This window comes from Eublepharis macularius, chromosome 1, assembly GCF_028583425.1.
Source record: "Eublepharis macularius isolate TG4126 chromosome 1, MPM_Emac_v1.0, whole genome shotgun sequence".
NCBI classification, from domain to species: domain Eukaryota; kingdom Metazoa; phylum Chordata; class Lepidosauria; order Squamata; family Eublepharidae; genus Eublepharis; species Eublepharis macularius.
This window is the reverse complement of record NC_072790.1, coordinates 145064033-145200264: the sequence shown is the minus strand read 5'-3', so window position 1 is coordinate 145200264 and position 136232 is coordinate 145064033. Positions and strand designations below refer to the sequence as shown.

General features: G+C 44.1%; 2 protein-coding genes across 2 annotated transcripts in view; one reads left to right on the top strand and one right to left on the bottom strand.

The window, feature by feature from the left end:
* Positions 1-15774: 15774 nt before the first annotated feature.
* Positions 15775-107777, bottom strand: FAM120B (family with sequence similarity 120B). Its single transcript, XM_054987765.1, has 11 exons — positions 107726-107777; positions 102232-103287; positions 100374-100554; positions 80412-80507; positions 72045-72217; positions 63004-63096; positions 35692-35898; positions 33592-33704; positions 31310-31467; positions 20788-20848; positions 15775-19625 (listed from the first exon to the last, which is right to left on the bottom strand). The coding sequence occupies exons 2-11, from the start codon at positions 103249-103251 to the stop codon at positions 19613-19615; spliced, it is 2115 nt and encodes a 704-aa protein (XP_054843740.1). The 5' UTR covers positions 103252-103287; positions 107726-107777; the 3' UTR covers positions 15775-19612.
* An 18127-nt stretch (positions 107778-125904) lies between these two features.
* The window catches only part of DLL1 (delta like canonical Notch ligand 1), a 12744-nt gene continuing 2416 nt past the window's right edge, over positions 125905-136232 (top strand). The window contains exons 1-9 of the mRNA XM_055001768.1: positions 125905-126757; positions 127213-127548; positions 128964-129024; positions 129250-129507; positions 132552-132612; positions 133328-133458; positions 133587-133756; positions 133849-134065; positions 135780-136232. The exon at positions 135780-136232 is cut by the window's right edge and continues 340 nt beyond it. Of these exons, the coding sequence (XP_054857743.1) occupies positions 126701-126757; positions 127213-127548; positions 128964-129024; positions 129250-129507; positions 132552-132612; positions 133328-133458; positions 133587-133756; positions 133849-134065; positions 135780-136232 (1744 nt within the window). The 5' untranslated portion in view covers positions 125905-126700. The remainder of the gene's footprint in view (positions 126758-127212; positions 127549-128963; positions 129025-129249; positions 129508-132551; positions 132613-133327; positions 133459-133586; positions 133757-133848; positions 134066-135779) is intronic.

Below are 136232 nucleotides of genomic sequence, written 5' to 3'. Positions count from 1 at the left end.
GGGAGGCTCCAGTTAATGTAGGGCAGAAATTCTGGGAACACAGATAACCTCATTTTTAAAATTTATTTATTTTATTTATAGCTCACCTTTCTCACTGAGATGCATTGTGTCTGACTGTGCAATCCTAAGCAGAGTTACTCCAGTCTAAACCCATTGATTTCAGTGGGTTTAGACTAGTGTAACACTGCTTAGAATTGCATTGTGAATGTTCTAATTCCAAAACAACACTGAATGAGAGAGGATACTGCCAACCAGAGGCATGTTTTCCCTCTCTACACAGCTGTGGTGGCAGGGCAAAATTTGTTAAAAGAATAACTAAAATATTCACACATAGCAGCTCTTTGATGTGCTCTAATAGGTATGGTGTCTTTCTCTCAAAGATGTGTGGGAGATTTTCAGAGGCACTTCTCTCTAATGCTAATGAGACTGGTACCTCCATCCATCTTCTGTATGTCAGGAGGAGAACAGGCCAAAGGCACTTTCACACTGCCTAGTAGTGGGCCAATGTGGGGCCACCTTGGGAGAAATTCATTATTCCCATGACTAACAGAGTAAGATAGACATGGGTGAGCATCCTGCGAAAAGCAGGAATGACTGGCTTATACCTGTTGACCACACAATTCCTATCTTTCTCTGCAGATGATCAAATAGACACTTAAAGGAACTGATACTGTTTGGCTGATGCTGACAAACTGAAAGGAGTTTGCTAAGCAGTAGGTTTTATAATATGAGGTGCAAATATCATGTGGTAAAGGTGATTCTCAAAGAAACTGGTAAAGTGCTTCACTCTGAAACCAGAAATTCCTTTTTTATTTACAAAACCAGTAAATCCAAAGCAGGATACTATTAGAGGGAATGGAATTGGAAAAAAGGGGCACAACTGGGCACAGAAACCTTACGATCCCTTTCTCCTTACAATATTAGGCATTTGAATGGTTGGTTTTCCTTTTTGCTACTAAAGCATACAGCCCACAGCTCATCACCCACATTTGCAAAAGACACTGATCTATACAGAAAGAAAAGCATTGCTAAACTGTAACAGATTTCTATAGGGCTACCAATTAGCCAATGCAATTAATCAATTAAATATGCTCTATGGGTCCAATTTAGTGTTGAAGTCTGGAGATCCCCTGAAATTACATGACCCACAGATCACAGGGATCAATTCCCTTGGAGAAAATGGCTGCTTTGGAGGGTGGACACTATGCCATTATACCTCGCTGAGGTCCCTGCCTGCCTGCCCTCCCTAGGCTCTACCTCAAATCTCCAGGAATTTCCCAACCTGGAGTTGGCAACCTGAAGTCCAAGTGCTGTGCAGATGACAGATTTATCAGCTTGACCTACTCCTTCCAGTTTAACTGGAAACAAGCAAGAATTGGAGTTTCCTTCCAGTTATATCCAAAGCTAGTGGTCAGGCTGCATCCCCAACAAATCATTATTTCTACCAATAAGATTTCAAACAATTCTCAGTGCACACGAAGGTCAAAGTGCCCTTTAAACCTGGATCTTGCAGAACTCTCATAGGACTTAAAGTCATTTCAGTGCTCTTTTTTATTGCCATAACACAGAATGATATTCTGAAAGGCAACAATAAAAAAATGTTCCCGTGAGAGAGATGTTTTGTTTACCAAACTGTAAGTTATATGGCACTTTTCTCAAACAGGCACCTTCATGAAGGTTTTGCAACACATATAACAGCAGCAGTACTTATATACTGCTCTTCTGGACAGATTAGTGCCTCACTCATGGCAGTGAACAAGGTCAGTGTTATTATTATCCCCATAATACAGCTAGGGAGCTGGGTGAGAGGAATGGCTTGCTCAAGGCCACCTGCCGAGCTCATGGTAATAGTGGGATTTGAACCAGCAGAGTGCTGATTCACAGCCCAACCACTTAACCACTATGTTACAGCAGCATGCACGTACGCATGCACGCATGCTCTCTCTCTATCTCTCTCTCTCTGCTTATATGCTTATTTACCATTCAAAAACTCAATGGTTCAGTGAAAACTGACACTATTCACTGAGGGCCAAGCTACACATGACGAATGACACTTGAACGGCAAGTGTATTTCTCCCTGTTCACTTGCCCTCCACTCAATCCACTTGCCGTTCAAGTGTCATTCGTCATGTGTAGCTTGGCCCTCAGTGAAAAGCATCAGTTGACTGATGGAATTCTTTTTAAAGCATCGTTCTCATCAATCTTATTCACAATAAGCATTTACAGTTGAACCCATCATATGGTCATTTTAACCATTTGCTTGTGATTCAAAATGAGTAATTTTGTGGTTGTGCAGTGATAGCATTCAGCTGGCCAAGTAGTACTTCATAATGCTGCTAAGTAACCATGGCCAGATTATTGAAAATCATCTACAGTAGAGTGGATGTGCTGCTTTGGGGCCTGCCCGGTCTGTGGCATTCATATATTGGTACATATTCAGAATTTACAGGACTAGTCTTCAGATCTCAAGTGACAGTGCAGGAATATATTAGATATTTTGCAGCTGAACACACTCGCCATTGTCATGAGTAGAGATGGGCATGAACTGCATTATGAACTTCAAAAACCCACGAAATTGGCGATCACGATCTGGCAGTTCCTGATTGTCCACAGCCAACGAACCAGTGTTCAGGAGAAGCCTGGTTTGGTGCGTTCAGCCATGGTTCGGGAAGCCAGACGCTCAGGCGCCAGCAATCAATTCCCCTGGAAACGGAGCCGGGAGAATGCCTGAACTCTGTCTGCGCTCCTTCTGTCGCCCTGGAAACCCGAATGGAAGCCCAGCTTACCTTGACCGGCAGGGCTTCCTTCCAACCACGGAGCTGCAAAGCAGTTACAAGTTTGGAGAAGAAACCCAGGGGAGGGAGGGGGAAGGGGGTGTTCTGTAGCTATGGGCACTCCAATCTCATCCCTGCAAACCCTGATAGGCAGCTCTGACGGCCAAACACAGACCTCCTGCGTTGCTCAATGGGACCTGTGCTTATAAATAGCCGTGGGCTCCCAGGCTGGGTTTCACTTTCAGTGAGCAGTGGAGTGGGACAGAGCTCTTGCTTGCCACTTGCTAGCCTTTGGGGAGAGAGACTGAGAGTATAATTCATCTTGGATTTTTGTGGGAGTTTCCTGGGGGCCTTGGATTGGAGAGGGTATAACTCCAAGATCCCTTTTGCAATCTTGTCCAAACTTGGGTGATGGCTATAGGAGAGCTTGCAAAACACTCCCCGGGAATATGGGCTCTCTAAGTGCCACAGGGGCCGTTCCACGCCCCACGAACCGCGAACCGCAAACCGGTTTGGCAACAGAAAATGTTCATTGCGGTTCGCAATCTCGGGATCATCATCGGCACCAAACCGCGAACTGCTGGTTCATTAAATTGTGTTGGTTCGTGCCCATGTCTAGTCATGAGGCAGACAAAACAAACAAGACTGGAACATTAAGGAGGCCAGCATGCAACTTCTCCAAGAAAGAAAGGGAACATCCATAGCAAAGCAGTGCAAGGATATGTATCTGAACAATTGTACAAATAAACTTAAGGGGGCATGTCTAGAACTGAGAGATAAGCCACAAAGCTTCTTCCAACCCAATTAGGAACAAACCAGTTATTAGTCTTTTCTAACATGTAACAAAGATGACTGTAGACACGTGCGGAAACAGGGAAATCACCATTAGACCATGCATGCTCAAAGCATTCACACCCCATTTTTATGTTTTATGTTTGAGGGTATGACCGGAAAGATAATCAACCCCTCCCTCCATGTTCAAAAATCATGTATGATCAAGGAGATCAATCAATGGTTGTAAGGAATAGAACCATTCAAGTGGACTTTCAATTGTACAGAAACTTTCTAAAGACACAACGCATGGGATGGATGGATGCCATCTGAACATTATAGAAGAAGGATAGAAATAAAATACGTATGTTAATATATTCAGCTGCTCAAGAGTAGCAGAAGGTGAAGGAAGGACAAAGAAATGGATGCTCTAAAGAAGCATGGACAGTGGCCTAGAAAGAACAAGCTAAGGCTTAAGTGGACTGTGTGCTGTGAGATCGACAGCAATATTGATGAGTGGGATGAACTGGGAATCTCACCAGGTGAAAAGCAGCCAACTGAAGAAAAAAAAAGAGCTGAGCTCACTTGGTAGCCACACCAGATTAGTAAGGGCAGCTAAAAGACTTAGGCCTAACTTAATGACATAAAATTTCACAATTGTCTTTGCTTTGTATTGGTCTGCTTTTGCTCTAAACAACCTAGGTTAAGGTTCTGCATAGGCTTGCCAGCTCCAAGTTGGGAAATTCCTGGAGATCTGAGGAGTGAAACCCGGAGAAACCTGGAGAAAGTGGGGTTTGGGGAGGGAAAGGACCTTGGCATGGCATAATTCCATAGAGTCTACCCCTCAAAGTAGCTATTTTTTCCAGGTGAACTGATCTCTGTGGCCTGGAGTCTAATTGTAATTCCAGGAGATCTCCAGCCACTACCTGGAGGCTGGCACCCCTAGTTCTGCAAGCACAGAAGATAGAAATCCCAAGATCTATTTGCGATCTCTAAGAAATTAAAATAGTGGTTAATAAGGATCTGAAATTGTGAGATGCCTGAAATAGTTTCCCGATCTTGAATAAACAATTGATTGAATTAATCTTGTTTTACTTTCGAATTGCTCAAAGTTATTGCTTCTCACTTATTCAGCTCCTGATATGTACAACATACTCAAGCAGCTAGTTTCTTGCCTTGAACAACTGTAGAAAACAAATTATCTAAGGGCTTCTAGTGCACTTTACATTACCAAAGTTCTAAGGGTTGTAAGGAAAGATTCTGAGATTTTGCAAATATAAGCAGCAGGTTAAAAAGCCACCTCAATGTGTGTGTGTGTGGGATAGTGTTTATATGATAAATAACTCCAGACTGCATGTGAATACTCAGGAAAGTAGTGTTGCAAATGAGTGTCAGTCTTGGAACAGTGAGATTTGGTTCACATCTCTGCTTGTCCCTGAAGCTCATTGGATGAGTCTGTGCCAGCCACTAGTTCTCATCCTAAATTACCTCCCAAAAGAATTGCCAGGTCCCCTTTACCTCACTGTGTGTGTGGGGGGAACCTGGCACTTACCTGAGCAACCTTCTTCTACATGTGCATGCTTCCAGCAGGCACAATGACATCACCCAAAGTGACGTTATTGTGCCCAGCAGTGGGCATGCTTCTGCCTTTCACAGGGGCCAATTTGTGCCAATTTTGCCCATTGTGAAGGGTGAGAGCAAGCCTACCTGTAGGTGTGATGACATTACTTCCAGAAGTGACATCATCATGCCCAGTAGGAGAGCACCCACTGCACACTGGCCTGGGAGGCTTCTTGCCTCCTAGGCCCATTCCCTGGGGTCTTTCCCCTCCCCCCCACTGACCACGTGAGTGGAGGGGAGCAGAGGCTGGGAGCTGGGGATCCCCCACCCCCACTGAGGGACTGGAAGCCTAACCTCCCAATGTTGTGAGGTTAAAATGGGACAATTCTATGTATACAGGCGTGAACTTTTTTGTTACAGATCTTGTCTTGCAAATACCTACAACAGAACAAATGGAATACTCTAGCAAATTGTAGGTGGGTAGCCTACAATGCTGGTCTACAGTAGAACAGTAGGATTTTCATCTCATGGCACCTTAGAGACCAACAAGATTTTCAGAGTGTTAGCTTTTGAGTGTCAGAGCTTCTTTCTTCAGACATGTTTGCAAATTGCATTACTGCCTTTCTCAGGAGTAGTCTGTCCACAGGTAACCCTGAGAGATTTCTATGTAGCTAGATCATTCATCAGCTGGATCTGAATCTCCCCCAACTCTGACTAATTCCAAGAGATGGGAAATCAAAAACCTTCACAATTGACCCCCCAAAGCACTTCAGAACCTTCTAAGCAATGGTGTAGTGGCAGCAAAGAGTCTTGTACTCCTCCTCTCTTCATGGGAAATTACCAAATAGTTTGCAAGGGAATGAAGCAACTCCAGCTTGTAGGAAAGCAAAAGGGAAAAGGGGGTTATACAGGAAAACATCAATTAAAGCAGGGAAATATTGGCAAGGCAAAAGAGATAGCCTTGGCATGATCAATTGAGGGAACTGCCTCCTCACCAGTATTAGCCTTGCAGCTCCAAAGCAGCTGTATACATTGGTTGTTGTGGGTTTTCTGGGCTGTATTGCCATGGTCTTGGCATTGTAGTTCCTGACGTTTCGTCAGCAGCTGTGGCTGGCATCTTCAGAGTTGTAGCACCAAAAGACAGAGATCTCTCAGTGTCACAGTGTCACAGCTGTATACAATGGCTAAAATCTTGTTACACAAAATACAGCTGTGTAAAGAAGACTTGTGGGTGCCTGTTATGTAAAATTTAGGCCTCACCAACCTCAGCTGTTTTTGAGAGTGTCAACAAGCATGTAGACAGGGGAGAAGGAGTGGAGAATTGTATATTTGGACTTCCAAAAATCATTTGAGAAGGTATCTCATCAAAATCTTCGGAGTAAATTTAACATTCATGAGATAAGAGGCCATGTCCAAATTGGAGCAGAGGATGGAAACAAATGGACAGTGGAGGAGAGTGATGAGCGGTAGACATGGGCACAAACAGAAAAAAACACGAACATGGTGTTCATTGTTTGTTGTCATCCACGAACAACGAACACTGACGAACATGATCCTGTCACGGACATGTTTGTTGTTTGTGGGGGCCAGCAGGCTCTCCTCCAGCCATCGAGATCCCTACTGCACCACTCCCAGAAACTCTACCTGAGCAGGCAGCAGGAAAGGTACCAATAATAAATAATAGCTTGGCCCCAGAGCCTGGCAGCAGCCCTGGAACCTGAAGGGGTAGATCCCTATCCCACCACACACAAAGAAAATTCAAGCTCTAATGCACTCACTCTGTCTCTCTAACAGCAGCTGTCTCTCCCTGAAAGCCAGAGCTGGGAGCCCCACTCCCCCCTGGTCTTTTCCTCTTGTAACAAATTTGGAGCAGATTGGGCTGTTCATGGGTTTTTTGAGTTTGTATTGCTGTTTGTGCCCATCTCTAATGAGCAGTGGAGTCCACCAGGGTTCTCTGTAGGGACTGGTGCTATTTAAGTTATTGATAAATGACCTGGAAATGGGTGTGAACAATGAGGTGAACTCTGTGGATGACACCAAAATGGCAAAGAAACTGGATGATTTCTTTAATCTAATTTCACTGTAGAAAATGAGAGGCAGATACCCATGACAAACCTGCTGTTGGGGGGAAGATGTCTGAAGAACTGAGTCAAATAGAGGGGAAGTAAGATGAAGCTCTACGGTCAAGTTGAAACTAATAAGGCTCTAGAGCCAGATGGCATACACTCAAGTGTTATTATAGAACTCAAATATGAAATTGTTGATCTTCTAACCAGTATATGTAACTTATTGCTAAAACTATCTTTCTTACTAGGGCACCAGAATGAAGCAAATGTAATGTTATTTTGTAAAAAGCAGTCCAGAGAGTAATGGGGAAATTATAGGCCAATCAGTCTAATGTTTGTTCCAGGTAAATTAGTAGTTTAGTGTAGTTGTTGAGAGCAGTGGGACTCTAATCTAGAGAGCCAGGTTTGATTCCCCACTCCTCCACTTGAAGCCAACTGGGTAACCTTGGTTCAGTCACAGGTCTCTCAGAGCTCTCTCAGCCCCACCCACCTTAAAGGGTGATTGTTGTGAGGATAATAATAACATACTTTGTAAACTGCTCTGAGTGGGTATTAAGTTGTCCTGAAGGGCAGTGTATACATTGAATGTTGTTATTATTATATTATTATAACTGTTATTAAAGACAGAATTATTAAGCACATACAAATTAGGGCTTGCTGAGGTCTGTGTGGCTTCTGCAAACGGAAGTCTTGCCTCACCAACATTTTGGAGTTGATGATAATCTGTTGTAGAAGTTTAATGATGATAATCTGGTAGACGCAGGCAGAATAGTGGCCAGGTTTACAATTAATACCATGTGCACATGATGCCATATTGTTCAGGATGGTGAAAGTTAAAGCAGATTCTGAAAAATCCCAACAAGATCTCTCCAGATTGGGTGACTGAGCAACAATATGGCAAATGAAGGTAAATGTCAGTAAAAGCAAGGAAATACAAATTGGAGCAAAAGCCCTAATTTTAAAGATATGTTGATGGGACTTGAACTGAGGGTGACTTAGAAGAAAAGAAGCTTTGGAGTTGTAATGGATAGTTCAAGGAAAATGTAAGAACGTAGGTGAAAAGGGCAAGCTTCATTCTATAGACTGAGAATAAAGCCTCCCGGATAGTCAATGGTGTAGCCTTATTTGGAATACTGTGTGCAGTTTTGGTTACCATAGCCCAAAAAAGGATATTGGAGAGTTACAGAACTGGGCAATCAAAGTGATCATGAGGTTGGAGTGCCTGCCCTACGAGGCAAAATCAAAGCATCTGGGGGAACCCTAATAAGTTAAACTAATGGGTAGTTGACCAAAGACAGGCAAAAAGTACAACTTCACACAAAGAGTAATTTGTGCCACCAGATGTAGTGCTGGCCAATTACTTAGATGGATTTAAAAAAGGATTGGGCAGGTTTATGGAGGATAGACCTATGGTTGGTTATTAGCCGTGATAGCCAGTTGAGGACTTCAGGTTCAGAGTTGAGGACTTCAGGTTCAGAGGCAGCTGGCAAGGGATGCTGTCTACACTGGCCCTATTTACGGGCTTCCTTGTGGCATCCGTCTGGGAACCATTGGAAATAGGATGCTGGATTTATCGGCTTGACCCAGGATGACTATGCTTTTGTTCCAGGAAACACAATGGCAAACGTGATACTGAATATTATGGACCAACTCCCTCCCCCAGTTTTCTGCTAGTCCAACTAATTTACGGTCTCATTGTTTTTCCTGACATATAATGATGTGGTTTCCAATATTGTTTTCCTAACTTTGGTAAATAAACTTCAGTATACATCTATTGTCGGAATAGTTCTGATCAGTATTTTTTTCTCAGTGTACATTTTTGATGGGAGAAGAGCTTTAAAGAGCTACATTTTGTTTCTTTTCATTTGTTATATTTACTGTTTGTGAATTGTTACATCCACATGGGGGCACAAAAACGCACCTCTGCCATGGCAGTAGCAAGTAGGGAAGCCAGTTGCCAATTGCTTATATTGGGGAAACTCTTGGCCATGCTCCCTGACCACCCCCCTCTATGTTCAGTGGAGCAGCAGAGGGGAAATGCAAGATGGGGGAGAGACATCGCTCAGTGATACTCACCATAGAGACTGGAAAAAAATCTTAAATCACTGCTTGACATAGTGGCATCTTTTTCCCCATACCCCATTCACAAAAATTTCCCCGGAGTTCCAGGCACGTGTTTGACAACGCAACCAACAAGTGGTGTGTGAATGATCAGGAATGGCATCTTCTCACACTCATTCCCTTATCACTCACTACTGCCACTGCTCCTACCTACTCTTTCCCTTCCCCCCATCAAAAAAGGCACAACAGTGATCATGCTGGCACTTTTCCCCTAGTGTCACTGAAACCTCACTTTCCTTTTTTCATACTATGCAGGTATGTAGTTAGGGTTGCCAACTTCCAAGCGGGGTCTGGAGATCTCCTGGAATTACAACTATTGTCCAGACTATAGAGATCAGTTTTCCTGGAGAAAATGGCTGCTTTGGAGGGTGGATTCTATGGCACTATACTCAGCTGAGGTTCCTTCTTTTCCCAATCCTGCTCTCCTCTCCTTAACCCACCCCAGACTCCACCTTAGGGCTGCCCCTAAGGCTCCACCTTAGGGACCCCCCACTTTCAACCCCCCCACACCATTCACCTGGCCAGTGGGGGGAAATGTTGGGGGAACATGCCTCCTGGATGCACTCACCGGGCAGTACAACAATATTTGGGGCCCAAATTGGCCCGCTGCAAAGCATAGGAGCGCTCCTGGATCCTGTGTGATGACATCACTTCCTGGAAGAAAGAGGAAGTGATTGCTGGGTTCCCCACACCCCTGCTGGGAGGGTAAGGGCAACCCTACTCCGCCTCCAAATCTCTAGGAATTTCCTATCCTAGAGCTGGCAACTGTGGCTGTAAGGGTATAGCGTAGCTTGGCATGGAAAGTGGGGGGAAAGCCTTTAAAGAGCTTTAAAAGCTGGGAATGGTGGTAGATGGCAATGAGTGGCCCTAGAGAGCATTGAAAGCAGAGCTTAGCTCTGCTCCCCCTCCCTGTAGAGATGACAGGAATAGTATCCAAACATACACTCACTCTCAGCCACTCTGAAAATCCCACTTTAATCTGGAGAAAAACTAGTTTGTGTTTCTCTTGATTCAAAGGGGGGGGGGGAGTCAGGAATGCCATGAATCATGCTCAGAATAAGCATGGTGTTATGTGGATGTTCCCTTTAAACACAGAGGCTTCCTGCTTTCCATGGGGGAGAGGGAATCCTGTGTAGATGCAGCTTGTTTTCTTTTTTTAAATTTGCCAATTATACGGTCTGACATGTTTGTAAACTCTTTTACTGTCAGTTTATTCCTATTCTTATATCCTAAAAAAATAGGTTTTTTTAAAAAAAAACAGAGGACCAGACCGAACATTGCAAAGTGGCAAAAATTTGCATCAAGAAACTTTTATCGCTGGAAAACACTGAGTATAAAACACGCTACTGCAGTACTGGGCACTGTAAACTGATCTTAGATACTGGGAAGACAACAAGAGCTAACTCAGCCCATGCACGGCAAAGAACACATTTTGCTTTGCCTTGAAGCTATTTACCAGCATTGCAGGTGCCCGAAAACAGCAGGGGCAACACCCCCCTTCCTTTACTGTAGTTGTAAGGCCAAAAGACTGAATGCTTTGTAATGAAGGTATATTGTAACATTTCTCACCAGGTGGCACTTTGTTAGCAACAATTAGATCCTGATTGATCTTTGAAGGGCTAATTCTTACCCGGTTTGCAAGGGTCCTAGAAGGAGCAAGTGTTGAGTGGGAGCACTTTAAGAGTATTAGTGGGAGAGAGAAAAAAGAATAGAGCCTCAAGACATTTGCAATACAATGACCGTGTCTCCTTTGCACCCCCTTAGCAAGCATTAGTTAGCACAGTAATTTGCTCTTACTCCTGTTATTATCCCCTCGGGCACTAATGGTCACTTTATTAATTAGTTGAAAATTGTATTCTAGGTCAAATGGCAGCTTTGTTCACCCATTGTTGCAAATTGCTACTGGTAGGCCCCAATAAGAGGGAGCGTTGCCACAAAACGGGAATGATCCTTTGCTTTTTTAAGATAAAGGCTGTGGGCCAGCTGCACTTTCCAGGACCACAGAAAGGATTTCAGAATTTCTAAGCACAGCCTTTCCCAAGACTGGTTTTTAAGCAGTCACCATCACTTTGTTGTTAAGATCTCTAATCACAGTGTGATCATGTTATTGTATGTGCTGATTTTTCACAAAGCAAGATTTTCCATAAGCATTGCTTCTCTCAGCTCTTTGGTATCTGGAGTGAGGTTTGAAAAATTACACAAAATTACATGCCTTTTCAAAGCACTGACACATAAGTTCATGATTTGAGACTGGCATTTGCGCAGTAAGTGTTCTTTTAGTCAGCTGTCACATGCAGTCATAAACTGCTGTAGCACACCTTGACACCTGAGTTTGTAACAAAGTGACTGCTGCATATTAACGTGTCTCTCTGGCTTTGTTTTAAAGTGTCCACACAATTTCACAGATGTTCTCATTCTGACTTGCAAATAGAGGTGCAATAACACCAGCTCAGGCATTCAGGTCCATGCTAACATTCTTTGTATTGCCAATATTGAGGCTAGGCCTTAGAAGTGTCTCTGCCTAGATTGGGCTGTCAATCTCCAGGTGGGGCCTAGAGTTCTCCTGGAATTAAAGAGAACAGAGATCAGTTCTTCTGTAGAAAAATGCAGCCTAGGGTTGCCAGGACCCTTTATTCTCCTGGCAGGAGGGGTGGGGGGGGGAGACCCATCACTCACCTTTTCGTTGCTCAGGGTCTGTGTGATGACTTCACTTCCAGGAAGTGATGTCATCATGCAGGCCTAGGAACACGTGTGCACTTCGCAATGGGTCAATTTGGGCCCCAAATGGGCCCGATTTGGCCTGTCTGGGGCCTAAATTGGCCCACTGCAAAGCACAGGAGTGCTCTTGGGGCAACATTACTCCCAGGAGTGACATCATTGTGCTGCCCTAGGAGCGCACCTGGGACGCGTGCTTTCCTGACTTCCCCCCTTGCTGGCCAGGTGAGTGGTGGAGGGAGAGGGGAGAATCCCCCACCAAGGGTTGCCAGGTCCCTCTCACCTCCCGCCAGGAAATAGGGAGAGCTGGCACTTACCTCGTGCTGCTCACAGGGATCCTCTTTGTGCACACATGCACCCTGGGGCTGACATGATGACATCACTTCTCATAGTGACACCATTGCGCCAGCCACACAAGTGCTCCCAAGCTCCACTTGGGGCCGATTCGGCCCATTTGGGGGTCAATCACCCCTAAATGAATTGTGGAAATGCTCCACAGCGGGCATGACATCACTCCCAGATGTGATGTTGCTGCGCCAGTTGGGAGCGCACACAAGCACAGCATGTGTACTTGAGGTGCCTGCCAGGAGCTTGCTCCCTCCCACCAATCACTGGGCGATTGGCAGATGAGATCCCCCAAGCCAGAGTTATCAACCCTAGCTCAGGCATGCTGGATCACATTAATGTTGCCAACTCTGGTTTGGCACATTTCTGGAGGGCAGTTTGGTGAGGGGAAAAAGCTCAGCGGGGATGTATTGTCAGTTCACAGTACACTTTCCAAAACGGCCATTTCTTCCAGGGGAACTGATCTCTGTAGATCAGTTCTAATTTTAGAACTTTAGGCTGTACTTAAGAGGTTGGCAGTCCTAGACCAGATGAATCATGAGTCTGCATCAGTGGTGCTCTTGTGGTATTCTAATCTTTATATTGGTTTATTTTTTTAAAAATCATTACCAATATACTTTGTCTTAAGAAATATTTGTCAGAAGTGATAAAAATTGAAATATTTTGTAGATTACAATGATTATTTTAAAAACTCAAGATGCTTATGAGTAATAAAATGTCACTGATGTTAACATTAAACAATTTTTCTAGAACCATACACCATGGGGAGACAGTCTCAATAGTGGAATAATTCAAATATTTATTAAACCATAGGTAAGATAAGACAGACCAGTAATCCCACAACATATGATGGAATATCAAAATAGATAAATCTGCACTTTAATCCACCCCAAATGAGAAAAATCTTAAATACAAATGAACCTATAACCCGCTGGAACTTTGGCCATGAAAAACTTGAGCAAAAGGAATTTTGATTGGATAAACTTAAGAATTCCCATATGATAGGAACATGGAATGTCAAAAGTATGAAGCCAGGTAAGCTTGAGATCAGAACATGAGAAATGGAGAAATGGAACATTTAAACTTTACTGTCATCAATGTGACTGAACTAAAGTGGACTGGATTAGGACATTTTCAGTCAGAGAATTACAAAGTGTTTTACTGTGGAAATGATAAACCAGGGAGAAATGGTGTTGCCTGCTGCATCAGTGCTAATGGGCGTCGTTCTGCCCCAGCTGCTGGTCATGAACTCTGATCAGAGGCAGCTCCTATTCTTCTGAGTCTTCTTGGCTGGCTACACAGGACTCCCAAGGAGTCCTCGCTATCAATGAGCCCAGGCTGGCCCATGACACCCTTAGCTGATAGGGTAACTAGATACAATCCACTGAGGGCAGAGAAATCTACATGAAAAACCATGCAGAAAAGCCATTCCTTCTACAAATCCCTGTTGGAATAAACTGAAAGTTCCAGTTTGTTACTGGTAGGTGCTCCTGTTATTTAGCAGCTTGTGTCTGTCATTGCTCATGTAAATGCTATGGATCAAACTTTCCATCCTTTTCCTGGAGATAATCTAGTCCACTCTGGCTCATTCTCTGGCAGTCCAAAGCTATACCACTTATGCTAAGCACTTCCAGTAGCCCCTACCTTTGCAGATGGGTTCTAAGGCTGCACATATATGCCCATTTGAACCTGGTGGGACCTACTCCTGAGCAAAGATGTGTAGGCTCAGGTGGTGGCTGTTGCCACAGACCAGAGTTTATTAGGAAAAAGTTATCTGCTTAATTCCTTTCTACCTCCAGCTGAATGACTGCCATCTCATTCCTGAACTCCTGACCCACATTGGCACTGAGCATCCAGGAAGTCCCTTCATCACAGAGAACATTCTGGATTGTCCTAAGGGACAAAGCTGGTGTCTAGCCTTAGCAACACTATCTATCTCATGAGGCAAAATATGCATCTGTTTCACAGAGGTGATAACGTCAGTGGTGGTCTGTCTGTTAAACATCTATATGGGTTTTCAAAACTTCTGGTGTTTCAAGTGGCTATCATAAAAGAAAAAAGTAAAATAACACAGATAAAATGTTTCTTTTTCATTTTTCTCTGTGGAATACCCACCAAATCTGCAAAGCCACCAGGTGACTGATACTTTATTCTAGGTTCAAGGTAAGAGCTCTCATTCCCTGGAGGAAACGAAGGGGACTGTGTAAGGGGAATTCGTGTTTGTTCCTTAAAGATGGACATTTACAGAGCACATTCATCTATATATGTTCAGAGGTTTTGTTGTGTGTGCTTTCCCCCCTTGCAAAATGCTTTCTTTTCAAACCTATATATAAATACAATACCATGATGCTGCAGGGTCTAGCTGATGTTTAGGATATTTACATTATTTACTCATTCCTTCTTTCTCTGTCAGCAGTACACTTACAAAAATATAGAAAATCTGTAATGCTTATGTATTCGATTTGGCTAAAAACTCTTCTTAATGCTTTTAAGGTCCCTGGTATTGTCTGCAAATATGGAAACCATTTTGAGTTTATGACAGAAATTGAGTATATAAGTATTTAATCTAATCTGCGCTTTCTGAGCAAAGTGATTGAGAGAGCAGTAGCTGACCAACTCCAGACTTTCTGGGATAACTCTAATACTCTGGACCCTTTCCAGTCATGTTTCAGACCAGGGCATGGGACAGAAATGGCACTAGTAGTGTTAGAAAATGATCTCCATCTGAACATAGGCAAAGGCCATGCCTCCTTGTTGCTCCTCCTGGACTTATCTGCAGCCTTTGACACAGTAGACCATGCTATCCTGTTGAGGCATTTAGAGACAGAAGTGAGTATCAAAGGATGTGCCTTGGACTGGTTTAAATTGTTTCTCATGGAACAAAGGGTTGCTGTCAGAGATCAGCTATCTCCAGAATGGGAGCTACCTTGCAGGGGTCTACAGGGCACAATCCTATCTCCCATGTTATTCATCCTTTATTTAGAACTCATTCGCAGCTATGTCATCAATATGCAGATGACATCCAACTCTTTATCTCGCTATCCAGATCTCCACAAGATGCAGTAGAAATGTTGGATCACTGCCTGACAGTTGTGGAGAAATGGCTGAAAATGAACAAATTGAAATAGAACCCAAACAAGATGGAAGTGATGCTTATTGGGAAGGCAGAGGTCCTGAAGGACATTGTACTCCCCACTTTCAATGGAGTTTGTCTGACCCTTGCAGACTTGGTTAAAAGCCATGGGGTTATACTGGATCCAGTGCTCTTATTAGAAAAACAAGTTAAAGCAGCCACAAAAAATGCTTTCTCCGACCTCTCCCTATTCTGGAAAATGGCTTCTTACCTTGATATGACTGACTTAGCCGCCTGGATCCATGCTATGGTAACATCAAGACGACAGCAGCAGCGGCGGCAGCAGCAACCTTTATTGGCATTACATCCATATTAATGACAAAAACACTCCATGCAGTTATATCTCAGTTTACAAATACATAACTCAACTCATAGACGCAAGACACAAACACTGAGCAACAGTTTTGATCAACTTTTGGTTCCGAATAGCCAGTAGGAAAATAATTTTACATTTATCAGATTTCCCTATTTGCTCTCTCAGCAACGGATCAGTAAGTGTGGGATGGATATCACAACAGTAAGTACAATACAGGAAAACATGCTCTAGAGTTTCTATGTCTCGCTGAGCACAAGTGCATAACCTGTTAGCATACGGCATTTTATGAAATCTCCTATAAAGTATTGCAGAAGGTAACACATTAAACTGAGCTAATGAATAAGCTGTACGATAATGTGGGGCCATTAAATAGGTAAGATATTCTGCCCTATACCCATGGGGTAAAAACCCCAAACCCAGGGGTGAGTATCTGCCTTTTGCAAGACTCTTAAGATTCTGAATCTCAATGTCAAGGAGTCTTTGTCTGATCAGTGCAAAAAAAAAAAGGAGCCAGATCATTTATAAAGAGATTGAACAATAGTGGGGCTAAAATACATCCTTGTTTCACCCCAATATTTATTGGAATTTTGGGGGTTAGATCTTCACAAGAGCATCTAACCCAACAAGTAGGCAACATCAATACTTGATTATTGTAATGCACTATATATAGGTCTGCCATCTAAATTAACTAGGAGACTCCAATTGGTGCAAAATACTGCGGCTCGACTGTTATCAGGAGCGAGGAGGAGCATGAACACCACTCCCATCCTGCAGTCACTCCATTGGTTACCTATTAGTTACTGTGCTCAGTTCAAGGTATTGGTTATCATTTACAAAGCTCTTCAAGGCCTTGGTCCGTCATACCTAGGAAACCACCTCCCTCCCTATGATCCTCCATGGAAACTTCACTCATCTGAACAGGGTCTCCTGCAGGTGCCAGGCTGCTCATGGGTGAAATCAACAGTTGCCTGTACATGGGCTTTCTCTGTGATGGCCCCTACTCTGTGGAACAGCCTGCTTGAGGAGGTCAGGAGAGCCCCCACTCTCCTGGCTTTCCACAAACAATGCAAAACCAAATTATTAAAAAAGGCTTTTTACTCAGATAGGAGGGCTGTACTGTAGGGAGGGGATCTCGGATGCTCCGCTAATGAGTTAGGAACCACAGACTTCACCACTATGTTGTATTGGATTCCTGCTAATGCTACGTCTTTGTGAACTTGTATCTTTTTATCCTATGGCATTGTTTATGGATATGTTCTTGATATTGACTGTACTCATCTCATACTGTGTAATCCACCTTGAGTCTCAGTGAGAAAGGCAGATTATAAATGACATAAATAAATTTTAAATAAATATAATTCTTGCACAGCATTTTTTCCAGAATGACATTTCATGTTCACTTATGCACTTCTATAAACCCTTGATAATTTATTTATTTAATTACATTTGTATTCCGCTCTCAGGCAGCATAGCAATTAAAACACTTCAGTACAAACATCACAGCATTCTTATTGCACAGTCCATCTATGTACAAAACCCCATGCTTGATGTTTAGCAGACTAGAGGGGATCATACCCCCCCCCCTTAGCAGGAAGCTGACTGGGGAAGGGGAACACTCACTTCAACCACCGTATGCCTGGCGGAACATCTCCATCTTACAGGCCTGGTGGAAAGATGGTAAATCCTGCTGGGTCCAAGTCTCTATAAGAGAGTTCCATCAGGTCAGTGCCAGGACAGAAAAGACCCTGGCCCTGACTAAGGCAAGATGGACCTCCCTGGAGCCAAGGACCACCAGCAGATGCTGATCTGCTGAGTGAAGGGCTCTCCGGGGGAACATATGGCGAGAGACGGTACCGTAGGTATGCTGATCTGATCAGCATACCTCTGATCAGACAGGCCCATGAGGAGTCACAGGGAAGGGCAAATCCTTAGACACATAAGCCAAAATGACCCCCCCCCTCCATCCCACCATCACTGCTTCTAGAGTCAGGATGGCAGGGTCTCTAGGGCAAAAGCTGATGGCACCGTTTGTCAAAGGAAGGAGAAATGTAAGGGGCAGAATGGGTTCTCAGGGGCAAAAATATCTCTTGGAGTGATTTTTAGAACTGCAGCACTGATTTTGGAGTAGTGAAAACTCCCCCCCCCCCCAAATCAGGTCAGCCAGGACTGTCACCATGGTTGAGCTGATTGTTATAGGACACAATGAGAATGTAAGTTCTTCATCCTGCCTGCTCCCACTACTTTCTTGGTCTGTGCCCACCCTGTTCAGTTTTGCAGTTGCCTCCTACTGAGAGAGAGAGAGAGAGAGAGAGAGAGGGAGGGAGGGAGGGAGGGAGGGAGGAGATGTCTTTTTCCTCCCACATTGGAGCCAGAAGAGTCAGCCAGCTTCGAGGAGGTGAATGAGGTGGAGCAGGCAGAGCAGTTCCTCAAGTGAGAAAGGGGAAAGGGAAAAAAACAGCAACCCAGGAATGAACACCTTGAATCACAGGAAAGAGCCGTAAGCCTTGCAGCACATGGGAGACCCTCAACACATGGACAATATAACTTATGGACCCTTTTCAGGGAGTAAGAGAAACCACTCTGTTGCACAAGGAGGGGGAGCTTCATTTCCTCCTCCTCCCAGGTGGGGAACTGTGGAAATACTAGCACCAACTACAGGTTGCCTTCTACCAGCCCTCCCTCCACAGCCAAACCCTAGGGTTTGAGTTCTTGTTTTGCTCCTTTATTCTCTCACTTCCTTTGTTTTACCTCTTGAGCTTCTCCCAGCCCCATCCCTTTGGAACTACCCACTTCCAGGAACTCTTAATTAGCAAATATTGGACACTTGTATGTCTAGTCTTTTCTTAATTTATTTCCAAGATAGCCAGCACAAGTACTGGACTGTCCAGGTCCAAACCAGACATTTGGCAACCCATCATCTCTCCTTGGCTCTGTCTTGCATCATCCAACCCCATTCTCCTGGTGATGTCTGCCATTAAGACTTTTGCACACTGCTTTAGGGTGCTATGGCAACCAAAATGCCACCTGAAATCTGTGTGTATGTGTGAGACAGACATGCATATAGATATTGCTTAGCTGTTAACTTTCCTGGGTCCTTAAATCCCCATTTTTTTAAAGTTTTCATAGCTGTGACTGATTATGTTTTGTGGGTTTGCCTGTCTGCATGGGCTGTAGCCCTTTGCTATTATAGGTACACATTGTAGTTGTCCCATTAACACTTTACTTGATTTATTAACCTAATTATGATTTCTTAAAAAGCACCAAAATAGAGAAATAATGAAGATAGTTTTCTCCTGATTTCTGTCTGAAGATTTTACCTTTTCAATATCATAAGGTGAAATCTGACTTGAATTTCATTGTTTTCAGAACAAAGTCATTTTGAAAGTGAAAGATATGCTCTACGGTTTTTACAATTTAAACCTCTTTTGGGCCATCTGGAAATTTGCTAAGGATACCCTTCACTGCTTCATTAGTGAAAATACTGAATGGTGATAGACACAGAATTGATCCCGTACAGCATCACTTGTTGCCTCTTCCCATTTTGACTAATTATTAAAAATAAGTTGCTATTGTCCAATCAAAATTGTACTTTTCTTAAGGGAGCCCCTTCTAATCCACAGTTCTGCCATCATTTACGAGGATATGTGCAACTCGTAAGGTCAGAACAAGATATATATTACACCTTTAATTTTAGAACAGTTTACTGTGCCTGCTTTTACTGCCGTAGTCAATTAATTTTGATGATTTATTTTCATACATTATCAAAACATATTGTCATCTTCTTTCTGTTTAGTTCCATTCAGGTAGAAAGTCATCTAGGCCATCTGAAAACACAAACAAATTGCAGTGAGTCTAAATATAAACCCATGAATGAACACACATGGGTGGGTGGGGAGGCCTTTAGGAATGTTTGCCTTTTATTTATTGTGTGATTATTTCAAACCCATTTTCCCTTCCCGTCTTCATTTACCAACACATGCAAGCAAATGTCAGTTTCCAACAGAAGCCAAACCATTATTGATAATTTTTTAACCTACAGGTGTCTTCTACATCTTAGACAAGGATCTTAACCCATGCACTGCTAGAAAAAGGCTTCTAAAAACTAATTTGGATAATCTGAATGCTCTTAGTTCTTAAAAAAGAACCTACACTTTGTCAGGAGAAAAGACTTGAGGAACATATATACTTCACTTGTTCTTTTTCTCCTCCCTGCCCATTCCGGTTGTAGAGGAAAGTTTTAAGTTGTCATGTTGGGTAGCGTAGTTTGTAGATTACTGAGAATGAAATTTCATTGCCTTAAATCTGCAAATCTAAAGCATGCTACTAAAGACTTGGGAGAATGTTCAGTTTCTATATATTATGAAGAAAACTATTCACTAGCTTGCTTTTATCAACAGATATTTTTCATTGAACATAAAGGGGAAAATATTCATATGGAATGTGGTAATGAAAAGCACAGCAATAGTATCAATGGGTTCTCATTAAATTTAGTTCAAGTTCTTTTATCTGGCTCTTGCCCACTGGCCCTAAAGCCAAAAACTATACTAAAGGATTTGGTCTCTAAATCTGCAGTTTGACCACAAATTAGTGAGTGCTCAAGGAAGGCTAACATTAAGGTCAGTGTGGTTCTATAGTTTGTATTTTTATGAAGTTTATAATTACTTTCTAATGTATATCTCACAGACTACAGGAGCCACTAAAGGCTCTCCCTCTCAGCAAATTTCCTATTGGCATGACTGGCTGTTTCAGAGCTACATGGTCCAGAATCTCTGTCAAGGTGATACAGCTCACAGAGTCTACATTGCACGATCTTGTCTGATAAGTAAAACACTAATTTAGATAGAAATAATTTTTTAAAAAGAAAAGGGGGAAGAAGTTCCTTCTATAAAGACAGACACTCAAACGCTCTCATTCTTTTCATTTTTTTATTTAAATAATGTACTCAGTTTATATTTCTTCCCACTAATCTCTGCAGTAGATATTTACCGAGAAGCAAACTGGAATCTTTGCCCCCTTAGAGGTCGACGGCTTGACCTGTATCCAGGACCTGGGGAAAATATTGGGTTTTTAGTGTTCAGAGAACAGGAAAAAATAAAACCACTTTTATATAGTATTTCAGAAATTATCCATGTATTTTGAAAGCACGGTCTGTCTCTTTCAGCCACTGCTACAATTTCTTTACTATTTTTGTTTCACATGTATCCTACAAGGTTTACCAAAAGTCACAACACATCCCAGGGATATGATGAAAAGGGTAGGATGGGAAACTGGAAGTATGGGCACGGATTTTGCATTAGCAGATGGTTATAAACAAACATCTGATCCATGATCTGATGAAATGATCCTCATGCTTAGGCACCCACAGGGCAAGGAAGGAACAGACACAACATACAATAAAAAACAGTGTTGCACTTACCTATAACTGTTGTTCATTGAGGTCTTCTGTGCAGGCGCACATGGAACTGTGCATGCGCAGGCCTGCTGATTCCAGAGGTTTTCTAGCTAAAACTTCCAGCAGGGGGCACTCCTGCCTCCCAGAGTGCCTGTGCAGCTAATTTACTGCCGAAATAGCCCTAGGATAGGCAGGGCGTCTCCTGCTACTCCCAGTCCTCTTTTGCCACCGTACTCTCCAATGTCAAGAAGAGCACTAGCAGGGAGGGAGGGAGGTTATGTGTGCCTGCACAGAAGACCTCAATGAACAACAGCTACAGGTAAGTGCAACACTGTTTTTCATCTTCGGTCTTCTGTGCAGTCCCACATGGGAGTTTAACAAGCTAATTACCTGGGTGGTGGAGCTTGCTTCTGTTCACAGGAAGATTGACTGGAGCACGGCTGTACCCACTGCGGTCTCCCTTCTGTCTAAGACGTGCTTGACGAACATGTTGGCCGATGACCACATTACTGCACAGCAGATGTCTAGTATTAGGACTCCCTTCAAGAGGGCTGCAGAAGATGCCTGCGACCTGGTGGAATATGCGTGGACTTCCAAAGGACAAGGTAGGTTAGTGGTATCGTAGCAGGATTTGATGGCTTGGACCACCCACTTGGCTATGGTTTGCGGACTCGCTTTTCTCCCCTAATTAGGGCCCACAAAACAAATAAAAAGTTGAGAGTCTACACTAAAGGGTATAGTTCTGTCCAGGTAGAAAAGAAGTGCCCTCCTAACATCCAGTGTATGTAGGGAATGTTCAGCAGGGGTGTACTGGTCTTTAAAGAAAACAGGTAGGACTATTTCCTGTGACATATGAAACCTGGAAGCAACCTTGGATAAAAACTCTAGTTTGGTCCGTAGTACCACCTTTTCTGAGTGAATCTTAAGGAAAGGCAGTTCACTACTGAGCACAGCTAGTTCACTGACCCTCCTAACTGATGTGAGTGCCACAAAGAGGGCTACCTTGAAAGACAAGTACCGCAGCTGGCAAGTGGCCAAAGATTCAAAGGGCTTACTTATCAGTTTTGTGAGGATCACATTCAGGGACCACTGTGGTACAATTCTATGCACAGTTGGAAACATATTGTTAAGTCCCTTCATAAATATTTTGGATGTAACATGTGAAAAAGGGGCATGAAAGGCTGATATCACAGCCAGATAAACTTTAACAGATGAGTTCGACACTGTATGTTATTCCAAAATAATTATATTAAGAGATGGTTGTTGTGGGTTTTCCGGGCTGTATTGCCGTGGTCTTGGCATTCAGAGGTGCTACACCTCTGAAGATGCCAGCCACAGCTGCTGGCGAAACGTCAGGAACTACAATGCCAAGACCACGGCAATATAGCCCGGAAAACCCACAACAACCATCGTTCTCCGGTCGTGAAAGCCTTCGACAATATATTAAGAGACTTGGAAAGAAATTAAAAGGGATATGCTAAGATGGGATAAAATTCAATTATCGCTGTTGAGAAGAATAGCAACAATTAAAATGAATGTCTTACCTAGAATGTTATTCCTATTTCAGACAATTCCTGTATTGACAACAGAGGCACCATTTAAGCCGTGGCAGAAGGATATATCGAGATTTATATGGCAAGGCAAAAGACCAAGGGTTAAATTTAAGGTTCTACAGGATGCAAAAGAAAAGAGGAGGTTTGGACCTCCCAGATTTGAGATTACATTTTGTGGCTAACTGTTTGGTTTGGATGAAGGAATGGACACTGCTAAAAAAATAGAAGATTACTGGACCTGGAAGGGCATGATCTAAAATTTGGGTGGCATGGGTATCTATGGTATGACAAAGTTAAAGCCGAGTTTAATAATCATTATGTAAGACGTGCAACCCTGAGAGTATGGAATAAGTACAAACTTGGGTTTTGTTCGGAAATACCTCTCTGGCTGTCATCGCAAGAAGCTCATTTTAGAAGGGAAATGATTAGTCCACCTAAATGGTTAACTTATCAGGATTTATTGGAATTCTCTCAGGACCAAGTTAAAATTAAATCAAGAGACGACTTAGCAGCAGAAGGGCATGCCTGTCAGTGGTTTCCATATATGCAAATTTTGGAGAGATTCAAACTAGACAAGAGTCATTATGACTTTGAGAAATCTAAAACTGAATTTGAAATAGCCCTTTGTACAAATGATGAACATGTTATTTCTAAAATGTATAAACTTTTGTTGAGGTTTGAGATGGAGGAAGAGCAAGTAAAAGAATGTATGATTAATTGGGCGAAAAATTGTGGACATGATATATTAATGGAGCAAGGGGAAAATATTTGAAAAAGAGGGCTGAAATTTACATTAAGCTCCAGTATTAATTTTTTTTTTTTTACAAAATGATGTATCGTTGGTATATGACTCCTGAAAAATTGGCTAGAATGTATAAGGGGGCGTCAAATGTATGTTGGAAATGTGCTAAACAAGAAGGGACATTTTTTCATACGTGGTGGACATGTAAGAAAGCAAAGAGTTTTTGGTTACAGATACAATAATCGATTCAGAAGATTTTGAAGATTAAATTTCAGCTGAAACCAGAGACTTTTCTGTTGGGAATAATGGACAGCCAGTTGGAAAAGAGTTTTAGAACACTGTTCTTATACTTTATTACAGCAGCAAGAGTACTTTATGCACAAAAGTGGAAAACTACAACATTGCCTACAGTGGAGGAATGGTTGACAAACGTTTTGGAGTTTGCTTTAATGGCAAAACTTACTGCATTAATTAGAGAAAGGACATTAGTTAACTTCTTGACTGAATGGAAACCGTTAATAGACTTTTTGCATGAAACGGATAACAAGGATTTGATGACATCTGGATTTATGGATTAAGAAACATGAACAATAGAAAAAAGAGGGGTTTTGTGATTAACTTAGAATAAGTGGGACTGTAGAAATTATATATAATTGTTGCGGAGAAAATCGGAACTCAACTTGTAGTGTAATTTAGGGGTTTTTGTTTTCTTTTTTCTTTTCCTCTTAATTTTATAGATATATGTATTGTTAGTGTACAACTCCTGTTGCTATGTTTAGAATTGTGTTTTTTCTTGTTCTCTATGTTTGTTGTTTATTGTGTTGTGGTGTGTAGTTTAAAGTTTAAATAAAGAATTTTTTTTAACAAGTAACAGATGAGTTCGAATCATCCCTCTGTTTTAATTCTAACAGGCATTCTACAACCTTACTCAGTGGACAGTCTACAGGACCCAGGCCATGTCCTGACCTGGTGCCCAGAGAACAAATTTGTCCCATTTAATCTTCTAGGAATGTTTGGTGGAGAGATGCCTAGCATTTAAAATCACCTGGGCTACACCTTCTGACAACGTCTCCATGGCAGGATCAGCCATGTGGTCAGTCTGAGTCTCTCTATCCCATGATGAAAGACCCCGTTCCATGACAAGAGGTCCAGTTCTGGAGGTAAGCGGTGAATCTAGCCTCAGCAGCCCGTGGAACCAGGGTTGTCTCAGACAGTAGCATGAATAGAAATAGACTTGTGAATAGAAATGTGGAAATATGTGTCCTTGAGGTCAAGGACCGCAAACCAACAATTGGGGGCAATGAGAACCATGACAGTGTGGAGAGTAGTCATACGAAATTTACGAGCTGTGACAAAAGTGTTTAAATTTCTCAAATCTAGAATGGGCCTGTTACCCCCATCCTTCTTCTCAACCAGGAAAAATCTGGAGTAGAACCTGAACCTAGATTCTCCCTCCTGTAGGAGTTGTAAAGCACCTTTCTCTAGTAAGGCGTTCAACTCAGCCCTTAACTGGGGACACGACTGCGAATCTGAAGGATTAGGAAGAACCAAACTTGGGCAACTTTCAAATTCAATTTTATAACCAGAATAAATGATCTGTAACACCCAAACATCTGAGGTAATATGCTGCCAAGCGTGGAAGAAATCATGCAGCCGTTCCCCAAAAACAGGGGCCTGTTCCTGGCCTAGTCAGAACTGTTTAGCCATAGAGGCCTGATCCTTGTTTTGTTGGGATTGAGATCTCTCTCTCTGATTCTGCCTCCTTCTGGAGAAACCATCCTGACCACCCTGGAACTGGTGGTGGGAAGGATATGAGTATCCCTGGTAAGGTTGGTATCTCTGAGATCTCCCCCTGAAAGGGGGTTGCTGGTACTGGGCATATCCCCCTTGTTATGCAGGGGGAAGGACCCCATATGAGCGAGCTGTCAGCCGGTCCTTGTGCTTTTGGGACAGTTATTCATCCTTCTTCTCAGAAAAAAGCATTTCCCCTTCAAACGGGAGACCCTCCATCCTGTTCCGAGTCTTAGCTGGCAGAGCTGTGGCACGTAACCATGCATGCCTCCTTAGGATGACTGCGGAAGCCATTGTCCTGACTGAGGTATCAGCAGCCTTTCTGCCTGCATTTATCTGGTGGTGGGCTAGACAGATAGCCTCCTCTTGTAGCACCCTCGCCAAGAGCCATTGTTCCTCTGGAAGCTTATCTAAGAAGGCCGCAATCTTATTCCATAGGGCTAGCTGGTATGCCCTCACCATGGTAGCATAGTTGGCAATTTTAATGTTCAAAGCTGCCGATGAATAGATCTTGCGTCCCAAGACGTCCAGCTTTTTGCCCTCCTTGTCAGAAGGGGTGGCAAATGGGCCCTGGCGTTGCCTGGACTGCAACTCTTCAGTCACCAGAGAAGATGGTGGCAGGTGTGTAGCCAGATAGGGACAAGAATCATCTTTGGTCTTATACAGACCTTCCACCTTTTTCATCGTGGCAGTAAGCGATGCAGGCTTTTGATAAAGAGCTGCGATCATCTCTACGAACCCTTCGATGACAGGAAACGCCATGTTCACAGTCGAGCTGGAGTAAATGTTCTGGAGGATCTTGTCCTTCGACTTTGGCTTGGTGGTGGAGATGTTAACCTCCAGCACCTTGGCCATCCAGATCAGCTGCTTGGTGTACGAGCAGAAGTCATCCATTGAAGACACTTTGCCCAATTCTCCCACCATTTCATCTGGTGTTTCAGATGATGGGGATGAACTATGGTGCTCCCAATATCGCTCTGGTTCCAGGTCTGAACCTAGTAACTAGTAGGCCATGCGAGAGCTGGAGAAAGAGTGGAGTCTCCTTGATGGCAAAGGTGATGGCTCCCTGGAGACTACTCCAGTGCAGTAATAGCATCCTAGGTCAACCTCACCATAAGGATCGGAGAGGTACCACTCCACCTTCTCAAAATATCGTTCCCTCGCAGGTGAGCGTTTGGAGGTGTTATGACCTTTACTTTCTCTAGGGTAGATTTTGCCTTTCATCTTAACCTTACACCCTCTGGGTAGATTGCTGCCACCAGGAATATTTTATTCCAAGATACTTGATTTAAATGTACCCTTTGGTAACGTGCCTAAGCATCAGGCTCCTTCATGGTTCTATGTGGCCCTGAGGATAAGAATGGGATATAGCAATGACAGCTACTCTGGGATACAACAAAAACAAAATAAACTTTTATTTTTTTCAAGAAGCGTATCGGTTTCATAAAAGTAGTTCTCGGTTCTTAAAGTTACTTCCTATAAACTCATTCACACAAATCTCTTCTAAGGCTTCACACACAGCCTCTTTCTCTGACTCAATATTTTTCTCACAGACGTGCTTAAAGTTACTCAGGCTGCACACAGCTTGCCTGCTTTCCTCTGACCATTATTCACAGAAATATTAAACCTGCTCAGGCAGCATACAACTGGCCTCTCTTTCCCTGACTGAGTGTTCTTTCACAAACATGCTCAGTTCAGGTTCCATACAGGTTATATTTCTCTCATAAATACTTCAACATACTCAGGCAGCACACAGCTAGCCTGCTTTCTTCTGTCTAAAACTTTTCTCTCCGCCCTCAGTCTAAACTGCATTCACTCCGCCCACACTCTCAGTCATCAACTAATCATATCGCTCACTCATCCCTCTCTTTCACCCCCCACTCTTCACCTATTTCGCCAAGCATTTAAAGATACATGCACACATTTACTTGAAATCATTACAGGAGGGATGCTTCTTCTGGGGCAGCTCCCCCTCCTCTTCAGAAGAGATAATGGACTGTGGTCTGGATCAAGACGATGGGGACCCTGACCAAAGAGAGGGTGTGCGAGGGTGTGCAATACCACCATGTCTTCTCTAGTGGAGTGTCCTCTGAGGTGCTGCCAGAATGACCCTTAGAGGAGTGTTTGGTTTTCTTTGTGAGTTTCCTGGGAGGTTCCTCCTCCGAGCATGATACACCCTTCAGATCCGATCTGGCCTTCTGTGGAACTGAGGAAGCCGTTGACTCTCTCGACTCTGAGTGGCGAGTCCCTGTCAGATCCGGAGCTGGAGATTGGAGATCTGGGGTGGGATGGTCTTGGCTCGGGCCCGCTAGAACCGCCTTGGGTGAAGCAGAAGGCGCTCTGCTCCAAGGCATTTTTGACCCCAACAAGGTGGCTTTCGGAATTGATGATGGTCTCGGAGTTGAGGGCGGTCCCGGTTCTGATGGCACGGCCTCTCCAGCAGCCGCTGGTTCTTTCGCCACGGGTGTGGGTATCTCCATGGCCTTAGCCCGTAACGCCACCTTTAGTCGACTAGACCTATCAGAACAGGCCTTCAGGGTGAATTTTTGGCAATGCTTGCAACTTCGTAGCTGGTTACCTTTGCCGAGACACATCAGGCAGAGGGAGTGACCGTCAGTCTTGGTCATTTTTGCGTTGCATTTAACACATTGCTTAAAGAGCGCTTTTCAGACATTTTTCTCTAATGAAAGAGCCATGAACGAGAACAAGTAGAAAGTACTTATCTCTGACGACAAGCTAGAACCTCTCAGCACGGTGGCAAAAGAGGAACTGAAGATAGTACGGGACACCTTGCCTATCCTAGAGCTATTTCAGCGGGAAAGTAGCCACACAGGTGCTCTGGGAGGCAGGAGCACTCCCTGCTGGAAGTTTTAGCTAGAAAACCTCCACAATTGGCAGGCCTGCACATGCGCAGTCCCATGTGGAACTGTACAGAAGACCAAAGATGAAGCTAACGTTTTACACTCAGAAACTACTCTTGATTTCAATGGCCTTAGACTGGAGTAACTCTGCTTAGGATTTCACTGTAAGCCCCTTTCTACATGTTAGTAATCATAACCAAATGTTTGGACACTTTTCTCTTTAGAACCTAAAGAAATTTGTACTATTGTATAGAACCTAAAGAAATTCATACAATGTGTACTATTGTATTGCTTGTATACAGTAATACAAATGATGGGGAAAAGTATGATATGGATTAGCAATATTCAGAAGGATTTGAATGTGACAGTGGTAGTTAGGTCTCTTCATCTTATTCATATTCTGCCTTTCTTACAAAAGTGGTATTCAAAGAGTTACCCTCATTTTGATTCCCAAAAGACTAGTTAGGCTGAGATATAGTCAAAGCTCCTAGACAGTATCATCCCAGCACCATAACAAATTAATTTACCATCCAGCAGCAAGCTTTGGGGGTGCCTTCTTATGTGATCATACTGTAACAACTCTTATAATTTTCCTTCCCCTTTAAAAAAGTTCAACAAGCTGCTGTAAAGAAATTCTAACCAAGATTTTCACTGGTGTGCCTTGATTAGTTCCAATAAGTTGAAGAGTTCAACAACCACATAATATAATAGGGAGCAGACAACTCACATATTTGCTTCTGCAATTTGTCTCTACACATAAATTCTGAACCGCTGCCTCAAAATGACACAAAAGAAGTATGTGAAAAGAGGAATAAATGATTTATTTAATACTGCTATAGAATTCAGATCAATTGGGAGAAAATGCAGAAGGAAAGTTAAAGATCCTAAAGTCCTGAAGTTTTAGATATTCATACCCTAACAGAAATCATCATTATCCAACACTCAGGGCTGATTCAGGGCCAGATCAAGGGGGGGCAGGAGGGGTAGTCTACCCCCAGCACCACCAGGGAGGGGGCACAGGGAGCAGCTGCCAGCTGCCGGGAGCGTGCGGGTGGCAGTGCAGGCAGCCTCCCAGCCCCCCATGCTGCCTTTTGCCTGCCTCGCAGGACAGGGGGCGGCTGGCTTGCCGTGCCCCCCCCATCCTGCAGAGCAGCCAAAAGGTAGCGCGGGGGGCTGTGAGGCCGCCCGCTCCATTTGCCTGCCCCGCAGGATAGGGGGCGGCTGGCCCCGTCCTGTGGGGAGGCGAATGGCATGGGCAGCTTCCCAGCCCTGCACGCTGCCTCTGCCTACGCTGCCCTGCGTGATGATGTCACAGAAGTGACATCATCATGCAGCGCCAGGAGCGCGCACGCGCACTGTGCGCGCACAAGGAGTCAGACTAAGGTTGCCCTGGGCACAGGCAACCCTAGATCTGACCCTGGGCGGGTTCACCTACCCCCAAACATGTGAAAACTACAGTAAGCCTGACCATACAACAACTCTCATTTTGTGCTTAGCCACGTGTGAAGCAGCCACTGCCTATATTGTCGAAAACAGCCACTACCTGTTTTCCACTAGCAATCTACTTATGTTTGGGCTTAAATGTATGTTCAAACAAAAAATGACCAGCATGCATTTGTGAAGTGTGGAAAGAGATATGACAGCTGGTCATGCTCGCTTGTTGAGGGTAAGAATAAATATTAGACAACCAAGTAAGCTTGCACTTTTCAAAGACTGCCCAAACCTAAAGCAAAATTACTTGGTGGGAATTGACTAGTTGCCAACCTCCAGGTGGGGTGTGGCGATCTCCTGGTATGACAACTGATCTCCAGACAACAGTTCCCCTGGCTGCTTTGGAGGATGGACTCTTTGTTGTTATACCCTGCTGAGGTCCCTTCCCTCCTCAAACCCCACCCTCCTAATGTTCCATACCCAACTCTCCAGGAATCTCCAACACTCCAGTACTCTGACTGAGGGAGCAAAAGCTGCATAACTTTCTTCTTTCCTGGACAATAGGCATCGTGGGAATTTATCAAGTTTCTTCTGAGTCCTCTCAGCTAGCTGCCTGCCTCCATAACTTTCTCCCCCCCCATTGAAGGGGGCAAATAATGCCCCCAGGAGCCATTTCAGCTCAGGAAAACAGCTTGGGGGGGGGAGCTGAGGTCCCTCCTCCCCGCATGCTGAGGTATTGATCCAAATTGGGCCCTGAAGCACTTTGGGAAGTAAGTTCCCTGCATGTGGCTGTAAGGAATCAAGTTGGGTTGGAGAAAAACTGACCTGACTCTTGGCCAAATATATTAGGTTAGTTGGCCCTGAGCGAGGGGATGAGCAATGTTCCCTGCTCTGGGGTTCCCAGAATGGGAGGATGCAGCATAGACTCTTCTCTTGTTAGGTTCACTTGTTATAGTCCTTTTCAACTCTGGAAAAGGCTTGGCCTGCTCCTATAATCTGTGCTGTTATAATCCTTCTAAATTATCCAAGAACTGGTCCTACACACAGATAGAATACTTGGTTAGAGAAACATTTGTTTAAAATGGCCAAGCAAACTTTTGTTGGTACAGCTGATAAATTAACAGATGCTGGAAGCTTGATCTTTACAAGAGAACTAATATAGGGCTGCCAAACTGTGGTGGGGAGATGGAGGAAAATTACACACAATTAAGTGTGATATTTTAATGGTCTCATTGAAACACTGAATAAAACTCAGGCCTGAAAGAGAAAAAGGCTTTCTTGCAATTGTAAGCTCCCTTTCAAGTATGTCCAAGAACCATTAAATAAAGATCTGGCTCAAAAGCTCAATCACGTTTTTCTGAATTGAGAACAAATTGGAATCTAAAACTACAAGCAATAGCACTGACATGCCAGTGACATTCCTTGAGAATTCAACACATAACAAATGCAGAAAGCTTCAGCTTGAACAAGAAAATCTGATATATTTGTGCAAGGCCAGTTTAGAATGAAAATTGATAGTTTATTATAATGTGATTATGTATTTCCCTTGCAACTACCCTTATTTAGTTGTTAGAAATATTTATATCCTATACTTCTGAATCTGCCTGAGCTATCAATCTATCAATATGAATATGTATGTTTTTAAAAAGTCAGAGGATAAATGGTAATACATAGCTAAGACTGTGAAGCATTATGCATCTACGAATTGTGTGTGTGTGTGTGGAGGGGAGGCAGTTACCAGGAATTTGGAATCCAGATGAATATGCAGGTGGCTGGGAGCCTCTCCATGGGCATCCCTGGTTTGGGTGACGATACAGATGAGAATGAATTCTGTCTGGGTTCTGAAAGTGAGATGCCCCTCCTCTTTCTCTTCTCTCTGAAAAAGAACGTATTCTGCTTGATGTTGAAAATAAAAATGTGATCTTAAGTTCTCATTTCAGTTTCACAGAAACTGGTTATATACAAATTATTTTGTGCGTGTGAGTGCCGTCAATTCACAACCAATTTATGGTGACCCCAGCCAAGGGCTTTCACGGCAAGTGAGAAGCAGCGATGTTTTGCCATTGCCTTCCTCTGTAGAGCAACCCCACTCTTCTCATCCAAGCACTGACTGGAACTGACCCTGCTTAGCTTCCATGATCCAATGAGATCAGGCTGTATCATACTGTTCCACCACCCACAAATTGTTTTATAAAGTTCACAAAACCGCTGCTGTTCTGCACTGCATGTAATGGAAATGTACTTAATCCAAACAAGATGGACGTGATGCTGGTTGGGAAGCCAGAATGTTTGGCTGGTGTTGATTCACCAGCAGTAGATGGGGTTAAGTTTGCTATGGTAGATCAAGTTGAGAGCTTGGGGGTGCTTCTGGACCCAGCCCTGTTAAAGGTTAAACAGGTGGGTGCTGTTGCTAAGAGTGCCTTCTTCCAATTACATCTAGCTCTGAAGTTGGCCCCTGACTTACATCCTACTGAACTGGCTATGCTGATCCAGGCTGTTGTAATCTCCAGATTGCAATACTGTAATGCAATTTAGTTTGGGCTGCCTTTGAAGATAAAGAACATAAGAGAAGCCATGTTGGATCAGGCCAATGGCCCATCCAGTCCAACACTCTGTGTCACACAGTGGCCAAAAACCAGGTGTCCTCAGGAGGTCTGCCAGTGGGGAAAGGACACTAGAAGCCCTCCCATTGATTGCCCCCCCCAACACCAAGAATATAGAGCATCATTGACTTAGATAGAGAATTCCATCTATACCTTGTGGCTAATAGCCACTGATGGACCTCTGCTCCATATGTTTATCCAATCCCCTCTTGAAACTGTCTATGCTTGAAGCTGCCACCACCTCCTTTGGCAGTGAATTCCATGTGTTAATCACCCTTTGGGCGAAGAAGTACTTCCTTTTATCCATTCTAACCCGACTGCTTAGCAATTTCATTGAGTGCCCACGAGCTCTTGTATTGTGAAAAAGGGAGAAAAATACTTCTTTCTCTACCTTCTCTATCCCATGCATAATCTTGTAAACCTCTATCATGTCACCCCTCAGTCGTCGTTTCTCCAAGCTAAAGAGCCCCAAGGGCTTTAACCTTTCTTCATAGGGGAAGTGTTCCATCCCTTTAATCATTCTAGTTGCCCTTTTCTGCACTTTTTCCAGTGCTATAATATCTTTTTTGAGGTGTGGTGACCAGAATTGTACACAGTATTCCAAATGAGGACATAGCATTGATTTATACAGGGGCATTATGATACTAGCTGATTTGTTTTCAATTCCCTTCCTAATAATCCCCAGCATAGTGTTGGCCTTTTTTATTGCCGTCGCACACTGTATCGACATTTTCAGTGAGTTATCTACCATGACTCCAAGATCTCTCTCTTGGTCAGTCTCCGCCAGTTTGGACCCCATCATTGTGTATTTAAATTTGGGATGTTTTGGAAGTTCCAATTGGTACAAAATGCAGCAGCGACACTCCTCTGTGGGGTCAACCACTCAGAGCACATAACTCAAGTGTTAGACCAACAGCACTAGCTACCCATTTGCTTTCAGGCCCAATTCAAAGATTTGGTTATTTGGCCTGCCATGGCCTCATACTTATCAAATCACATCTCCCAGCATAATCTTCTGTATCAGTAATGTACTTCCGACAGCCTCCCCTTGACTGTCCATACAGCTACAGCAAGATCAGGGGCCTTTTCTTTGATGGGCCTAGTTCTTTGGAATGGCCTGCCAGAATGGGGAAGGAGGGTGTCTTCCCCTGCTACGTTTAGGAGGGCACACAAGGCAATGGTATTCCAGAGAGCATTGGGTGGAGGGTGAATTTTTTGTCAGTAGATTTGCTTTGCTTGTCCTAGGTGTTCTAACTCTTTTAAGTCTGAATGCTTTGAAATTGGTAAATTGTGTACTTTAATCTGCATTAATTTTGTTTATTGGATTATGATTTACGTCTTTGCAACTTTCTTGCTACATTGTTTGCTCCAAGATACTGTCCACGGAATAGATTTATTGGAAGAAATAACATGTTACTTGCCTGGCATAAAACTGTCGTCTCTCCGTCTGCTCTGGATTTTTCTACCTTTTGCTGAGCATACTTTGCAAATAAGGGACATCAAGTTATTAAACTTTGAAAACCAAGATTCCTGCAGATAGGAGACAATGATAACAATTGTAAATTCATTCACTTTTTGAGACCAGCCCCAATGAAATGCTTTATTTCTATTAAATTCATACCAAACCATGGATTACACTAATCATAGTTCAGAATCCAAACCACAGTTTGAGTTTACAGACATATAGATTAATCTTAATTCAGCGTTACTTATCTGCTTTTATTTCCCATCTCCTCAGCACTCCTATTCCAAGAGTACAGGAATCTCCAGAGGCAAAAACTGATCTGCTGATATCATGCCAAAGAAACTGCTATAGCTTTACTTTACACTAACTGAAAAGAAACTAGTAAGAATAGATTGGCTCCTAAATATTGGTAGCAAAGTGAAGCCTGTGGTACATAGCAGCAACAGCCCACAAAGCTCCCTGAAATTCTATTCCCCCTCACGAAAGGGGGAAATTGGCAAATCCAGGGGATAGTGTCCCTCAGCTGGATCTGGATCCAGACGCAATCAGGGAGTTAGACTTTCTCCCCTTACAGGTTCTTTAGAATTAGAGCCAGGATAATAAGGAACTTCAGTCCATTCTCACTTCCTTCTGCTCTCTGAGAGTTCAGATGCTTCAGACCAAAGGCAGTAGTACTGTGCCTTCAATGACAGCCAGGCAGGTGACTGTTGCTGATGTGCTCTTTCAGGCTGTACTTACTTAAGATTTTTTTCTCTCGGCACTTTTTATAATTTCTGCTAATAGTTTCCAGTCTGTTCTCCTTTTCACAATTTCCCCAAGTTTCTTCTTTCTCTGCTAACAACCTGTCCTTATACTGGTCAAAGTGAAAATTCCACTGCATCACCACCATACTCATCACCAATTACCTATTTCCTCAGGAACTGTACAGGTTTATGCTACTTATTATGCTTGAGAAATTAAAAACCACTTTGTCTTGGCAAAATACATTTCTGTCACATTATACATCCTGGGCACCCGCCAGGACAAAACCAAAGAAAGGCCTTTAAAACAATTATCAAGAGAACAGCTCACGCTGGAGCTGCCTAGGCCCTGGCTCCCTCCTAGAGAAGCGTTTTGATGGTGTGCAAAGGGTGGCATCACATAACTTCCAGCTGCTAGAAAACCACAAGCAGCATGAACCCCCCCCCCCCCGAATATGTTCTGATAGTCCACATAGTATGGCATTGTCAAGACTCTGCTCTTCGTCCACAATGGGCACCAACACTACTTGTTCTTACAAACTTTCTGGCCTGGGAAATCCTGAATCAAATTACACTTTTCAATGACATCCAAATGCAGGCACCTGGGTAAACTGCAGCTTGCTTGATCCCCACAAACTATTATTCTAAATTCCAGTTAAATGACAATTTAGAATTACAGTTTGTAGGGAGGAAACAATCTTCAGTTTGTCCACGTGCCTGCATTCAAACGTCACAGCAAGTTGTAATCTGACAGTTTCCCAAACCAGACAACTTCCAATCACGTTCCATGAACAAGGAAAGGTGGGATTACTGTGTTCATGCCTATCAAAGGCAAACAGATTTCTGAATGAGGCCTATAACTTTGTCTAGAAAAAAAGACAAAGGAACTTTAAACTTTTTAAAATTTATTCACCTCAAATAAAAATAAATTTAAAAGCCTTTAATCTAGGGTTTTATCCTGAAAAGAACCTTTCATCTATGGCCTTATCCTCTCCATACTCTTCTCTGACTATGAACTTCAACAAAAGAAGGAAGCATAGTAGTTTAACATCAGAAACTTCTACTTTTCTTCATAATTAAGGTGACCACCTCTGTATTTTGTTTATTACTAGAGAAGTGGAAACAATAACAAGTGGTTGCTATCTTCAATTTTACAAGGTGCTTTATTGCTGCTAGAAAACGAGAGCAGGAAAACTGTGGGAGATTGTGCAGGATATGTAAGGCCACTGGAGAAATAAATAAATAAAATAGCTTGTACAAATGTAGTTTTTCAGATAAGAATGTTTCTGAAAAAACAAGCTTTGGTACTTACGTTGCCTTCCAAAAGCTTATGTGAAGGCCATCCTCTGTGGGCCTGCTGGTATTTCTCTTGTAAGAGTTTCCCATCAAATATATGCCATGGCATTAAATCTTCTGCTCTGAAGGGGAAACCACAGGCTGTGTTGCATTTAATCAACAAAGAGAGGCCACGGATGAAGAGAGAACCAAGTTGTACAGCTCTCGAATCAACTTGGGCAAGCTGTTAACATAAACACAAAATGACAGAGACCAGCCTTCATTTGTACTTAACATAGTTTCACAAACATAGAGGCAGCAGAAGAACATTCTTCAATTTTACATTTTTATTTCTGTCCCCCAACTGCAAGTAGATGGGGAAAAAATTCTAAAGAGGCAATAAAAAGATCCCAAGGTAATTTTTTTAAATTAGGTCTAAACAAAATATTATAAAGTGTATCTTATTATACCAGCAATGTTAATGAATTATATGAAACCAAATAATGTAGTGACTTCATATTCCCATTTTGAGAGGAAGAATTTATCAGAGATGTGGTTAATTTGTCTTGTTGACTTCTTCCATCTTTCAGAGGAATGGCAACCATTGTTACTCTCTACATAATAACAGTCCATTTTATTCTTACATTTCTTCTAGGAGGACAGGAAAAATAGATTTGGAATGTATCACATAGACACAATGACACTGACCAAACTCCACATGACAGAATTCAGAGGATGTCACTGCTAGTCAGGCCTGTATTCAGAATTTTGTGGTGGGAGGAGAGCCGAAGGAAGCATTGCTAAAAGTGGTGTACTAATATGTAAGAGCAAAAACAGGTTATTTAATAAAATAATTTTAAATGATTACATTATTTGAATAACTACGTTCTGGTTATTCATCCCAGTGTTTTGTACCGAGAACACTGAAAGCAGGGGCGCAGGTTTATGTCTTACTGAGAATCTGAGTGCAATGTCTGCATGTATTCCTCATACATCTATCAGTATGTTTACAGAAAAATTGAAACTGAAAAAATAGCCTGGCATGTTCTTGAGTGCCAGCCCCTCACAGCCCTGCCCCCCCATTTGCTGGCGATGACCCAAGTTCTAGTTCAACTTACCAACTATATCAAACATGTGCGACGTTGAGAATATGCCCAGTGCATTGTTGCTTGATTGGTAAAGGGCTATGCCAGCTGCTGTAACCTTTCTGGGGAATATAACAAGAAATCAAAGACCCAGGGAAAGGGGGTGACAGTGGTGGAGGAGATGGGGCGATCCAACCATCAAGACACTTTGGCATGTATGCTTTCCAAAGAAGCCAGAAACAAAACCCTCTGCCTATGGCACTATGAAAACTAGAACACTATGCCACCTGGCAACTCTTGCTGTGAGGTGTGCATGTTCTGGCTTTGATGGATGACTTAATTACTAATGATTAATTTTACATGCCACTTTTAGGCACTCCAACAGTGCAGATTCAGTGATGCTTCTGGTCTTGCTTTTTATAGCCAAAATAACTTTCTGCTTTTGGGGGTGGGGCTTTATGTATTTATTTGAAAAACAATTATTCTAGGTACCATATGGTAAGTTCAGATTGGCTGTTTGTGACTAGACAAGCAGTCCATAATTTAATTTTAAAACAGCACCTTTGTTCTTTATATACATAGCCTTTCAGGAGAGGCAGTGGTAATAGGACCTGAGCTTTAAATCCATAAATGGGATATATATTCACATTTTAACTTGCTTCTTTGAGGTGGTGCTGTATGGCAGGGGGGCTGCGTGTGAACGACAGATCCATGTTAGTGAAACCCATCATATGAGTTTTTCCTCTGGGACAGAAATCTTCAGGAGTTGATTTCATGGGAAAGGCCCTTGCGACTGGCCCTCAAACTGTTTGTGGATTTGCTCACAGTTGCCAGCATAGCTACAGCTGTACTGAACAAGGAAAAATCTCGCTTACCATTAGACTAAGTGATATTTTAGCTTCTTAAAGATCGCTGCTGAAATTATGTTCCTCTTTGTCTCATCAAGAAAACAAGTGGGGGCAGCATCTGCCAGCATGGAAAGAGAGGATCTGGGCAGGATTAGCATCTTCTGAACTGGCCTGTCCCTTGCTCTAGCAGCCTTTGTGCAGGCAGTGCTTCCAGAGCTTCTGGGGCTCACTCTCCTCCCTTCCATTCCATCATCGGAATCCCAGTTTTCCCTTGATCAAAAAATCCACAAAAAATAGCGGAGATTACTGTGATTATGGTAATTGCACGAACAGGGTATTTGATACAATTTACTACTTTTTCTGGATTTGTTTTCTGCTAAACCACTTGAATAAAGCTACCTATTATATTTTAATATCATAAGAATTGATGTTCTCAGACCAATGCATAATATAGCCCTCATTTTCAGGATTTTTTTCCTCAGTCCCCTACTTTAGTGCTGAAGTGGGAATATACAAAGATACAGCTATTCCCTGTATGACATGTATTTTGTGTGCTTTTTGCTTCTCAGTAAAGTATAATTACAAGTTTTTATTTATTTATTTTATTATTTTGATTTATAAACCGCCCATCCTCAGGGGCTCCGAGCGATGAACAACAGTTAAAATCAATAATAACAAGAAAACAATAGTTCTAAAATCAACATACAATAAGCAATAATAAAATAAATTAACCAGGTACATTAAAGTGCAATGGTGGAGAGAACCCCCCCCCCATAAATATATTTATCTTCTCTTACATGATTTCTCTATCTCTCTCTTTACTGGCCTGAATTACTGGTATACTACAAAATATAACAGCACACACAATCTTCAAATTAAGTATAAAGAAAATAGATTAGTTTTCTAGCTGTAATCATACAACAGTCATAAAACAATGTTTAAAGCCAATGAAGTAAGTTCCTGACTAATTCAAGCAATTGGCACTCATGCCAAACTATTGCAATTGTATCGTAAAACTGGTTTATTTCCTAAATAAACCCATTTGTTTAAAATTGGTTTGAATTTAATAATGAAACCATTTCATCATACTTCATATTACGATCACTTCAGTTTACTCAAGAGCTAGTCACGTTCATTCGTATGTTGATAAGAATAGGGGGTCTCTCTTTTATAACAACAACAACAACATTCAATTTACATACCACCCTTCAGGACAACTTAACGCCCACTCAGAGCAGTTTACAAAGTATGCTATTATTATCCCCACAATAAAACATCCTGTGAGGGGGTTGGGGCTGAGAGAGCTCCTAGAAGCTGTGACTCACCCAAGGTCACCCAGCTGGCTTCAAGTGGAGGAGTGGGGAATCAAACCTGGCTCTCCAGATTAGAGTCCCACGCTCTTTAACCACTACACCGAACTGGCTCTATGACAGTTCTCGCTCCATCCTGACCCCCTCTAGCAAGACCTGCCCAAGGATCCAAATATAAGTGACTAATCTCCCAACTGCATGTTCATCAAATATGCAGAACCATTCTTCAAGAGCATTAAAACACCTGAACACTGCCTCCCCGTCTCGCACATTTTCAAAGTCTTCCCTTCAGAAATTATTAATATAAACAGAAATTATAATGTAATCTAGCTCATTTGGAAACTGATGCTCCCAAGTAGTACATATGTTGGTTTATTTCTTAAGCGCAACTTGTTTCATTTCCAAATGATAAATAAATATCATTAGTGTGAAGAATAGCAAAGAGCCATCTACTCCTACCCATAATAGGAACAATGTGTCAACAAGAAAGATCTAGGAGTCAAATAACACATAGGTAGTAATGAAGGTACCAGAAGTGACCTTCCAGGCTGGATAAAGGTAAATGTAGTCTCCTGTGCAAGCACCAAGTCATTACTGACCCATGGGGGGATATCACATCATGACGATTTCTTGGCAGACTTTTTGTTATAGAGTGGCTTGCCATTGCCTTCCCTAATCATCTACATTTTATCCCCAGGAAACTCATTTTATAAACCTTGAAAGGCTGGAAGGCTGAGTCAACCTTGAGCTGGCTACTTGAATCTGGCTTCCACCAGGATCAAACTCAGGTCATGGGCAGAGCTTGGATTGCAGTACTCCAACTTACCACTGTGTGCCATGGGGCTCTGTATCTAAGGTTTTAGACACCATCCTAGCATGGTCGACACAGCAATGGATACATATTGCAGAGTTCTAGCTTTAAATCCTTAAAACAATAAGAAAGCTAATGAAAGACTTTGGACCAGCCTCTGTCTTTCAACCTAACCTACACTATAGAAGAAGAAAATACATATCCTGCCCTGAGCACCTTAGTATAGAAATGGCAACATAACAAATGTGATTGAAAGAGAGAAATTGGATGGATTTGCTGCCATCAGTGCATTATTTCTGGACAAGGAATGTAGCCAACATTATGGTGACAAATGGCAATTCTAAATAATCTGAGGAGTGCTGTTCATTTGCTATAAGCAGTTTGATTAATCAAGGCCAACTTAGAATTATTTCACTTTGCACATTATTGGCAAAGGACACCAACATATTTAAAGAGCTATTTTCTTCCTGGTGAGTCTGTTTACTAATGATGGCAACAGCTGACTTGAACTCAGGCAGCTGCAATATTGGGAAAAACTTACCTATAACTGTTGTTCATTGAGGTCTTCTGTATAGGCACACATGGGACTGTTCATACACAGGCCTGCTGATCAGTTGGTTCAGCAGCTTACAATTCCTCTAGGGGGTATTTGCCCCTTCTCAGAGTGCATGTGCAGCTTGTTTCCTGTTGAAACAGCCCACAATCTGGGAGGAGTGCCGCTCCCAACCCTCAGTTTCTCCTTAGCTACCAGACTCTCCAGGTAAATAGTGAAGAGCACACAGTTGAGTAAGAGGGAGGGTATGCACAGAAGACCTCAATGAACAACAGTTACAGGTAAGTGCAACACTGTTTTCATTTTCAGACTTCTGTGCAGTCCCACACGGGAGATTAACAAGCCATTTACCTATGGAGGAAGCATGCACTCTTCATTGGAACAGTGTTTGTAGGACCAGTTGACCCATGGCTGCTTTCCTCCTATTATGTATATCTAGAGAGTAATGTTTGACAAAAGTATCAGCTGATGTCCATGTTGCAGCTTTACAGATGTCTTGCAGGGGAACACCTTTGAGAAGGACTGCTGAAGACACCTATGACCTGGTAGAATCGGCATGGAATTCCAGTGGACAAGCTAAGTCAGTTTGGTCATAGCACATCCTAATAGCCGGAACTACCCATCAGATAATGGTCTGAGAAGTTGTCTTTTATTCTTATTTGGGCCTGCATAACAAACAAAAAATTGGACATCTGACCTGAAAGGTGCTGTATGGTCTAGGTAAAAGAGTATAGTTCTCCTCATATCCAATGTATGGAGTGTCCTCTCTATCTCGGACATAGGAGAAGGGAAAAAGGAAGGATTAAGTCTGTAGAAGGGTCCATGTCCTGATTGTTCGGAGGGTGGCAACAGACCATAGGATGTCACAGTCTGCTGGTCTTTCCACTTTTAGGAAAGGTACTTGTCTATTATTGCAAAGAACAATGTCTTGCCTTCAAAAGGTAGATCTTTTATCTTGTTTCTTGTTTCAACAGGTAAAGTAGTGGACAGGAGCCATGCATGCCTCTTAAGAACTACAGCCAAAGCTAAGCCCTGGTGGAAGACTTGGCCATGTCCCTTCTAGTATTAATCTGTTGCGTAGAGAGTCTGATTGCCTACTCTTGGATCACCTTAACAAGGACCCTCTGGTCCTCTAGCAGATGGCCGTTATATGCTGCCATTCTGTTCCACAAAAATATTTGGTAAGCCCCCATAATCACTGCATAATTTGCAATCTTTAGGTTGAGAGCAGCCAATTTAGTAGATGGGCTACTGGCAGCTGATAGTGACCGTTCCCATAATGTGGCCTTGAGCCTGGTGGCTCTTTTCACTTGGGCCTTAGGAGTGAAGCTCTGGCAGTGTTTGCAAGAGCTTACATTGTGACCCTCTTCCAAACAGACAAGCCAAAGAGAGTGCCTGTCCGTATTAGCCATTTTTGTATTGCACTGAGTGAATTTTTTAAATAGTGCCTTTTCAACCATTCTGACCATCTCTCTATCTTCTCTCACTGACCAGGTGAAAAAGAGGCATGGCTGGAGGAATGCTGCGAAGAACCTCTCTAACCAGCAATAAAAGAGGAACTGAGGGTTGGGGGAGTAGCTCATCCCAGAGTGTGGGCAGTGTTGGCAGGAAACAAGCAGCGCATGTGCTCTGGAAGAGGACAGACGCCCCCTAGAGGAATTTTAAGCTGTGACCTTCCAATCGATAGGTCTGTGCATGCTCAGTCCCATGTGGGAAAGCACAGAAAATGAACTGTAGCTTGTTAATAAATCATAGTTTAGATGCTACCTTGACAAGTGGGTAAACTTAGATGGCATTAATTAGCTTTATACAGGAGATGAAGGTTCTGCCCATCTTCTTGATTTTCTGGAATGCAAAATGCCATTTATTTTGAAAACAAACTTAAGATAAATTTTAAAAAGACCACAGCTTAAACTAAGCCCTTCCTGCTTAGTCAAGGTGGAAGCAAATGTAGTGCAGCACAAAAGAGAAAGGTTTTGCCCAACTAAGGTATCCACTGAGAGCACGTAACTAGAATAACCAGTTCTTAGATGTCCCTAAAGCTTCATGGTAAATATTTAACAGTAAACAGTTCAGCAGTTTAGGGTTTATATACTCAAAAAGTTTATTTGCTGTGTTTCAGAAGCAGATTTGTGTAAAGTGATACTTCTGTTGAACAAAACTGGTATTTACTGTAAGCCAAAGCTCTAGAGTGAACCTAAACAAAGATCCCAATATCACTTTACATTTCTGTGTTCTACTGAAAAGAACCTGAAAATCAAAACAAAATGAGAAACTCACTACAGATAGAGCCACGTCTGTTAATCAAACCTAAGCCAGTTAAATTTACTTCTACCATTCAAAAGGGGCATGCCCACATAGCAGTTTCCTATATTCCTGATTCAATCCTGCACCAGAAAAAGATTGCAAAAGGAAGGAGTCAGTCATTTAAGTTACACAACTTGCTATGTGGACTAGCTGATGGCTAGCTTGGGCCAGAATCACTGTGATCATGTGCCTGATTGGATATGCTCCACTATGCATTCCATCCACTAAATGAGAACTGTGTGACATGGCTTTAGGGCCAATTCCCTAACATCTGAGATGTTGTTCCCACCAATATCTCTTGCAATTTATAATCCCAGCTTCTCAGTATTCTACCAGGGCCCAAAAGATGCTGAGGAATGCTATGATGGTTCTTCCACTGGGTTGTTTTCTTTCATGCCATTCAGTTAACAACTGCATGCTCCTCCTGCACAAGGACTCTTCTCCAACACAAGAGGCTCTTCTACAAGTGGAATTGCCACTTGTGTTGCACTAAAGGAAGATATTGCCATTAGCTGAGTGAAGTGGGCGAATACAACCCACCGTGTAGGAAAAAAACAAACCAACAGTGGAACTGAGCATTTCACTAACTGTATTCAAATATATTTTAATTGTTAGCTTCTTTGAGCCAACTGGGTGGACAAGCAAGGGATCACTTAAACAAATTCCTTTTAATGATTTACGTTCAGGAACCGAAGTACAAAATATACATGTACCCCATGAAGAGCGCTAAGGCAGTGTGTAGTGTACAATACAAACCTCATCTCTGCCATGAACTCACACCAGTCTCTCTTGGTTTCAGCTCCCTGTCTGCAATATGAGGATAATAACATTAACCTAATGTACAGGATTGCCAGGTCTCCCCAGCAACCAGTGGGGTAGGGGGGGAGGGCAACGCTTACTGGAACTTCTATGGGTGTGCATACTCCCAGCCAGCACACGATAACATCACTTCCAGAAGTAAGATAATTGCGCTGGCTCCAGGAGTGTTCCTGCACTTTGCAATTCTTTAAGAACTGGATGCAATTCTTTAAGAATTGGATTAAGGATGTCACGGCTAGCGCAATCACATCACTTCTGGAAGTGACATCATCATGCTTGCTGGGTGTGTGTTTGTTCAGGTTGCCTTCCGGTGATGGTATAAATAAGGCCAACTATAACTATTGTAAAGGGATAAACAAGAATTAATGAAGTAAATAAATAAATAAAAATTGAATATGCAAATCTAACACCAAAAGATAAAATGCATATAGTTTCTTAGGGCCAAGCTACACATGACGAATGACACTTGAACGGCAAGTGGATTGAGTGGAGGGCAAGTGAACAGGGAGAAATACACTTGCTGTTCAAGTGTCATTCGTCATGTGTAGCTTGGCCCTTAGCCTTCTTGGATTCCAAATTTTTAAAAAATTAGTTTTTGTAGTAACGTAACAAATATACATTGTAAAGTGGTTTTATTCTGGAAATGAAGGAAGCAAATGTTTGCTGGAACAGGGTACTACTGATTACATATTAATTATACAATGAAAATGTCTGAACTTGTAGAAAAAGTACAGACCCTAGCAACAGTAATGTGCAGTGCAATCCTAAGCCTCATCTCCCCACCATTATGTGGGCACCCATGGAACCCTGGCACCGCTCAATCACTCCCAAAGGACTTTCACAAGCATACAACGCTGGCATGGCAAGTTCAGCCAAGCACAGCAAGAAGAGACTGCTCCCTAGTTGTCCTGGCAACATGAGTAGAATCCACCAATTGCAGAGCAGCTGCAGTTGACAGCGCCGTGTGTGGAAGGGAAAGGTGCAGCCACTCCGCTGGCTGGGTCACGTTTGCAGTCACCAGCTGCCAATGCTACTCCACCACCCTGCAGAGAGCAGGTGCACAGGGCAGAAAGACTCCCGCAATCGGGCTTACCGCACCCCAACAGAGCGGCCTGCCTTGACATGATCCCTGCCCTGGGGGAGGGGGGGTGTTACACTGAAGGTGCAGACAGAACACCTGCCCACTTACTCACCCAACCTCCATTTCTGATAAGGGCCAGGCTGGCAGCTGAAGGACCTCTTGCTTACATGGCCCCCCATTCCGCCTCCATCCTGAGAAACATGCACCTCTCACCCTGGAAAAGTAAGGCCAGAAAGGCAGCGGGGCTTGGCAATGGTTGTACCCACAGTCCCTGTCATCCAGGATCAGTCCCCCTCCCCCGCCAAAAGTCTTGGAGAGGCAGCTCCTTTAGAGACAAGAGGGGTGGTGGTGGTTCTGAAACAAATGATGAGAATGCCCATGGAAAACAACAGGAGAGGCGAGAAGGCCCATTGGATATGATGGGGGGGCACAAATGACCATTGACTTGTACTGGCCCCACTGAAATACATTACTGCATCAAAAAGATGCAAGAACAATACAGGGTGAACTCCGAGAGTTGTGCTTTGGTACTGGGATGATGGCCACCCGAGAGGAATAATGGCCCCTGGGACCACAGAAACTGCTCTGGGGGCCAACATCCTATCCCTCCCTCTGCAAACAGCAAGTGAGTGGTCTGGTCATGCAGGGGAGGAGCTCCAGAGATCTGGGGAAGTCGCTCCGCATCCCCCCCATCCCGGCATCAACCTCACCCACCCCAACTCGTGCATGCAGTGGTCTTCTGCTTGGCTTATCAGATACCAGCACCTCTGTGGAGGATGAGAGTCCTCCGTGGGCCCCCCTCCGCCAGACACACACAGGCAACATTCCAAGTTCCACTCTGCTACCTGCAGTGAATTTGAAGGGAAAAGGCAGGGAGGGAAGCTAAGTGAGGCTGGAGCCTCTAAGAAGCCACTGAAGACCTGCTCTTTTGGCAGCAGAGCCACATGGCGCCTCTTTGGGGCCACTCCATGCTTACCAGCCCAGAGCCAGAGACCATCCTCCAGGATTTGTGAAAGGGCAGCCCTACAGGGAAGTGAGGGAGGGAGCTACTATCAAGGAGGGAGTAATTGTTTTCAATACAGCCTTTATTGAACTGCCGAAGGTGAAGAGGATATCTGGACACGTGTTACCAACTTCCCTCTCTCAGGAAGAGACCTATGCCTGTTTACAAAGCAGTTGGAGTCAGGAGAGTCATTCCTCGTGCTGGTTTTTCAGGAGCAAGGTTGAGTCACAGGCTGCCTGGAGAACCACTCTTGGGGCTGGGCTGGAAAGGCAGTTGAGAAGGATTACTGGGGGCTGGAACAGCCATGTTCTTTGCCCCCCCCCCATGGGTCACAAAATACGTGGCGAGGGGCCTGGCCTTGCTCAAGTCACAGCCAGGCCTGCCATGTCCTGGGACAGTGTTCATGGGTGGGGGCATATAATGAATGCTCCTCTGGTGAGAAAGTGCTCCTTGACTGCTGCCATGGCTGCTTAAACTTCTGATCCTGTGGGGGAACCAGTCGAGGGGTTGCATGGCTGCCCTCACAAGGGAATTACGAGACTGATCACCCAGACATCTTGGTCTATGGCCATGTTCTCTCCTCTGCACGAGGGGGGGAGAAGGGTGTCTTTGTTGAGTGTGGCTCCTTGGAGGTCTGCCTCTTTGGTAGGCATGGGCCATGGTGCCTTGAGGGCAGGGGCAGCCTGCCCACCAACAGCCTGCCTCAACTGTAGAGTCCCACATTTGGAAGGAGATGCTGGCCTGTGTGAGAGGTGAGTGGGGAGAAGGAATGAATGAATGAGCTGGGGCAGCTGGCTCCACAGCTCCTTCTTACCTGTCATTGCGTGCTTGTCCCCTGAGTCAAGACTCTGAAGACAGGTAAACTGAAAGGGAACTTGAACGGGAGTTGTTAGACATTCTGGACTGCTCTCCTTCCCTGTATGACTGCAAAGTACTCCCTGAGTTTTGCAAAGTGCTCCCTGTGAGCTCTTGCCCTGCCACCATGTGCACTCTCTCCCACCTCATGCTCTAAGTCCCCCCAGCACAGGACTCTCAGGCATAGCTTTGTGCACTGCCTGCACTTACCTAATGGGCTCCCTGGCCAGAGTTTATGTAGGGTGGGAGCTGTCACTGGGTGCTGGGGAGGGGGTTCGGCCAATGGAGGCATAAGCAGATTAGTCATGGCTCTAGTCAGCATCCTATGCCCTTCTGGGCTGTTTGGGCAGGGCCAGGTGTGTGTGGGGGGGGGGCTACTTTTCCTGCACAATGGGCGCCTATGAGCTATGCCATCATTTTTTGTGACATAACTTTCTGCTGCAGGGTGCATTCCCAAGCCCAAAACAGCTTAGGGAGTCAACTAACTCACACCCTGTGCCCTGCCCCCGTCTGCCAGCACAAGGATTTATGCCACAGAACTGCCTGGGCTTGGCTGCTGTGGTCAGGAACAGGCAGGGAATCCAGGTGCAGTGGCACCAAAGAGTACAACCAACGTAAGTGGGGTTTACAATGGCATAGCAGGCAGATATGCCATCGTGGGGGCTCACTGGCTTCCTAAGTGCTCCTCCCCATAGGATTACGCTGTAAATTAACAAAATAAAAATAAAGGCAACAGAAAAGCAAAGAATTCTAGCCCTCCAGATCTCATTCTACACACACTTGGAATTTTTGTAATGTCTCTTATTATTAAAGTCCACTTTGTGCACACAATGGTAGGTTTTTACCACAATAGGTTGATCTTAGAGTACAGATCTCATATATGTTTTCAATCTAAATTCTTCAATGTTTTCAAAAAAGGTTGGAGGCATGTTGCAAAGTGACAAAATAGTAGAGGCGGGCATGAACCAAAATACAAACCGAAGTTTGTCACGAATTGGGCCAATTCATGGTTCACGAACCGGCGGTTCCTGGTAGCTCATTTCTCACGAACTGTGACGAATTTTAGCCTGGTTCATTTGGTTTGTATTTCGGTTCTTCACTGCAGACAGCCTGGTGCTGATCAATCAATTTTCTAGGCAATGGGGGGGTGGGATGGGCTTTCTGCAGATCTTCTGCTGACCCGGAAGTGATGTTTTCATGAACTAAACGAACTGGCTTGTGAACTGGGGCAAGTTTGTGGTTCATGAAACGTGATGAACCAAAAATCGCACAGTTCAGAATTTTCCCGGTTCGTGCCCATCGCTACAAAATAGCACTGCCCATGGAATAGAAAGAGTGAATACAATAATCTTGCTGAAAACTTATTACTGAAAACACCATGAAGCTATTCACACACTGCTCTATGATTGCACTGTTGTACAGACTTCAATGAGTGTGGTTTTTGTCGCCAGCTCCATGGTATTAGAAAGGTTGTGGAACAGGACAACAATACAAGTTATATATTTCACACATATTGCCCTTCCTTTTTGTTCACCTCACAAATTTAAAGCATTAGAAAAGATAAACCAACATGTAAAACTGTTTACCACAAAGTTCAACAAATCCCAGCCACCACATCACCATGGCACCCAGAAATTTCATTGTGGCACTTAGTATTTTCAGCAATTGCTTGCTGTACTGGCTCCAGCATTTAATTAAAAGGGCACTTTCTAAATAAACGTTAAAAAAAGTATTACAGAGTCATGTAAATCTGCATTCCAGTGTTCTATAAACAAAATCCAGTTTTGTACAAATCTACATAATTGAGGTTTCACCACTCATCTTTTATCATAGCTTATTTTAGTTCATAAAGCCACAGTCGAGATCTTTTTATACCACTCCACTATTGGTAAAATAGTCCTTGTTTTCCAATCAGTCCTTGTTTCCCACACACTTCCACAGTACAGTTATCAAAACTGTAACAAATTCTATATTAACCATACACAATTTTTAAAATAAACCCTAACAAAAATATCTTTGGGTTCCACAACCATTTATATCCAGTAATATCTCTAATTAATCTCTAAATTAATTTGTTTCCAAAAGCGTACCATTGTTGAACAGTTCCAAAACTTGTATTAATTGTACACTGGGGGGTTGACAATGCCAACAATATGCATTATCTAAACTGTAAAACATGTTTTAATTTTTTATCTCAAATCTGTTTCAATAACAGCTTAATCAACGTTTATAAACATTTTTTTCATATTTCTTACAATTCTTTTTTTCCCCAAGATGTATTTTCCCAGAAGGGGAGAATTCTGAGTTGAGCCGGCCGAGAATCTGAGAGCACCTTATGGCTCACATGTACTGTGGCATAAGGGCCTGGGCATCTTCTGGCCTGCCCTGGTTCCCTCCTTTTTTATTTTCTAAACAATAAAGAGGATACAGAAAAAAAAAAAAAGGAATACCCATTACACTAAAGGAAGATTGAGATACCCATTACATAGATTATTTAGAGTACATATATCATTTGAATATCATGTTCAAGTTTATAACAATCATTCTCAGAGACATTTCCTCTCTCTTTTACTTTGTCTCACTATTAAATCAAATATTAAAATATTATATTGTATTATAAAGTATTTAATAATAATGGTTGTTGGGGGTTTTCCGGGCTGTATTGCCGTGGTCTTGGCATTGTAGTTCCTGACGTTTCGCCAGCAGCTGTGGCTGGCATCTTCAGAGGTGTAGCACCAAAAGTGCTACACCTCTGAAGATGCCAGCCACAGCTGCTGGCGAAACGTCAGGAACTACAATGCCAAGACCACGGCAATACAGCCCGGAAAACCCCCAACAACCATCGTTCTCCGGCCGTGAAAGCCTTCGACAATACATATTTAATAATATTTGTTGTTGTACTTTTCTTACCTTCAAACTAATATCATTTCCCCCTTCCTCACTATTTATTTACTTACTTTTATTTATGTTATGTATTGCCTACTTTTATCACCGAGATTCAAGGCAGATTACACAGTGTGAGTTTGTAAAACCAATTCCAAGGATATTTCAATAAATAATGTAATAGGGTATATAATGCAAGTTTGCAAACCAGCAGAAATCCACTACAGAGTTAAAGAAACGCTGGAACAGAGTATACTCAATTCTAAAATTGTCATATTAATCAACACAACTACCAAGTAGGATTATACTTCAAGCAAGCGATGGTAGACTACAAAACATGGTGGACGCTTCCTTCTGAGGCTCCAGGCCCTTCCTGTGCCTTAATCAGCTCACCTGGCTTCAAAATACCCGAAAGCGATGGGAAAAGCAGGAGCAAGCAGAGCAAAAAATCCCCCAACACAATCAGCCTCTGTAAAAAGCTTTTTTGCTCCAGAAGACCTGAAAAACAGTGAGGAGTCTCAGGCCGGTAAGAGCCCTAAAATGACCGACGCGGAGCATAGCAATAGCTACCTAACCAAGCAAGATCTAACAGACTCTTTAAAAGCCCTTGAAAGTAGTATTATTTCAACAATTACTACAACTCTGGTTCAAAAAGTAAATGCTAGCTTGGAACCTATTACTAAGCAGCTTGCAGACATCCAGGGCTCTCTCTCTCTTCAGTAACAGAGACTGCTGAGACAGCCTTAGAACTTGGGCTTACACTGCAAGAGGAAACAAGGCAAATTCAGATAGCAGAAGATATGCTATCTGCCAAAGTAATGGAACTTGAAATGAAACTTAAAGCTAAAAACCTTAAGATTAGAGGCGTCCCAGAGAAGGAGGAAGCTAACTTAGACCTTGCCATATTTATCTCCACGTGGCTGGCATCAGCTATACAGCTTGAAGAGGGGATCGCCCCTAGTATTGATCTAGCCTACAGACTAGGCCCCATGAACCCAAATAAAGCTCGTTCTCCAAGAGATATCTTAGTGTCTTTTTGCGACTATAGAACAAAAGAGAAGATTCTTTTAGAAACTCGTAAAAGGGGCCATTTACTCTACAAAGATAAAGAAATACATGTCTACCAAGACTTACCAGCCGGAATACTACAAATGCGACGTGATTTGAAACCAATCACCAACATCCTCTCAAAAGCCAATGTAAAATATAGATGGACTGGCTCCATGGCAAAACTTTCTGTGCTGCATAATGGGACTCTACACTACGCTGAAAATCTTGATGAAGGCCACGCTCTTCTGGAGAGCCTGGGCTTCAGTACACCATCTGAGGCCCCTACCAAGCTACCAGCAAAAGACTCAAAAATTCTTAGAATGCTAGATAAATGGAAACGAGTCTCACCTCAATCACTCTCCAAACGCTGATGTCCTTTATCTTGGACGCTGTCTTTATAAGGGTACAATATTAACCTGAATACCTCCATCAGCTGATTGTGGGCCAGGAACAGAAAGGGTTTGAAGTCCTCGGAAGACTTCCCTCTATTCTACTTTGTTTGTTTTTTCTTCTAAACCCCCCAGGAGTAAGGGCCATGTGCCCTTTGAAATTGTCCTTCAGTGTTCAACTGAAGCCAGGGTGGTATTTTTTTAATTTGATGTTCTGGTTTATTCTTGTTATTTTTCTTTTCCAGTGGTTGCACGATACTAACCACGTAAACAAAAGGGGAAAAGGAGGAGGAATTAAGGGAGTAAGAGTGTTCTTTGCAAGATTAGCTAATTTTTTTGTTTTACTTTGGTTAAGGGTGGGTAAAATTGGGAGTTGGGGAAACTGTTTGTTTTATTGTTGGCTTGTAAATAGTTATGATGGGGAAAGGGGACTGTTGAAAGTTCTTACTTGGGAGAGGGGGATTGGGAAATGTTTTTTTTCTAATTTGTTAGTGGTACTACTGACAAGTCCACAAGACAGAAATCTTGAAATTAAGTTACTTCATATATACTTATATCTGCTTTATTTAAACATAGTGGAGAACTACTTGATGATACAAGGAAGTAAAACTGGGGTATATATCTTGTTGTCTATTGGTGTATTATGACACAAAATCAAAATTATAAGATCATCTCTGTAAACTCTCGTGGTTTGAATAGCAAAATCAAGGCTAAAAGGGTGACAGCAGCTTTAACTAAACTGAAGCCTTCAATCCTTTGCCTCCAGGAGACACATCTGAAAAAATCAACTTTACCTGTCTTACGCTCTAACTGGTTTCCCCAACAATTCCAATCCCCAGGCTCATCCAAGTCTAGAGGGGTGGCAATTTTATTTTCTAGAAATGTTTGCTTTAGTTTAGAAAAATCCCTGTGCGATTCCATGGGTAGATACCTATTCTTAAAGGGCCTTTTAGACCAGACACCAGTTAAAATAGCAGTTGTTTATGCGCCCAATCAAAATCAGATACAATTTATTGAAAACACGATAACTAAACTAACTTCCTTCGCAGAAGGGGAAATAATTTTGACTGGAAACTTTAATTATATTATGAATTATGACCTAGACAGATCAAAAAGAAGAAGCAATTGCTGCAAGGGGAAAAAAGGAAATTCAGAACTTAACAAAGTTATGACTAAATTTGGCTTTGCTGATATCTGGTGTCTTCAAAATCCCCTACAAAAAGATTATACTTATTTTTCTTCCTTACACAACACATACACAAGGATTGATTATATATTTTTGTCCCCTAATTTAGCAAAGCAAACCATCTCGTCCGGCATTGGAGATAAGATCTGGACAGACCATGCATGGACAGAATGCATCTTATATTTAAGTGATAATAAGCAAACACGGCCAAATTGGAAATTCAACACTTCACTTTTATTTAACAAACAGATATCTTCACAAATAGCTTTAGACATCAAACAATATTTTGATCTTAATTTGGAATGTGGAGTCTCCCAAATTATTGTGTGGGATGCCATGAAAGCTGTACTCCAAGGAAAAATTATTTCTTTGGCCTCCTACCATAAAAAGCAAAAAGTTAAAAATGCTATACTAGTTAAGATCAGAAATTTAGAAGAGGAGCATAAAAAAACTTGCAGCAAAAAAATTTATAAACAGCTATTAGTTGAAAGGCCCTGGAAAACTTAGAGATTGTTCAAATCCAAAAGCAACTTTTATTTACCAAACAGAAGTATTGGGTAAGGTCTCCTAGATCTGCAAAATTATTGGCCCAGAAAGTGAAAGAAAAAATTCTCTCTCGCAATATAAATTCCATTAGAGACCCAACTGGTAGATCCTACACCAATTCAGAAATGATTACTAAAATCTTTGCTGACTTTTATCAGGCTCTTTACACCTCCGACAATCCTAGCCCTGAAAATATCCTGCGTTACCTAACTGGAAAAAATATCTCACTGAAGATTTCAGACGAGCATAAGCTAATTATGGAGCAACCAATTACATTACAAGAGGTAAAAACTGTCATTAAATCTTTAAAGAACAATAAAACCCCAGGGAAAGATGGCTTTCCGGCTGAATTCTATAAAAAATACCTAGATTTAATTTCAGCCCCCCTAACGGAGGCCTGTAATTTGGTTTTGACATCAGGTACTATGCCCCCTTCCCGGAAAGAAGCTGAAATCACAGTTATACCAAAAAAGAATAAAGACCCTTCTGATACAAAATCGTATCGCCCCATTTCTTTACTGAATCAAGACCAAAATTTTTTTTACAGCTATACTTGCCAATAGACTAGCCAGTTTTATCACCAGATACATTCACTCCGACCAAACAGGTTTTATGCCAACTAGATCCTTATTTGATAACATACGCAAAACTTTGGACTTAATTAACTTCTCTACACAAAACAAAATTCCTGCAGTGCTTTTATCGCTTGATATTGAAAAAGCGTTTGACAAGGTAGAAGTAGTGTACCTTCGGACCTTGCTCAATGAGATGGGATTTGGAACCTGCTTTCTTAATGCCATCGACGCCCTCTATCACTCCCCATTGGCCACAGTTAGAGCTAACAATGCACATTCACCCAATATTTATATATCTAGAGGAACCCGGCAAAGTTGTCCCCTCTCCCCACTTTTGTTCGCCATTGCCATGGAACCTTTGGCTTTGGCTCTGAGGGCAAACCCTGAAATAAGGGGAATTACATTACATAATCAAGAATACAAAATCAGCCTTTTTGCTGATGACCTAGTACTGTATATAACTAATCCTAAGGAATCTCTTCCAGCTATCGAAGCAACCCTAGAGGAATTTAGCTATGTTTCCGGCCTATCTGTTAACCACTCCAAATCAGAACTTTACCCTCTAAATTTATATCGGAAAGACATACTGCATATCAAAAATACTCATAAATTTAAATGGGCTGAAAAATATTGGAGTTATTTAGGGATAAAAGTTCCACTTAAATTAAAGGATATATGGAAATTCAACTATGAAGAGTTATATTCTAACGTCTCTTCTATGCTGACCAGTTGGAAAAAGATCAACCTAACTTGGCTAGAGAAAATCAATCTTATGAAATCTATAATTGTCACAAAGATTTTGTTTTATTTTAGAGCTTTGCCCATACCAATTAAGCATAAAACTTTGGAAGCCTGGCAAAAGTTATTGAATCAGTTCATTTGGGAAGGAAAAAGACCCAGGATTGGCCATTTTGCTATGCGCAGCCATACAACCCTAGGGGGACTGGGTGTACCTGATGTCAAATCATACTATGATGAAACGCACCTTACATATTTATCCCTTATGCTTAACCAAAATTACAATGCAGACTGGAAAATAATAGAAAGCTATTATACCTTTCCTAAAACTTTACAGGAAGTTGTTTGGAATAAATCATTGGAATGTCCCTCCAACATCAAAAATAACATCTTTTTTTATGCTGCTTTGGATACATGGGACAGGCATAGACTTAAACTAGCACCTCCCATATCCCCTCTCTCTTGCTTCATAGGCCAAACCTGGTTTACACCAGCAATTCATCATGAATCATTTACCGGCTGGAAGAAGGGAAGTATGATTAGACTGATTGACATTTCAAAACATGGAATTCTTTTCTCAAAACAAAAAATTGAAACCAAATTATGTGACAAAATCCCATGGTTCCAGTATTTTCAAATAAGTCATCTGTTTACTCAATTTTCTTTAAAAGGGACTTTAAATCGAAAAACAACAGATTTTGAAAACTTTCTCTTGAAAGAAAAACAAAGCAGCAAAGGCTGTCTTTCAAAAATATATAAAATGCTCCTTTCAACTTCCAAAACAAAGCCCTTTCCATACCAATTAGTGTGGGGAAAAGACTGTGGCATGAAATTTTCTGACACCCAATGGACTAAAATTTGGAACTCCTCAACTATTAAAACCAGATCAATTAACATTAGGACTCAGTCCATTAAGCTCCTGACCAGATGGTACATCACCCCACAAAAACTTAGCTATAGCACCAGATCTATCTCCCCTAAGTGTTGGAGGCTCTGTGGGGAAATAGGCTCATTTTATCATTGCTGGTGGTCATGCAAAGTAATCCAAAAATTCTGGTTTGATGTAATTGACTGCATTAAACACATCACAGGCCACTTAATCCCACCTAAGCCGGAATTGATTTTATTAAACCTGTGGTCCGACTTTGACTTGCCAATAGACACTAGAGACCTAGTAGCAACGCTGTTACCCACAGCAAACTATCTATAGCATCGTCCTGGAAAAGCCCATGACCACCTTCTTTAACAACTTGGCACAATAAGATCTGGGATGCCTTCTTTATGGAAAAAAATTCCTATCAATTGAAGCTAATGGATTCTGTTAACCTGCAGCAAGACTTTTGGGAGAATTGGTTACCTGTAGTTGATTATATGACCGCTCATGAAATATCACCTTGTACCCCTTACCCAATTGATCCTTTTAGTTTTTAAATTTCTTCCTATTTTTCTTTTTATGATGGTGTATATTGATATACATTGATATCTGTACTGTTACGCATAACACTCTCATATGCCATGGTTCTTCAGCATATGCCTATTGTGGACTGTTATACTTACCTTTGAGGTTACTTGTTAGTGTGTTTGCTTGTTTAGTTTCGTTGTGTTAGATGTATTTAAAAATATGAAAATTGTCAAAAATAAAGAATTAAAAAAAGAAAAAAGCAAGAGATAGTATATAGTAGCACGTAGTAGTAAAGTCTATGGTCCTTATCTCTTTACTGATGCATCTCTGTGAGACCACTTCCTCACAGTACAGCCCTCCTATCTGAGTAAAAAGCCCTCTTGAATAATGCAGTTTTGCATTGTTTGTGGGAAGCCAGGAGAGTGGGAGCTTTTCTAACTTCTTCAGGCAGGCCATTCCTTAAGGGGGGTACAACAGAGAATGCACATGTGTAGGCAGTTGTTGATTTTGCCACTGTGCAAGGCGGCACCTGCAGAAGGCCCTGTTCAGATGAGAGAAGCTGCCATGGCAGAACATAGGGAGAGAGGTGGTCCCATAACTATGCCGGACCAAGGCCATGAAGGGTTTTGTACTGATATTGAATACCTCGAATTGAGCCCAGTAAATAGGGTTGCCAAGTCCCTTTACCCTAGTACTCACCTTTTTTAAGGGCCCAAATTGGTCCACTACGAAGAGCTGGAGCACTCCCCGAGCAGCATGATGACATCACTCCTGGGAGTGACATTGTCACGCTGCCCCAGGAGTATGCCCGGGAGGCCTGTTCCCCTGCTTCCCCCCCTCCGGCCAGGTGAGTGGAGGCGGGGGAGTGGAGGGTGGGAGCGGGGTATCCACTGTCCCCATGAGGGGACCTGAGATTCCTACCAATAACTGATAGGTAACCAGTGGAGAGACTGCAGAATGGGAGTAATATTCTTATCCTAACTCCCAATAATAACCAAGCTGCAGCATTCTGCACTAACTGGAGTCTCTGAGTTAACTTAAAGGGGTGACCTATGTACACTGCATTACAGGAGTCAAGTCTTGATGTGACCATGACATGGATCCTGGTGGCCAAACTGGCTATGTCGAGTTAGGAAGCCATCTTCCATGCTAGACTGAGGCTTTAGAAAGCATTTTTGTGCAGACGCTTTAACGTGCTTTTCTAGCAGTAGCACTGGATCCAATATAACCATTAACTGAGTCTGCAAGAGTCAAATGAACTCCATTGAAAGAAATTACGATTCGGTTTTTTGATAAGAATAATTAGAAAATATGGTCATTAAAATATGAAACCCTAAAGGCTGAAAAATGAGACTAGTTCTGAGACCCAAAGAAAATTTGTCAAGGCCTAGATTACCATGTACTTTTCAATGGAATACTGTCCTTTAGGTCTAGAGCAAGAATGCTGGACTTAGGTGGGAAAGCTCAGTAACTAATTCAATCACTGATTCTCTGTTTCATTAGTTCTTAATTAGTTTCACAATGCCCTACTTAAGAAGACCTAACAGTTGCTGGGAGTGGGGAGAGCACAAACTCTTCCCTGGACCCTACCATATAAGGTATAAAAACATCTGACCTACATAAAGGAGAGAGTTTAAATAATTTGCAAACAGAAACTAAGGCACAGGGACGGGCCACAAAAAAGACCCGGGTTCAAATTCCCACTCTGCAAAGCTCGCTGGGTGACCTCAGGGCAGTTACCCTCTCTCCATCTAACCAACCTCACAGGGCTGTTATAAAAATAAAATGAAGGAGGGGGAAAGGTTGTAAGCCACTTTGGGCCTCCATCTAGGAGAAAAACAGAGTATAAATAACCAATAAATATGTTTTAGTTCCCAGTTCCTACTCTTATGCACTACAAACAAGATTCTCCACTCATTAAGACACATTAGATTCTGATGGTTAGTTGACAGGCTGTAATTAGTAAAAAGCTATGTTTTGTAGAAGTGCACACTGTAATTATCTTGACCAATACTTGAATTAAGTAGAGATTTGAACAACGTGATTGAAAGATGGCAAATTTTTAATGATGAGATTGGGTGCAGTTTATTTTTGGCACTAGTTTGGTTCTGCTATGTTACTGCAATAAGAAATTAAAACAAAAATGTTAAAGATGGTCTCTCCTCCTAACATTATGTGGGAGTTTTTGTTTTTAATAAAACAGCTAATAATACAGTCACAGTTTAATAAAAGTTCTCCTATGCCTCCTTCAACATCAAAGGGTCACCTTGCAATGAGAATACTTTACCAGGTGTCAAATTGATATATCTACACTGCAGCCTTTAAGCCTTCATGGCCTTGGCCTTGCAGGTCCCCTCCGATGACCTGTTAGAATATGTCAAAATATTCTTAGTTCTCCTGGGCTACTGGACAAATCTTGCTCTTCTCTTACAGACCAACATGGCTACCCACCTGAAACTTCTTTTTTCATGAAGACTCAGAAAGATATGAAAAATTGCAATCCTGTTCTAGTCTAATAAAGAACATGCAAACAGGTATAGAGGCCAAAGGCATATGAAAGGCACCTGAAGTAAGCCCATGCTTACTTCAGGTTCCCTTCCCCCATGCCACACCCTGGAGACAGTTCCTGACACTTAAGGATCCCGATCACCTCTTAACCAGGATGAAGTATAACTGCAATTTAACCAGATAAGCACTGTCTCCTCTATTCATTCATTTTTTGCCACCCTTACAACGTTTTCAGATTAATGTACTGTCGAAGGCTTTCACGGCCGGAGAACAATGGTTGTTGTGGGTTTTCCAGGCTGTATTGCCGTGGTCTTGGCATTGTAGTTCCTGACGTTACTGTGACACTGAGAGATCTCTGTCTTTTGGTGCTACACCTCTGAAGATGCCAGCCACAGCTGCTGGCGAAACGTCAGGAACTACAATGCCAAGACCACGGCAATACAGCCTGGAAAACCCACAACAACCATCGTTTTCAGATTACTTTATAGAAAGAACATCATTCAGGTTTCCTATTATAAGCAGATTTTGCTTTAAGACCTAGTCATTGTATACCAATCTGTTCTTGTCAGAAGTCAATATCTCAGGTTAAATATTATCTCAACTTTTGTGCAGCTGCTAATTTCATCTATCAGTGTTTTCAATTGTAGCCTTCTGATGCCTTCCCCATATTTTCTCCACAATATTTGACAAAAAAATCCAGCTCCCTGCTGAAATGGGTTCTCATCATTTTAAATACTTTTTAAACATTCCCACTGCTACATGTCTAACTAGCATTTCTCGCCATATTTACTGAAGCCAGAATTTTATTAATATTTTATTTTGAAAGAAATTGTTTCTGTTAAGCTATAAGAAAGGAAATATACAGCAGGATCCAAACAGCAACTTTAGTTCTTCCCAAGAAGAACTAAATGCCCAGCAGGCATCTTGATTTGGTTAGTTATTTGGAACAGCAACGTATCGGAAACTGCTTTTGAAAAAAGCAATTAGTTTTAAGCAAGGTGTGACAATGTAGGAGAAAAAAACATAAACCCCACTCCCATTTAAGTGTGCGGAACTAGTTGCGAAGTTCTAGCAATCCTAGCCACAATATTTAAGATACAGATGCAACTGTTCACACCAAACATTAGAGATGTCCAACAGTAACTCTGGGGACGCATAACAGCTTAAACCAATATTTCAAGTAGATCTGTATACCCTAAACAACAACAAAAATATTCACATTTTGCACTGAGGCATATTCAGATATACTTGAATGTTTGCCTAGTTCTACGATCTGCATAGTCAAACTCTTCTTGGAATGGACAGGGAGAGGGAAGATTGTCAGAGTGCCAAATACTATGCTACATTCTGGAATTCTGTGCTTCCATGGAAATCCCATTGACACTAACTATATGAATTGTCTCACCTATAAATCTATAAAGTTTTAACTTCCCATCAATTTTCATGAGATTCAAGAAGTATCTGGCATTTCTGTTGTTTTATATCTGCATGCCCATAACAACTTTGGTAACTACACTCCCATGTCCATTTGTAGCTTTATGAAATGTATTTGTCTGTTTTCACCTTTGCCTTTGTTTTTCCTTTACCTATTTAGACTCCATAAAAAGGCTAAGTCAATAACAACAACAACAACAAAAAAGCACCATGTTTGTTTTTTCATGAGAATAATTTTTACAATATCCACCTGGACTTTTATTTTTAATACTGGAGTTGATTCAGTGGCTTCCCATAATTGGTTTAAAACATTGCATTGGCTAGTGGTGACAGATGACATTTGACTCAGTTAATAAGGGAAAGACCTTTCAAGTTGTGGTCTGCAGAGACCTGACTTTTTTCCGTTACTTGTTTTAGTTTGTCAGCAAGTAAAAATCATAAATGAGCTAAGAAAATCCTGTGCTTTGTGATACATTTTTATCTGTTATTTTAGCTCAAGTAATTAATTTTCATAAGGGATTTAAAAGAAAAAAATATTCATTTTTCTATCAATACAATAAAAACAAATGAAGAACATTTTATATACTGCTCCTTGAAAACAGGAGCATTTAAATCGTATTTCTAGGCACCAGGTGGCCTTTTCACATTAGAGAAGCCAAATGTATAAGGAAGCCCTAGAGGAGAATATGGATACTTATTCTTTTTTGCATATATACACAAGACGAGCGCTTAGATGAAGACGACATTCTTAATTCTGACCTAAGTCAGAGCCAGTGTTAAAAACATGCAGGCCATAAGAACGCTGATCCAGATAAAAGTTGCTTCAGTGCAGTTCACAAACCTATATAAAATTAGCCATAAACACACCTATAAAATATGTCAACGTGTCATGTTCATGGTCTATTTATTTTATGTCTTTATGGTGGAATGCCATAAAGCCAGGCATTTAAAATTTCTAAATGCAAAATCCTCTGTTCTGTGTCACATACATTATCTTGCCACAGAGAAAAACATTTCTTTTCAGTTGGAGACATGCTGATTTAATTACAGTATTTGTTTTCTCTCTTACGTTATACACATGCAATGCTAATTCTGCACTGCACTACCATTCTTTGATAAATTCTGCAGACATGAAAAAAGGATGGTTTAGCTGTGGGGGGGACGACAAGGCAGGTACCAACAGAACACAGAGGACAGACAGAGCATGCTTGGAATTCCCGTGTAAATATTCTAGCGAACAATGGGAAATGACACAGACACACGACTTGCAAGTGGCTCAATTACCTTGCTATCAAGAAAAAGGGTATTTAAAACAGTACTAGAATCTGTTCAAAGCAGCCCAACATTCCACAAGTAGAGACTGCTGTAAAAGAAGCCTTATCTACTTCCAAGACTTTCCTTCCCTTACATGTAACACGTACAAAAGCTGCCAAATACGAAGACGCAGAAATATACCATAATATAAAAATAAGAACACTAATCTCGACTCCCCGAGTACATTTTAAGTATTCATAGTATAGCCTCTTTGAACCACAGTGAAAACTGCAATATCATATCATACATTCCATGTAAACCAGCTATAGCAGAGCTCTTGTTCCTGCAAATTCATCTTCCATTATAAAACGTAAAAGGTAGTCCCCTGTGCAAGCACTAAGTCATTACTGACCCATGGAGGGGACGTCGCATCATGACGTTTTTGTGGCAGACTTTTTTATGGGGTGGTTTGCCATTGCCTTCCCAGTCATCTACACTTTACCCCCAGGAACCTGAGTACTCATTTTACAGACCTCAGAAAGATGGAAGGCTGAGTCAACCTTGAGCCAGCTACCTGAACCCAGCTTCTGCAGGGATCGAAATTAGGTCGAGAGCAGAGCTTGGGCTGCAGTACTGCAGCTTACCACTCTGTGCCACAGGGCTCCTATCTTCCATTAAAATGGATCAAAATAACTAAAGGTCTTGTATATGCTGTATAGCTCTTGTATATACTGTAACAAAAAAGTACTGTGTTTGTTCCTATAAAATGGTATGGCTTCAAGTTATCAAGTAAATCCTTATTATGGTCTCTGGGTTCTTTTATCAATCTGTGAACTTATCAAAACTCTCAACTTAGCAGAACTTTACACTTCAAGAAGTCATTTGGCTAAGGAATTATTTGCATAAATTTGCATATTCAGTCAAAGCAGCAGTTCTGAACAGTGCTTTTTTTCTGGGGGTACGCAGGGGTACGCATACCCCTAAACATTTTGTGAATCTAACAGGAGAAAGTAAAAATTTTAAAATGTTGGAATTCCCGCTAAACCAACTCCAAACATATTATGGATATTATGTGATAAGTTTTATGTAGCATATGTTGCCAACAAAGATGTTTAGTTTTATTTAAACTCACTAGGAGCGCTGTTCATCTTACAAAAAATGGAACGTCTTTGAGCATTGAACACGCCACCGAGATCGCTGGCATAATCGCTGATCGTTAGGGTGCAGACAAATACAAACAAGTCTTCTCTAAGCCACTTGGAGCTTGGGTAGTTGGAATCTAGCACGGTGATTGGTTAGTCTTGTTGCTACCCCCGATGGCGGCGACCAATTTGTGTATTTGTGTACATTTTGTGCAAAGAGTTTGTCTATACCGAAACTCTTTGGTTGTGCGCATGTGTCACTATAGAGGGGCTTGGTTGGCAATATTGATACCCATAATTCTCATCACCAACAGTCTTCTGACGTCATTTCCTTTCACGGTGTTTCCTGAGTCTCAGATGGAAGTGAGTGTTTAATCTGTGAAGTAGTGTGGTGTTTTACTGATGAAAGTTTGGCCTATAACCTCATTGAGTGGCACAGTGAGCTGTGTAATATGAGGTAATGCATGTTCTTGGTAATTTTGTCCATTGACTGCATTTATTTTTTCTGATTTGAACTATAAAATGGTGATTTTCTTGAGTCAAACTGAGAGTACCCCTAAACATTTTGTTAGAAATAAAGCACTGGTTCTGAAACACAAACAAAGTAGGCCAGTTCTGCTCTTTCTTACAGAAATGGTGTGACTGTTTAAGATATTACAAAGGTAAAGTGGGGAATATGATTAGGAGCCTTGCTTTCAACACCAAGTATGACACACATCTATGTATATATTAAGCTCAATATCTGAAATTTGGTGAATGTTAACTTTTCTAGGTAAATTTTGTGAATACTAACTTCCCTGCTGTATGTCCCCACTTATTGGTCATATACATTAATGCTGAAATGACTATACACATTCACTGATGCATTTATTCATTAACACAATTCATCCAAAATTGTCAGCATTTAACCCGTCATTGAGATTAGCTCAGAGAATATGTATGACACTGCCATGGTGGGCCTGAGCAACCCAAGCATAATGGTGCTGACTCAGAAGAACACAGAATAACCTGTAGTCATTTTGCTGTTTTCTGTCTGCCCTGCTGCTCCTGGGAAAAAAAGAAGCTACACTCATTGTTAAGAAATGGGCAGTAGCAGGGGGCTTCTCTGCTTCCTAGTGGCCATATGAAGGGCTGCAATTGCTAGGCAGGCATGCTGTGATGGCACCTGGCTTTTGGAACACCCTCCCCCTTGAGGCTTGCCTGGCACCTATGTATCTTTTTAGCCAGGCTTTTAATTAGGGGTATTAGCTTATCAGCTTTTTAATGGTCTGTTCTATTTTATGGATAGTTTTTATGCTATTGTGTATTTTAATGGCTTGTTTTTATACCGTGTTGTTTTAACTGTAAGTCACCTTGAGTGGGACTTTGAAGAGGCAGCATAAAAATATCCTAAATAAATAAACGAACAAATGAACATGTAAAAAGTACAAATAAACCTGGATCATTAAGTGACATCTTGAACCACACATCTAATCTCCTGAATAATTTGAGTAAGAAAAGGGTCAAAAAGGCAGCCATACGTCGTTCCTCTTAGGGTCACCACTGGCATTACATGAGGTCATGTCTATACCTGCAAGCTTGCAAGCTGAGCAGCTGACTTCCCCTCAAGGCACAGCACGTGAGCTACAAATGCATTCAAATCTTCCACAGATAGGCTGTCCACCTAAAAGAGATTTTAAAAAGGAACTTAGCTGAGAGCTATAGGGGGGGAAAGTACATACTTTTCTCCGTTATCTAAATTCCTTATTGCAGGAATGTCACTCTTGCACCATGGCCTTAATCAGGTGTATTTTTTGATAAACACCGTTTAAGGGTTTGTCCCAACTCTAGCCCCCTTGCCTTACTTCGTCAAGGGATGATTCATCAGCAGCAGGTACTCTCCTCTCCCACAACTTTCAGTCACAATATGTTAAATTCCTATCGCATGAATTTAAATGTTATTAACCTAAAAAGTGTGAGCTGGATCCAAAAAACTCTTTCACTAAATGAAAAATAAAAATAAAAACAGGACTCCAGTGACCTCAAACCTAAGTGACAGACTTCCTCAGCAGAGGAAAAATCCTTGCTGGCCATAATGATGATCTTTCCTATCCTTTTTCTTCCCCAAACTAATTTTTCAGAGTCTATCCCACAACATCCACACGTAACCACAATGCCTAGTCTGCTTCCATAATGATACATTCTTTCCTTCCTATTACACTACACACAACTTGCACTTCTTTTGGAAGAGATTATATGCATTTATCTATAAACTATTTCTTTGCTAGAGATAACGAAGCAGCAATATTCAAGTCGTAAGTAGTAGCCTGTAGAAGATTAATGTGTGTGTGGGGGGGGGGCATTCCTCATATCAAATGCAATTCCGCAAAATTTCCATTTGAATTCTCCATATGGAGACCAACTCTATGGGGATTTGGAGTTCCTTAACTTGGCTTAACTAGCCACTTTGCTGTTTGCGTGCTTACTTCATTGTAATTTGCTTCAAATACTTTAGGAGCTATCTATTAAATACTACTTCCACTCAAGTGTACCACCATCATATAAAGAACAGCTTCTTTGCTATTTGTGTTGTTGTTTTATTTGATATAGCTCTGAACTTTAGAGGGGGAAAAATTTTAGCTTTGGAAAAAAATACCTATCTAATGTTTCGACTGAATTAATAAAAACATGGCTAGAAAGCTGATAAACATGCTATCTGATCTGAGATGTAAGGTACAAAGGCAAGAACAAAGGCTCATGTGACAGCAATTTCCTTTACTCGCTTGTCTTGCTGTAGGCTATGAGAATTTATACAGTTGGGAAACTGCTCTGACTGCTATCTGTACCTCTTTTAAAGTTACCCTTAATTTAAACTGGTATTGTAAAACAAATCTCTAAAGAGAACTTTGGCCTTTAGTGCACTAAGGTTTTACCATATGCAGGGAATAACATGTGCAAGGGCTCAGGCCTGGAAGACATGAAGAAAACAGGGTTAACATACCTGTAACTTGTGTTCATCGAGTTCTTCTGTGCCTCCACACATGGGGACTGCGCAGGCGCAGGCCAGCCGCCGGAGAATTTTCTAGAGCTTCCATGGCTCCGAAGGGGCCGTTTGTCGCGCGCCTCAGCGACCGTTTTCCCGCCCAAACGGTCACGTGATCCTCCAGCGACCAACGGCCCCTTCCCTCAGTTCTCCCTTGCCGCCGCTTGACCAACACACTTCAGCCGTAACACCTTAAAAACACCAATATCCGTTACAGCCATCACAGTATTGTGCATTGGAGTTCACAGCGGGGTAGGAGGGAGGGTTGTGTGTCAGCACAGAAGAACTCGATGAACACAAGTTACAGGTATGTTAACCCTGTTTTCATCTTCGTTCTTCTGTGCCTCCACACATGGGAGTGTACCAAGCTTCACACAATAAGGAAGGCGGGGGTGAAGTCCAACACAATTTTATTAAGCAAACAAGATCAACAATAAATAGATATGCATATATACATCTATGTAAAAAATACTGTGTAAGGACACATAAATACTCAATATTTACATATATACACACCCCCAGGTACATATATACACACTTTCACTCAAGGGTACCCAACAGGTACGCCAAGAAAGTCATACCAAAAACTCCCTCAGGAAAAAAGGGAGTGTAAGACAGCCTTGGCCACAGATACATCCTGCTCCGCATTGACATCAACGGCGTAATGCCTGACAAAAGTGTCTGCAGAGGACCATGTGGCTGCTTTACAAATGTTAACCAGGGGCACCCCCCTGAGGAGTGCCGAAGAGGATGCTTGGGACCGCGTGGAGTGGGCTCTGACATGAAGCGGGCAAGCCACCCCTGCCAGGGAATAGGCCTTGCTAATGGCCGTCACAATCCACCTAGACAGGGTCTGTGAGGAAGCCCTGCTACCCTTGTCCTTGGCCCCAAAACATACAAACAGGTGAGGACTGGAGCGGAATCCCTTCGTCCTATCCAGGTAATAGGCTAGGGCCCTCTTCAAGTCTAGGGTATGGAGGGCCTTCTCCCCCTTAGAGGAGGGTTGAGGAAAGAAAGCAGGCAGTGAGATATCCTGCGAGAGGTGGAAGGCGGACACCACCTTGGGCAGGAACTCAAGGCAGGGACGCAGGACCACCTTGTTGGGATGAAACACAAGAAAGGGAGGGTCAGACCGCAGTGCAGACAGTTCACTGACCCTTCTGGCCGATGTGACGGCCACCAAGAATGCTACCTTGTAGGATAGCATATCCAAGGGGCAGGTAGCCATAGGTTCAAATGGAGGCAACATGAGACGTGAGAGCACCAAGGACAGCGACCACTGAGGCACTGGCGCTGACACAGGTGGGTAAAGATTGTACATGCCCTTAAGGAACTGGCGGGATTGTGGGTGAGAAAACACCGTAGCACCCTCAACTCGGGTGTGAGCAGCTGATATCGCTGCCAGGTGGACCTTGAGGGAGGAAGCCTTCAAGCCCAGGCCACGCAAGTGGCACAAATACTCGAACACAACCCCCAAGGGACTGTTGTCAGGCACCACTCCTCTGGCAAGTGCCCAGAGCTCAAACCTGCGCCACTTGGCCGCATAAGCGCGCCTAGTGGATGGCCGACGAGCATTCAGGAGGACCCTCTGTACCTCGTCAGTAAAGCCTATCGGGGAGGAACGATCCGCCAAGCCGTTAGGTGCAGCTTCCTTGGATCGTGGTGGACCAGGCTCCCGTTTAGGAGAAGGTCTTGCCGAGGGGGCAGACTCACATACGTCCGTTGGGACATCCGCAGGAGCTTCGGGAACCAAACCTGCCGTGGCCAGAAGGGGGCCACTAGAATGCAGTCCGTCCCGTCCTCCTCTATCTTGCACAGGACCCTGGGAATCAAGGGGAACGGAGGAAACATGTAGTGCAAGCCCTGCGTCCACGTAAACTGGAAGGCATCCCCAATAGAGAGGGGGTCGCTCCCTGCCCTGGAACAGAACGTGTGGGCCTTGGTGGTCGCCGCAGTGGCGAACACATCTATCACTGGATGACCCCACATCTGGAAGATCGGCCCAACGCACTCTACGTTCAGTTCCCACTCGTGGTCCAGTAAAGGGACCCTGCTGAGGGCATCTGCCCGGGCATTGTCCGACCCAGCCACGTGTATAGCACGGAGCGACACGCCGTTCTTGATAGCCCACTGCCAAGTGAGTGTGGCTTCCCGGCACAGGGCCATGGACACTGTGCCCCCCTGCTGATTCACGTAGTACATGGCAGTCGTGTTGTCCGTCTGCACCAAGACCTGACGATTTCTCAGCAGTGCTGTAAGAGACACAAGTGCGAAACGAATGGCCCTTAGTTCAAGCACATTGATATGGAGGGTCTTTTCCCTGTCAGACCAGACATCTTGCACAGACACATCACCACAGTAAGCCCCCCATCCCATCAGAGAGGCATCAGTGGTAACCGTGATGTCATGGTGTTGATACCCGAAAGGGGTCCCTCTAAACAAGTTGTCATCAGACAGCCACCAGTCCAAGGAGGAGAGGATGACCCTCGGGATAGAGAATTTGAGGGACGGAGGGTGCAGTAGAGCATCATACCTCCGCACAAACCAGTTCTGGAGAGGGCGCATACGCAGCCTAGCGAAAGGCACCACAGAGGTGGCCGCTGCCATATGCCCTAGTAAGCACTGAATAGTGCGCACAGACTGGAATCGGTTCCTTTTAAACATGGACACTAGACCCCTTAGGGACCGAGCCCTCTCCAAAGGGAGCAGAGCCTTACCCTCCACAGAGTCTAACAGTGCACCAATGTAGGACACTTTGCAGTTGGGCACCAGTTTGGATTTCTCCAAGTTCACCAGGAGCCCCAGGCGTTGGCAAGTGCTAAGTACCAAGCCAATGTCCTGCACCAGCCTAGACTCCGATTCAGCCACGATGAGCCAGTCATCGAGGTACGGAAAGATGGTACAGCCTTCTTCCCGTAGGAAGGAAACCACAGGGGCCACACATTTAGTGAACACTCGTGGGGCAGTGGACAGGCCAAAGGGGAGCACCTTATACCGGAAAACCCGTTGCCGGTAAACAAAGCTCAGGTACTTCCTGTGCTCCTTCCGTATGCCCACGTGAAAGTATGCGTCTTTTAAGTCAAGAACCGCAAACCAATCCCCCTGTTTCAGCAAGGCGATCACAGCCGCCAACGTTACCATTTTGAATTTGGTCACCTTGAGGAAGGCATTAAGGTCCCTCAGATCTAAGATGGGACGTAAGCCCCCATCCTTCTTAGGGACCAGGAAGAACCTAGAGAAGAATCCCTTTACAGAGTCCTCACAGGGCAATTCTTCCACAGCACCCTTGGCCAAGAGCGACACGATCTCCGCATCCAGCTCGGCCATAGTGTTATTGACAGCTGTCAGGGGTGAACTGCATCTGGGCAGCTCAACAAATTCCAGCCCGTATCCCAGCTCAACAATAGTTAAGACCCATGAGTCAGATGTTATTGACTCCCACTCAGAGAGGAGCGGACTAAGTCTGTCCGAAAAGTTCGGGGATACGGCTGGCGTGACCCGTCAGTACTGCCTCCCGGTGCCCTGCTGATCCTTCTGCTGGGCCGGTTGTTGTGCCGGACGAGGCTTGAAGGGCCGACGCCTCCTCTGCTGTTGTGCGGGAGGGTAGGGCCGCTGTTGGTAGGCAGGATACTGCTGGTAGCCCGGCCGCTGTTGCTGGTATCTGCCCTGGTAATGGTAAGGGCCAGATCGGGGAGCGTACCGTGACCTGGAGGAGGGCTTGTCCGCTGGAGCCAGACCCAAAGACCGCGCCGTCTGCCGGTCCTCCTTCTTTTTCTTCAGGGTCTCGTCGGTCGCTTTGGAAAAGAGCGAGTCCCCCTCAAATGGCATGCTCTCCACTCTGGAACGCACCTCTTGGGACAGGGCCGTAGACCGCAACCAGGAGTGGCGCCTGAGGACCACCGCCGAAGCCATCCCCCTAGCAGCAGTGTCAGCAGCGTGGCTCCCTGCGTTCATTTGCTGTTTCGACAGCCGGACAGCCTCTGTTTGCAGCAGGGACACCACCGCCCTCTGCTCAGGAGGGAGGTCCCGGGTATAGGATGCCAACTTCTCCCAGAGGTACAGCTGGTACCCTGCCATGATGGTCTGGTAGTTGGCAATCCTCAGACCCAGCGAAGAGACGATGTACTGGCGCCTGCCCATGGCATCAAGCTTCTTGCCCTCTTTATCGGCAGGCACCGAGGAGTGACCCGATCGTCGGGGGTTGAATTCCTCTGTGACCAGGGAGGAAGGTGGAGGGTGTTTCACCAACGCCGGCCAGGTACCCTGCTTAATCTTGTAAAGCTGCTCGATGCGCTTGGATGTTGGAGGTTGATCGCAGGGCACCTGCCATACCTTCTCCACAATCTCCTCAATACCCTCGAGCATGGGGAAGCCAACATACGCCGGATTATCCCCATAGATACGCTTGAGGAGCTTGTCCTTGGTCTGGGGGACTGCCGAGGAGATGTCCATCTCGAGAGCCTTCGCCATCCGTGCCATCTGGTCGGCGTAGATGCGGAGGTCCTCGAATGGCGAGTCCGCAGATGGCACTAGCTCCTCAGCTGGCGATGGTTCGGACCATGACTCCGACTGGTAGCCGCCAAAGCTCTCCACATCCTCCTCATCGGAACCGAGCTGGGATTCCGGAACCTGGTGCGGAGGGGGAGCCCACGTCGACCTCGATGTCGAAGGCCTCGGTTCCGACACGGAGAAACCCGCAGGTGCCCCTTCCCACTGGCAATGGTATGGCGAGGGGAGGTAGGAGGCCTGTCGATGTCGGGACGCAGAGGACCGGGCCGATCGGACACTGTCCCCAGACCGACGTCGCTCACGACCGGCAGCTGGTGAAGATGGACGGGCAGGGGAAGGACGGCTCCGACGAGGAGACGGGCTCGGTTCCAGCCTCGGCGACCGAAGAGCAGGCGATGGTCGGATCCGACGGCGCGGGCTCGGCTCCGGCCCCGACGAGAATTCCGCGGGCACCGTCTCGAAGGCCATCGGATCCGGCACTGGCACGGCGAGTTCCTCTGGTTCGGGGGAATCCAGATGAGGGGAAGGCGTGTGAGGAAGCACGATGACCTCCTCCTGGGGAGCGGGATGCGGCGACCGATGATGTTTGGTCTTCTTCTTCTTCTTCGCCGGTTCCGAAGAAGACCTCGGAACCGACGCGCTCCTCGCCTTCGAAGGGGACCTCGGCCTCGACCTCTTAGGTTTTACCGGAATCGACCCGGTCGTCGGTTCCGATCGGGGACTCGGTAGACGGATCCTCGGTTCCGATGTCGGTCTCGGATCCGACCTGGTGGAAGATGCGCTACGGGGCGGCCGCACCGGTCCCTGCGCTGGAGAGGCCGCTCTCGACGCCGAGGCACTCGGGGGACGCGGTTTCGACCCCGACCTCGCGGAGGCCACTGAGCCAGCTCTGGAATGCCGTTCGGCAGAGGGGCTAGGGCCGGCCTTGGAGGAGGGCAACGGGGCGCCTCCGGACATGACCTTCTGCCACAGGGAGGAGTTAAGACGGGCCTTGCGCTCCTGTCGGGCCTTGCTGGTGAAGCCCTGGCAAATCTTACAGGCCGTTACATTATGGGTCTCCCCCAAACAGAACAGGCACAGTTCATGGCCATCGGTCTTGGCCATTTTAGTGTGGCATTGGAGGCAATGCTTGAAGAGAGCCTTTGAGGCCATCTTCAGGGGCACGCGAAAGGAAGGTCAAAAACAGTCCGAGTCAAATTACCGAGTCCACAACAAAGTCCAAACGAGATCCGAAGAATAGTCGAGGTCACGAAGTCCGAAGTCAAAAGCCAAGCAATCAGTCAGAATAAAGCACGAAGCACAAAAGCACAGAGCAACGAAGCTCACGTTCTCTCCAAGCGGCGGCAAGAAGAGAACTGAGGGAAGGGGCCGTTGGTCGCTGGAGGATCACGTGACCGTTTGGGCGGGAAAACGGTCGCTGAGGCGCGCGACAAACGGCCCCTTCGGAGCCATGGAAGCTCTAGAAAATTCTCCGGCGGCTGGCCTGCGCCTGCGCAGTCCCCATGTGTGGAGGCACAGAAGAACGAAGATGAACTGAAAGTACCCCTGAGCAAAAGCAGAGAGCACCTGCCTCCCCATGATCAGGGATGCACAATCAGAACTTTACTCGTCAAGGTCAGAGCTGAACAATTTATGCATCTGAGGAAGGAATCTCTAGTCCACAAAAATGTATGCTGGAATAAACATTTGCTCATCTTTAAATTGCACCAGGCTCATCTTTTTTTTTTTTGCATGATATTGATTACAGCTGTGGAATTTAATATCACAAGTGCTTCCTCTGAACAGAATTATTTCTGATATTCCTAAATGATTGTGCATCTTTTGATCTGATGGTAATTCTGGTGCTTCATTGTCTGGTTTTAGTTTCCTAGGCAGTGAGAGGCTCAGCAAGGAGAGTAACTCAGCAAACAGACGCCTGATGAGAAACTAGGCAACCTAGGACTGCCCCATGTTGGTCAATATTGGGGAAGTTTCTGTGTGCACATCATTCCAAAGTTGTGTTCAGTCCCTGTCTCCTCTACTTATTCAGAAACTCATATATGCACTGGACCACAGCACTCCACTCCAGTTGTTTAGAATCTGGTGTGGTATGCTGGTGAAGAGAATGAATAGTGATCCAGAATATCCCCAGTTCAAATCTCACCACTGCCATGAATTCACCAACTGGCCTTAGGCAAGCTCCTCACTTTTAGCTTCAGCTCAACAATCGAGTACGGACGTCTGGCAGTGTAGAAATCTCGGGACTTTCCTCGAAGCTGCCATAGGATGGGAGAGAAAACACTGGGCATGTGCGTGGCTGTTCCAGAGTCAGTCCTGCTTATAAGAGACAATCATGCCTCGACACCTGATTGGTGGCATCTGGGAGGCAAGGTCTGCGGAAAGGTGGCCCTGATGACTGGCAGTTTCTCATCTCTCACAAGTGGAGTGTCCCAAGGCATGCACAGGCTGTCACCTTGCTTTTAAAAGGTCCCCGAGAACTGAAATGAGAAGGAGTTTGGCACCAGTCCAGGTTGTGAAGGAGAGTCAGGAAGAGGAGGAGGAATGATGTAATGGCCACCTCTTCCCGTCTCATTTCTGAAGCAGCTCCAAGCCCCATCAACAGAGGCATCAGGCAGATGAGACAGTGGAGGGGCAGGACAGGGTGACATCTTCACACCAGGGATAATGATATTGCCTTACCTGACAACAAGATAATTGTGCACAGTGCTTTGAACATTGAATGGACATTATTGTATGTCTTGTTATTTTATCACTAGATTATGGCTTATAATTTCACATGGCCACAATCCAGAAACCTGTACAAATAATTCCAGGCACCTAAGAAGAAATTTAAAATAAGTAGCCTCTGTTATTCTGCAAGACAAGATTTTGAAATTCAGGAGAATTTCATCTGAGGTGACCTCTGCTAGCATTTTTTTGCTATTCCTTAGTGAAAAACCTAAAACCAATGGAAATTTGATCATGAAGGAAGGAAGTAGTTATCATTGGTTTAATATATTAAGAGATATATTGGTAACTGATGGTAATCCACTGCAGATATGAGCTATGAAAGTTTATTAGAAAATTAGAACGTTCGTTACCTGCAAAGCAAGATATATCAACAAGGTACAGACAACGGCAACAGAAGCGTCCAGAGCCTGAAGCTCTTCTGCTGCATCTTGAAGCTGAAAACATGCCAGAAATGTGCAATGGCGGAGCTTATCTGCCTCTGGTCCCCTGCTGAGCCAAAGTATTCTCAGGCTAGGAGTACCACCTAGAAAAAAATGCTTCATTTTAGTCACTGTAGAAACAAGATGCAACAGTTTTTGCCCACCAAGCTTGAACAAGGAACAATTATTCACGTCTAAGCTTACAAGCATTACAGCAAAAATATTAATGAGACTATTTAGTAAAAAATATAAGAAATGCTGCACCTTTGATGATAAGCAACTATTCTGGAGCTTGTAAATTTCTGTAGAAAAAATGCATCTTATGGTGACACAGGATTACAGGGCTGAAAGATCTAAGCAACTTAAAATGCATTTGCATATAAAGAGTTTATCATCTAACGTTATGCTTAACAAAGATCTAGGCTTGATCCTTTCGCTTCCTTCTCATACATATTCTGAGCCACAATCCAAATTCTGCACAAGCCCTCTCAGAAGCACAGAGTCTAGTAACTCACAATATGTTGCCTTAGCACTTGAAATATAGCTAGAGGCGAGATTTTTACAGGCCCTTTTCTTTAAGTAGAGACCCTTTTGTGCCTCATGTTACAGTATGCAACAGCCCAAGCCATCCACTCTTTTTCAGGCCTCCACAGTGGCTCTGCTTGTGCTCACAGCCAGCTCATCCATCAGGCCCAGGGTTTGGGGGTATTAAGGGCAGGACAGGTCCTGGTCAGGGCTTGAAGAATCGCAGCAAGGGATAGTCCTAGGTGGCACCACCTACCTTGGTGCACCACATGATCCATGACAGCGCTGGAGGCCACAGCATGCTCACCTAGCCTGCATCCCCAGCCCCCCTGATGGAATGAGGGAGGAAGAAAGAGTAGGCAGTCGTTGGCTTCACACTATCCAGCCCCATGTTCCAGACATGGTACTGTGTGTGTGTGCCAAAGTCACAGGCCACCTAGGGCACCAAAAATGTTGGGCTGGCCCTGCTCCTGCTTATCAAAGAGATTCCTGGTCTGGGTAAAGGAAATCAAACCAACCCCTAATGAAAGTCACTTCACCCCTTACTCTCTGCTTGTGCAGGCTGCAGGATTCCATCCCAAGTCTTAATGTATGCTTTTAAAGTACAGCTCGATAGAAAAGATTTGTGCTTCTCCATGTGTCCTGCTTTTTACAGTCTTCCCCTAAATAAGTGGTTGTGTATGCCCTCTAATAGGGGTGTGCATCCCGAAAAGATTCAAGTTTCCCGCTTCGGGTTTACCCAAAGCGGGGGAGGAAATCAGAAATACCAGAATTCCGAAGTGGCAAGCCGCTTTGGAATTCTGGTATTTACTCGCTTCAATATGCTCTGTAAAGATTTGGAACATACTGAAGTGAGGGGGAGCAACCCCCACCCTCCCTCCCACACCCCCTGGGGCATCCCCCAACCCCCCACTTACCTGGCCGGCAGGGAGAGGGGGAGGGTGATCAGCTGGGTGGCAGGACGCCACCACCACTGCCACTGCAGCGGTAGCAGTACACACAAGGCTTGGATGGCCCGGAGCTAGCTTCTCTGCCACCGCCGCAGCCTGTGCAAGGCCAGGATGGCCCGGAGCCAGCTCCTCTGCCACTGCACCACCTCCTCTGGGCCTGCAGGCCGGGGGGGGAAGGCTGGAGCCTCCTCCTCCAGCCCTTCCTGCCCCTCAAATGGCCCACACGACGGCCATTTGAGGGGCAGGAAGGGCTTTCTCAGCTGCTCTGCGGCCCCACAGGGCAGCGGGGAGGGCCGGAGCCACCGCTGCTGCCGATGCCACCTCCACCACCAACAGCAGGGCCAAGGTAAGTGGGGGTGAGTGGCTGGGGCTGGGGGGTGTTTAAAAGGCCCTGCTGCTTGCAAGCAGCAGGAAAGGGGCCCTTTAAACTTGGCCCCGAAGCTTTCCGATGCATTATGAATGCTTTGGAAAGCTTTGATTCAGGATTTCCGAATCTTTACGGATCAGGTCCAATTCAGGAATTTTACCCGAATCGGAAACATGAAGCGCACAGGACACTCACACGATCCCATCCATTTCAAAAGCAGCAGTGGATTCATGTGTACAAAGGGATGTGCTTGAGCACCAGTGTCTTCCTCTGAAACAGAGGAGTTCCAGCAGATTTGGTATTCAGTGTGCCTACCGATTATTTCTGCAAGAGTCAAAAACTGCTGGTTGACACAATTTTGTGTTCTTCATTACCAGATGATCATATCTTCATAGAGCGTCCTCAGGCAGATGCTGAGGCCCACAATCCATCAGGGATCCCACTGCCAATCATTGCCTTGCTACTTTGCCTACTCTTGAGTGACAAATGACAGGTGTAATGAGAAGGATGAAGATTGGGTGAAGAGGGAGAAGACAAATGTGTGGGACCCTCTGAGGCTAACTTGCCCAAGCATTGCCCCAAACCCAGGGCTGGTACTGTAGGGTGTTCTGCATTACAAAAATTATGGCTCCATTTCACAGTTTTATACAATCCGAAATCAAGGGTACTCATTTGTTACTCTATTTTCTAAGTAACAAGTATTAAAGTATGCAAAGCCATAATGCATCCTAGAACTTACAAGGTTGTGAGCATTATTTCTAGATTCCCTTTTATCTCCTCATCTCATCTATCTTGTTGCCAATTCAGAAAGGGTGAAATCTGTTTGCTGCATTACTTTCCTTCGACCGTCAAAATGAAGATTAAGAAGGGTAGCAGTGTTGGTCTGCAGTAGATGAGCAGGGTTTGAATCCAGTAGCAAAGACCAACAAGGTTTTCCAGGGTATTAGCTTGGAGCTTGACTTACTAGTCTTTAAGGTGCTGTCAAAATGAGTAATACTGAGTGTGAACTGCAAATACCTAGCAAGCCATACTAAGACAAATTCCTGCTGTAAAACAAATTTGATGTGGTCTTTAACAAAGATAACAGTTTTAAGGAGTAAACTGCGTTTGGTAGCACATTTTCTTTATTATAAACAGGAGCTGCATTCCTTTGTGTGAGCCACTTGGCTACTATGAAGGATTAGAGTGTTGAGGTGTCAAATACCGGATGAAAGAAGAGTTTGTTTAGCAAACAAGACTCATTAACAAAAGGGTGCTTTTGCCCAAGGACAAACACAACAGAGAATAAATATTCTGTTTGTTGTCATCATCATGAAGGTTCTCTGGAGCAGAGCAGCAAAGAAATTGTCTAAATAAAACATTTAATGTATTTTCAGACTATACTGCTCTATAGAAGTAGGGATTATAAGAACTTCCACTCTTGTCAAAGTACTGGTTGCTTTATGCACTTAATAGCTTATCAAATTATTGCATCATCTCTAATTATTTCATGAAAGCAATCCTAAGTAGGTCTATTCAGAAGTATGTTCTATGTTACTACTGGGGCTTACTCTCAGGAAAGCATTCATAGGTTTGTAGTCAGTGCAAGCCAAAAGCAGATCTATGCCCTTCTAAATCTACTGATGTAAATGGGTTTAGAAGAGGTATAAGTGTATAGAGTTGCACTCTCAGATAAACAGGACTACCTGTATTAGTGCAAGCCCTATTGTACTGTGAATGACAAAACTCTCCTCCTGGAAGAAGGGGATTTGAGCACCAATTCTTTGGTTCTCCTTTGGGTTTCTCAAATAATTTTCTAAAATCCTTGTCTCTGAAAGACCAAGTAAAGATGTTAGAGATGAAAAGTTAAAGGAATAAAGACTCAAATGGGATCAACTCTACTGATAAGGAATAAACCTGGCAACCACATCAAGGGTTTTTAACCAGTTATTTTTCCAGAGTTTAAACATCTGTCTGGCTAATACTGGTGATTCTCACAGATTTTGTGAACACAATTTGTGAACACAAAATATATTTCCTAAATCAAGAGCGCCACAAGAATATCAAAATCCTTGTCAAATATTTTAATCCCTTGTTAAATATTTTACATGGTGACGGCAGCGAGAGTGCTAGTCGCAGGAAGATGGAAAACTGATGCTTGGGCTGGTCTCCTAGAGTGGAGAGAGAAGATTCACGAATACGCCTCAATGGCCAAATTGACCACCTACTTACAAAACAGACCGATAACCGAGTTCTGGAAAAAACGGAAGGATTTCTTTTTGATTACGTAGGCTAAGCTAACCTAATTGAATAGAAGCTTGGAGGGAAGGGAAGAGAAGGAGAAATGCTACGTATCTAGATTTAGGGAAGTCAAATAAGTAACGTTTTGTTTATCAGGTCAAAGAAACTTAAATGTATTGCTATTTTACTCCCAAAACTATTATAACTGTACTGTTCATATACTTATTGTTTGTATAAGATGGTATAACTCTCAATTTGATGTCTAATTTAGAATCTGCATAACTTTTATACTATGCACTTACTTTACTATATTTTCTTTTCTTTAAATAAAATTCTTTTTTTAAAAAATTTAAATCTTGATTCTTTAAAACTGCAGTTACTGAATTTATTGCATTAATTAAATCCCTACTAAGAAATAGTATGGTTTCTTACAGTCAAAGTGGTTTATGCAGAAGGATTCAAACCACTGTCTAGTTGGATACAGAATCATTTATTGACTTTTCATACTTACAGTGAACATACCACCTTACTCATGAATTAATTATAGGCCAGAACCAGTCCTTCCACCATATATGGTAATGCTCACAGACAGCTATTTGTCAAATAGGAGTGCATATTTTTTAAAAATTTAAATGTTATTGACATTTTACACACAGAGAAAAATAGTATCCCCCCCCCACACACACACTCTTATCCAATTTGTATGTCTAGTCAGAATTCCCATGATGTTTATCCAAGCAGCCTCCTTAAATAACAAGCAAGGGAGAAAAGTGGAAGAGAAAAAGATGTGAAAAGCAAATAAATTAAGGATAAGTGAAATATGCTAGTCTTTAGCAAAACTCAGATACATCTTTCATTTTTCTTCAGCAGTGGTATTGTGCTTGCAGCCTCTCAACTGTCCTGTGCAGAGAGGAGATTACAGAGTCATTCTTGAAAGCCACTGATCAGGTAAAGTGCCAGGTGCACACCTGAGTACCTCAAGGGGAGTAGGCTAACAGACAGCTGTGTACAGCATAGAAGGTATACTGCATACTCATGCTGAAATGTGTATATTGTGGCAATAGCTTGAGTAAGATAGAAGGAACATGGAGGAGAGGGTTCTCCTCTGTATGCTCTCTGGGCACATGCTTAGGGGTGGGCGTATTTGCAGCCACTGAGGCTTTCAGGCCACCACACTGCAAATACAAATCATCTATAAGAAGGTAGTTCAACACAGCAGAAAAATGGGACAGGACAACTGCTTGCATCTAGGCACTTAAATTTAACTATTAGCTCCAATTTAAAGGTGATGCTAGTGAGGCAAAAGAGTTTCCCTGTGTGATTTCAGACATAATCAGTGTTTTTAAAAAATGTGCTGTGACCTACGCGAAGCTATGTATGCTTAGCATAACTGCTTTGAATAATTTACAGCACATTTGAAACATGACAGCCCATACAACATCATATAAGGCTGTTATTTGCCAGCAACTCATAAATCAGGCCTCCATTACATCTTCACTGATCATCCAAATTAATTCTTTCTGCAACATATGCCATATACTTCAGACAGTATCATGAACTGATCAAAGATGTTGAACGGAAGAGAGAGTAAAACTGTGGTGCTATTGAAAACAATGGCTAATTGCTCATTTCAGTGGAGCAAGATTTAATGCATATCTTCATTTCCTTTTAAAGAAAAACAGAAAAGGTATGAAGCTAGAGATTGGCACAAATATAATCATGCTCTGAAAATCCTTTTAAAACAAGTACACGAATGTTAAATGCCTGTTCCTATCATTTTTTAACCAGTCTGTCTTTGAAATATAATGGCAGCCCAGCATAGCATTTTTAAATTTAAAAGCAGCACACTGCCAAGCTCCTTATTTGGTAAGCTGCAGATTCATGCTGTGGAAAATAAAAGCTTCAAGAGCGAATTTAAAGCATACAAATATGGACTACAAAATTTAAAGACAAATATTTGTTTTGGAACAGAGCACTAAAAATAAACTTTGAAAGTCCTCTTCTTCTTTACTAGTCTACACAGAAATAGAACTGTTTTTGTTCATTATTGAATTAGTAGCAAATATGGTTGAGAAGGAACTTGTAGGGAACTTGCTGCCAGATCATTTTTGGCTGAAATTCTTTACAATACTGAGCCCACAGAGTATGTTTGACAAGCAACTTCAGAGACTTACCAACCAGTGCTATTGCATCTCCCCAAGAAGGGAACTCCCTTACAAAAAATTCTTCTGAGAGATGAGAAGCATGTTCTGAAATCAATTGTACCCAATCATCATGGCCAACCAATAGTTGCACAAGCCATATTCCCCATGTGCAAAACAAACTGTATACTGGCTGGCTGAACATCAATATACATCTGACATTCTGTTCATGTAATTTAAGCAGGTTCTTAACAGTCTCACAGAAGACAATGGGATACACTTGCCAAAGGAGACTGTCTCATGAAAGTTTATGACAGGTTACATTTTACAATCTGTTCTGCAGTTTTACTTCAACAGAATATTAAGGTTATTCCACTAGAATTTTATTATTCAGCAGAGAGTTACATTTAACAACAACAACATTCAATTTATATACCGCCCTTCAGGACAACTTAATGCCCACTCAGAACAGTTTACAAAGTATGTCATTATTATCCCCACAACAAAACACCCTGTGAGGTGGGTGGGGCTGAGAGAGCTCCAGAGAGCCGTGACTAGCCCAAGGTCACCCAGGTTGTAAGTATAATGAAAATACACTACGCACCTAGGCAGTTATGGAGGTATAGTCCTATGTGAGGACACCCTCAAGATTTTAAAAACTCTCATTTCAAACAATTTCCCCTACTTATAACCATTAATTAGTAGCACATATCTTTAACTTTGAATTTGGCAATTATTAAATAATTATTACCTGCTTTTAAAAAAAATGTTTTAAGGGTTGGAAGAAGGGGCTAAAGTTCCATAGGACATCACAATACCTTTGCTGTGAAATTCTCTCCGTACAGAGACACAGCAGGCTCATTCACTTTTGAGCTGCATGAAGCCAGTTATTTTATTCCAAAGAGCACATGGAAATTTATTTTTAAAGAGGACACATTCTTTTGCTGGCCCCTGCTTCTTTCCCTAGTTACTTGTCTGATTCTCCCCCAGTCATGCTGTCTTCATTTTCCTCCTCCAACTTGTTTCTCAGAGCCAAACTAAATATGACAGCATTCTTGGGGCTGCCTTGTGGGTCCCACAGGGCCACTGCCACCATTTAAAAGTGGTTTTAAAATCCTGCAAGGAGCCCACAGGCTGGCACTCCTGTTTCCTTCCTGCACCTTTTCAACTGTTGAAACAGCCGTGGGAACAGCAGCTGTTTTGGCACTTGATTGGGGTGGGGTGGGGACAGTGCCTCAGCCTGCCATGCTGCAGGCCCAATCAGGATCGGGCCCTTAGGGCATTTATAAATCACTTTTAAATGGTGATGGTGGTCCTGTGGCGGCCACAAGAAAGCTGTCATGTTTAGTTTGGTCCTCATTTGTTCCGCTTAAGTCTGCAATCTTTCTCCCCACTGTTGCTGCTTCTCTATCCTCCCACTTCACCCTTGTCCCTATTCTACTCTAGTGGTCCCTGGCCCACCCATCCCAATTAACCTTGTCCTTTTCCTCCCCTTGCCCACCTTCCCTACCTGGCCATTTGCAGCTAAGCTGCTTCTTTCTTGGCAAGTGGAGCGGAAACAAGAAGGTAAAGGGCAAGCTGGAACCAGCTACAGATAGCCTGAGTCCCAACATACTTCCTCAACTTTAAAAAAAACTCATACACTTTGTGTGTGTGTGGGGGGGGGGGATTTAAACCACCGACTCTAGTTTCTTTTCAACATTTTTTTTAATTTCACTTGGGTTTAAAGAAAGATATACTTTAGCCACAGGTGGCCCCATTGTGCAGATTTTTTGAGCTGCACTATGCATGCATGATTATTAAATATAAATATACACAAACAGATTCTGTCCAGATCCTTTTGGAAGTTTTATTGGAAAATGGTGTGGGTTGCTCTGCATTTTAATCATTGTAATGCTATTTTGTTTTTTAATATTTGAAATGTTATGGTATTTTGCTGTTTTATGTATATGTTACCTTGAAGGCATTTTAAGCCATTTTGACTGGCTATACTTTATTTAGATCTCCAAAACCAAAATAGATTAAAATATATGGCATATTTTAACAAGCATTTTCAAATATATTTACTTCAAATTTCAGTACAAGATGATTTTACCTGGGAGTTCTTTGGGCTGTACCAGATCTGGCTGCTGCAGGGAATTCCCAGCATAGACAAACCACTCCTTTACTACAGGATAAGTGCCATAAGCATCTGAAGAACAGAGAAATCAATCAATGGAATAAATGCAGTAAGTGACATTTTACAAGATAGTAGTATCACAAAACGTACCAAGATAACACAGAGGTGAAGATGTGCAATGAAGTCAAAGCTGGAAACAAAGTGAGCTATTTATAGTGCAATCCTAAGAATAGTTATATCCTTTTAAATCCATTGAAATTAGTGGACTTAGAAGATTGTTCCCCTGCACTGTAACTAGGGCTCCCAGCTCCTGGTTGAGAAATTCCTGGATATTTTGAGGGTAGAGCCTGGAAAGGGCAGAGTTTGAAGATAGGAGAGACCTCAGCAAGGTGTAATGCCATAGAGACGAGCCATTTTCTCCAGGGGAACTGATCTCTATGGCCTGGAGATCAGTTGTAATTCCAAGAGATCTCCAGCCACAACCTGGAAGCTGGCTATCCTAAGAGTAAGTGCCCTAAGGGATTTTCCATGATTGCAAAGTATAGTACAGATATACATACTGAAGATACAACAGAACTATATATATGGAATTATACCTGATTCCCTACTGCAGCCCCCTGGACTCACGTAGATTTTTATCTGCAAGCTTACCAAAATCTCTAATAATAATGCTTTTTAAGAGACAATGGGGACTGCCAGGGGAAAGGGAATGGGGTAAAGATCCACTTCCACTAGCAGAACATCCATAGGGTCCTACTATACAATTTTAAGCAACATTTTTTCTTGTATGCATTTATAAAGTGTATGAAAATGTCCTTAAAATAGCTACATATCCAATTAACATGTTTAATAAAATCCACTCATTCATGAATAAGAAAAAATAATAATAACAATTCACATAGCATAAGCTGAGAGTATACAGCTTCACAACTGCCAACATGTAACTGCACATTGGAAAGGCAGGATTACAACGCCCTAATTTCATTTTCTTCTAAAAACAATAGGATCTGAAGAAAGCTGAGATAAATAATGAGTGACACCAATCACATTATTACATATTTATTGATGTTTTTATCTGGCTTTTAAAGTAATATGTTTGTGTATTTTATATATGTTGTATTCTGCTCTGAGCCTGTTTGCTGGGAGAGTGGATTAGAAATATAATAAACAAACAAACACTGAAACCATTTATTGCCACAAGATGCAATGCCTTTTGCTTAAGTCATGTAAAAACACAAGAAGCTTGTCAAAACATTTACAAGTTAAGGCCTATTAGGTTCAGCTCCATACATACTAGAGCTGCCAACTCCAGGTTGGAAAATTCCCAGAGATTTGGGAGTGCAGCCTGGGGAGTAGGGCTGACAGGTGTCTCAGTGGGGGAGGGGATCTCCCGCTCCCAGCCTCTGCCCCCCACTGCCACTCATCTGGCTGCGGGGGGGGGGTGGATGGATGGGGAACAGGCCCAGGAGGCAAAAAACCTCCCAAGTCAGCACGCAAGTGGGCACTCTCCTGCCGACTGCAACAATGTTACCTCCTAAAATGATGTTATCACGCCAGGCAGAAGGCATGCCCCACACTTCACAGGGCACAAACAGGCCCCTGTGAAGCATGGCAGCATACCCCCCCCCCGTCAGGTGAAGTCATCGCGCTCGCTGCGAGGGAGTGCATTTTGCGCACACATGATTACATCTTCCTGGTAACTGCCAGGTTCCCACCCTCCCTCTGGGAGGGTCAGGAGACCTGGCAATCCTATTGGGGAGCTTGGGGTTTGGGGAGGGACCTCAACAGGGTATACTGCCATAGAGTCCATCAGCCATTTTTTCCAGGAGATTGGTCTCTGTTATCTGGAGATCAATTGTAATTCTAGATCTGCAGGTTGGTAACACTAATACAAACATTTCTGAGACGTCATTGTAGGCCTCCCCACTCTTACATGACCGCTATTTCAGAGCCTGTGTTACACACATAACTGTGAAATCATGTTCTATCCACATTCTCTGTTTCTATCAGCAGGTCAAGCACAGGAGCAGTGTGCTTTACCCATTCCAAAGAGCTGTGTGGTTGTGCTGTTTTGTTTAAAGTATTTTTATCCCATCTTTCCATCCAATTAGGGCCCTCAAGGTGGTATATAAATCAGAGATGGGGTCTCAGATGCTTCGCTAATGAGTTAGGGACCATAAACTTCATCACTATATTGCCTTACATATTATCTGTTGCTTTAAATATTTTTATTTATTTATATTTTTAGTCCACTCTCCCTGCAAGCGGGCTCAGAGTGGAGCACAACACAGTAATACACGTCACAAAATAAAACAATGGTAGCAATTACATTATATTAAAAACATCATTAATACAGCAAGGTAAGGGAGAATTTCTTCCACACACACAAAACTAACAACTTCAAAGCAGCAGAAATTCCCATATAGACACACCTTTTTAAAACTTGAAGTTAAAAGCTGGCTGGAAAAAAATGGATCCTCAAAGCTGCCCTGGCACTGATAAGAAAAAACGTAATAAGAGATTGGCAAGTAGTGTACACTTCTTGCCAGTTTGGTGTAGCGGTTAAGAGTGCAGGACTCTAATCTGGAGAATCGAGTTTGATTTCTCACTTCTCCACTTGAAGCCAGCTGGGTGACCTTGGGTCACTCACAGCTTCTAGCTCTCTCAGCCCCACCCACCTCACAGGGTGTTTTGTTGTGGGGACAATAATAGCATACTTTTTAAACCGCTCTGAGTGGGTGTTAAGTCATCCTGAAGGGCGGTATATAAATCGAATGTTGTTGTTGTTGTTGCTGTTATTATTATTTCTAAGGGAAACCATTGCCTTAGCAAATATGTACTCCTATGTACCACCTGTGTTCCATGTTGTCTAATGTTAGTCCTAGAACTGATTATGTTCTGCTTCAGTATTTTTTCTACTCCGTATTGGATTCTTGCTAATACTATGTCTTTTAGACTTGTATCTGTTTGCCCTATAGCATTGTTTATGGAAATGTCCTTGATATTGTATTGAAATGTACTTGATACTGATTGTACTAATCTTATACTATGTAATCTGCCTTGGGTCTCAGTGAGAAAGGTGGACTATACATGACATAAATAAATAACTAAAATAAATACTAAAGAACTGATTAATAGGAAACCCTTACTACCAGATGCATGTCAGACCTTTTTTCTAATTTGTCTAAGTGCTAGCTAGGACATTAAGGAACATGGTAACTACAGGAGTCGATACCACTTCCACCTGATATGCTTTTCTTACTGGAACCATTTTATCAGTGTCATGAAGACCTTGTCCATTATATCTCATAAAATACACAACAGCTTTTGCTATGCTTTTCTACCTCTTTGAGAAGAAATGAGGTTTCTGTTTCATAAGATGGCTCCTTTTGCATTACAGTTGCTGAGCCCTGGTCCAACTACTGCAAGTAAACTGACAACAGAATAACAAGCCTGAAGGTTTGTCTGCTCACAGCTGTGAGCTTGATAATGGAGAGGCTCTCTTACAACTTTTTTCACCAAACTGCAGAAGCTGAACATTAAGAGATTACCCTTTTCTAGTGAGGTTATAGGCACCATAGGAAGGGAAACATTTATATTTTTGTGCCTCTGGTTTAGTTTATTCTGAAAGTATTCTTCCCCCATACATCAACAAGGCTCAGGATCTCATCATGCCTTCATACCTAGGATTCTCAACTGCCCACTGATGGTGGGCAATCTCTCAAGGTTTGATCTGCTATGATCGGCGGGAAACCCCTTAGCGATTGCCTGCCACCAGCAGGCCACCAGGGAAAGCGCGCACCAGATGCACTCCCAATGGAGAGTAACGACGTCACTTCCTGAAGTGCTGTGGTCACACCATCTGCAGGTGTGCTCCCATGCTTTGCTGGGAACATTGTTTGTCCCAAAGGGCTGAATTTGCCTCATGCAAAATGTGGGAGTACACACATGGCTGGTGAGATGACATCACTTCCTGGAAGTGATGTCATCACACAAGTGCCAGGAGCACATGCATGCAAGATGCATGCATGTGGAAAAGACTCCAAGGAGCCAGGAGGCATGCAAGGTCCCCTCTCCCACCAGGAGGATATAGGGACCTGGCAAACCTAGTTATGCATAGGATAGCAGTGGCCATTTAGAAAAATGAAGGGGCCACTAACAAAAAATTACTCACTTTTCAGGGATGGATGTATTTTCAAATATACAACTATATTTTTGTTTGAAAACAGTGCCTGTCTAACAGGAAGGGAATGTGGGGGGGGGGGGAAGCAGAAGCACAAGGAAGCCATGCTTTGGATGAGCAGGAAGTGTGGAGAACAGCAGCTTGGCTTGGATCGGGATGGAATGCCCACACAGCGAGCGCAAGGCAGACTCACATCTAGGTGAAAAAAACCTGAAAATGTAGTTGTTATGGAAGGTCACATCACAACTAAGAAATATCCTTAAACTGTAAATTATGAGCTCACATTCACACACTAGTGTTGCCAAGTAGGCCCCCTCCCCTGCTTTGAAGCCTGCCATGAACTGTGCTAAAGTTTCCTGCGTTGCTGTTTTACTGCTACACCAAAGACTGCTTTGCACGTGTGTGTTCTGGTACACGTGTCAGTTTCCTGCCTGCGTGTCAATTACCCTGCTGCTGCAATAGACTGTGTAGTTTACTGACTCCATGTTTGGGTAACTGCACAAAAGGACTCTCTTTCTGGGCAGCCCTGCCCTGACCTGTATCTGGACTTCCCAGTGTGTGTTTGGACTGTGTTACAAGTGTTCCCCGTGCCTGCTTTGCCATCTGCCACGGACCGTACCTGTCCCCTGCTTTGGACTGTGTTTTAAAGTGTTGTTCCCGCTGCCTCCATGGAAGCCTGCCTCATATGGGCCCAAGCCGCTGCTAGCAGCCGGGCGCCTGCCGGGGAAACCTCCAGCGAGCCTGGCTAGGCGCTCCCTGGTCAGTTCCCGCCTGGAGCCTCCCGCGAGCCGGTCGCCGAGCTTGCCCTCGCTACCGGGCAGCCTGCTATCCAGCCCCAGCTATGCCCAGCCGGCATCCATGTTCTCAGGCAGCCAGAAGACCCTGGGAGGAAGACTGCTTTGAGAAGCCATTTCGGTGAAGCGGACACACCACGTCCGCAGCGAGAGCCCCTCGCCCCGCTCTGCATATCTTAGGAGCCGCCCCGGAGAAGGAACTAAGTGCCGACCATCCCAAGCACTTAAAGAATGCATCTCAAAGAAACCTCCGCATTCCAAAGCTGATGACATCAGGACAAGCCCTGTCCGCTGGAACATCCTTTCAGCCCACTTGGATTTCCCCCTCCCTCTTTTGTCCCCTCTTCCTGAGGTGTCACTTATCACGATCTGATTACCAAAGTGGCCCATCCAAGCCATTCAGTAGCCCATTAGACCCTTTGTTTTAATCTGTGAGAACCACCAAGTACAGCACCAGCCCCAGGGTACGTTTGGGGGTATTTAAGCTGGTCTCCCAGACCACTCGGTGCTTAGGCCATTCCTATCCAGACCCCCCCCTTGCTGCCCGTGGCTCAGGCCATTCCCTATCCAGACCTCCTTGCTGTCCGTCTGTGGTCCCAGTGCTGGCATTGGGCCACCCTCGCTGCTGCGTCTCTGCTTCGCTCCAGGATAAGTGAGTATTCCCCCTATCATCGTTGGGAACCAGCTAGTGCGAACGTCTCTGTATTTCCTACTCTGTATTTCTTAGACCTTGTATGTTCTTTGTATGATTGTGCAAGCTAGGCTTACGCTACACTCAATACACGTGTTTGGACCTTACTCCTTGTCTGCCTCTTTTTCACTAGAGTGTCTGGGATCGGGACCTCCGTAAACATAGGTTATGATCCTCGCTTAATATTAATAGTTACAGACTGCTGCAGCTAATTCCCCATTATAATAAAGAGCAGTTCTGGTAACAGTTTACTGGTGGAGAATATGCGGGCATAACCCGGTTCGTGTGAATACACGTGAGTCGACACGCGTGTTTTCAGCGAACTGACTTAGAGGAAAATTTTCCAGACCTCAGTGTAAAGAGCGCAATTTAGCTCAGGGAATTAAAAGTGTGAGTGTGTGTGGCTCTAGCGAGCATTTCTATCTTGTGGGTTGGCTTTTCCCCATTTCCTCCTTCAGCCAGCTTTGGACTACTTGCCTTTTGTGGTGCACCGCGAGGCCCTCCAGCCGTTATAACCGGTGTACTGTGGGTGAGGACCTCTGAACTGGTGAAGTTCCTGGCCACCTTCCGGGCCGCCTAAACGCGTCTATGTGGGTGGGATCCCAGAAGTAGGCTCTATAGATATATATATACATCCTGAAGCAGCACATATAAAATTCTCTTCCGCCCTCCCCCGTCTCTCCTAAGTCCGTCCAAACCCCCGTTCCTGCCAGCACTTAGGCTTCAATCCCCGCTCCGGAGGAAACGTGAAGGGATCGTTAGTCCGTTTGGTTAGTTAGCTTTGGGGAATCTGAAGCCAGGTTCCTGAAGCCCCGCGGCAGCCGGCCGCACCGTGCTTAAGAGTTTTAAGTTAGACTCTTGGGCGCCTTTCCGCTTGCGAGTTTTAAGTCAGACTCGTGGGCGCACCTCGCTTGGGAGTCAGTGGGACTCTTGGGCACACTTTTGCTTGGGAGTTGTTAGAACTCTTGAGCGCACCTCGCTTGGGAGTACAGTAAGCTTTACTCCTGAGCACTTTTGCTTGGGGACTTGCAGAGGCAGTCCTTGAGCACTTTCAGTCTTTTGGTCTTGGCTTGGAGACAGTTTAATCGTTTGTCTCTGAGCATGAGGCCTGGGGACTTTTTGGAGTTCAGTTCTTGGGCAGAGAGCTTGAGAGCATTTTGGCTTCTGAGCAGAGGCTTGGGAGCATTTCTGGTTGCCTGAGCAGAGGCTTGGGAGACCCCTTAATTGCGGCTTCTGAACAGAGGCTTGGGAGCATTTCAGTTTCTAAGCAGAGGCTTGGGAGCATTTCTGGTTGCCTGAGCAGAGGCTTAGGAGACCCCTTAGTTGCAGTTTCCGGGCAGAGGCTTGGGAACACTTTTTGGTTTTCTGAGCGCATAGGCTTGGGAGACCCCTGAGCTTTAGCTTCTAGGCAGAGGCTTGGAAGCACTGAGCGTTTTTGGTTCTTGGGCTTAGAGAGCTTGAGAGCACCTTCTGAGCCAGTAAACTTTTCCTGGTCCCGTGGCTTGTAGGCAAGCTTGAAACGGGAATAGGAACTTTCCTTCTCCCCCGGTGGAGAAGAGCCGAGTGTAGGACCCTTAAAAATACCCTTGTGAACCTAAAAGTAGAACCTTAAAACCCCCTGGTAAAAACCCTTGAGGACCTGAGGGAAGGATAAACCTCCCAAAAGGGACATAGAGAGGAAGAAGTTGTTAAAACCCTTGAGCAGCTTTAATCGCCCCACCCCTGGTGTCGCTGATCCACGCCTTAACCTCCCCCGAGATCAGCCTTAAACTAAAAGGAAAGATGTACCGGGCAAACCCCACCGTGCCCCGCCTGGAGAAGTGGCTAGTGAAGAAGGGAGATTGCCCTTGGGAAGCCGGTTCCTTCAAGGGACCCGACCCACTCCAGATAGTTAGAAGCGCCTTCCAGGACTTCTGTGACAAGGAGAAACCTAGGTCTAGCAAAAAGGACAGATATGGAGCCTGGGCACTTTTCACCGCCCTGCAGGACAGTGTGTCCCTAATTAGCAAGTTGCAAACAGCACAGGAGGAGTTAGAGGAGAGGTCAAAACGAGAGCAGGACGCCTTGCGTCTAGAAATCCAGAGTCTCAGGGCCAAACTGGTCGAACAGGAGAGAGACCATGAGGAGAAAGCAGTTGAGTGGCGCGCCGAACACGTCAATTTCATATTAGAGAAGCAAGGACTAACTACCGCCCTCCAGGACGCTCAGCACAAGGCTGAAGCGGCCACCGCTCGTGCCGATATGGCTGAGCACGCATTAACGGAGGGACAAGAAGAGATTACTAAGCTCACCCATGCCGCCCGGTTCATGGCGGACCACAACCAGTCTAAAACCGCAGCCGCGGACCATTCAGCTTGTAAGAGGGAGCTAGAGGCCCTAAAGCGACACTTGGGGATGCAACAGGCCGTAATTTCCGCCGTGCACCCCTCAGCCCTCTTGGCCCTCCCAGAAGATAGTAAGGATAGTTGGGCATCTCAATCGCCCCAACCCGAGGAAGCCCCACAGCCCCTCCATCCAATAGCCACCAAGGAAATCGTATCCATGGACGAGGATGGCAGGAAGACAGACCGAGTCGTTAAGGAAACCCGCAATTGGAGGCCCGATGAGCTCCAAGCCATAGCAGATCGCATGGGACCCCTAAACCGAGACACGGCCATCCAGTGGTTCACCCATGTGACCACCTCCCAGCCCTCCGCTAGTGGTTCCGATGTGGCCCAGCTGGCCTGCCAATGCGCTGCCCCTGAAATAGTCTCGGCCCTGAATGCCTACATCTCTAACCGAAGGTTAGCCACACGCAGCCAGTATGGAGCAATTAAGGAAATTTGTGCATTCCTGTGGCCCACCAAGAGCTTGAAAGCCCTGTATATTGCGGAGTCCCAGAAACCCGGGGAGGACCCAGAGGCATACTTAGCTAGGAAGCAGCTTCTTGCCGAGCTGTCAGACGAAGTGGACCTAGATGCAAGCGATGTACCCGACTTTGACGAATTAGAATTCAGGAGAGCAGTCTTAGATGGACTCAATAGTACCACTCGCCTGGCCCTAGCAGGAGTCGAGCCCGGGAGCATTACATGGGGAGAGCTGGAATCCCGCATCAGGAGCATTGCTGGCCTGTTGCGAGAGACCGGCGCCATCCGCCATGTGAAGTCCCCGGCCCCCCATAGGAAAGAGAGTGAGCCCATCAACACAGTCACGTATGCCAACCATGGTCCCCACTCCCAATATCGGCCCCAAGGGCATAGCTCGTACTCGGAGCCTGGAGGTGGCATCTTGCGTGGGAGAAGTGGTAGCTTCACTCGGGGCCGCAGCCAGAGGGACTCCCGTCCAGGAGTAACCTTTGCGCCCACCCCCAGTCACTACCCTTCCTCCCCACAGGGACCCTCTGAGCCCTGGAGACCTGCACTGCCCTCGGCACCCCCCGCCCCCTTGGGCACCGCACACATACAATCACCAGGTCTACCCTCCCCCAAGTCAGGCTGACTCCTGGAGACCGCAGCCAAAGGACCATGAGGAGCCCTCTGACCTAGGCGGCCCGCCGCCAGCCAGGGACTCACTCCGCTGGGAACTCTGGAAGCGGCTCAAGGATCATGGGGCAGACATGGAGCTCTTCCACCAGCAGCCCACTTCAGTTCTTCTCTCTGCCCTTCTAGACACCCTTGGGAAAGGCCCTCCCCAACATGCACAGCCAGTGGCTACAGTAAGAGGAGAGCCGCCACCAGCTGGGAACCCCTTTTTCCAATAGGGATGCCCGGGGGTCACACATGCTTCTCCCCACTTAACTGCCCGTGGGAGAAAACCAAAGGTTGAGGCTAGCCTTCGACCTCCGGGAACTAAAAATAGCTTGGAACTTAAAAGAGAGAAGGAAAGATTCCAAAGGGTGATTCGCACCCAGAACCCAGCACCAACTTTGCCAGACACCTCTGAAAGAAACCTGGCAGAGCTGCAAAATAAAATCCATGAACTCATAAGTGTAAATAGGGAACAGAATTTAAAAATAAATGATCTTAATAAAGAGAATGAGGAATTAAAAGAAAAATTAAATGCTTGCACAATAGAGAAAGAGCAGCTCCACAATAAATTCCTTAGCATGCAGACTTTGCTGGAGAACCAAAATAATGAAACTGCCACTTTAAAAACCCTGATGCAAAATCTCCTGGAATCCCAGAGACTCACTGAGGCCAGATTAAAGACTTTAGAGGAACAATCAGTGATTGAATCAGCACCCCGCCCCGCCAAAGGCAGTGAAACAGGTAGTCAGTCACCTTTGCCTCCAATTTCTGCCTCAGCCCCCACGCCCAAGAAGCCAGAATTCACTTTAGCCTCTGAGCATGTGCAGAGTTTAAAAGTCATTCCCCAAGAAATTGTCTTGGCTCCCATAGACTGCCCCCAGCTAAGCTATACACAGCCCACCGTGACTGTGCCCTCTTGCAATGATCCTGAAGAACAGGTAAACAAAAGTAAAGATGCAGTTCCTTTAAAAGAATTAAATTGCTTTGAGAATCCAGTGCTTGCAACTACACACCAAATAGCTTTCTCTCAGCCTTCCCTGACTAACACCCCTGAAGAAAACCTCATGTTGGGCCTGTGTGGTTTAGTAGTGCTTGAGCTAATTCAAAGACATTTGTGTATCTGTTTCCACGTTTTAAAAGGCTCAAGCCCAAAACTTAATGAAAAGGTAGAGCCTCCAGCAGTAAGTGCAGTCAGGAATGTAATAATGCAAGTGAGCAGACTCCAGAAAGAATCCCAGTTGCTAGCAGCATCTAAAACAGACTGTTCCCACTCAGCGTTACACCCCCACCCCTCATTGAAATGGAAAGACTGGTCAGACCAGGATTCTGACCTCCTCCCAATTCTTCCTTTTGTCCTCTCCCAGGCTGAAGTAAGCCCAAATAAATGTAATCACTGGTTCCCTGTCAGAATTTGGAAGGGATTGGAACCAGGAGTGGAAAAGCCACCTTAAGGAGACTTGAGTTCAAGTCCCTGCAGCCCCCGTCCCTTTTCGTTGTGCAGTCTTAACTTTATGTGTGTGTGAACCTGAAGCCCAATCCCCTTTTGAATTTAGATGTAAAAGGCCAACGTAGCTTCCTATAATCATGTAAAAAGCCAACTTAACTTCCTATAATCATTTAGTGTTTTTGCCATTTCTTGTCAGTTCTATTCTTTAACTTCATTAGGCGGGCCCCACAGTTGGGACCCTTGGGGGAAACACGGCAACCAAAGACAAATAGGACCACCACCGAAAGTGATTCTTAATTGGATTTTTAAGCCGCATGTTTGGAAAAAAATTACACAGGCAAAAGAGATTTGCTGTGTGTGAAAGTGTTTGGAGAGGCTTTAGCCCAGAAGTGAATGCAGTCTTCCAACGTTGAAACCACCAAATAAGGTGATTTCTTTGTTTGAAAACATTTCACCCGCCGTGCTGGTGAAGATCCCGCATCTACGTAGATTCGGGGTCTCACCTGCCAGACCCACGCTTTCGCATGATGGTCGGCTTTGGCTTTGAGGGCCGTGCCTCCCCTGGAAAAGGACCCCCAGATAGCCCAACATCCCTCTTTTACTAACGTTCATATTCGTCATGGTGAGTTGCTATACGGCGCCACCATCCAGTACGCTTTAGTGCAAAGGTAAAAGACCCGCCAGTATTTTGTAAATATGTGACCTCTGGAATGTGTTATTGAGGTGCGTTCGCCACGCACAAGGGGCAGCGTGCCTCATTTACATAGCCAGAATCCCCCGCGCCAAGATGACCCCCGAATAACCCAGACCCAGTGGCGCCGGCAGATCTCGGCCGCCTCTGCCGCTTTTCGATAAACGCTGCCGAGCACCTTCAGCTCCACTTCGGCCCTTTCCGCCAGCAGCCGCCCGCCCCATCTAATGTAATCTTTTCCCTTGCCCGTACCGTACAAGGGAAAAGAAGGGGGGGAGACATATTGAAGTTTTAATGAAGCCCTGCCAGGCCTTCCAAGTGAGGGCAACCCAAAAGTACCCCACACCCGTATGCCTCTTGCTCCGTGTATTTTTCTTTTGGCTCAGTGCATTTTTCTTTTGCTCAGTGTATTTTCCCCTTTTGCCCGGTGTATCGTTTTTCTCTTAACTAGAAGATGGGGCCTCCCGAGGGAGTCCCCCCCAAAAATTGGTTGTCCTGCAAACATATGACGAAAGCCCATTTTTAGGAAATTAAAGCGAGGGCCCCCGTCTGCAGCAACCCTTATAGTTAATGGAAGCCGCTCTTTAGTTTTTTTTCCATTTTAAAGCGGCAAGGCCAGGCCGAGCCGGACCGATAGCTCTCAGCCCGCAAAATAAAAATAGCCCGCCGCCAAGCAAGGGGCACCTGAAGGCCACATAGCCTAGGCACCCAGGGACCCCCGGGGCGAGTTTGCATAATCCCGCCTAACGCACAGCCGACCCTTGCTCGACGCAAAGACGTCCCCCCTGAAATATACATGCTTTAGAAAGAAACCTTCGCACAGGAGTTCCCCAGAGCAACAAGCTGGAAGGCTCGCTTAGTGCTCCGGGACTTCTCGTTCGAGCCCTACCTAATAGACAGTGCTGGCAGAAAAATGCCCTCCTTCTTTTTCCCTGCTTCACTTTATTTTATTTTGCGGCAATAAACTCAGGGAACCTGTACTTATATCCGCAGGTCTCCCCAGGATATTTTCGCCACAAAAAGGAAAAGGAAGGCCAGGAGATGAGGCACCTGGCTACTCTGTGTTTGCTCGTGCTGACAGGCACCCTAATAGAGGGACGCCCGTCCAAACTAATGCCCTACCCACACTGGAGATGTATAAATACCCTGGCAGGGAATGAAATGATGGTCTGCAAAGTTGTGCAGCAGAGCAATATGACCACCCCCACGGACCGCACTAACTTCCGCAGTTGCGAAGAGCAGTGGATCCGACCCCCAGAGCTTGTTATTTTATGTGTGGGAGTGAAAACTCTATCTCAAGAATTAGTATGCTACTCGCCTACTGACACAGTGTCACCACTTGCTCCGATCCCATGTATGTTTCTTCCCCGTATAAGGCCAGCCCCCACCGCAGTCCCGGTGGTAGACAAATATACCACCCCTGCCAATTTCGAAACCTCGCCATTTGTCACTGAGGCTTTCGGACCATACTGTGAAGTTATTTTAGTGTCGGCCGCAGTATGGAAGGCAGGAGACCCCTTTAGAATGACCATCTTACTAGGCACTACTACCACTGAATCTGCATCGGTCACTGTCACGCCCCCTTCAGGCGCAGTTCTCTCCTTTGCTATAGAACGCTGGGAGAACCTGACCTGGATTGTAAAGGAGGAAGACCTAGCCAAACACGGCCCACCCGATTGGATACTGGTTCAGCAGACGCCCGAATGCCAAACCAAGCCCCTAGTAGAGAAATTTCACTGGCTTGGGCTGCTCTTTGTAAATTTGACTCACGAACCAGGCAATTATTCCCTGCTGATCCGGACCCAGGAGACCCACACCATCCAAATTGACCCTTTGATTGTTAGCAATAAGCAATTAAGCCAAGGCGGCACGCATATAGTGGGCTCCCATGTTTTGAAGACTGACATTCGAGAGAGAGTTCTAGTCCGCCCGCAAATGTCTTTAAAAGAGATCCGCATAGACTTAGCTGAGCTAAATATAACCCAGAGGCTGCCGCAGTGCGCTCCCTATCTGGAGGCCGGTAGCAAGGGTTGGAATGCATGGCTGCAACTGTGGATCGATCCCTCCCCCTCTCTCTCGCGTGCCAGACGAAGCATTGCCGACTGGACTGCTCCTGCAGCCGGAGGCTTAGCAATCATGGATTCGGTCAACATTGAGACTCTCGCTAATAAGTTTGCCCATGTCACGACTAGCATCTCCGACTTAGGTAAACCGGTGGTGCAGTCCCTAAATTCCATTTCGAATGGGCAACACGAGATCAGCTCCATTTTAGTTAACTGGGAGAGTCAAATTGAAAGAGATTTTTCTCTGCTGCTCAAAGGGACACAGTCTTTGGAATGCAACGTGTCAATAGCCATGGCATGTGTGCAGGCCCAACAATTAAACCAGGCTGTGGCCATGGGGCTAATTCGGCAAGCCACGGACGGGCACTTGCCCCTGGAAATTAAAAGATTGATTACGCCCAAATTGTCACCCCTTGAACTGGAGCTTGAATCCTGGTGGTCTCTCGTAAATTCCTCATTCTCACCGACCACCCAGGAGCTTAAATTATTTTTGTTAACGGCCAGTGCGCACGAGTCATTCCATGTGTATCCAGTCGTGCCTCTGGGACTCCAAGTCAGCGACACCGAAGTCCTCTACGCCCGCCACCCCGACCATTGGGCCCGCTTCACCCCGACCGGATGGCAGCTCGTCAGCCTCCAAGGGTGCCAGCATCGAGACCAGACCGGCTTCATTTGCCAGGACCAAGCCTTTGCACCTCATCACCCCTGTGTAGCCCCGCAAGTCGACGCCCTCAATGAGTGCCCTTTCGAGGTCGTCCAGGAGAACGGCTCCGCTGTGGTCTACATTGGGAAAGGATGTGCCTGCGTGCGAACGGCCTGCGACTTTGTGATCCTGAACTCGTTCCAGCTTAAGCCCGTGATCCCGGGAGTCAACCGCTGCTTTTGTAACCTGTCTTCGGTAGCAGCCTGCGACTTCACCTACACGGTACCGGTCTGGACCCAAGAAGAGATCCTGGTGGCACCCTCCATCTATCGCTATGTGAAGCCAGTTTCCCTCGGCATCGGTCTGGAGCTAATCCACGAGCTCCTGACCCACCCGCAGCTCCACCGCACCCTCCAGAGCATCCAGAGGGACGGGGACACCACTGCTTTGGTTGTGTCCCACAACGGAAAGGAGATTTTGGATCTGGTCCAACGAATCAAGACCACCGGCGAGCACTCGTGGTGGGAAACCCTCTTTGGCTGGAGCCCCACTGCCACTGGAATTTACAATTTGGCTCTGCACCCGATCGTTGTTATTCTGGCCTTTCAAGTTTTGTTGTGTGCCTCACTGCTTTATTTGGGCTGTTGGAGCCGCCGACAGCTCCAGCAACTCCAACTGTCCTACCGTCTGGACCATTACAATCCAGACCTCCTCTTGCCCTAATGGTTATTCTTGGCGCCCTCCTTTAACCCGTGTTTGTTTTATTGCTTGTGCTGGTATGAACTATGCTTGGATTTTATTGTGTGTACGGATCCTGAACCAGCCCCATGGACGCTTTGCTGCCGGACACCGCTCCGAGGCCCTCTTGTGGACTAGGGGGGGACATATCTCTCGGCCTCCCAGCCCACGGCCTGCCTACGAACGACCGCCAGCAGCGCCACCTCCATGAGGACTAGAACTGTGTGCCTGAAGCCCTTCTCGCCGCCTGCCGACCCTGCTCTGCGGATTGACACAGACAGCAAGGGGGGGTGGAAGTGTGTTTTGGAGCACATGAACTAAGCTTGCTTGTTCTTGTAAATATGCAACCCAGTCCAGCAGCTGTACTGCGGACTGAGCCGTCTGTGATCTTTGTAGCTCTATTGTTTTATGAATTCCTTCTCATTGCTTTTATGAATTTTAACTCCCATGAATTTAGCCCCGAACTAGTCCCTCTCTCTATCTATTGCAAGTGCGCCCATGAACTTTATCCCTATGAATTTGATTTTAACCTTAGGAATTGCCTTTTTAACCTGACTCCCTCCGCCGAGGTAATTCTAGCATATCTATTATTTTATGAATTTGGTTTTAACCGGGACCCCTCCTGAACGGTCTCTTTTAAAGGTTATTTTATTTCTAATTTTAAGCTCGATGAATTTGGTTTTAATCTGACTATATGAGTTGGTCTTTTAATTGCAGAGTTTATTTTTCTGCCCCCATGAGCCCTTCCGCCGCCTACCCCTCATGAATTGTTTCCACGCACTTGCTTTTATTCTTGCTGCTTTTGACTTCATGAACTATTGCTTTTAATCACATATATGTATTTATGATTTTAGCCATGTATGAATTACTCTACCCTTGATGAATTATGCCATGCTTGCACATTTCACTTTACCTTGTATGAATTGCTTTTAATCCTACATTCATGAATTGAACCATGAATTGTCCTTGCTTTTAAATCTTATGCTTATGAATTAATCCATGTATATGAATTGCTCCTGGTTTTTAATGCTTTTAACCCACCATGAATTCCGTATGAATTACCTCCCGCCATGAATTGATCAATGTACCCAAATATGAATTGTTGTTGTTTATGTGCATGAATTGATCATTGCTGCCTATTACTATGAATTGCTATCACTTATGAATTATTGCTATTTATTCTGACGATTGCACTTAGCACACCCCCTGGTGTGAACCCAGAGACCTGCAGCCCATTGGCTGATCTAAATTGCACTTATTCGGTTAGGTGGTTCTCCAAACTAAATTTTTGAGTGACGCCTCCCCCTCCTTCCCTTCCCACTCCTTCTTCGCTCGAAGCTCGACCACCGGACATTGCCGACCACCTCGCCTTTAAAGTCAAGTTCGGAGACCCGCGCGCCTGACGTCCCGGGGTCTCCGAGGGGGGGAATTGTTGCCAAGTAGGCCCCCTCCCCTGCTTTGAAGCCTGCCATGAACTGTGCTAAAGTTTCCTGCGTTGCTGTTTTACTGCTACACCAAAGACTGCTTTGCACGTGTGTGTTCTGGTACACGTGTCAGTTTCCTGCCTGCGTGTCAATTACCCTGCTGCTGCAATAGACTGTGTAGTTTACTGACTCCATGTTTGGGTAACTGCACAAAAGGACTCTCTTTCTGGGCAGCCCTGCCCTGACCTGTATCTGGACTTCCCAGTGTGTGTTTGGACTGTGTTACAAGTGTTCCCCGTGCCTGCTTTGCCATCTGCCACGGACCGTACCTGTCCCCTGCTTTGGACTGTGTTTTAAAGTGTTGTTCCCGCTGCCTCCATGGAAGCCTGCCTCATATGGGCCCAAGCCGCTGCTAGCAGCCGGGCGCCTGCCGGGGAAACCTCCAGCGAGCCTGGCTAGGCGCTCCCTGGTCAGTTCCCGCCTGGAGCCTCCCGCGAGCCGGTCGCCGAGCTTGCCCTCGCTACCGGGCAGCCTGCTATCCAGCCCCAGCTATGCCCAGCCGGCATCCATGTTCTCAGGCAGCCAGAAGACCCTGGGAGGAAGACTGCTTTGAGAAGCCATTTCGGTGAAGCGGACACACCACGTCCGCAGCGAGAGCCCCTCGCCCCGCTCTGCATATCTTAGGAGCCGCCCCGGAGAAGGAACTAAGTGCCGACCATCCCAAGCACTTAAAGAATGCATCTCAAAGAAACCTCCGCATTCCAAAGCTGATGACATCAGGACAAGCCCTGTCCGCTGGAACATCCTTTCAGCCCACTTGGATTTCCCCCTCCCTCTTTTGTCCCCTCTTCCTGAGGTGTCACTTATCACGATCTGATTACCAAAGTGGCCCATCCAAGCCATTCAGTAGCCCATTAGACCCTTTGTTTTAATCTGTGAGAACCACCAAGTACAGCACCAGCCCCAGGGTACGTTTTGGGGTATTTAAGCTGGTCTCCCAGACCACTCGGTGCTTAGGCCATTCCTATCCAGACCCCCCCCCCCTTGCTGCCCGTGGCTCAGGCCATTCCCTATCCAGACCTCCTTGCTGTCCGTCTGTGGTCCCAGTGCTGGCATTGGGCCACCCTCGCTGCTGCGTCTCTGCTTCGCTCCAGGATAAGTGAGTATTCCCCCTATCATCGTTGGGAACCAGCTAATGCGAACGTCTCTGTATTTCCTACTCTGTATTTCTTAGACCTTGTATGTTCTTTGTATGATTGTGCAAGCTAGGCTTACGCTACACTCAATACACGTGTTTGGACCTTACTCCTTGTCTGCCTCTTTTTCACTAGAGTGTCTGGGATCGGGACCTCCGTAAACATAGGTTATGATCCTCGCTTAATATTAATAGTTACAGACTGCTGCAGCTAATTCCCCATTATAATAAAGAGCAGTTCTGGTAACACTAGACTCACTCTCCATTTCTTGGTATGTTTGTATACACCTTTACAGATTAATCTTATGGATTACTTGAAAGTAAATCCAACTGAGTTCAATGGGCTAATTTTCAAGTTTGCCTTAGGATCATCACAGGAGAAAGGTGAGATAAGTGCTGTAAATAAAATAAATAAATGTTTATAGGACTGTGACCGTAGTTATAGTTAGCTGCTTTTCATAATGGACTTCATTTTTACTCCTGCTTCGATATAAAGATAACCATTCTTACAAAGATCAGCCCTTCACTTCAACAGGTGCATATCTCAAGTGTAGAACACTATCAAGAGATCTGGGTGTACTAGAAGCAAACAAAAACTTTTAGAGCCTTCAAGAAAGACAAACAAACCACGAGTTTAGGTTATACTTTAAAGGTAATCCTTCAAACTAACATGTAATCATTATTGCATCTACTTGAGGAAAAAAATCTTTATTTTTTTGTTAAAATAACAGAACACTGCTCTGTTTTTTTTAAACCTAAGTTAGAATCATTTTGCTCTGCATTCTGATCATTAGCAGTTTTCATAAGTATTTCATTACAGCGCTTTAAAACAATAATCTCCTTAAAAGGCTCAAAAATGCACCCACATGCATGTGCACACTGTTCTTAATGTAATGATTTTAATGGTCTCCTCATTACTAATTACACAAAGATTGCCCACAGCATCAAGGTCTTAATTTCATACAGATGTGAGACACCCAAATGTGGATTTAGAGATTTATCTTTTGAAAAGCCTGTGTATAAAAACAGGGTCCCAGTCAACGCTCTTTGCTACCGAGTCAACTTTCTAACAGTGCCATCCTAAGCAGAGTTGTAACCCAGTGTAACTCTGCTTAGGATTGGCTCTGTATGTTACACAACCAAAGCAGTCAAAACACCGGAGATCTGTCATCAAAAATCAACTTTCTTTAAAATTTCTATAAATAGCAACTTGTGGGAGACTGCAATTTGGACTGTGATTGTGACACTATATGAGGGAACAGTTTAAGCCTGCCTGTTTCTTGATGGAAACTGGCCCTTTGGCAGAGCTATTTGCCCCAGCAGAGATATTTATCCTGGCAAGGCAAACAGTAGTGTCATAGGGCTGATTTACTTCGGGGGGAAATGTGCAGGGGAAAAGGTTGCCTCCTCATCCAGCCTCATGGTCCTGATCAAATGTGAGGGAGGCAGGGGAGAATAATACTATCTTTCCAAGCTTAAAAAGACAGGAGATCTGAAATCAGATTTCAAACATCTTATCTACTAATAGCCAAGTGGCCCTGATCTGAGGATACTTATATCTGGAGATTGGAGCCAAGAACAGACAAAACAGATCTTCCTACACACTTAAAAATGTTCCAGGTATGCAGAAAAATTTGAAATCTAAAAAAAAACAGGGAGCGGTTTAAATCCCCCCCCCCCAATGATAAAGGTAGCACCTGTAACTTTAATCAGATACCCTCAGTGACCGTACTTAGCAACCTTAATACTTAGCAACCTTAACAGTTGCTAAGTATTCTAGGCTTGGTTTCTATCCATAAAAGGCAGAGAGAAGGGACAGGGTCCTTTCAGGAGCTGTTTTGGCCTTTGAGGGAGGACTCATTGGGTGGTTTGATATCATATGACTTGCATGACTCACCCAGGCCTGGCTGCTTGCTACTGTTCAAAAACAGCCCCCCCCCCTGAAAAGGATCTGGGAGATCCAGGTTCAAATCACCATTCTGCTGTGGAAACTCACTGGGTGACTTTGACCCAGTTACACATTCTCAGACTAACCTACCTCTCAGGGTTGTTGTGATGATAGTATGGGGGCAAGTAGAATGATGTATGCTGCTTTGAGTTCCCATTGTGGAAAAAGGCAGAATATAACTGAAGTAAATTAAGAAATATATATGAAGATGGAAAGGCAGATAAAAGATAAGTTATTTAGTGGGTTTGAAGGAGAGAAGGACATAGGGAAAGATGAGAACATGAAGGCTGCCAGGGGAATATTGTGGGGAAGGGAATACAACGGAATACGATGCACCTCCCCACAAGTCTTGCAGGTTCCCATCATACAAGTGGGCCTGGCTCAGACAGCAACGTGCAACTGGACGATAGGGGAGGCGGTACAAGGGGGAAAGGTAAACGGGAGGGGAGGGGAGATAAGGTGAGTGGGAAGGAGAGAAGGAAGCAGGAAAAGGGGAAGAGGTTATGGGGGTGGGAAAGGGAAAGAGGACATAGTGGCGGAGCCAGGCATGAGATGTCCCTGCGTGTCTCCACTTGGACGGTCTAGTTTGTCCTGAAATTCCAGGACAGTCCTTACCTTTTCCAGACTCTAACAGGACAGAATAGATATGCTGACGAGCAAGGCGGTAGATATGTGCCTGCCCAGGGAGCTCAGTATCATATTCATCCTCCAATGTGTTGCTGCACTCAACCTCTCCACTGCTCAAGACATTGTACACCGAATGGCTTTCACCTCGTGCATGCTGTTCTTTAGCCATCTGTTCACAGGAAAGGACACCGACCATATAACACAAAAAGGAAAAGATAAGTGATCCCGTTTTCAAAGATAAAAGCCTTGAAGCTATATAGGGAACAGCTATTATGTAATGTGCAATTAATGGTCAAGATACAACAGGTCAGTCTCAGCTGGAAGCATCATCAAGTACAATGTCAGCTTGACCATCTTCCCACAAAGTTAGTACAATTATGGCTCCAATCCTATGGACTCTTATTTGGAATAAGTCCGCTGAAGTCAATTAACCTATTTACAATTGCACAATATGCCATACAAGTTTCTGTGAAGATGGCAAATAACATAGATCTGAAGTTCCAAAGTTCAACTGACCTTGACACAAAGATCTGGGTCACAGTGCACATGGGATGTGTCCCAAGGCTCCTTAGCTGGTGGATATGATTATGAAACCCTCAGAGTATGAAGAAACTGATAAAAATGGTTGCAGAAATGACAGCCAATCATGATAAGCTGCCAGCAGTAACATCAGCACAGTAGAGCTCACACTACTTAACCTTGAGAATTATGCATAATCCAGCTATTCACTATATCAGTGGAGCAAAAAAAAGTCAAGATGCTTACTGCAGCCACATTATAATTACAAAATCATTTTATTTTACATCAGTATTATTACTACTACTAGTAGTAGTAGTATTTGATTTATATACCAGCCTTCAGGGCAAGTTAATACCACACTCAGAGCAATTTACAAAGTGTGTTGTTATTATCCTTACAACAATCACCCTGTGAGGTGGGTGGGGCTGAGAGAGCTCTGGAAGAGGCTGTGACTGACCCAAGGTTACCCAGCTGGCTTCAAGCAAAGAGTGGGGAATCAAGCACGGTTCTCCAGATTACAGAGTCCTGACACTCTTAACCACTACACCAAATTGGCTCTCAATAGCCAATGATTCACTATAATGGTTAGTGGTCATTATAGTCCCTTTTAAATATGCAGCAATTTTAATTTTCAGAGGCCAGATAACAAATTAATATAAACATTCTATAACAAACAAGCTCCTATTTACTCTTTTTAAAAATATAGTTGCTGTTGCTCTTTGAAGGCTGTTGGAGCACCTTTCTTAACAAACACGTATTTCTGAAACTGAAGGCAGCACCTACTGAAGTTTGTCAATGGACAATCTCTGTGCATAATGCACTTTCTATGTATTTCAGAGCTTCCAAATTATGAACAGTCCATAAACAGCACAGACAGATGGAAACCTTAGCCAAAGCTCAGTTATAAATCTTTTAGGCTGAAGACATTCACAATTTGGCTACTCAAATCACATGGAATTCCTGAGGGCAAAGTCGCAATCCTGACATTCTCCTCAGGAAGCACGTCCTTCTGAACTGAGTAGGACTCGCTTAATTACTGCTACAAAGTCCTTAACAGGTACTAAAATTCTGCAGATTTAAATTAGATCAACATCCCCAATAATACATTAAGCGAACTCTGAATTGTCATTACATGTAGTACTAAAAGAATATTCATCATTGCAGTCTGAAATTCTACTACATTTAACTACAGTTACAATTTTCTGGGATTTTGGGATTTATTTAAGCAGTCACTAAAGGATAAAAGTATTAGACTTCTGGGGAAAAGATCACTGTTACCAACAGACGTAGAATATAATATGAAGAGATACTTCAAGAGGTTAGTTACCTGAAAGATCTCCTGATCTAGAAATGGGTCACTATCTTGTTTGACTGACGCTGCTGGAGAATTTGAGAAGTCACAGGGAAGCCATGGGGACTGCTGTCCAGGTAGAACATAAGACTCTATTCCTTTGACAAGTATAGACCTGTCTAATCGCAAAGGCAACATTTCTCCCAAAGTCATTAAACTATTATATGAACGTGGAATTGTGGAAATATGATTTGCTACTGCTAGAATAGTGTTAATCTTTTTATCAGAGCCATGGTTTTTAGCACAGAATGAAAATACACATTGATTCTGGAAACCTTTTACAGCGCTTTCTGGAACAGTATCTGTTCCAAGAAGGCAGGCAAAAAGGGGAAGGTCTGTTATATGTAAGCCCAACCTGCTGCAGAGATTCTGCCTTGAGAACATAACTGTTTCCAGCCTATCCAAGGACAGTTTATTAATGGAAAAATATGGGGACGTGTCAAAGATCAAGTAGTCTGTATCTTCTGCAAGAATTCCCATGCAATTGTTATGGAGTCCATAAGAGGCCACTTCATAGTCTCCCTCTCTCGATGAACATATTATCTCTTGGCCAAGAGACTTCAAGGCAAAGCGTGTAAAAGTAGCCAAACCAGATGGAATAAAGAACATTTGTCTCCCAGGTTGTTGCTTATTAGTCTTGATGAACTGAAAAATACGGGCTATTTCTTTGTTGTTTTTCAATCTCCGTTTTACCCATTCATCTCGTTTCTTCTGTTCCACCAGTCCATCAAAGCAGAACACCAGTTTGATACCTGCTGCAGCAAAGGTATTTATGAACCTATCCAGGTTAGAAATATATTCTCGCCACTGGCCACCACACACCCAAGATTCTGGTGTATACCACTTTCGAAGACAAGACATGGCATCTACCACAATAACAGGAGGAGATCCAGGGTAACTGCTGCGGTGATCTTCTGCCATTTCTTTCAGGTTTACTACTGTACACACACCTGGACAGGCATTGGTCACGAACGACAGCAAGCCTTTAACACCCATACTTGAGCTCTATGTAAGCTTAGTTCCGTCAGCAATCTAAAACAAAAAAATCCAAAATAAAACATAATTTTGAGAACAAGTTTTATTTATTTTATTTATGTTATTTATATTCCAAGTAATGAAGACGATGGTAAGAGAACTGGGGGTTTCAAAAGAGTTCTGATGAATTGAACACTGAGATTTTTTTCCTTTTCTTAGTCATTTGGAAGCTGTTCCCCTGCACATCTTGTACAAGGAATTTCAACACAGCGAGTTATTTTACAAATTATTCAAACATGCATCTTAGTTTCTTAAAGTTATGTTACCCTGTGAGTCCTCTCCCCAGTGCTAAAAGTGGGCTACTCAATGCTTGGCAGACAGCATTAACCCCTATAACCAAATCCCCAAACTCCATATGAGGCTGGGACCTTGGCTTGATCAGAAAGCCATCATGGGGAAATGGGGTGGCTGGGGGAGCGAATGGTGTTTCCCCTCACCATTTATAAATTCACAAATGTTGGACATCAACAAGAACCTCCCAGCTCTCTGTATTTAAGCAAGGTGGGAGGAGAGCCATGGGTAAATGAGCTATAAGGAAAAAAACAGAAAAAGTATACATTTTTATTTTATGCATAGCTGAGAGTCACACCAAAAGAGGGGAAAGTGTTGCATTACACCTTTTTCCAGGAAAATAATGTGTAGCAATAAGACTTTTAAACATCGCAATATGAAGGTCTGGGGTTTGGAGGGGAAAAATTGGAAGGAAAAATGGTTGGGGTTTTTTCTCTGATGACTTCCTTTTACTTTTGCCAACAGGAGATTTCAAATTTTTGGAGAACACTGGGGGGGGGGGAACTCTTAAGAAATATTGTCTCTTTTGGAATAACTGAAATGCTTTTTACGATAAGGTTTTAGTCATTCCAAAAATCTTGAACGTTTCTAATGTAATACAATTTACAGCATTAGATAACAATAATAATTCCTATTCTGAAGATGTGTACAACACATTTTCAAGAATTCATTAATTGTTTAAAGGTCGTTAATTGTGTCCGTAATTAATATGTTATTACATATATGACGTTAAGACACGTCAACCGGTCAGTGTTTTCATTTTTTTAAACTTTAACTCAATATCAAAACATGCTTCTAGTCTTACTGGGACTGTTGAAGACTGCTTCTCCCCTAAATAATACACTTTCCCATTTTGACTATTACAAAACTTGTGTCAGCTATTTTCAACTCCACCCCCCCCCTCTCATATAGCAAAAACTAAGATATATGTCTTAAGGTGGCATATGGTACAGCAATTTGGAGCTCAGTCTCTAACCAACTTACTGGGAAGTTGCAAGGATTAAAACAGTATCATGTTTTTGAGTGATCTGAACATTCAAGCACTTTGTAATTACTATATATTCTTACTAATCTCGTAATTGATGTGGTTGTAGCTACAATTCAGACACAAACAACATGCAGTAACTGTTTGTGGATGATGACGGACAGGAAGTAAGGCATCAAAATCAGGTGTTTTATCCATATGGATGCATTCAACTCTTGCTTCAAATGTCAACCCCCTCCCCACAACCTCTAAAGACTTAAGACAAAACACCAGACATTAACAATTCTAGATCACATGCTTGCATGCTTTAAAAAAAACCTTTACAATGGCTTCCTTGATAATGGCCCAGAAACCAAAATAAGGACTATCTTTTTCCTTGGAAAATACCTTCCCTGGTATTGGCTTCAGGCTTATTTAAGCAAGATCATACCAAAATGAACTTTAAATTGTCTCTAAAATAAATTAATGTACATGATTAAACTTCCAAGTCTCAAATAAACTCATAGGCTTGTAACTGAACTCCAGTAAGCTATTGTGCATGTAAGGTAGACTCCTTTGTAGTTCACTGGATTGTTACTAAAAAAAATTAAATTTAATGAAGGGAAATAATTATGCTTTCAAAATATGTATGGGGCAATAGTAATGAAAAACTTAACTAATCAACATTTTAAATGCATTCTAGATTTTTCTAAGCACTAAAATCCCCTCCTGGTCATTATAATGGAAACGAATAGAAGAATGCCTGCTCTGTATTTGATGTTATTGCTGGATGTGGAGAAGGCCTTTGACAGAATTGGAGGGTTTAGTCCAAAATTCTGACCCAATATGCACGTGTGCAACTGACACTTCCCTCAGTTCCGAGGGACATTCCTTCTTCCTGGAACTTCTCAAAAAGACTAAAGCTCTGAATTTTTGAAGCCTTGACAACAGCTAGATACTTTTCGAAAGTTTCAGTGAAATAACTCTTCAATGAAATATGGACTGAAGCAACACTAGACCTTGTGATTAAATAAAGATTGCCTTTTACAGACAAAAAGCAAATGTGAAATTTGGTCTGAATTTCTGGATTTATTTTGATACTAACATGTACCATCCTTGGGGGGGGGGGGAGGAGGGGATTTCTAAAGACAATAATTTTCTGTCAGGCCTGTGTTTTCCATCTGTTTTTCTACTGTTTTGTGTTAAATGACTTTTTAATCAATATTTTTGCAAGTTTTTCTTAATAAATTAAATTTAAATGATTTTCTGCTAAAAAACAAAGACGACAATTCAGTTTTTAATGATCCAAGATCAGTACTTTATATTACTGAAAAGAGGCTTCCTTCATTTCTAACAAAAATTGAATGCATTTACTGCATATTTTAATTAGGTTGGATTATATCTTTTGCGCTGCTGATTTCTCACATTTTGAGTAACAAAGCACTCTGAAGCGTTATAGTCAGTATGCTGTAATTTTAAAAAATGATTTAACAGCACAATACTATTCAGAGTCAATCCAGTCTAAGCCCACTAATTTCAATGAACTAATACTGGAGTAACTGCATAAAATTGCACTGTAAGAATTGCTTTAGAAGAGAGCTGGATGTTTGTTTCTTAATTTCATGTTTCAAATATTCTCATTCTTTATAATTTACAAATTCTTTTTCTCTAAAATGCAAAAAAAAAGTTTCAATCAATCTAGAACTGATACAGCATTATGTTTTCAAAACTGCCTTGAAAGCTCTTCCTAAATTTTTATGCGGTGGCTTTTGTTATTAGATTTTATTTTGTAAGCCACTTCAGACAGGTTCCCTGAGAAGGCAACATAATTTTTTCTAAATAAATGAATGCACAGATACACCTGACATAAATTAACTTTGTATATCAGCACCCTCAAGACTCTTGAGCTTTGCCATATTGAATTTAATTAAGTTTAATTTATTTGAATCTGTAGCACTCAAAAATACCTTATTGTTTAGATTCAGAAGCAAGGAGTATTTCCTTATAGAGATATGGCAAGGCTAAAAAGTTCACACAGCCACATTCCCTTGGTTCATTCATTAAAGGTTACCCAACAAGCTTCTACAGCAGAATGGGGATTCAAACCTGGGTCTCCTAGATCTTAGTCTGAAACTCTTAACTACTTTACCACACTGACTTTCATGGGGCAGCTGCAGTTAAACTGCAGCAACCAACTAAGCCAAGTGAGTCACGTACATCACAGAATAACAAGTTGCCCATTTGTTGCACTTGGTGCATAAGGAGAAATACAGGTCTACTCAAAATCCTAGTGAAGTCTATTCAATGGCCCTTACTCCCAGGAAAGTATTCTTAGGATGGCACTGAGCCTCGCACTTCTCTTCCAGCCCCTTAGAGACCTGACATAACCTAGATAAAAGTTTCACCTCAATAACTAGGCCGAGTAGACCTTGTTTTAAAAGGTATTTTCAAAACTCTGGTCTCATTTTCAAGCACTGCAAAATTTCTTATGTACAGGAATAGGGCTTGGCCTTTAAAAGTGGGACCTTCCACAGCCAGATCATAGCAAGCAGGAAAAGGCAAAGCAATATTAAGTGATACAGTCCTCGTTTTCATCTTTTGTTTATAGCTTGAAGACTTTGTCCATAGAAAGTAGGGGGGAAATCGTTGTGGATATAATTTGGGCATATTTCTCATCTACTATCCGAGATGTCAGTTAAGATCCACTTTTCAAACACTACCTTCAAACATAAGGCATGTGGAGACTAGAGACAGGACGTTTTCCCGTGGTGGCACCTGAGCTCTGGAATGTCCTCCTCGAGGCTCGCCTGGCACCTACCTTTACCTTTTCTACCAGGCTAAAACACATCTTTTTACCCAGGCTTTTAATTAGGGGAATTAGTAGCTTTTTAATTATCTGTTTCTGTTTCACAGATAGCCTAAGGAACAAGAGAGCCGCCGAGCCTGAGTGCAGTCGAGGAGGTTATGGACTTGCCATCATGTGGCAGGTTCAACCGGGGTTTGTCTGCGCCACACTTCCTTCTCCTACGCAGCACAAGGGGCGCGACGGGGAGAGGCAGCACTAAGTTCAGCCTGGTTTGGGGGGCAGAGGCTGGCATCTGCCCACTTAAGGACAGAAGCCAGGCCCAAAAGAGATTCTTCCTCCCCGCCACCCTCTCCTGCGCCGATACACCGACTAACCCGCTTGAACGGCCGCTCCAGTTTCGCTTGGCCCAACGTCCTAAAGAGCCACGGTCATCTTGTTTTTTCAATGAAACTTCCGGTTCCTGCCTGCACTCAGTGGCATCCATGTGTGGGGCAAGAGAATGAATGCATGGAATGAATGTGAAAACTCAAAACAGGAAGATTAGAGTTTCCCTTTCGTGGCAAAGGTTTGAAATAACCATGGTGTTTACATTAGAAACAAGCTAGACGAGGGTGACACTTTGGGCAACGCTTTTAAATGAAGTACAGAACACGGTGATGTAGTGACCAGCCAGCCGTCACCTGTTGAATGTCTATATGACCGCTGGGTTTTAAATGCCCAGCGGTATATCCTCGGGCTTTGTTTCAGTGCTCTGAAAGTATCACAGCCTACACCTAGAACAGCTAAAAGCAAGGCCACACAGTTTAAAAATTATCAGTTCCAGGTAGGGTTGTTACCCTGAAGCTCTCCTGGAATTGTACAGTTGCCATCCTCCAGGTGGTGGCTGCAGATCTTCTGTTAGTACAACTGATTTCCAGTCCCCCGGAGACAATAGCTGCGTTGGAGGGTGAACTCTATGGTATTATACCCCTTTCCCCAAACTCTGTCCTCCCCAGGCTCCTTCAGTAATTTCCCAGCCCAAAGCTGGCAACCATAGAGCCACTACGGAGATCATTTTTCTAAAGAAAATAACAGCTTCAGAGGGTGAACCCAGAGACATCAAATGCCCCTCTCCTCCTCCGACTCTGCCCCCCACCCCGCACTACCCTCAAATCTCCAGGAATTTCCCAGTTCAGAGTTGACAGTCCTAGATCCAGGCCTCTAAGGGCTGGCAGCCAGAAATTCAACAGGCACACAAATCTTGGAAACAGGGCAGAATGACGTTTCTTTTTCATGAGCTTTTCTTTTAAAGTTAAGGAGACTTCCCCAGCTGAAGCTCCCAGTACTGTAACTACAAAATGTCAAAGCGTATTCCAATAAACTCCTGGTGAGCCCTTCTACAAAATTACTGTCATTACTATTATTATTATTATTATTCCTTTCTCACTAAGATCCAAGGTGGATTACACACTGAAAGTTGTAACCAATTGCTAGGACATTCACCAAGCAAAATACAATATAATCAACAGGATATTTGATGAAAACAGATATAATAGAGTATGGTAGCTGCAAATTTGAAAACTAGCACAAAGCCAAATACATAGCTGAAACCTTTCTGAATTAAATTAAATTAAGTAATTAACATGGTATCTTTAGTAACATTGAACTACCCAGTTCAGGAGCATATCTACATCAGCAAACAATACCTTATAGCATTGTCTGTAGTCCCTATCCCTTACCAAGGCATCTCTTTGAGTTATTTCTTATAACACAGCCCTATAATCTGAGTAGAAAGCCCTGTTGAATAATTCAGTCTTGCATAGTTTGTGGAAAGCCAAGAGAGTGGGAGCTTTCCTGACCTCAGGCAGGGCATTCCATAAGGTGGGGGCCACAACAGAGAAAACTCCGTGGTACAGGCAGCTGTGGATTTAGCCTACCTGCAGAAGGCTCTGTTCAAATGAGCAAAGCTGCCTTCTTGGATCATAGGGAGAGAGGTGGTCATGCAGATATGAGGGGCCAAGGCCATGAAGGGCTTTGAAGATGATAGTAATCCAGTGACTGATGGGCAGCCAATGGAGTGACTGCAGAATGGAAGTGATATGCATGCTCCGCCTGAGAGTTCCTGAGAGATGAAACATTCTGCACCAGCTAGAGTTTCCAGGTTGACTTTGAGGGGACACCTATGTAGAATGAATTACAGTAGTGTAGTCTTGATGTTATCCTGGCATGAATCCAGGTGGCCAGCATTGCAGTAGGGGGGCCATCTTTCAGGGTAATCTGAGATGGGAGGCCTTTTTGCAGCTGCATTTACTTGCTTCTCTAGCAGCACTGCTGGATCCAATATAATCCCTTGGCTCTTCACTGAGTCAGCCAGGGTCAACTGGACCCTATCAAAGGTCAGAAGCACAATGTCCTTTAAGATCTCTGCTTTTCCAACTGGCATCCCTTCTGGCAGGTTAAAGGTCTCTATACCATGATATTTTTGAACTGTTTACCTAACAGGCCCTGTTCATTTTCTGGCCCAAAGCACGTTCTTTTATTTTGCTGTGTCTTCTAGCTGCTTAGTTACAAATTCTATTTTTATCTACCTCTTCTGCAAATAGTAGAGTCTGAAAGAGGAGAGAGCTGATGTGGTCTAGTGGCTAGACAGACTAGAACCTCAGAGATTTAGGTTTGAATCCCCATGTTGACTGTCAGAGAAGCTGGGTGGACAAGTAGCTCTCAGGCTAACCTACCTCACAGTGTTCTTTTTGCAAGGATAAATTGGAGGAGGATGGTATTAACAACTTTGGTTCCTTGCTGGGGAGAAAAGCTTGAAATAAAGATTGCTTTAAATTCTATTAAGAAAGTGTGTTTCTAAGATCCTTGGTAACTTATTTATTATGAGCTAAACTAAGGCATTAGCTGAATAACAGAAGCTTTTACTTCTCTGCCTGCTGTCTCACTAGCAGGTTGACCACGTTTTCCATCTTAAAATCCCGAGAATGTTTGTTCCAAAAGCCAGAATCTGTGTGGTGCAATTGTTAGAATATCAGACCAAAACTTGGGAGAGTTGGGTTCAAAAACAGACTTACTGGGTGACCCTCTCTCTAGCTAACCTACCTCCTAAGGCTGTTGTGAGAATAAATGGAGGTCGCAGTCAGGCCAGGAGAACCCCTCAGCTCCTGGAAGGAACAGTAGGTCATATGAATATAATGAGGGAGCAGGATTACCTAATGTTGGCGGGATACTAATGTGACTTTTGCTTTTCTTGGGTGGTTTAGTTGTATTATGTGACATATGGAAATATGGGCTATAAATATTTTAAATTAATTCATTACACTTTTTTGAGTAGGCCGTCATTATTTCAATGCACTATAGCCAAAAGGACCCTCTAATTCTGATTTATCTAAAGCGTTGCATTGATTCTTACATTCTAGCCATTATTGCTTCGCGTAGAAAATACTCCCGTCAGAACCGGAAGTGAAAGGTTGTACGGAATCGATCTTTTAATATCTCTTTGTATCTCTGGAGAGGCGTTTAGATTGCGCAGGCGCTGCCTGCTCTCACAGTTCTGAGGACCTTTGCGGCGTCTGTCTCTCTCTCTCTCTATGGCCTTTCCGGGACCAACCAAGAAAGTGCCGGCTTGGTCACATGACCACCCCACCAGCTGCCTGAGAAACCTCCCGGCGCCCTCTCCGCCCTCAGCTAAGGGATCGTGAAGATAAGGATGACAAGCGACGCGAGACGGAGCCCAGCAAAGGCAGTCACACTGGACGTAATTGTATATATATGAGTGTGTACGTGTAGCCCACACGACTTTTAAACCGCCTCCGCGGATAGTAGCATTAATTAGCATAAGCCTCTCTCCACTCGTGGATTTTCTAAACAATCTCCGGAGTCTCCTTTTACAAGCGCGTTTTACAATACTTGTGCTTTTCCCTTACAGTTTTCTCAACTTCCAATGTTTTATATCTCATGTTTCCCAGTGGTTTTATTTTCTATTGTTTTCTCTGATTTTGTTAGTCAGGGTGACTAGATTATCTTCCCATAGGAACGATTTCTGTGTTTCATCCCTCCTTAAAAGGAATATTGCCTGCAATTGTACTACCCTACCCATAAATATAGTACTATTTTATACATCAGACCTCCCCCGCCCCCCCCCCCCCGCCCCACGACTATTTTTCACAAAATTACTTTGTATGTTATTCACAAAGGCCAATGGCAAGGGATAATATTCTAAAATTAGACATGTTTTCTGAGCTTTGCAATTATAAAATTGGTTTTAAAAGATTTGTTTAAATTGCCCCCTTTCCAGACCACTTCCCGCCCCCCATTTTTGCTTTTTATTGGGGTTCTTTTCTCTGTGTCCCTTTCTTGGAGCTGGGCTTTAAAAAGATGGTTTCCTAGCAGCAGAATGCAGAAGGCTCATTCATATTACAATGGGCAGAGAGGAAAGAAAGAGGCTGGTTTGTTTAAACTGCTTCTGTCTTCATTCACAGCCTGATATCCATGGGCATTGTGCCCGCTACAATAGGACTAAAGGATGTATTGTGGCCGAAAACAAATCAAAACAGAAAAAGCGATGATAAGAGAAAAGAGTTGTGCAACAAAATTGTTCCCAAAATCGAAGTCTTACATCTGAGATTTATGTTACCTTTTGGCTGCTTGGCCTATTGACCGGTGTTTCTAATAACCACTAGAGTTTAATAAACAAAGCCTCACATGGGAACTTTCGTGACTGTTTTCCAAAGGCAGAAAAGGTGCAGCCGAGGTGGTGTTTTGTTCACTCACCATTGTCTTCCTGGCCTAGCAGGAGTTTTGTATGGAAGGATATCATGGTTCTTCTGGGAGGCTTTTTCTTTTGCAGTGGATTACATATTTTTAAAATATATTTTTAAAATACCCTCTTTGGGTTATCTCTCTCTCTCTCTCTCTCTCTCACACACACACACACACACACACACACACCATTTGAAGGATGAGTTCTTCTCTGAAGTTGCCTGATGGTCACGTAATCTACTTCAATCCAATAGGCAACAGGTGGAAGCTTGAATAACTTCACATATTTTTCCAGGGGGGTGGGGAGGGGGCCTGAGGGGGAGCCAATTGGAGGATTAGATCAGATGTTATTGCTTGTGAAAAAATTGAACAGAGCAGTGCTCTGGGGAACACAGATTAATATATTTAGTGACTTTGCATACACAAAGGCTTACCATTGTAGCCACGTCTGAATGCCTGTGAATAGGATGGAACATATGCAGCCTGTCACCGCAGGTGCCCACATCTGTTCTCCTCCAGGCAGATGCTCACAGAAAAAAGGAGCGCCTGCTCCAAAAGAGGGGATCCGCCTCATCCCCAAACCCTTCTTTCCATAATCACCTTCTGCAAAGGAGTGGCTTTAAAAAAAATTAAAAGATGGGATAAAGAAAACATTTTGAAAGGAAAGAATATCTGTGAGGTTGGAGAGAGATTCAAGAGCAAAGGTAGAAAACAAATTCCAAAATGTGGCTTTTTCTAGCACATTTTTTAAAAGTAGCTATACTGAATTCTGTAGGACTTACTTTCAAATAAATTCATTCAGGGTTGGGCATTTTGGAATTACAGGATGAATCTGTGCAGGGATCTGATCTGCAGGGTTGGACTGATAACAGGCTATACCATATGCTGTGAAATGAACTTGTGTGATAGAATTTTTGCTTAATATTGATGCTGTAAGCATAGTTTAGAATGAAATTCTTCAGTGCTTATCAAACTGCCTTGAAGTAGTATGATTCAAAGTGGAAAGTATTTTTCTCTACTTTTTAAAATTCTTAAATGAGAATACTCGCAATAAAGCAATTCACTGCAATGATGATTTGCCATAAAATAATTGACAAAGGTTGTATAACAAATATTTCTTAAAAGAATGTGAACTCTGCCTCACTGATTTTAGTTTAGGGTGCGGATTAATGTATGGTGCCCCGATGTAAGTCGTATACCCTAATCTACTTGCACTAAGGCAGATAAATGGAGGTTACTGAACGCGACTGTCAATGCAATCCTGTGAATGTTTTCCTGGAAGTAAGCCCCATTGATTAAAATGGAACTCACTTCTTGGTAGAGCCGCTTAGAATTGCTCCGTCAGTGTTGGAGGAAAGACTCTCTCCCCATGATCAGATAAATGTATTTATTTATTTGTACATTTTCTGTGGTTCAGCCCAAGCATTCAGTCCTAGTCGTTCTAGAGCCCAGAGCCTGTGTGCGCTTATCTTCAAAGTAAGTGTGATTTATTTCCAAGTGATAACATACATAGGATTAGGTTGCATGCCTTGTTGGTTTCCAGAGAGTGGGCACAACTCTGTCCTATGTTGTAGCTAATAGCTTAAACACATTTACTTGGAAGTTAAGGCTGTAGGTCTTAAGTATACCTAGCTGGAATTAAGGCCTGGTTTAAATGTGGTACTGTGTAAGGTTGCCCTTAACCTGGAGAAAAGTGTCCTGTCCTTTAAATAAAGGCTTAAAGTGTGGAAAGGGTCATGAGAAGCTTTTTGAGGCATGGAGGCACTTCACCTGCTGAGTAATATTCCATTAAGCTTCTATTCAGAGGGCAGGACTTTTCACTCCAGGTTGTTTGAAACCCTAGACACTGTTGAGGCCACAGCGCTCACAGCCCAGTCTCTCATATGGACTGGGCTGCCATCTGTGCTAAACAGCTACAGGTGTTTTGTTAGCAAGCTGGAGACTGGTAGCCTGGCTGAGCGTTATGTTGGCTTGCTAACTAAGCATCCATAGCTGCTTTGTAGCCAGTATAAATGAGGCACTGCATGAATGCAAAGGCCCACAGGTAGTTTCTATTGCTTCACCAGCACCGGATGTAAATGTGGCCACAGTCTCATTGAAAAAACTGGGGCTTGAATGAGAGTTCTATTGCACAATGCGACTCTTCCTTGTGAGCCAACAGTCATACAGTTGAGCTGAAGGTTCGCTGAATTTAATGGTACATATTTCCAAGTGAGCAGTTAGGATTCTAGAATTTACTATCCAGAGTTTGTTCTATTAGATTGTTATAGCTCCGAATGTTAGCCAATGCTCTAGATCAGGAAAAAAACCCGAGCTGAGTAGGCATGCACAGGAGTGAAATGTTCCAGGAAAACATTGGCTATTGTGTCATGACAGCCTCTGTGTGTACTCCAGATCTGAATGCGTGCAGCATCTGGCCCTATTTCACATCATTGGTTAACATAGCCCATAAAATCACACTGTTCTTTAGGCTGGTTCTTCTGTTGTTTTACTCTTGCTGTCCTTGCTTTGTGCAAAACTCTGGTTAGTTTTATATCAAGAGTGGAAAAGCATAACTCCCAATATTGCTTTGACTTACCAACTACAATAGCTAGCAACATGCAATTAAAAATGAAAATTTAAAGGGGGAAATAATTGTTTCTTTACAAAACCTGCTGTTTTTACCAAATGAGACTAAAAGTGTCCAATTCCTTGGGAAGGATTTTTGCAAAATTGTTTTATTGTATGCTTCAGTCCAAAATAACTTTTAATGACAAGAAGCCCAATCAGTCTGCATTTTTTCATCTATAAGACAAATGTATAATCAATAGAATGTATGTTCCATGTTTTGTGTGCCACTTTAATAATGTTCAATAATGTTCAATTAATGTTAATAATGTCTCTTGTATCTCACCTGGTTTGTTTTGTGTTTAATGTGTGTGTTTAATGGCAGGTTGAAGCCTGTAATCTCCCCCACCTCGGAGTAGGAGGGCTGGCTCACATTGTCTACCTGTTGTGTTGGAGTGGGTGGGAGGGGTTGAATTTTTAGCCTCTGCGTGCCTCTACTACCCTACCCACCAGTCCTGCCTGACGCTTTCCTCCAGCCTACCTAGCATAGTAGTAGAATGGCTCAAGGCAATCAGGCTTGCTGCTGGTTCTATGAAATCAGGATGTCCTCTCAAACTAGTAAAAGCGGAAGCGTTGGACACAAAAATGTCATCAGGTTGATTCTGTTTGGTGGAAGGTCTTCCTCTTGGTCATCCTGTCCCTGTCAGGCAGTTGCCAATTACCCTCTTTCCTGACTGCTTCAGAAATCAAAACCATACAGTGAGGGGTAAGAATGTCAGGAGGCCTGATCAGAAATCATTCTGCTTTTTAGAACTTGCAATATTTTTGAATTAGACATTGTTGGTAAGGGGATTAGTGAAATTCTAATTGTACATCTTCCTAATGTTTTGACATCTTCTGTTCTGGCCATGTAGTAAGAGTCACTGGGCGTGTGTGGTGGGGAGAGGTATTTGTGAATTTACTGCATTGTGCAGAGGGTTGGACTAGATGACCCTAGAGGTCCCTTCCAACCCTGCGATTCTATGATTCTAAAAGTAGATTGAGCTGGCAGACTTCTGCCTCAAGTATTACAGAGATACTTCCAGGCCATTCCCCAAAACTATACTGCTTCAGACTGCAAGATATAGTCATTTTTCTCTAATGTCTTCCCAAGTAAAGAGTTCCGTCCTGTAGTGAACTGCCAATCGGAGTGGTGGTCTCCCCTCCCCTTTCTGTAATGGGGGAAGGAGTCAAAAACAGAAGGACCCCTCACACACACACACACACACACACACACTGCAGTCTAAAAACCTGGCTACGGTCAGATTCGTTTAATGAATTTTAAATAGCAGATCATATAACCCAGGCAGAGCTGCCATCTCCTCCTCTGTGCATGAAGCCCATTCGCAGTTCAGCTGAGTGATGTGCACGGAAGTGGAAATCGGCCGTGAACCGCAGGCTCGTGTGTACCCCTGACTGCCAGTGTAGTCGCCAGGCCCGACCCTGTCTTTGACAGCCTGGCAGGCAATCTGTAGGGGGGCAGGAGCCGTCCCACCCTTTTGTGCTGCTCATCTGGGCGGATCCACTCCGTACGGCCCGAAGGTCTCTCTCTCGTAATCCCCGCGGTCGGTCGTCGCGGGGTTATTTGCTCGAAGGGCCCAGCAGATGTGTCCCGGGCAGACATCGGCACGCGACAGACCTCAGCCCTCGCCAGAATATTCAACCAAGAACCCTTTCCAGTTTCAGATGGAAAGAAAGACAATCGGAAGGCAGGAACGGGGGGGGGGGCGCCCTATGCCAGACCCGTCCCCCGCCCCCCGCCTCAGCTCTCTGACAGGCAACCAAAACGCACATGGGAAATCAAGGAGCTCGCTAACCGCCCCAGAGACCAGCAACCCCACCCCAATTCCTATTCCCATTCCCAGGTCTTTCCTCCTGATTTTCAATCCGCACAAGACACGTAGGGGCCACGATCAGATTTGCACAGGAAAGGGCTGGGAAGAGCAGCTGGCTGCAGCAATCCGATCCGGAGACAAAGGAATGCCCCGTCGGTTCTAGGATCTCAGGTAAACACACCAGCTTTGTCATGAAAATGAGAGGCGAGGAGAGGGCCCGAGCAGATGATCTGCGATTTGAAGGGGGGGGGAGAGAGAAGAGAGAGAGCAGGGGGAGGGGGCCTCCGAGCTGCTTATCTATCATCTGGCTCCTCTGTGTGCCAGCTGGGCCACGCGACTGCCCTTTCTTATTCTAATCAGCACATGCCTTTGCAACTTTCCACAAACCTGCCTGCGAAATTTAACACACGCCCTTTTAAAAAGATACCGACCATGCGAACACAAAGTGTACGGACCGCAGCAATCGCTTGACAGCAAAGTTGCCCCCCCCCCTCCCGCTTCGATCCCTTCTCTTCCTCTCCCCTCCCGCGCCCGTCTCTCCCGTCCACCCCCTTCATTTTTGTGTGTGTGTGAAAGGCTTGGATTGCAATGGCACAAGTCTCAGGAGAGCAGGAGAGGAATCCTTTCCCACATTAATTCTCAGCGGCCTACGCAGGCGAAGCAGAAGAGGGGGAGGGCAGGGCAGAGCGGGGCCGGACCCTTCCAGATCAGAATCCAGGCGCAACTCATCGGGGGGCGAGGGGGACATGGCGCGTGCAAGTCTATCCTATGCATGTTGGCACGGCACCGAGTCCCACGCATTAGGGAGGCTTACTCGACACCGCTGTTAGTCCGCGTTTTACAGACGGGCCGCTGAGGCTACCGCTGGCCAGAGCCGCCAGTGGCCCTTCAGAGAGAACTTTGCGCGCGCCTCTTCCAAAATCCCGCCCCTCTCCTACGCAACATTCCGGGCGTTCTTTCGCTCCCACACCAAGCAGGTGACGAGGCACCGAGGCTGCGGGTGCAACTGCCTTTTCCATGCGTCCAGAGATCACGTAACCTTTCGCTCCTTGTAGACTGGGGAACCGAAACGGTATTCGCAGAAAGGTTCGGTTTTATGACTAACGTAGGAACACCTTGGGCAGTTCGCGGCATTACCCAGCTAAACAAGCAGAGAGAGCCAACCTTCAGATGCTTTCAGATGGCAGTGGGCTTTTTCTTGGTTTTGCATTTACAGGCGAACGTGGCTGCCTGTCTCTGCTTCTTAGAAACTTCCCTTTCCTCCACTGCTAAACACACAAACAAACATTCTCAAAAACCACCCGAACCTAACGGAAAATACAGGGACGTCCACCAATATATTGCTTGGCTGCGGCTTCATTTGTTTTAACTGGAGTAATCCATTTCCACCAGGATTTTATATTTATACCTCGACCCTCCTAACACGTTTACTTGACAGTCTTGCTAATTTCAGTACCATTTACTTCCAAGGGCTCTTTAGTCCATTGAAGTCCGATGGCTATATGCATATCCTCTGGTTACTCGGAAGTAAGGGTATTCAGTATCCTGGTCGACTTGTTCAGTCCACAGTTATCCTGCTGAACTAGAGCTCGGCCCATTGGCTTCAAGTGGTTGTGGCTCCTGCCCTGAATCAGTTCAAACCATAATGTCGATTCAGGCTGTCAAGAAGCAGCCTCCATTCTGATCCATTAAACTGATTCCTGGCATGAACTTCACAAGATAGCTGGATGAGTATAACTTTGAACATTTTTACTTGCTTTATTTTCAGTTCTGTAATCCTAGTGTTGCTTTATTTGACCTCTTTGCTGTTTGAATTGTTTTTTGTATTTTGTAATCCGCCTTGAATCTAAGTGAGAAAGGTGGGCTTTAAAGCTGATAAAGGTATAGGCAATTGCACTTCAGGGCCTGTGTCCTACAGCATCTTGCTTTGTTATTTTCACTTGGACAATAACAAACTATGGAGCTGATAAATAAGCAGAACCCCTGGTTAAATGGATGGAAACATATTGCAATGGCTAATTCAAACACACAGTTGGAGTGGATTTCCCCATCACCAACCCCAAAGATCTGCTGGATGGAACTTCCCCCAGGGCCCCTCCAAGCTGGTGATTTCTGTAAGATGGTCATAGCCTTTGATCCTCACAGTGCCATCGTACCTAGAGTTACACCCTTCTAAGCCCTTTGACTTCAAAAGGTGTAGAAGGGTGACTTGTAACCCTGTTTAGGACATCTATTTACCTTGACTTACAGCGAGTGTTGTTTAAATCAGTCCAGGTGGTGCAGCTCATTTCCAAGAAGCCCCACTGGAGTTCCAAACATGTTTCCTTGAGAGACAGTGGAAGCAACTGGATTTATTTAAGACTAAGAATGGCATTTGGGCTGTATCTGTGAATAAAGCTGAATCTTCCCTGAATGAAAGCAGCTTGTAATAGGAATATGGCAAAATTGTCAGCCATTGGGAGGGCTGGGACATGTTACTCTTTAAACTTGTGGCATACTGTATACTATTACAACCAACCTTAGTAAACAATAAAAAACAATTTGGCAAAACCAAATTATTCAAAAAGGCTTTTTACTCAGACAGGAAGCATTGTAGGGAGGGGATCTCAAATGCTTCACTAATGAGTTAGGGACCATGGACTTCACCACTATGTTGCCTTGCATATTATCTGTTGCTTTGAATATGTATTCCTACTGTATATACTACTAGTGCTTCATGTTATCTAATGTCAGTCCTATAACTGATTATGTTTTGTTTCAGCAATTTTCAACTCTGTGTTGGATCCTTGCTAATACAATGTCTTTATAAAATACTATGACATTGTTTATGGAAATGTCCTTGATACTGTATGGAAATGTACTTGATACTGATTGTACTAATCTCACACTTTGTAATCCACCTTGAGTCTCAGTGAGAAAGGCGGACCATAAACAAACAAACAAACAAACAAACAAACAAACAAACAAACAAACAAACAAACAAACAAACAAACAAACAAACAAACAAACAAATGCACTACCCCACACTTCCAAAATCCACAGGAGAATTGCTAAGGAAGTGTTTGTAGAACTGTAAATCTGGGCTAGCCGTCCTTGATCCAGCTTTCTGAAGGTGATCCTTTCATTCACTTTGGTCATTGGTGCCAAATGAGGGTCCCTGTGTCTTAAACACATAGGAGGAGAGTAACCACCTTTGATTTTAGAGCACCTGGGACTTCCTCCTACAAATGGAAGAAATAAGAATAAGTGAGGAGCTCTCTTGAAGAGAAGGATTTATTACAGAGAACCACAATGGCCAGGGGTTGAGACAAAGGAGCAGAAATGTTCTCTTGAACTCTTTTTTTTTTGGATAAGGAACAGGCCGGATTTAAAGCAACATCAGCCCTTTCCATAGAACTTCACCAGAGATCAGTGAAATCCCAGAGCCAATGCTAATCTGCATTCTGCAGGGATCCTGAATGGTTTGAGAACTGTAGTGACACCAAGTGATCAACTACATGTGTGAATGACCTAGACAATATCACAGAGAAGCTTTTAAAAAATATATACTTCAAATCCAGTGTTTTCCACAGGAGTTAAGGCCACACATCCAGGTATCCAGTGCAGAAACATCATGTAATTTGGGTTGAACCAGTGTGGGAAACTCTGGACTGCTGATGCATTATTGAGTGACATTGTATTCATTGATGGTAGAGAATTCTTTGCCACAGGATGTGGTGATGCCTGTAAGAAATTGGCCAAACTCATGGGAAATGGTTTATCAAGGGTTTATTAGCCATGCTGGGCAAAGGTAATCTTTGTGCTTGGGGCAACTGTACAGTGTGGGAGGCACACCAGAGGAGAGCTTTTGCTTTCATGCCTTGTGGGCTTCCCACCTGCACCTGGCCACTGTTGGAAACAGGGTGCTGGCCTAGGTGGACCAGCCAGGTAACCTCTCATGTTCTGGCTGCCCAAGCCTTACTGAGCCAAAACATTTCAGAGCTTCCCTCTTCAAACAGGGATCCTTCACGCGTTTGGGAGTCCTCAGAAAAGAAGTGGCATACTTCCAAATCTGAGTCGCTTTCCCCAGCCAAGGCACTCTAAATTAAAACGATGGTCTTTGAGGCTCCTCGGGAGGCAAAGCAAATACCCAACCAGGCTCTGGTGGTGGGATTCCTTCAGGGAAAGCGGGCGGCCCGTTCCGCAGAGACAAATCCTCCTTGTCTTCTGTTAATGTCTTCTCTGCTGGCTAATGAGGCCGACGTTGTACAGTAAATTTGCTGAGGAATCAAAAAGTATTTAAAAAGGGGTTGCGCCATTGCCCTTAATGAGGAAGGTAAGGATTTATTGCCTCTTCGGCTGAGGTCTTCGCAACCACCGCAAGGGAGGGGGGCAGGGAATCTATTTAGCATACTTTAACTTAAGCTGCCTGTGCATGAAGCAGGGCGGCGGGGGGGGGGGGGCGTGCGATACTCCTTCGGGACTGGAGCTGGAAGTGTGAGAGAAGAGTATAGAGACACGCAGGAGCTGGGAGTGAAAAAACGCCATTTGGTTCGGAGCAGATGGCTGGCTAGGGGGTTGATCGCGTCTAAAGGCGTGTCATCCCCCTTCAGCTGGAATCCCTGAGGGCTCCCCTTGTCTTCAAAATCAATGAAAATTAAAGCGCAGAGAAAGGATGAATGGGGAGACCTCGAGTCCCTTCTTTGTTCGGCCCAGCTACTGGTGGGCAGGAGTTAAACTACAACAGCCTCCTATAGAAACACTTAAGTTAAACAGTCTCCCCGTTAGCCAAGCAGCATCTGAAGGGAGTGGGGGTGGGGACAAGGAAGGGATTGGGGGGGTGAAGAAAAGAGGGAGGGGAAAGTCAAGAAAAGGAGGTTTCTGCTTGATTTCCCCAGTACAGAATCGCGTGGCATAAATTAAGTTGGGAGAGAATAAGTGCTTTGGGCAGGATTCTGATGGATTTTACGACGCCTTTCAGTTCCGCTTTGCAGGCCTAATCGAGAAATCTGTGCCGCGTCAATTTAACAAATCCTTGAGAGCGAAGGGAGGGTTGTTAAAAGCTCTGGAAGGGGGGGGGCGACGATGACTACCGGGTTTAAGCCCCTACGCGTGTTAACTTTTGATTCCACTATTTCCAAAACAGGAATGCCAGAGGAGGAAACTCTCCCCGACCCTCCCCCCCAAATCTGGCTTCCATACTCTGTTTACAGCGCATCCTAAACTTAGACGCACATCCCCTCCCACGACGCCGATCGGATTCCCCTCTCTTTCCAGCTCTTCGCTCAAGCAAACGCCTTCGGAAACTTTACCGAGAACTTCTCTTGCGCAAGACCAATTGCAGTGAAGAAGGGCTTCTCTAAGGTGGGGCCTGGAGCCGCGATTTGGACAGCGAGACTCGCGAAGGCACGGCTCTTGACGGATGGCTCCCTAGCTCCACAAACGAGAAGCGGCATGAGAACGTCCCGGGTGGCATTTGGAATATATTTCTGGCCTTTGTGCCTCTGCCTTTCCCAAAGAAAGTGCAGAAGAGGAGGATGGGAATGGAATCGTGGCATCGAACACAATCACTTTACTGTGAGCTCTTCACACCTGGCCACCTTGGTTGCTGCTGCTGCAGTGACTTCTGGGAAGCTATAGTGTCTAAGAAGGGAGGAGGGATACTGTGTGCATAGCTTTCCTGTAGTATCAGGCAGCAAGGATGAGTGGATCAGCCACTTCACGTACAAGTGGCCTAATCCAGAATAAACTGTACAAATCCATACAAGCATCCAAGGCTGATCCCCACAAGCCTCTTTGTACCACCCTACATGCATCCGAGTGTAATTGAGAGGGTGCAGGATTTTCCCTTGTTTGGCTTAGGACAGGGGTCTGCAAACTTTTTGAGCCTGTGGGCACCGTTGCAATTCTGAGAAAGCGTGGTGGATAAAACTACAAAAAGGCTGCTGCAGGAGGCAGTAACCCCTCACGCAGAAGAAGCCCAAGTACAGGGGAGAAGAGGTGTAACTTTTAAAATACACGAGAAAGAGGAGTGAAAGAAAATAAAGCCAACATTGTGGTGGCAGTGTTACTTGATTCTGTACAGCCAAGCAAATTTCCACTGGCCACCCAGATGCCCTGCTGGCCAAAAGCCCCACTTGGCTCCACCCAGTCCCTAAAAACACTTGGTGGGAACCAGGAAAGGTGTGTGGGGGGCACCATGGAGGGGACTCTGGCTTAGGTGACTAAGGGAGTGGCCTGTTTTCTGCATTGAAGGCCTTTACTCTCCAGGCATCCTGGTTGTAAACAGATTACATGAAATCAAGATTGCCATCAATAGGACTTGCCCCACCTATGTACTTAATAGTTGCTTGTAAAAATGTACAATCTTTGCCTTGTTTATTGCCAAGAATTAGCTGCTTTGTTCTGTCTAGAATTCTGTGCTTCTTGTGAAAACTCTCTCACACCCCTGTGTGTTCCACTTAATTATTTATTGTATTCAGCTTCCATGCTCCAGCAACGGTGCTCGTGTTTAGCACTGGTATTCTGTTTCAGTTTAGTTCTGACTTTGTTAACTTGGTTTAGCCTACAAGATCCATGTGAGATCTAGTGCAGCATAATGGCTAGATGGTGCTTGAAGAACACGCAGCCTGCTGAGCTATGATGTTCACTAAATGGTTTTGAATCAGCCACCATCTCTTAGCTTAAACTACTTCCTATGGCTGTTGAGCAGCTATCATTAACTCTACCTATGCTTAAACTCCTTGTAGGAAAAGCAGGATACAGGAGATTTGGGACATTCCACTATCCCCTGTTTGAGAGTTTCCAGATGTCATGGTGATGGCTGTTGGCATAATAAGACTTCATTTGATCTATCAAGGCAGTGCAATAGATTTCTTGGGGTTACCTATAGATAAGAACAAAGTCCCATTAGAACATGATAACTCAATAACCTTATTCTGTCAGCTCATCAGCCTATCTAGCCCACCTTTCTATGAAAGACAAAATCTCACAGGCCCTGCAGCCTAAAGCATCAAACCCATGTCCTTGTGCAGGTGAAGAATTTGCTGTGTCCTAGGAGTTTGCCTGGGGAACAGGTGTCCTGACCCTTTAATAGAGATGTAATGGGAATTTTATTTACCAGTGAGGTTACTTACCTCCATATGGTGAAAAGCATCAGCTACTCATTTACACATGTTAAGCCTCTATTAAACAGGACAGGACATTTTTTCTCCAAATTTTTGGTTAAGCTGTGGTCATTCAGTTCTCACAGTCCGTAATTTCAGGAGGATAGTTTAGGAATCCTAGACAGTGTCTGTTGCACACTACATTAGACTGGGAAGCCTCCAGCTCTGATAATGCCACAAACCACCATGAAAGTTAGGCTAGTTCTTTTTAATGCACATTCAATTAGTGATTTTCTTTTAATAGGCCTTTACCAAGGATTGGGCTTGAAGAAGTGTTTTAGATCTCCCCCCCCCCACTCCTTCTCTCTCTCTCTCTCTCTCTCCTCCGCTTGTGATCAAGACATCTGCTTCAACGAAAGTCACATTTGGTCATGCAAAAGCATGTTCCCACCCAATAAAGTGGCCATAAAGAAGATTTTTAGATGGCCATATCTACAGGCCGTTCATTGTAACCAGATCCTCTATCTTGCCCATCAGCTTAAGCTGTCCTCTAAAAGGTTATGTGGCAATTCAAATGACATTTACACAGGCAGTTACACCTTGCATCCTAATGAAGCCCCAGCCTGGCTGACTGGACTCTGTTTACAGAGGTGTTTTGCCACAAGGTCCCAACACAAAAATCCCCTCCCCTTCTCATCAATCTCTCTCCCCTTCTGCATCAACTCCAAATTAGTTACCATCAAACTTTAAAAAAAATCCTCCTACTTTTCTACTGACAGGAAGGCTAAGGGGACTTGGTCTATCAGTAGTAAACTCTTTTCCTATTTTTTTTTAACCAGCACAAAAGCTCCAGTGTCTTATGGATGTGTAAAAACTAATAAGGTGACGGTTGGCATAAAGTTTTTTTTGGAGGGGGGTGGGCAGGAGGTAGGGACGGGAAGGAAGGCTGGAAGGGATTTCTTTAAAAATGTGTGCACATTGTTGTAGAGGCAGTAGCGTGCGCCGAGGGGAGCTCTTTCTCTCCTTTGTATTGTGCAGGGAGCAGGTGCTGTCTACATTACCATACAGCTGAGAGCACAAAGGGCCAACTGATTCAGGCTTCACATAATAACAAACTGCCTTAATGACAGCCACGCGAACGACACACACCAAACTCACTTTTTTTACTAAGCTCGAAGGAGGAAAAAGGCAGAGAGAATGATGATCATCATCATACAGGAAAGGAAAAAATGAGATGAGGTGTTCTGAGGTTTGCCAGTTTAACCAAGAATTGGGGGGCGGGCGGTTTTTTTTGGCCTTTAAAAAACAAGATTGTTTACCCAGGCGAGTCTCCCTCGGTCCTCCCACATCTCCCCCGCCTGGAACTTAACACATGGGTCTTTCCCGGATTGTTTGAGCATGAAGGTCTTGGGGGTGTGTTTCGCATAATGATCAGGAAAAGGAGCGCAGAGATTCCGAAGAGTTCTCGAAACTTTGGGAAACTTACCGAATGCGCTCCGCCCTCAAGGAGCACCGCATCTCTTTCATCCTTGTCCCCAAGATCATTGGATACCTCTCACAAAGGCACCCTCGTTTAACTGGACCTTAGAAAACACACACCGACCCTGCGTTTAGTGCCTACGAGCCCAAGCAGGTCTACTCAGAAGTAAGCCCAATTCTATTTAATGGCGCTTACTCCCAGGACAGTATTCTTTTGATAGAAGCCTGTGCTCCGCCACCTCGTTTTGCCCCGCCTGGTCTCCTCCTCCTTTTCCAGGTTGGGAACACGGAACACCTGAAAAATATAATTTGGGTTCACGTGTCAGGGTTAAGCCATTCGATTTCAGTGCTAGGGGCTATCTTTGGCGATGGATATACCCGTTTGCCAAAAAAAATGCTTTTTACAAACGTTTTTATTATTATTCATTTCAAGACTAGACCAAGAGGAGATTTTTTTCTGTTCAGACGACAGCGGAAGATCTGTTCGTGTTGTGTGTTGCCAACTCCCAAGAGCAGAAGGGGAAAGTGTGTGCGCACGTTGGGGGGGGGGTGATTCTTGAGGTTACTGAACTTGCAGGAATGTAAATGAGCCCCCCCTCCCTTTTGTGGAAGCCACAGGGGAGGGGAAGAGGAGGAGGGTTGCCCATTTTACAGCTCACTGACCATTTGGCGATCCATTGAGAGGAGGGCTTGGAAAAAGTGGTTCCTTTGTGGCCGCTCTAGCCAGATTGGGGGGATGCTCATTTGCATCTCATTAGCCATGCGGCCGGCGAGATATAAGGCAGGCAGGCGCCCGACCGCAGGCAGATCCGTAGAGCGTTACAGAGCAAGCAGACCTGACAACCGGCCAGAGCCAAGGCGAGAGCAAAAACGCCCCTGCCTAGAAAGAAAGAAAAAGGGGGATCTGGGGAGCACATTCACGCGCGGGCCTCGCCAGTCCTTTACTCCTGGGAAAACACCCTCTTGCCTTCCTTTGGAGCCTTGGAACCCTTCGAGGGAAACAAAATCCGCAGCGGGGGTTCGCTGGAAGGAAAGTGGCGACCGGCATCGGGGGGAGGGGGCTTTGAAGACGGCTGCCTGACGACCCCCAGCCCCGTGCTACCGAGCGAAATACGCGCACCCTCGCCGCCATCCCTTCGCCCGAAGCCATCAGGAATTATCTTCTCGTCCCCTGAGGGATTTCCAGATCGTTGATTATTTTAAGCTGCTTTGGGAAGCTTTTTCTCCGCCTCTGGGAATTAACTGGCTTTTCTCTCCTTTTCCTCTCCCGGCTGGAGAAGAGCGAAGCTTAAGGAAGGCGCGAGAACTGCGGCGAGAGAGGCAAAGCGGAGGGCGAAAGTTGCCCCTCGAGACTCTTCCTCTTTCCCCAAAAATTGCCTCCCCGAGAGCTGTCAGTTATCCAAAGGGCGTCTCTACGGCCGCAGAGGCAGCGGCAGAGGCAAGAGCGCGTGTGAGAGACTCGAAACGAGCCAGCCCGTCTTTCGAAGTCCCCGCTGGCCAAGCTGGGAGACGAGGCTTCTCCTGCCGGCGCTCCTTGACAGACCCTCGTCTTGTTTTCTTCTGTTTTCTTTGCCGGGAGGAAGAGAAGGGGCGAGAAGAAAAGCGAGCCGCTCTCTCCCTCAAGATGGGAGGCCGGTCCCTGTTGGCTCTCATCTCTTGCGTGCTTCTCTTGCCCAGCCAGGTAAGCGTTCAGGTCGCTTGCGGGGGGGGGGGGAGGATGTGCCAGGAGGGCATTCGAGGGCGCTGACTGGAAGTTTGGAGCTCCCCTTTCAGAAAGCCCCCGGTTGGGGGTGTGGGAGGGAGCCTGAAGCGACGAAGGCTTGATCCCTCCGACGTGCCTCCCGCTAGAAGCGGCGCGCGAGCTGGCGCTGCATGCCCACGACCGGGCTGGCACAGAGGAACGCGCGTGGGGACGGTGGTGCTCGCAGTGCCTCGGGATTAGCGGCGCTGCTGGAGCCGGGGCACGCGAAGTGCTCCCCGGAGCTGCCCCCTGTCGGAGCGCCAGCCCCGCTGAATGGGCGCGTCGCCGTTGACAATGCGGCCGGCCTGGCCTGGCCTGCGCGCCTAGCAGCCGGGGCAGAAGTGCCCTGCTAACGTCGCCCTCTCTCCTCCTTCCCTGCCTCCCTCCCTCCGCAGGTCTGGAGCTCCGGCGTGTTCGAGCTGAAGCTGCAGGAGTTCGTCAACAAGAAAGGGCTTCTGGGCAACCGCAACTGCTGCCGGGGAGGCCTCGGCGCGGCCCTGCCCAGCAGCGGCGGCTCGCCGTCCGGGCTGCAGCAGTGCGACTGCAAGACCTTCTTCCGCGTGTGCCTCAAGCACTATCAAGCCAGCGTCTCTCCGGAACCGCCCTGCACCTACGGCAGCGCCATCACCCCGGTTCTGGGAGCCAATTCCTTTAGCGTACCCGACAGCGCTGCCGGCGGCGACCCCTCCTTCAGCAACCCCATCCGCTTCCCCTTCGGTTTCACCTGGCCGGTAAGTCAGCGGTGACCTAACGTGGAGGAAGGCTACAGTAGTTCAAGATTCTGGGGGGGGGGGGGGGTGCAATCAATGAGGTTTTTCCCGTTAATTTCAGTAGGATGTGGATTGAATAATTAACTCGTATTCTGGAACATCAACCCCCTTTGGGAGGTGTAATCTTGCTCTCTGAGATTAGTTACTTTGGAGTACTATAGCTACTTATGTTTGCACAATTTCAGGTTAGAATTGCTCCTCCCTGCGGAAGATCACATAGTTAAGATTCCAGATTAGTTTATACATGTTTGTTGTCACTAACATGGGCCAGAATCGACTGTTCTGCACACATGTAAGCTTCAGAAGATGGCAGACATTTCCTGGCCTTTAAAATCATCCCAGAGTGGTTCAGATGTTGTCTGTATAATACTTTTAAAGAATGCATTCATATATGGATGGGATGCTCATAAGTATAAAAGGAGGAGGTAGTATTTATTTCAGGTCAAGTAATCTATGTGAACGGCTTTTAAAAATCATATTTATTTGCAACCTTAAATGTAGTTTAGTTGAAAGGAGGATATCTGCTTCCCAAATCCAGGCCAGTGTTCCTTCTAGGTTTTTCTTATCCTTTCTGAACCCAAGACCGGTCCAAGACCTTAGTTATGCCACTGCCTGACCAATTGTCTGAGAGATCAGTGCAGCAGAGAATTGTGGCTGCCAGATGTCTTTTAATGTGAATGGTGTTCCTCATATTAACATAGCATCTTTTATTCCAGAACATTACAGTTCAATATTCCATAATGTGCATCTCTTCTTTGAATCTCTCTGCTTTCACAGAAATCCACAGGAGAGATAACTAGTGCTTTACAGAGAGTTCATCATGTTTTGAAATTTTGATGAGGCAAGCTTGCTGGGAGCTTGTGTCTCATTAGCAGCCTCAGCCAGTCAGCTGAAAGGATAATAATAGGGGTGGCCGAGCATACTTTATTGTGATTTCACTTCCCTTGTCTTCCTATTATGGAAATGGCTATGTCATTGTCAATCCTGCCTGAAATTCCCAAAGGTTTGATCTTCTATCCAGCTTCCCTCCCCCAACCATTACTGCTCTGTGTGCAAAGCTGGGATGAGAGCAAAGTGTGAAGATGGACTTTCCTATCCCTCCCATTACCTCCTCCCCTTTCCCTTCTCTGCTCTTTTTAACACCATATCCTGTAGGGGCAGGCTGAAAAAACAGGCCAGGAAACAACTTTTCAAAAAGATCTGCCATTTCCTTGAGAAAAGTGAAAACAGGCTGGACAGAGTCAGGGATCAGAGAGTCATGCTGGCCAGGCACATATATTCCTGTTGCGGCTGTAGCGTGCGATCACATTATTCTGCTGACTGAAGACAATTGTTCTCATTGTCCATCTGTGTCCTTTTGAAATCTTATTTTCCAGGGTACTTTCTCCCTCATCATAGAAGCGCTACACACAGACTCCCCTGATGACCTCAACACAGGTAAATACCTCAGCACAACAGTCCTCGCAACCCTTAACAGCAGCACTTCCAGTTGTTCTCAGTGGGTCTCATTTCCACCCGTGTTGAAGAATGAGATGCCTGGAAAAACAGCACCCCACCCCCGCCGCCCCATGTCAACCCAAGTCCTTCTAGGTTTCAAATCTAAACTTACCCTTTCTATTTAATTTACTGTACTGATATTCTTCTCCCCTTCTCCCATTGCAGAGAACCCAGAGCGCCTCATTAGCCGCCTGGCCACCCAGAGACACTTGACTGTTGGGGAAGAATGGTCCCAGGACCTGCACAGCAGTGGCCGCACTGACCTCAAGTATTCATACCGTTTTGTGTGTGATGAGCACTACTATGGGGAAGGCTGCTCTGTCTTTTGTCGTCCCAGGGATGATGCCTTTGGCCACTTCACTTGTGGAGAACGTGGGGAGAAAGTCTGCAATCCAGGCTGGAAGGGGCAGTACTGCACTGACCGTGAGTGTCCACTGTGAAGAGCCCTGTCTGTTTTCTCTGTATTGCTTTCTCACTTTCATGTGTGCATTCAGTGTCTCGTGCAATTGATAGGAGTACTTCTGTTTATTATCACACTCGGTGATTAATGCAGCATGTGAAAGATTGACTTGATAATGAAAAATTAAAGCAACATTCCGGCAGTAATATAATGAAATCCTGGATCTAATCATTAATAAGCAAGATAAGGATCAGAAAATATCATTGGAATTGCAAAATAGTTACAGTTGTCCTAACAACACAATTCCCTTCGGTATCAGTAGATTTATGATTTTTCCTTGGGTGAAGAAGATGCATGGCCCTGAAAGATTTCTTCTTCACAAATTCATGGGAATGATCCAGCCTGTATTAAGTAATTTAAATTCCTTTGATTTTTAGTGGGAGAGAGCAAACCATGTATTCTCTTTCTCATTTCCTCCTCAATAAATGAAAAAATTTTGTCCTGAGTTGGTAGAAAAACAATGGCCAGTAAGTTATAAGAACATTTTCATTATTTGGATTTGTTCTTTAACATTTGCCAAATTTAAAACAGAGTTTATATGTATATATTCCTGGACTATACACACATTAAAATGAATAAAACCTTACAAAATTCCTGTACAGTTTGACATACATGATAAATAATAAAAGTCAAACATATTTGTGCAATCCTATGCATAGTTTCTTAGTCTAAGCTCATTAAGTTCAACAGGCAGTGAGTTATAACTCTGTATAGGATTGCACTATTTTATCTACACATCGTGTAAAGCAAACATACCAACTCAGTATAAATACAAAGGCATCATTCTCTCACCTTAAGGTTTTCATCTTCTAACCACACAGTTATTCCTTTTAGTGTTTGAGAGAGAGAGTTTTTAATTTTCTAATACCTCTTATTAGAGGCATATCAATAGAATGTTCTAGATCTTGCACAGTATATTTTCGTAGACGTTTCCAACTCTGTTAGTGAGTATTTTCTTTCAACTCTTAATGATGCCTGTTAAACTTGCAGTTCAGTACTAAAAGCTAAAGGCTCAAATCAAAACATTTCCAGAATCTATGCTAATGATGGAATTCTTTTCAGTGCTGAATAAACGTTTGCTTTTTATATTTGTTACTGCGTGTCCACTTTCCCCAAACATCAGGCCAGAATAATTAGGATTGGGGTAAGGAAAAAGTACATCCATCCAAGGCAACTATTGGAGGGAAAAGTCAATGGAAGCTTTTCCTTTGATTTCCCTGGGAAAGAGTCCATCTGGTGTTTTGACTGGGTAGCCAGTAGAAATTCTGATATTACTGATAGCAATAGGTAGGATTGTGATATCTAGCAAAAGGGCGAAATCTTACTGCTCATTCATATGTATTTAGAGCTTGTCAAGAGAACTTTGCATATAGCTGTCCAAGCTCTGAAAGGCAGGGTAGGCAATAACACTGAACCTAATGGACCAAACATTTAGCTAGGATCCAAAGGATTGCACAACTGGCTCCGCATACTCAAAGGGGTTTTATATTTAAGTACTGTCCCATGCTGCATGACATACTCCTTTTGGGCACTGAGAGGCCTTCTGAAAGCAGAGTACAATATAGTATGAGAGTCTGCTTTTCAAAGAGAAACTCAAAAATTCCACTGGGCATCCTAAAGCCCTTGGGAGTGCATAAATTGACTATTTGGATCCCAGTCATTGTGTTTAGATATGTTGCATATGATTGGTGGTGGTGTGCACACATGTCTGTCTGCCTATGCATTGTAATCACACTGGTCCAGGGTCTATAGTGGCCTGGCGTGCTGGCTGGACAAACTGTTCATGGCACAACTAACAGTGCAGTCTTGAATAGAGTGAAACCCTCTGAAATGCATTGAAGTCAGTGGGTTTACAAAGGTGTAATTGCTCAGGATGGCACTGCCAACGTGGGAAATGTAGCGCTTGAGCTTTCATGCTCATCATTGAGTACTGTGACTCTCTATCTCATCAGACAGGGGGAGGAGAAGGAAACTGTTCAAGGAAAGCAGGTGCTTTCAGTACTTGAGTCTAAATTGCCTTTGGAAGCACCCTGGCCTGTGGCTCCTGGTATTCATACCATTTTCCTCAGTTTTATGAGGAAATAGTTAGACTACATGACACATTTTTGATGGGGGGGAGGAGATGATTTCCTCCTGAAAACGAAGCAGATTTTGTAGGCTTGCCTCATTCAGTTCACTCTTTGAGGCCACCTTGATTATCAGCCCAGCCTTTTCTCCTTGTCTTCTGTTTCTCCTCCTTCTGGGCCCGTCATTGTCTCCAGCTTGCTTTGTTGAATTATAACTTGCAGTGCCTGCTTAATGAGTTCCATAACCAGGCAAAATAATGAGCAGAAGTCTTCCCTCCCTCCTGTTGCTGGCCTGCTTACCTCTTTACTATGCCTGTGCTCCCAGGCCTCCCCCCTCCCTTTCAGGGTGTGTGTGAAAGAACTTTAGACTTATTTATTTGAATAAGAAAAAAGTTTTTTTCCCCCTCTTTGCCAGAGAAATCACGCGCGTGCCATAGATTAGATCTGGGCAGGGATAGGCTGCTGAGGAAGCACATCTTGGCCTTGATTGGCTGCAAGAGGTTGGGGGTATTGTTGCAATGGGGCAGCTGCTGGGAGAGAATAGACAATAGAGCAGCTGTCCTGGCTGGCACCCTGCATACCAGCTGTCCACCCTTATCTGCACACACACACACACACACACACATAGGCTCACACACTTTCTGAGGACAGCAAGAGATGGAACTGTGTGCCTAGAATTGGGGGGGGGGGACTTCTGACCCTTACTGGGAAGAAAAGGTGGATGGGAGCTGTGAGGAAGGGAGAAATTGGGAGTTCTCTCTTACTCCCGTTTGTATGGTTGCATAGGGATGGTCATCTTTGGTGATGAGTGTAGCACCCAGTTACCAAGCAAGATCAATACTTCTACCAAGCTCCATAGATTAATTCAGCTGCTGTTAACACGTCAACCCTGAATTCAGATTCTTTCAATAATTTTATAACTCCCCCCCTTTGTTTTGCAGCAATTTGCTTGCCTGGATGTGATGAACAGCATGGATACTGTGACAAGCCTGGGGAATGCAAGTAAGTTTTCAGAATCTTTTACTTTTGCCTGTAAACTTGATATGAAGATCCCAGATAGATGACTTCAAGTGATCCATTTCTTGTCAGAATGGGTCATGTGCTCTGTGTCCAGCTGACCAATTGATCAAGAGCATTGGGAAATAAATAAATAAATATTGGAGTTGTGGCAAAATGAGCATTGATGCTATTATTTCTCAAGTAGTATGTGTAATAGTGAAGTGATTTTGATAATAAAGAGGTGTGGCTGTGGAGTATTGGCTTGTTATAAGGAAGATCTAGATTGTTGTTGTGTTGTAGAAATGTGTCGCCCTTGGGACAGCCAGTTTCCACTTTACAGGGATGTTGTGAAGATCCAGTGGGATACTTCCATGCATCCTATCTTGCAGTTCTTGGAACAAGAGCAGGATAGAACTGAGATAAGTAAATAAGTAGGTTGAAGCTTACAGCCATCAGAAGCACATTCCACTGAACTGGCAACATGCTTAGGATTAGGATGTCAAGCTATATATTGAGGTAGAGAATAAAGTAACTTTAAACAGTGAGAAGATATGGGCAATGAAAGGACTTGTCGTTCTTGAATTAAGAAGTTTGATTCCTGTGTGTTCTTTTCTTATTAGGGCTTTATTTTTGTTCAATGTTTCAGTTTTCAAGAATGTTCCATAAACTTATTACAAATACATGCTTATGCTAATTTTTGCTGCTGCTATTTTCTTAGGTGCAGAGTTGGCTGGCAAGGTCGCTACTGTGATGAATGCATCCGATACCCAGGGTGCCTTCATGGTACCTGTCAACAGCCTTGGCAATGCAATTGTCAGGAAGGCTGGGGCGGTCTTTTTTGTAATCAGGGTAAGTTATTTACCATTAGTTATCAATAAAATATCACGGCTTTCTCAGCCTTTCTTCCTTAGTCCGTGGAGGGTGCTTGCAAAGCAACATGCATTCTTTCATATGTCCCTTTCATTTGTATCTTGCAGATCTCAATTATTGTACTCACCACAAGCCTTGTAAAAACAGTGCCACTTGCACCAACACTGGCCAAGGGAGCTATACCTGTTCTTGCCGTCCGGGCTACACTGGTTCCAACTGTGAGATTGAAATCAATGAATGTGATGCCAATCCCTGCAAGAATGGGGGAAGCTGTACTGTAAGTGAAAGAAGTTAATTATTATGTAATAGTCTGAAGACATGTTCTTCATATGCTACAATATATAAATATGGTGCTGTTGTTTTCAACAGGATCTAGAAAACAGCTATTCTTGCACTTGTCCACCTGGGTTCTATGGGAAGAATTGTGAGCTGGGAGCTATGACTTGTGCAGATGGTCCATGTTTCAATGGAGGTCGATGCACAGACAACCCAGAAGGTGGCTACAGCTGCCGTTGCCCAGTGGGTTACTCTGGATTTAACTGCGAAAAGAAAATTGACTACTGCAGTTCTAGTCCCTGTGCTAACGGTAAGCTCTACCAACCCTTCTAAGTTTATGAATGTTTTTCCTGAGCTTCAGTGGGAAGTGTGAAAGTGAAGTTCTTCTTGAATGTCCTGCAGTGTGGGGCCTTGTTTTAATCAACGGGAAGGCATAGGATAAAAAACACTCTTAAGTATTTGTAATTTCTGTTGGAACAGCCTGAACCTCTGTATACATTCAATATAAATGCATGCGGAGTACTGGGGTTTATCCCCAAAGCAGTGTACAAGATTTCAGGCATTTGGCAGAGTCTAAGTAATCATTGAGCAGCGGTAAGGAGAGATCCGTGTCTCCTTACGTTCCTGGTGGGGGAACTTTGGCTTGGCACTGAAAGTGTGTGAAAATTTTTGGTACTGTTGTTGTGATGACTATCCTGAGTTGTTCATACTTATTTAATTAATATCCTACCTATCCAAATTATTTTCAAGGTTAACTCAAAACAAGACAGACTAAATATGAAGGGTTTAGAGCCAGTGATCTGCACAGATTGAGCTCCTGGAGTGGTCTCTTCCCTTTCTCCCTCCAACCTCCTGTGCATCCCAAAAAACTGCTCCTGAGGTTGGGGGAACCCTCAGGAGAGTGGGACGTGGTGCGACACAGGGGAATTGGCAGATATTGCAGACATACATGCATGTGCATACATAACCAGACACATACATGCACGTTCTCAGAGTTTGTGCAAGAGGAGAGGGGAGATAACATTTGTTAGTCATCTTTGTTTGGATTTTGTCCTTGAGATATAGTATCCCCGCTTTGTATAGCATCCTGTTCTTTGGGATAAGTTTTTTGGGGGGATATCAATATCCTGTTCCAGTAGCACCTTAAAGACCTACTAGATTTCCAGGAGGATTTGAGTCCAGTGATAACTTAAAGACCGACAAGATTTTCAGGGTTTCAGCTTTTGAGAGTCAAGCTCCCTTCATCACCTTCCTTAAGATGCTGCTGGACCCAAATCTTGCTCTTCTATTGCAGACCAACATGACTACCCACCTGAAACTATCTTTTGGGGGACTATGTGGCTGCAGGAGGAAAGGGAGGAAAGATCCCTCCCGTGAATGTGTTTTATTTATTGGCTCCAACCTAATATAGATAGAAACTTCAATAAAGTTCGGATGTTTCCAGTTCTGTGACTTAAGGAAATAACACCTACAATTTGAAGGTGGATTTAGCACACGTTTAATAGCATGAAGCAAAATGATATATCTTAGTTGTTACTGTGATTTTTTTAAACTGTGGCCTGGGCTAGTTTAATACTCCGGGTACTCTGTGCTTCTAAAGATCACCTTTCAGGACTTAAACTGATTCAGACATGGCTTGCTCTGTGTGTTTGTTAGGACATGGTGGAAGGCATGTCTTCGAAGTGGTGTAATAATCCATGGCATACCTGACCCAAACGTACAAATGAGGGACTTTTCTACATATCTATGTCTTGCTTATTCTGTATATCCAAGGTAGCTAGCCAACAGTGTTTGGTCACTGTGTTGAAATTCCCACTTAGCCTCATTGATGGAGTATAGTTGATCTTTTGACAGTCACTATTTCTCAGCTTGACTCATTGCAAAAGGCTGTGTTGAGAATGAAATAAGAAAATCCTAGCCCTTCATTGGCGAAAAGTCAAGATGCCAGTGTAATGGGTAAAAAGAATCTTGCTTGTTGTGTTGGGCCCATATATTTATAATTTGCCATATTTATTGTCTTGAAGGAGCCCAGTGTGTTGATCTTGGGAACTCCTACATATGCCAATGTCAGGCTGGCTTCACTGGAAGACACTGTGATGATAATGTGGACGACTGTGCTTCCTTTCCTTGCTTGAATGGTGGGACTTGCCAAGATGGGATCAATGACTACTCTTGTACCTGCCCCCCTGGATACAGTGGAAAGAACTGCAGTATGCCTGTCAGTAAATGTGAACATGGCCCTTGTCATAATGGGGCCACGTGCCATGAGAGAAACAACCGCTATGTTTGTGAGTGTGCTCGAGGATATGGTGGTCACAACTGCCAGTTTTTGCTCCCAGAACCACCTCCTGGGCCAGTCATTGTTGACATCACTGAGAAGTATACTGAAGGTCAGAGTTCTCAGTTTCCTTGGATTGCAGTGTGTGCTGGAATTATTCTGGTCCTGATGCTCTTGCTGGGCTGTGCAGCTATTGTTG

Excerpts from the sequence above, each read along its gene's own strand:
- FAM120B (XM_054987765.1), bottom strand. The coding sequence starts at position 103,251 with ATGGGTGTTAAAGGCTTGCTGTCGTTCGTGACCAATGCCTGTCCAGGT. Across the intron at positions 72,218-80,411 it reads ACAGCCCAAAGAACTCCCAG|GTGGTACTCCTAGCCTGAGA; the intron begins GTAAAATCATCT and ends ATTTTTTTCTAG. Across the intron at positions 35,899-63,003 it reads CTCAGCTTGCAAGCTTGCAG|CTTGCCCAAGTTGATTCGAG; the intron begins GTATAGACATGA and ends TTATGTTAACAG.